The 143293-nt window shown below is 48.2% G+C and overlaps 3 protein-coding genes and 1 non-coding gene across 14 annotated transcripts in view; all 4 read right to left on the bottom strand.

Moving 5' to 3' along the window:
- LUC7L2 (LUC7 like 2, pre-mRNA splicing factor) overlaps window positions 1–18655 on the bottom strand; it is a 59042-nt gene extending 40387 nt beyond the window's left edge. For 2 of the 10 annotated variants that reach the window (XM_055124168.1, XM_055124166.1), the window contains exons 1-2: window positions 15222–15305; window positions 597–691 (exon numbers count right to left, since the gene is read on the bottom strand). Coding sequence is in view for 6 of the 10 variants with exons in the window: in XM_055124163.1 (XP_054980138.1) it covers window positions 597–691; window positions 1178–1248; window positions 2651–2721; window positions 6074–6150; window positions 15030–15115; window positions 15222–15259 (438 nt within the window). In the remaining 4 variants the exon portion in view is untranslated. Of the gene's footprint in view, window positions 1–596; window positions 692–1173; window positions 2574–2650; window positions 2722–6073; window positions 6151–15029; window positions 15116–15221; window positions 15306–18158 lie in introns of those variants that run through there. The other 8 variants (XM_055124163.1, XM_055124164.1, XM_055124165.1 and 5 more) reach the window with 8 other exon arrangements.
- Window positions 18656–26401: 7746 nt separating this feature from the next.
- FMC1 (formation of mitochondrial complex V assembly factor 1 homolog) lies at window positions 26402–30920 on the bottom strand. The gene is made up of 2 exons (XM_012932684.2): window positions 30739–30920; window positions 26402–26781 (listed from the first exon to the last, which is right to left on the bottom strand). Exons 1-2 carry the CDS (start codon window positions 30874–30876, stop codon window positions 26578–26580), a joined length of 342 nt encoding a protein of 113 aa, XP_012788138.1. The 5' UTR covers window positions 30877–30920; the 3' UTR covers window positions 26402–26577.
- Window positions 30921–31480: 560 nt separating this feature from the next.
- Window positions 31481–31553, bottom strand: TRNAR-CCU (transfer RNA arginine (anticodon CCU)). Its single transcript has one exon. It is a non-coding gene; the product is annotated as a tRNA-Arg (tRNA).
- Window positions 31554–42189: 10636 nt separating this feature from the next.
- On the bottom strand, window positions 42190–123789 carry UBN2 (ubinuclein 2). 2 transcript variants are annotated; one of them, XM_055124517.1, is made up of 17 exons: window positions 123078–123789; window positions 116625–116717; window positions 97984–98085; window positions 92688–92825; window positions 91327–91430; window positions 87627–88116; window positions 82281–82351; window positions 77396–77525; window positions 69510–69628; window positions 68649–68762; window positions 65557–65700; window positions 64002–64052; window positions 62654–62696; window positions 60388–61917; window positions 52581–52812; window positions 52296–52385; window positions 42190–48549 (listed from the first exon to the last, which is right to left on the bottom strand). In XM_055124517.1, exons 1-17 carry the CDS (start codon window positions 123561–123563, stop codon window positions 48500–48502), a joined length of 3987 nt encoding a protein of 1328 aa, XP_054980492.1. In that variant the 5' UTR covers window positions 123564–123789; the 3' UTR covers window positions 42190–48499. The 2 variants fall into 2 exon arrangements, with proteins under 2 accessions (XP_054980492.1, XP_054980494.1); XM_055124519.1 differs by having other exon boundaries at window positions 52581–52677.
- Between the last annotated feature and the right edge of the window lie 19504 nt (window positions 123790–143293).

Here is a 143293-nt window from a genome sequence, read left to right as displayed (position 1 = left end):
AGTAAGCCCCCCCCCCCAACAGGGTCAGGAGTGGCATCTCACACAAAAATAATTGTGAGAACTTATCATTAACTAATTTTCCCCACTACAGTATCCGTAATACATATATGTAAAAATATTATGTACTGCTTTGGAAAAAGGTCTTCACACTCTGCTGGACCATGGAAATACATCAAAGGCTGAAGTGAATGCTTGGAATGCAGCAACCCGAAGACAAACCACGGCACCAGAGAATGACCCCAGAGCCCCCAGCAGGAAGCAGCTCAACAGATCCTGGTGTGGTCCAAACCCTACCCCTCAAGAAGTCTCCTCGGCCCAACGGTAAGGAATGTACTGTGAAACTCGTCTCTGGGCCAGAGAGAGAGCACAGTGGGGAGGGCACTTCCTTTACGCAGCCGACCTGGTTTCCATCTCTAGCACCACCCTGAGTGGGCACCATCAGCACCAAGAAAGAGCTAGGTGGTCCAGGTGTGGCCCAAAACCAAAAAGAAAAAATAATGGAGCGCAAAACAATTTGAAAAGCCATTAATACTTCATCAAATAGTTCTTTTTTGAAACACAGCAATAAAGAAACAGCCGATCGAATATATACGTACAGTTCCCGAGAGAACATCATGGGGGCAACAGTTGAGAAGGTGACTCTTGCATACTCTGTCATCACTGAATTTGATTCGCTGACGTGTGGTGTCTCCTGTAATATAGGAAAGTTAATAACATTCAAGGTTAGACAACTAGAAAACACTTATTACTTAGAGCCCTACTACTACTAGATTTTATGTGTGGTTATACACACATATTTATAAATCAGCTCAGGAGGGATTAGTTTCTATAATGTCCTACAGAAAAAACTATTATAGACAACATGCAGCTGCAGTATTGTACTGCACATGTGACTCAGATAGTTCACGTGGGAAAGCAATCATTCTGTTAACATAGAGTACTTCAGGAAAGCATGGGATTTCAGAGCAGGAATGGACCTTACAGATTAGAGAGTCCAACTCCTTACTGCAGATGAGGAAACTGAGGCCCCAAGAGGTTAAGCAACTTGCAGCAGACCCACTAGGAAAGTTTTACTGGTTTTCAATGTTCTCTACTGGACACTAAGCATGGACTTTATGACTTACATTAAGGGAAAACATAAAAAATAAAAATAATCTTGCAAACATTGCATACACACTGCGAATCCCCACTGAACCCCAGAAGCCATTTCTTCCACTATTTTGTTCCAGTTGAAGTGTGTCCCCTTTGCTGTTGGGAGGAGTTAAGAGAGGGTAGAATAACGTGTTTAAGAGCGTACAAACCTGGAAGAAGTACTTACACACCAGTCAAACAAAGGCACATTGCCTAAATGAAAAGGTAACTTTAATGCCTCAAAGGTCCTGTACCTCCAAGTTTTATGGAGTCAGTCTGTGCTACATCATTGCCAAACAGGGTACATTTAAATTCACGCTTGATATAACACAACCCACCTCCTGAGCAACACAAGCTTCCCACTTGCTCACCAAATGTGCCTATCTACTCAAAACTTTAAAGGAGCTAAGGAAAAGAAACGTAACTAGCTCAAATAACAAAACAAAGATGTTAGTTACTATTTTTTTTTTTTGCTTTGGGAGAAAACAAAACAAAAACGGTTTTAAAGATATTTCCTATATAGAATGCTAAGAAATTTAAGTGTTTTATTTTAGCTTTAAATTGGCATTATCACTAAGAATGAAAACCTACTGGTGAATTACTGAGCAAGAACTGCTGGTACCAAAATAGACTGTAAATATTTCTGTACTTCACATGATGCCTGCATCATGCCAAAAACTCATTTAGGAAATGATTACACTGTTTTTCACGAGACCAACAAAAGGGTTACCCCCTCAAGGTTATCGTGGAAGACTTTTTCAATACTGTGGTTTGGGGGTGGTGGGGATGGTGGTGGTGTAAGAGATTTTGTTCAAAATTTTGTTTGGTCCTGGGAGGTGCCTCCAGTGGTGCTCAGAAGGCCCGATGGTTCAATGCAGGGGCCCCAGGAGGCGGTGCAGGGGACTAACCAGTGGCCAGCTGCACCCCCCCCATGCATTGGCCTCTGAAACCTCAAATTATTGTTAACTTTGTTAGAAAACTTAAGGCACATCCTAATTTGTGACTGGGATGTAAAAAAAAAATTGTTTGATTTAGGGGCAACCAACAATACTTGGGGGGCCAGGAATCAAACCTGGGGCTCCCACGTGCAAAGTATGCACTCCAGGCCTTGCTCTGCCCCAGAGCACATGGGGAAAAAAAAAGGGGGGGGGGACTGGTTGAGGGAAGAGAAGTTTCCATAATCTGGCAGTGTCCAGAAGCTACTGGCAGTGCAAAGGGGAAAGAACAGTGCTGCAAAGCCTACATAAAGCCTACATACATCCCAGTCCTTTGTTCTCCTCTCTGGGCCCATAATGCGTTAAGTAACAGAGTTAAAATGGTAGCATCAGAGCAGTTCAACAATAGGTTTTCAGGAAGATTGTCTAATTAGATTATTTTTATACTCTAATTTGGAATGATCATTTAGTATTCTCGCCTGCTACTATAGTAAATTATCTTGATGTCCTTGTCTTTTCTTTTTAAACACAACTGCTTTTGTTCCACATTCATTAACACATCTGAAAAGTTAGTGATAACTCACGGCTCGGCGAATGCGGGGCCTTTCTGACACTCCCTTGCAGACTGAAGTAGGCAGGCATAGATACATTGAACCTTTACAAATAAAACAAGGGGCCAGATTGTTCAGTTTGTATAGGATAGACTCTGCCAGCAATTTCAATACAGCATCTAGAAGTACATGTTGATTGTAAAGCTTCTTGTATATGAAAACAAAACAAAACAAAAAGTGAACAAAACTGGGGTATTTTGCTTTTCTATAATACTGACTTAACCAGTGTAACCCCAGGGAAGAACGATTACAGACAGTCCAGGCTACAGTGCCAGAAAGTGGCACTAGAAGCCAACTACAACCTAGAAACCAACCTCTTTTTACAAAGGTTTTATTTTAAAAGTAAATTTCATCAGGCTGTGAGGGGAAACATGGGCTCACCCTAGAATGATATACTATGATGAAGCTCATACCAGATTTGCGATGCCATATACATTAGAAGCTTTTTGCTCACTAATGGGCTAGGAGGAAAATTTTATTTGAATTGAGTCCAGTATATGCTAAGAAAACAAACACATACCATTTTAAAGAAGGAAAAAACAAAATCCCTCTCCAGATTTTGGAATCTCCCTGCTACAAGGACCTATACTTTTGGGTATGAAACAGCAATATCATATACAAGTTCTTTCAGACTAAGGGCTCAAGAATATTATAAGTTAGGTCTTAGAATCGAGACTTATGGTAAGTTTTACTAATAAAACACTATGACAAGACACTATTTTTTTTTTTGCTTTTTAGAAATCTAATATTAAATCTAGCATTAAGATTTATGTGCCTTAAAGACACAGCAATCAGATAAAATATGAATAATTCCTAACACAGTCACCAAACAGTGTCCACAAGCAGCTTTAAAAGAATCAGAATTCAAAAATCTGGGACCTGGGACTAGAGTCATAGCACAGCGGGTGGGGTGTTTGCCTTGCACACAGTCAACCCGGGTTCGATTCCCAGCATCCCATATGGTGCCCTAGCACTGCGAGGAGTAATTCCTGAGTGCAGAGCCAGGGGTAACCCCTGTGCATCACCAGGTGTGACCCAAAAAGAAAAAGAAAAAAAAAATTCCCCAAAATTTAACCCATGCCAACAAAAGGATCAGTCTTTATAAACTCTAAAAAGTTTTCTAATTCCTCACTGCAGAAAAATAAGAGTATGTACACATTCAATGAGCAGTAGATAACCATAGCACAATAATACAGCAATCAGTCTGCATATTAACCCCCAAATTTCAGACATACAAATAAGCTGAGAGAATCCAACAGCTAAGTACTGACTTACTAATATTTCAAAAGTGTTAATTAACTCTCATGGCCAACTTCATAACAATCTGGCATCACCATGTACTATTTAAATGGCATGGAAGTACAGTTTTGCTAAACCAATACTATAAAAATACTAATAATTCTGATTTCTGTCAGACATCTGGCCCAAACCTGTTCCGTCAAAGTAAGCTAAGCAGACCGATGACCATTTGAATTTAAGAAAATGGTGGTGGGGACAGGGACCTGTATAAACCAAATCTTCTTACAAAACAAGGAATTAATTTATATATTTAATAATGTCTTTGGGTTTTCTGGGCATATATTCATTAAAAACCCTAATTATGAAACAAAAAATTTGCTGTATTAGAATAACATTGGATACAAGACATAGAATCAGACCTAATGGAGATTAAAACAGGATATACATCAAGAGGCATACAAGGCAAGCTCTCAATGAAGCATTTTTCTAAATGATGCTTTCAATGAAAAAACATTTACAACAATAATACAAAGGAGCATGATGCCACTGCCAAATGGATGCTTCCAACAGCACGTTAGGAATTTCAGACCACAGTGTTAGCCAGCAAGGGCTGAGGGGTTAGAAAAGCACTCGTGCGTGGAGAAGCCATGACCTGAAGAAACAGAATCAAGAGGAAAGAAAGGGAGAAAGGGGGATATTCCAAACTGACAGTATCTTGGAGAAAGATTATCAAGGTAGAAAGTTTGGGAAACACAATGAGAATAACATTTGGCTTTTGGCAAATGGTTTCATGGTGGAAACAGCAAAGTTGGGACCAAAATATTATTTTTAAGTAGAATCTTGATTTCTTAAATAACTTTTTCTCATATTTTATTCTACCCAGATTTTTAGTGTGAAAAGGAGAAAAAAAAACCCTTTAAAAATAATATGACTAGGGCCAGAGCAGGTACAGCGGGTAGGGCTCTTGCCTGTCCCAACACCCTATATGGTTTCTAGGCACTGTCAGGAGTGATTTCTGAGCGCAGAACAGGAAGTAACCCCTTAAGAATTCCTGGGTGTGGCCCCCCCAAAACAAAAACAAGTCTCAAAAAAGAAATTAGTATTTGTATTAAAAAAAAAAAGTTTAGGGGCTGGAGCAATAGGACAGCAAGTAGGTCGTTTGCCTTGCACAGAGCCAACCTGGGTTCGATCCACCAACAAAACAAAAATGATTTGGTGTCGGGGTGACAGTGCAGCAGGCAGGGTGCTTGACTTGCACACCATAAACAGAGGTTTGACTCCCAGCATCCCATATGGACCCCAGAGTCCACCTGGAGTGACCCCTGAGGGCGGAGCCAGGAGAAAGCCCTGAGCATTGCTGGGTATGGTCCAAAAACAGAAACAAAAAAAGACTAACAAAAATAGATGTTCTACAGTCAAACCATTTTTATCCCTCCATCCCATAACTTCCACAATAACAGGGTTTTGTATACAACTAAAATGACAAGATTTTAGAAATTAGAAATGCTCTCGATTTGCTTGAGTGGGCACCAGTAACATTTCCATTGTAAGGCTTGTTGTTACTGTTTTTGGCATATGGAATATGCCATGAGGAGCTTGCTAGGTGCTGCCGTGCAGGCGAGATACTCTTGGTAGCTTGCCGGGCTCTCCAAGGGGCGGAGGAATCGAACCCATGTCGGCCGAGTGCAAGTCAAACACCCTACCTGCTGTGGTACAGGTATATAAAATAAAAACTGGAATATACATTAGTCAATGTGCAGAACCTCAGTTTACCCAAATCATCAGTTTTACTTGGGAAGAATACATGAGGCTACTCTATAAAAGGCGGCTTCTGGTCAAACTGTACTCTAAGTACTACTAGTCTCAAAGTTCCCTTCAATCAATTGGGAGGATACAGGAAACCCCTCTAATTCCCAACACTGCTGTTTCATGGGCCTCTTCTGAAACTGAGTCAGACTTAAATTGTAGGAACAATACTTTAAAATCTTAGCCAAGATGCTATCTGCTATCATTTAACATGGTTCATGCTCTTTTCCCAACATCCACCCCCCCACCCCTCCAGTACCACCCACCTCCTCCTTCCCATACAAACAATATATCAAATCAATTTTTCATAGATTTAGGTGCTATTTTAAAAACATCAAAATTTTACTTTACCCATTCTCTCCGATGCTCCCTGTATTTTTTTAAGCTGTGAGTGGATGACCATGCTATGTGATCAACAACTGCGAAGGCTAAGCAAAAGTGAACTGAGTTTAGTATTTCAAAAGAACCTTGAAATTTGTAATATTTGACATATATAAAATGATGTGCAGAATCCTTATCTCTACTGCATATTACCAGGCATTAATAGCAAGCAATTTATAAAAACTAATTAGTTATTTCCTTTGTACAGAAATAGAGCTTGACTTAGGAAAGACAGGAGAAAATTAAACCACATACAAAGCGAATGGAAGCATCCTCTAGTCTACACATGGGGCCATAGAAGGGTTTGGCTCCCACCTTTCAATTAAACCACCAAATTCCTCCTCCCCGATACACCTGCTAGGACACCAGGCACTGCTGGGCCAGGGCAGGCACAACCTCCCTGAAGGAAAATCGCAACGCTGAATGAAAAGAGCCAGAACTAGAAAGACAGACATAAGTGTGAAGTTTAAGATTCCCACTGCCCCATCTCCCTGAACACTCAAACTCAAGGGGATTCCATCCTCATGACCATTCCTGACAACAGATACTGTCCACGTAATCCTTTGGTGGATTAACCAGGGACCCCTGGACAGTGGCTAGGCTAGGACAGGGGAGGAAAGACCCTTCAGAAAGACCAAATAAACCTTTATGTCTTCCTGCGGAAAGCAAGGCAAAGAGGACACTGCTGCAGTGACTATTATACTGAAGAACCAGCCATTATTTTTACCATTTCCTCAAAATTTCTCATCAACTCTACTACCTTGCTTTTAAAATTCAGCCTCGGGGTCAGAGAGATAGTACAGCTGGTAAGGTGCTCCCTTGGCAAGCGACAGACCTGGGTCTGATCCCTGAGCACAGAGCCAGGAGTAAGCCCTGAGCATCTGAGTGACCCCAAAACTAAAAACTAAATAAAAATACACAAAATTCAGTCTAACGCTTACTTAAGCAATTCCTGTAATTAACATTAAAAAAAAAAAGACCCTTGTTTATTTTTGGATACACCCAAAAATTCCTCCTGGTGTTCAGGGAACCTATGGGATGCCAGGGATTGAACCTGCGTTGACTGTGAGCAAGGCAAGTACCCTACCCACTGTATTATCTCTTCTGACCCCAAAAACACCCAACTCTCATTACTCCACTCCCCCTTGTGGTAAATACATTGCTTAATGTACTTATTAGGTATACAGTTCCTAGAAATTCCTTTTGAAAAAACTGGCCATGTTTGTTTTATGGGTGGGGGGGCAGGCAACACCCATCAGTGCTCATTCTGGCTCTGCAGTGAGCCCTGGAGGTGCTTAGGGAACCACAAAAGGTGCTAGAGACAGAACCAGGGTCAGCTGTATACAACAACTTAACCCCTATATTATGTCCCTGGCCACCACCATGTTTTAACAGAAGGACTATAGATGGTTGTAAACTTGTTTTGGCCAAAGTTGGCAGTGCTTGGGGGCTACTACCAACTTGGTGACTGACAGGGTGCAGGGGTCAATCTGTGCAGAATGGGGAGGGGTGTGTGTGTGAGGGGGGCAGAATTTCAACTCAGGCCTCTTGGATGCACTGCACCCACAGCAGTCCAGCAATTACTCTGGACCATGCTTTGGAAATAGTTAACAAGTCAAACTTTTAGGAAACACATTATTAGTATGGAAAATGAAGAGTAGCTAAAGACTGCAATGCAGACAACCAATTACAATTCTAACGCTTCCAGATGTCTTATGTCTTTTTTAAAACCTATAAAATAATTACAAGAGTAGCAGCTTTCCTTTCCCCAGAAAATGCTAATAAGTTCAATCTATAATATATAGAAAGGCTTATTCCTCTTAGCCTTTCATATAGTCATAGAGATGCATAGTAACAACTAGTTACTAATACCTTCACCACCATAATCTCCGCACAAGTCCAACATTTTAAAAATCAAATGTTAACTATGGAAATTTCCAGAACAAGGTCATTCTTGCTGGATAGGACCAAAGAGTTATGATTCTAAAAAAATATTTATTTTTTGGGTCACACCCGGCGATGCTCAGGGGTTACTCCTGGCTCTGCACTCAGGAATTACTCCTGGCGGTGCTCAGGGGACCATATGGGATGCTGGTAATTGAAGCGGGGTCAGCCACATGCAAGGCAAATGCCCTACCTGCTGTGCTATCGCTCCAGCCCCATGATTCTAAAATATTTTTCTAAATTTCATTAGCCTACTTTTCTATAAGAATCAATGTTGGGGCCAGTGCAGCATATAAGGCACTTGCTTTGTATGCAGTCAACACCGGTTCAATCCTGGGCATCCAGGAGTGATTCCTGAGTGCAGAGCCAGAAGTAGCCCCTGGGCACCTCAGGGTGGTAACCAAAAACCAAAATAAAATTTCATGGGATGAGATTTTTGAAACCTGGTAAGAGGAGAAAAACCTTCAAGCTTCAGAGCTAGCAGAATTGTGATAGAACTGGAAAAAAAAAAAAACAACAACAAACAAACCCACAACTAAATAGCTAGTCTCAAATTTCTATTCTACCCCTGGCCTCAATCCCATTTTCTCTCATTATACATATACCAGGAAATGTGTCAACATATTTTAGCTGGGTTCGATCCTCATCATCTCAAATGGTACCCTAAGCACTGCCAGGAGTAAGTACTGAGCATCTCTGGATGTGGTGCCCAAAATCAAACAAAAATCAGTTATTAAAAAGTACTGCCCGTTGGGGCCAGAGAGATAGTACAGCTGTGGCTGACCAGGGTTCAATGATCGCTGATGTCCCACATGGTCCCTGGAGCACCACAAGTAGTGACTCCTGAGAGCAGAGCCAGGAGCAATCCCTGAGCATTGTCAGGTATAGCCCCAAAGTGAAACAAACAAAAAAAACAAAACCTGCAGCCCACTAAATTTTCTATTTTGATACTTACTTGCAGAACTATAATTCTGACACAGTAATTCTGGTACTCTGGATTATCTGGTGCCTTTTATCATCTAGAAAACTACACACAAAATTAGAAGTAACAAAATCTATTCTGCTATGAAAGGAACCACAGAAAAAGTGATTGGTTTATCTATTAAAAAGACAAGTCCTCACTTGTTAGTGAAAGGTATAAGACCCAAGCAGCATCTCCCAAACCTAAAACCTACGAAAGAAATAACAAGGAAGAGAAATGAGAATTATCACAGGAAAGAGGATACAGACAACTCAACGATCAAGGAAGTTCAAAGAGAAATTACCGTGAAGGAGACCAAGGCTTGCTCTGAAGACCACAGCGGACCACTGTGGGGCACCGAACACACCAGTCCCAAGGAAGCACTGAGACTGGTGATGAACGGAAGAATTTCATCTGGAATGTTCATTTTTTTTTAAGGGAAAGAAATTTGTTTATCCTTATATATTTTGATTGTCCTTTGTATTTAAATGTTTCTCAAAATTAAAAAACTACAATCAAAAGCAAATTGAAAAAAAAAAGTCAAATTTATGACTTGGAAATACACTCATGTGGCTGGAGACCGGGGGAAACAGCACAGCGGAGAAGGCGCTTACCTTGCACAAGGCCAACCCCATAACGCCTATGGTCCCCATGGTCCCGAGCACAGCCAGGAGAGGCCCCACAGCCGAAACAGAGATAAAATGTGGGAGAGAATAATGGGAACTCCTAGTAAACCTGGAGCACCCCACTCCCTGAGAAATAAAGGTGAAAATCTTTGCCCAGACAGTCCCCTCAAGGAATTCTGCTCCTGTACTTGCTACTTTGTTGCAGGTGAAAAACAACAGAAACAATCTTAAAGAGGGAAAAGAAAGGGAAAGTGAAAAAAGGAATGGGAGGGGGGAGGGGAGGGGAGGGGAGGAGAGGGGAGGGGAGAGGAGAGGAACCCAGTAGCCTGGGGGCTAGTCAGCAGGGTTCTGCCCTCTACCCTGGGGCAGGAGTGATAGTGAATTGCTGTCCCCTCTGCAGAATGAGGCCATTCATGCAAATAGCCCTTGGCTGACAAAACTGGTCCCCAGCCCTGCCTGAGCTAGGTGGAAGCAAGCCTGGCCTTGCATGTATGAAGCCCCAGGTGGGAAGCAGACCACTCTAAGGCACAGCAGCCAGAAATACACAGAACTCAGTATCTAGGGCCGTACTCCCTCTAAAGCATTACCCCGAAATTTCTCTGAACGTGTGGTCCAGAACCGAGGGAAACAAACAGCTTTCCTAGCAAGCCTGCTGCGGGCCTTGCAGAGTCACAGGCACTGCCCTCCAGTTTCCAGGGCAGGTTCTGGCACCCCACACGGGGCACCCTTTGGAGAAAGCTCCTCCAGGGCTTCAGGGAGACGCCCCGAGGTCTCCATCTCACAGGTTTGCATTTCTGGCCGGCTTCGCTTTAGAGCGTTGGTATGGAAGTCCCATGAGCTTCCCTTGCATGTGGGTGGCTAGAACAACACTTTGGCTGGTTTTATTTGGAGGGGCTCTTAAACAGGACCCCGTGATGCTAGGATAGAAATTCAGGCCTTCATAGCTCAGGCATGAGCTCTAGAACTTGAACTTGTCTTCCTGGCTGCAAGCGATAACAGTTTTGCCCAAACTATGGAATTTGTAGAGAATATTTCTACAAAATACATTACATGATTTTACCAACACTTTTTTTTGGGGGGGAGGAGGTGGGGCTGGTTTTTGGCGATACTCAAGGGTTACTCCTGGCAATGCTCTGGGGACCATATGGGGTGCCAGGGGTTGTACCCAGATCTGCTCTGTGCAAAACAAGCACCCTACTCGCTTTACTGTTGTTCTGGCCCTACAAACATTTCTTAAGTACCACCCAATTATTTAGTGATGATTATTTATCACAACTATTTATCACAAGGTAAAAGATTTTATTTGGTATTAAGAATGTATTTAATACATTTAACAAGTTCTAATTTTCAGGGTCTTATTTTGGGGGAATATATATATTCTAAATATATATACTAGTGGAAGGGCAGTACCCTATCTGCTATACCATCCCTCCCTCCATCCCAACAAGTTATTTTTTCTAATATAAAATTTTATTTTTAAATTAAGGAGTTGGAGTGATAGTATAGCGGGTATGGGCTTGCTTTGCATGTGGCCAAGCCAGCTTCGATCACCCACAGTCCACATGGTCCCGCAAGCCTGTCAGAAGTGACCCTTGAGAACTGCTGGTATGACCTCTTTCAACCCGTCCCCCCAAAAAATTAAAAAATAAAATTAAATATGACTGTAGAGATAATCATGTGTCTTGTATGAGGCCGATCTAGGTTCAATCCTTGGCAACACAGCTGGCTCTGATCCCTGCCAGGAGTGATCCCTGAGCAAAGCTGAGTATGATGTATGACCTCCAAAAAATTAAGTTGCATATATGTGGGGAGGGGCCAGGATTGGGGCGGGAGCAACAGTACAGAGGGTAGGGTATTTATTTGCCTTACGCCGTGGTGAGCCCAGGTTCAATCCCTGGAACCCCATAGTGCTTGGTCACCCAAGCCCACTAGGAGAGATCCCTGAGCAAAGAGCCAGGAATAAGTACTGAGCAACACTGGGTGTGACCCCAAAACAAAAACAAAGAAAGGAAGAGAAAGAAAAGCAAAGCAATTTACCATACTTTCAGGAGACATGACAAAAGACTTACAAGGGCAGCTGGTTAAATTCTTTTCAGTTGCATCAGAATCACAGGTAAACATCATTGTACAGGGTTCACAACTAAATTAGAACATATGGGTCAATTACCTAGTGAATTTTTTACAAAAAACAAAAAAAGCTTGTAAGATTCCTTTCTCTAGTACATGTTAAATGGCAAAATAAGATGCTTATTCAATTGACTGTTACTTACGGTTTTTTCATAAAAACATTCAGCTCAAAAGAAACACTATAAGCAACTGCATTTTTTACAAACTACTTGTTTCCATCTTCAGTAATCTTACAAATTGATGAACTGATTATGGTCTACCTTCCAATTTCTACCCTAAAGACCATTAGTGCTTGACACCATAAATAAAATAGAAACACATTTCTGAAGGTCCTAAATCCTTAAGATTCCTATCAGGAACTTGCCCTTCTCTCTACACTCCAATAAAATGTTCTCAGGTTCTTCCTTGTAACATACAGGCTCTTACTAAACAGACTGAGTAGAACAGGTTACCTTAGGATTCAGGTTAAGTACCTTTCCAGAATTCCATTCAAAGGTATCTCTGCTCCTGCATCTGGTTTTCCCCACGTAACTGACCCCAGTTTTAAGCCACCTGTCTACCTTTGCAACACTGTGGGCCTGCATGCACCCATAACGATTGATTTCAAGGGGCCGGAGAGATAGTACAGTGGTTAGGGTGCCTACCTTGCATGTGGCTGACTCAGCAGACTTTGGTTCCGTCCCTGGCATCCCCTACGCCCGAGAAGCATCGCCAGGAATAACCCCTGAGCACTGCTAGGCGTGGCCCCTACACAAAACAACGCTACCAAAACAATTACTTTAAGTTTTGATGAATGCTAATATTGAACTTTCACTTTCCATAACTAACCCTCAGACATGACACCTACTTGCCCATTTTAAGCATCTATCTTGCTACCCATATTAAGCATCTATCTTGCTTCCATTCATCTTTATGACATCTAACTCAAATCAAATCAGGTATGTGCCGCTTGTAAAGCTTATGAATACGGACAAAATACTTTTTTCTTTGGTTTCAGTATATTCCAGAAGCACATTTCTTTGAAGCGAGTGAATCACTGTAGAGAATATAAGGACAAGAAAGGACATAGAGTCTTATGACTGTGTTCTGGGATAGTATGTAGAGAGAAATAACTGATTCAGGGCCAGAGAGATAATACAGCAGGTAGGACCCTTGCCTTGTATGCTGGGTTCTATCCTTAGCATCCCACAGGGTTCCCTGAGCCCACCAGGAGTGATCCTTGAGTGCAGAAACAGAACCCTGAGCACCACTGGGTGTGTCTCTCCCCCCACAAAAAAAAGTAACTGGTTCAGAGTTCAAAATGCAAATTACCAGGGCTGGAGCAGTAAGACAGCACAGCGGGTAGGGCATTTGCCTTGCACATGGCAGACCCAGGATCGATTCCCAGCACCCCATATGGTCCCCTGAGCACCGCCAGGAGTAATTCCTGAGTGAAAAGCCAGGAGTAACCCCTGAGCATCTCAGGGTATAACCCAAAAAGCCAAAAAAAAAAAAAAAAAAAAAAAAGCAAAATACCATAAATTTCTAGCATTCACTATGTGGCTATTAAAATATATTTTTACTGGGGGCTGGAGCGATAGCATAGCGGGTAGGGCGTTTGCCTTGCACGCGGCCGACCAGGGTTCGATTCCCAGCATCCCATATGATCCCCCAAGCACTGCCAGGAGTAATTTTTGAGTGCATGAGCCAGGAGTAACCCCTGTGCATTGTTGGGTGTGACCCAGAAAGAAAAAAAAAAATATATATATATATATTTATTTACTAAAAGTGGTTTATAGGCGTAGACCTCTGATATTTACTAAAATTACTTAATATTATGATTGCTAAAATTTCTTAAGAATGTAGACGCTGGGGCTGGAGCAACAGCACGGCAGGTAGGGCATTTGCCTTGCACGTGGCTGACCTGGGTTCAATTCCCGGCATCCCCTATGGTCCCCTGAGCACTGCCAGGAGTAATTCCTGAGTGCAAAGCCAGGAATAACCCCTGTGCATCGCCAGGTGAGACCCAAAAAGGGGAAGAAGAAAAAAAAAAGGAGATGATCTGGAGTAAGATACACCTATTACTTCAAAAATGTGTACTTGGGGCCAGTGATAGGACAATAGGTAGGGTGTCTGCCTTGTACGAAGCCGACCAGGGTTCAATCCCGGCATCCCATATGGTCCCCTGAGGACCACCAGGAGTAATTCCTGAGTGCAAGACCAGAAATATTGACCTGAGCCATCATCAGGTCTAACCCAAAAAGCAAAAAGAAACAACAAAACCCCCACAAGACAGTATGCTTGCACTTAAAGGCTATGCCTCCTTCACTTAAAAATGAACAATCCAACTGAAATAGAATGGTTTACAACTGATCAATGAATAACTTATTCATGAGAAAAGTAAAAGAAAATGCTCTCAATGTATAAGAGGGAACAAATTAAAGATGATTTTATGAAGAGGAGAGTCTACTGAAGAAAACACTACCCACATCTCTGATTCACTCATTTATTTTCCAAAAAGGCAGGAATGCCAGACAGTCTCTAGAGATTCAATAATTATGTTATCATCAAACATCATTACAAACCAGTAAGTGATTTTCTGGACTGTATTTTCCTGCAAAACTCCTGTGAAACTCTAGGATGAGTAGCCTTTCAACCTTATAGCTCATATTTTAACAACAATATAATTAGAAGAAAAAAGATTTGATTATTATGAATGCGCACTTCTGAGTATGTCATTAGAGCTAGAATTATCTAAAAATCTTAACTTGACCAAAATAGTTTCTAACAATAACCATCACCTAATGATGGTCTAAAATTCATTTCTATATTCTATTAGTCTCCTACTTGTTTTTGAAAACTGGCCATTCTGGGCCTGGTTAAACCTTCTGGAGATAGTTTTTGCTCCTAATAAAAGGGAAAACTTCCATAATTTATAAACTTAGGATGTAAATCTAAATTCACAGCTTTCATTTTCATTCCCACCCCAGATTACTCCAACCGTCAGGTAGGTAACTCTCAAAATTGCTACTTCAACTTTCCCGTGTTCCTCCTTTCTTCCAAATGGAATGGTTCAGAGAAACTGAATTATCCCTCTTCCCTCTACTAATGTTGTAATCTACCTTAACCTCACAGGTCCTTCCTTAAAAAAGAAAAAAAAAAAAAGAAAGAAAAGAAAAACTTAAAAAATATTCTTATTTTTAAACATTATTTAGCACAACAGATTATTTGGGTTCCCATTAAACAAAGTACAGATTTAACTTGAGGCAAAAAAGGTTAGGTGACTTACCCAAGGTCACAATTAGAGGTGCAGCTGGGGCTAGAACCCAGGTCTCCTGAGTCTCAGCCCAGTGCTCTTTCCTTAGCCCATGATGCCTTATCAGAAAGATCCAAATACAGTCAGACCCCCAGTTACATGGGTATGAGTTACACTGATTCACATATACAAACTTTATATAGTGTGACCAATGTTTCAACTCACGCGGTACCCTGCTTCCATTTATGCAGTATGCCAGGCATCGGCACGATTTTCAGTGGCACACAGGCGGTTGCCACCACCAGGGCCCTAGGCAAAATTGCAAAGAAGGCAAAGTTTGTCTTTGGCCCTCCCACCTCCCGGCGACATTCCTCTCCCACCTCCTGCTCAGCCCCTGCCCCACCCCCCAGCACCGGCATGCTGCCCTCTGGTTTTGGAAGACCCCAATCCCACCACTCACCCAGGACTGGCCTATCCTTCTCAAGTGCCCAGCGACTCCAAATAACCTTTCCATTTCCCTGTCACTACAACTCCAATTCCTAAGGATTTTGGTTAAGTTTAAGTAATCTATGTGATTTTTTTTTTAAAAGAGAGAAAGAAAGAGAGGTGAGTCTCCAAGGAGTTTAGAGGGGAACTTATTTAAATGTCTGAGTTTAGGAAAGGGGGTGTTGAAAGTAAGTTTTATCTGGGGGTGGAGAGAAGCAAGGCTTTTCCAGTGCCCTGGTCTCCTGACACTTCAGACTCCCCAACAAAGAGGACACTAAGAGTTGAGTGCCACAGTCCAGGAAGACACTGCTTTTCAGTTAAAAAGTCTCCGTAATTAAAAAATTAAATGGGCCAGAGTGGCCCTTAATACCCTCCTACCTACCTTTTCCACCTCTCTCCCACCTCCTGGATCCCCATTTCCAGTTCTTAGTGCCAAGACACCCAAGAGCACTCCCTGTAAGCTGTTCCTGGGTCCGATACAGAGTCCCATTATACAGTTTCAAATTACTTGATGTTTGCTATTCGGGAACATAGCCATGCTCCCCTATCCCTGGATAAGTTGACTGTACAGTAAACGAGAACAATCCTGAATCATAAAATGAAATATGTAAACTCATTAACTAACTGTTAAGGAAAAGAATGTTCTAAGTCTTGTATTAGAACAAGAAAAACCCTATTTGGGTATTTCAGGTAAAAAAAAAAGCCCAAAAAATAACAACAACAACAACAAAAAAACCCATTTCTTTTCCTTGAATGTAGTATGTTCCTTCAGGCCCAACACAGCAGAGAAAATCCATTCATTTCAACTAATTATCATGGACTTACAAACATGAGTTCATCAGAATTCTCTTAGAGGCAAAAAATCCAGTAACAGACACATAAAAATATAAACTTACTTATATTCAAAGCAGAGTGGATTTTAAGAAATCCAATTTCTGCTGACTACTACACACATGGCAATACATCTATGCACACACACATATTTGTCTGCATTTAAATTTAGTTTTGTTTGAAAATTTATTAAGTGAATGAACAGTAGTTACCTTTGAGCAAACTACCCTCCCAGTAAAACGAAAAACTTTAATCCATGAAGAAGATATCAAAAAAATGGTATTCACCTAGAACCAAGGATCTAGATGACTCATGTAAAAATCTTCAATGATTACAAAAATTATTCTGTCTACTAAAATCCTGGATTAAGCCTTTCCCAAAGCCATCTTCATATTGGAAAAGGTGCAATGTTAATACATTCTGAAGTTATGAAACAAACATTCTAATCTAAAGATGGGAAATGGTACAGGTAAAAGTATCTCCGGTGGTATTTTTCAGTTTCAAGGGTTTATTACATAAATTCATTTCTTTCTCAATCTTCCCCTTTCTATACAACCAAATACGTGTACCATCTATACCTATTTGTCTAGATAGCCTACGAGGGAAAACTCCCATTGTGGGTTTTTATTAAAACTGAACTGTGAACACTGAAAAAGACATTCTACTCAATGTGTTGCCAAAAATAGTTTAATCCAATCATTTTTTAAAAACCACACACACATTTTGCTGCGAAGGACTCAAAGGGTAACTCAAAAAAGGTGATTGGTCAAGGAAAAAAAAAGCATTTCTCTAACAACTAGGAAACTATCTGCCTAAACTAGGAACAAATGAAAAAGAGGGAGGGATTTTGCCGAGTGTTTCAATGTCCTCAACTAGGCCTTTCCTCCGTATCAGCACGGGTTCAAGCCGAATCCATAAACAATAACTAGTTGGTTACCATCACAAAAAAATTTTTAAAAAACCCAAATGTTTCACTTTCTTTAGAAATTCTCCACGACAAAAACCTTATCCGGCAGCAAGGCCTTTTTTTCTATACCCATTCTAACCTAAATGCCCCTAAGGATCGTTATGTTCCCCTCCACCCTACTCCACTGGGCACCAGAATTTCCAAAATGGTTCTCTCCGGGGCACATGCAAGAGTTGTCAATATTTACTGAACAAAAGCCTCTATTATTAAATTGTCTCACAAAATGGAGGTCTGTCGGAGGAGGGGGGGGAAGGAAAAAAAAAAAGAGAAGAAAGAGACAGGCCATAACATTTCTCTTTTCACAAAATGGGGCCAAACACACCCACTTGCAGAAGCCGCGGTCGGGGTCAGACTCTGCAGGGCGGCCGCGGTGCCGTGGGGTGGGGGCGCCGCTCGGGGTCTGGGCCCCGGGGCAGGGCTCCCCCGCGACCCGACACCGGGGGCACGGTGGCCGGCGCGTCGCTGGCCGCCCGCGAGGGCGGTGGGGAGGGAGCGTTCCCGAGGCCGGGGGGGCGAGGGGGTGCTGGGGACGGAGTCGGGGGCGCCAGGGCACCCAGCAGGCGACCACTCGGGCCGGCCCGGCCGCGCAGGCTGCCCGGGTCCCGGCCAAGTCAACAGAGGCGGCTCAAACTCTCCCCTCCGCCTCCGGGCCCCGCCTGACCCCATTGGCAGCCGTTCCCGCCAATCCGCGCCGTCACCGCCCCCCGCGGCCGGCCTGCCCGCGCCTGATTGGCCGGGCCGGGCGCCGGGACCTCGTGTTACCAATCTGGGAGCCCCTTCCTCAGCCACACGCGCGAGCCCAGGTGCGCCCGCGGAGCCCCGGCCCCGCGCCGTCGCCCGTCCCCTCCCCCACCCCCAGGGCACCGGCGGAGACTTACCGTCCCGGGAGGTGCCCATCAGCTGGTCCAGCATGGCGCGCATCTGGGCCTGCGCCGACATGGCGGCGGCGTAGCGGGCGGGCGGGGGCTGGGCGCGGAGCAGGCCCTTTTGGGCGGGGGGCAAGCAGGGGGTGGGGTGGGGGAGGTGAGACGCTGCCTCGGTGGCGGTGGTGACGGCGGCGGTGGTGGTGGTGGTGGTAGTGGCGGTGGTGGCCGCTGGCGCCCCGCCGCCTCGAGGCGTGAGGAAAGGGAGCCCGAGGGACTGAGGGGTTGCAGGCGTGTCCGCGCGGCGCTTCTCCCGACGACGCGGACGTGGAAGACGGCCGCCCTCGGCCCCGCGCTCTCCGTCCGGGTTCCTGGGACACGAGCCGCACGGGCGCAGCCAGCGCTCGCCGCCAACACCGCCACCCGCCACAAGCCGTCAGCCCCCCCCCGGCCCGCTCTGACGCCGCTCGCCGCCGCCGCCGTCGCCGCCGCCACGCGAGCGCGCACGCTCCTGGCGCCGCCGCGTTTCCCGCGGGGGCTCCACCAACCGGCGGCCAACTGTAGGGCCTGGGCCCGCCCCGCCCGCCCGCGCGGGGCCCGCCCTAACGGCTCTCGGGCGCGTGCACGCGCGCGGCGCCCGCCCCTGCGCCGCAGGTCTCGCGAGATCCCGCCGCCGCCCGCCCCGCCCCCACCGCGACCCTCGGGCCGGAGCTGCCCGCGGCGCCCGGCCGGGGAAGCCCGAGGCCGGAAGTGGGGCCCCAGCTCGGGCTCCGGGGAGGTGAGCGGGCTCCGCACGGAGACGCGCTGACCGTTAAACCCCTTCTCCGGGACCCACCCAGACCAGTAGCCCGTGCGGACAGCTGACCCTTGGGGGCCGTGTGCCCACCGTCACCCCCACCCCAGAGTGCGGGCGGTCATGTTGGGGAGATGCGACCACCCCCACCCTGCCCACCTCCACCTCCGACACACAGCACACGCGCGGGGCACCTCGACGGCCCCGGGGCGAGGGGGGGTGGAGGAGAATAGGCGGGAGCTGCGGCCTCCGTGGGCAGCTGAGGCTCGGACGCGGGGACCTGCGAGGGGAAACGGGCTGGGCTCGGAGATAATTGCTCGCCTGCCTTGAAAGCGCAATTGGAAGAATAAGATAGCCTTTGCGGTGCTTGGCATCCCCGAGGGGAAAGACGGCCCGGGGGTCTGCAGCTTGCTGGGGTCCGCAGTGGGGAGGGGTCGGGGGGATGGATGGAAATGGAGGTGACAGGGGCGTGGGCTTTTTGGTGTTCGTGGGAGTCTGTGCTGTATCGTCATTCATAAATTTGGATACAGTTAGAACCGAGTTACTTTTATAAACCTAAGGTTTTTTTTTTTCTTTTTTAATCACGTAGAGAGCAGAGGACTTCAAAGAATGTGCAGAACAGAGGGGCTGGAGAGATAGTACAGGGGTCAGGCCTTGCGCCTTGTACACCTGACCTGGATACAGTCCCCAGCACTACCCCTACCCAGCACCGCCAGAAGTGATGCCAGAGCTCAGCTAGAAGTAAGCCCTGACCACTGCCAGGTGTGCCCCCCGCCCCCAAACAAACCTAAAAACAAAAATGCAGAGCCAGAATGACTTACGTGCTGAGGAAAACGTGTTCACAGAGGGAAAGGAAGAGGAGAAAGAATGGGTAAGAGGGTTCGTTTTTATGGCGGAGGATGGCACAAAAACAGTGGTGGCGGGGCCACAGCGTGGTAGTACATTTTTGGAGGGATAAAGTTGTATTCTCGCAATGTATCATAAATCAAGGATAAATCAATAAAATTTTGTTTAAAAAATTTAAACCCGTTCAGGACAGAAGAGATAATACAGCAGGTGAGGCACTTGCCATGCACACAGCTGACCTCGGTTCAGTCCCCAGCACCACATATGGAGCCCCAAGCATTGTCAGAGTCAGCCCTAAGCATGCCCATGTGTGGCCCAAAAAGAAACAACAACAAAAAAACACTTAAGTCCTCAAGATGAAATACAGGTATTTCTAGATACTGTGAAAAGCAGTAGCACTATAGTCCCGTTGTTCATCGATTTGCTCGAGCGGGCACCAGTAACATCTCCATTGTGAGACTTGTTACTGTTTTTGGCATATTGAATATGCCACGGGTAGCTTGCCAGGCTTTGCCATCCAGGCGAGATACAGAAACTGAACTACTGTAAGTCTAGGGTGATAGTGTAGCTGGTAGGACGCTTGCCTTTCTCGCAGTCAAAACGGGTTTGATCTCTGGCATCCCATATGGTCCCCAGAGGGCCACCAGGAGTGATTCCTAAGTGAAGGAAGAGCCGGGAGTAACCCCTAACCATTGCCAGGTGTGGCCCCCAAACCAAAGAATAAATAAACCAAACAGCAGTGGATAGAGGAAGAAGGGGCAGTGGAAATACATACAATAATATGAATTAACCTTAAATCAGTAAGCTGAGCAAAAGACATCAGCTCAAAACGGTACCTTCTTTTTTTTTTTTTCCGCTTTTTGTGTCACACCTGGTGATGCTCAAGGGTTCCTCCTGAGTTATTTTATGCATTCAGGAATCACTCCTGGTGGTGCTCAGGAGACCATATGGGATGCTGGGAATCGAACCTGGGTTGGCCGCATGCAAGGCAAACGCCCTACCTGCTGTGCTATCGCTCCAGTCCCAAAATGGTACCTTCTATCCCACTACATTTAGACAAGATAGATGGACAAGTCCAACTCAGCTATGGTGATGACAAGCCAGTGAGTGAGTTGATGCATGGGCCCAGGGGTGAGGAAGGGGAAATGACTACCAAAGTGCATGAGAGGGGCCGGAGCGATAGCACAGCGGGTAGTGCGTTTGCCTTGCACGCGGCCGACCCAGGTTCGATCCCCGGCATCCCATATGGTCCCCCAAGCACTACCAGGAGTAATTCCTGAGTGCAAAGCCAGGAGTAACCCCAGAAGTGTCCTGTAAGGGGAAATGATTACCAAAGTGCATGAGAAAACTGGGGACGGCGACAGAAGTGTCCTGTAGCTTGTCTGTGTTGGGACCAGACCCAGGACAACTAGGGCGCTACTGGTAGCGCTCAGGAAACCTTGTCCTGGGGGCTGAGCCTGATTCTTCCCACATGCAAAGCAAGCACTCAGCCTTTTGAGCTGTCTCTCTGTTATGTTGTCACTTTATTGACATCTTTATTCTTCAGGTAAATCATTCGCCATTATTAATTGGCCTGTACAGTTAAAGCAGATATAGTTATTTTATGTAAATTACATCACAGTGCTTATTATTCAATACTCTAATTTTTTTTTTTTTAGTCACACCCGTCTCTGCACTCAGGAATTAATCCTGGCGGTGCTCAGGGGACCATATGGGATACTGGGATTCGAACCCGGGTTGGCTGCGTGAAAGGCAAGTGCCCTACCGGCTATGCTATCGCTCCAGCCCCAAATACTCTGTCACTGTCATCCCATTGCTCATTGATTTGCTCGAGCGGGCACCAGTAATGTCTCTAATGTGAGACTTGTTAATGCTTTTGGCATATCGAACACGCCACGGGTAGCTTGCCAGGCTCTGCTGTGTGGGCGGGATACTCTCCGTAGCTTGCTGGGCTCTCTGAGAGGGGCGAAGGAATTGAACCCGGGTCGGCCTCGTGCACGGCAAATGCCCTACCCATTGTGCTATCGCTCCAACCCCCGCCCCCCCTAATACTCTAAAATTTAAAAAACATTTTAAATGAATATAATAACTTTCATGGATAAATCCATTCAGTTCAACTGTGAAAAAGTACAAGAGATGGATGGTGGTAATTTCATGAGGAGAGATTTAAGTCTAGTGGGCTAGAGAGATAAGGGGTCCTCGACTGGAGGTAAGGGATCCCCTGGCACCACATATGGTCCCCTGAGCACCACCAGGGATCACTCCTGAGTACAGAGGCACAAGTATCCCCAAGTACTGCAGAATGTTGTTCCAACACCCACCCCCAATTAATTTAAAACTAAAGCAACTACTTGCTAATGTAAACATGACTCCCATTTGCTATACCATCTTGTTGGCATTCAAACTCAGGTCAGCTGAGCTGCCACAGTCACGTAACAGCACCCGAGAGAGTACGAGGATTAAAGCACTTGCTCTGTTCGGGCAGCACAGCAGGGCGGGAAGGGCACTTGCCTGACATGTGGCCGGCCTGGGTTCCACCCGCGACATGCCATATGGGCTCCCTAGCACCGCCAGGTCTAATTCCTGAGTGCAGAGCCAGGAGTCACCCCTGAACATTGCCAGGTGTGGCCCGAGCACCAAATAAAAAGACAAAACCCAACCAACCCCACTTGTCTTGCGTGTGGCCAGCCTCCGAGTATTCCTCTGAGAACGAGGGGAGTGACTGCTGGTCACTGGTGTGTGGTTCCCCCGCCTCACCCCACTCACCCCGATAAAGAGCAAAGTTTAGCTCACATTTAGCTCACCCAGCTCACATTTCTACTTTTTAAAAAACTCTGGTCAATGGAACGTTTGTTTGACCTTGTTGCTTGACCTTTTAAACATTAATCTCTTACGGGTAAAAATGGTGTTTGCAAGGGCTTTATGAATAGATCTTTTTAGATTATGTTCCTGTTGTGAATAAAGCTAAGTGAACTGTGGATTCAAAACACTGAACTAGATCCCTATGGCAGTGCTCTGGAGAGGATGAGAATGAAACATGCTCCGTGCTGGGGACCGGATCCAAGACCTCACACAGCAAGGCAAGTGTGTTTGTTTTTTTTTTTTTTTTTGGCTTTTTAGGTCACACCCGGTGATGCACAGGGGTTACTCCTGGCTCTGCACTCAGGAATTACTACTGGCGGTGCTCAGGGGACCATATGAGATGCTGGGATTCGAACCCGGGTCGGCTGCATGCAAGGCAAATGCCCTACCTGCTGTGCTATCGCTCCAGCCCCCAGAGAGTAACTTTTGAGGAGTATAAGATATTAGGAGACATTTATTTATTGATCGATTGAACTTTATTGAATCGCCGTGAGATACAGCTAGAAAGCTTTTTTTTTTTTGCTTTTGGGTCACACCCAGCGATGCACAGGGGTTACTCTTGGCTCTGCACTCAGGAATTACCCCTGGCGGTGCTCAGGGGACCATATGGGATGCTGGGACTCAAACCCGGGTCGGCCGCGTGCAAGGCAAACGCCCTACCCGCTGAGCTATCACTCCATCCCCAACAGCTAGAAAGCTTTTACGTTTGAGATTCAGCCATACAATGATCGAACATCCATCCTCCACCAGTGCACATTTTCTACCACCAATGTATCCCCCTGACCAGTCCTCACCCGGCCTCTATGGCAGGCAATTTCCCCAATACTCTACTTTTGGGCATTATGTTTTGCCCGAATTTTCCCACTATCATTGAAGCCTGCCTGTCAGGGGCAGATGCTAGATAATTTATTTTCCATTGCTCATTTTGAATGTCATTAGAGTTTGCATGGCCACAAAGTGGCCACGAGCTTCTGGGATCCTCCATTGTAGATGGTTGGGTTCCAGAGACATCTTTGTAGGGCTTTTTGGATCCATTTTGGGATTCATTTTGGGGTTCAGTTGGGAGTCTCTGGACCAGGGCTGTTGGTGCGACAAGATGGCGCCCGGAGGCAGATGGTGGGAGTGACAGCCAGGCGTCGGAGCAGGTGGAGAGCCAGGGAGGGGCTGTCTGGTGCCTCTGCCATGCGGCGTGGAGGTTTAGTCGTGGTACCCACATACCTGGGCACCAGGAAACCATTTAAAGAACAGTTTAGGGCTAGAGACATACTCAGGGGTTAAGGTACTTGCTTTGCATGCAGCTGACCCTGGTTCAAATCCCTGGGCCCAAATATGGTTCTCCGCACACTGTCAGGAGTATTTTCTGAGTACACAGCCAGACAAGTGCTGAGACCAGCAAGATGTGATCTTCAGACAAAACCCAAAACCAAATTTCCCCTAGCCCTGCAAAAGAGACGGGGCTGGCCAGAGTACAGTGGGTGGGAAATTTGCCTTGTATGCAGCAATTGGAGCTCTATCCCCACCCCATGTGGTCCTGCCAGGAGTAAGCTCTGAATACTGCCCAGTGTGAACCAAAAAGAAAATTTATGTACACCTATATCCACTGTAGAACTTAGTACAATATAGAAATAACCCAAATGCCCAGCAAAAAAAGAGTGGGTGGAATTCCTGTGGCAGATATACACAATGAAGTATTAATACAGCTGAAAGCAAAGATGAAATCCTTGCAGTTCACTGCAACATAGATGGAACTGGAGGGTAATCAACTTAATGAAGTGAGAGAGAAGACAAATACCAGATGATGTCACTCACGTAACATCCAGACAAAAAACAAGGGAATTTACATTATAAAACAGGGACAAACCCTTAGATTACAAAACAAATTAATAAATGGGAAAGGTCAGGAGTAAATGAGGATCTGCTTCAAGATCACATTAGGAGTTTTTTTTTTTTTTTGCCTTTTGGGTCACACCTGGCACTGCACAAGGGTTACTCCTTGCTCTGCACTCAGGAGTTACTCCTTGCTCTGCACTCAGGAGTTACTCCTGCTGGTGCTCAGGAGTTACTCCTTGCTCTGCACTCAGGAGTTACTCCTGCCGGTGCTCAGGAGTTACTCCTTGCTCTGCACTCAGGAGTTACTCCTGCCGGTGCTCAGGGGATCATATGGGATCCTGGGAATCAAACCCGTGTCGGCTGCATACAAGGCAAGCACCCTACCCACTGTGCAATCGCTCCAGCCCCACATTAGGAGTGTTGGAAGGGGACTTTGGTCGTATGGAGGCATTAACTGTACAGTAATACCATAAACCATTATAACCACACTACCAAGTACATACACGAATAAAAGATTGTTGGTACTTTTCTAAGGACAGACAAGGCTGATTGGGAAAAGGATATTACCGCCATTGCACGGGCCCAGAAACACAGCACAGCAGGTGAGGGATTGCTTTGCAAATGGCTAACCCGGGTTTGACTCCCGGCACCAAATATAGTCCCCAAGTCCTGTCAGGAGCAATCCCTTAGCACCTCTGGGTATGAACCCCAAACCAGACTACAACCACCACAGAGGCAGGCCGTTGATTGGCTGGATGCGGAAGAGGAAGAGGAAGGCTGCTGCAGAGCGGCGGTCTCGGGCTTGCCTTCAGCGCGCTGAGCCGGAAGCTCCAGCAGCACCTTTGGTGCCCCGCTCAACTATCTTTCTCTAATTCCGTCAGCATTAGATACAGATTCAGTCATTTATGTTCCGACACCATCCTTCCACCAGTGTTTAAACTGTCTCTCGAGCCGCAAGCACCCACTTTGTGTCTTGTCAGCTAGGTGTGAACGTTAGAGCGGCATCTTGAACTATCCTGAAACTTCAATGAGTTTGGTCACCGTGTGGATACTGTTGAACTCAGTGTTCCCATATGTGATCCAGCCCTTGAGCCATCTTTGCAGCGCTTGTGTTACTGTCACTGTAGCACTGTCGTCCCGTTGTTCATCGATTTGCTCGAGCAGGCACCAGTAACGTCTCCATTATGAGACTTGTTACTGTTTTTGGCATTATCGAATATACCACGGGTAGCTTGCCAGGCTCTGCCATGCGGGAAGGGTACTCTCGGTAGCTTGCTGGGCTCTCTGAGAGGGACGGAGGAATTGAACCCGGGTTGGCCATGTGCAAGGCAAATGCCTTACCCGCTGTGCTGTCAACATCTAAAAAAGCTTTAAGCGGAGGCTGGAGCGATAGCACAGCGGGTAGGGCGTTTGCCTTGCACGCGGCCGACCCGGGTTCAAATCCCAGCATCCCATATGGTCCCCTGAGCAACGCCAGGAGTAATTCCTGAGTGTAGAACCAGGAGGAACCCCTGTGCATCGCCGGGTGTGACCCAAAAAGAAAAAAAAAAAAAAAAAAGCTTTAAGGGACCAGAACAGGTAGGGTACTTGCCTTGCATGCAGCCAACCTAGGTTTGATTCCCAGCATCCCATATGGTTGGTCAAGAGGAATTCCTGAACGCAGAGGCAGGAACAACCCCTGAGCACTGCCGGGTGTGGCCGAAAATCAAATAAATAGAAAGGGTTTAAAAGTAGATCAAGATTAGTCTGGAGAAACAGTACACGGGCAAGGGTAAGGTGCTTGCCTTACACCCTCGGCATCCCATATGGTCCCCTCCTCACCACCAGGACTGATTGTCTGTACAGTGCCAGGAGTAAGTCCAGAGCATTGCTGGGTATACCCCACCTCCCCACAGCAAAAAATAAATAAAAAGACCAAGACAATCAATCTGGTGAAAGAAATTTAATAAATTCCTTGAATAAGGTTGAAACCGCCCCAAGAAATAACCAACACAACTAGAGAAAAATCCTCAACTTTTCCGAATAATTTAATGATAAATACATATATATAGAAATGACCTTCTGGAATGAAGGCAGCGGCACACACGGAGTCTCTCTCCGTCTTCACTGCTCCCAGCCCTTCCCTCCGGGCTGGCGCGGCAGCTTGAGCCCCACCAGGCCAGCCGACTCTTCCACGGAGCGCTCCCCCTTGCCATGAAACTCCTCATGGAGGGCCACGTGCTGGCGGACGCTGCGGAGGAGGCAGAGGTAAGTGGCCGCCTGGAAATGAAGCTGGTGCTGAGCGCGGCACAACTTCTCACTGGTGACCTGGGGGGAGCAGCAAGGCCAGAATTTTATTTTCAATTTTTAAAAATTTTAATTAAAAAATAAAATTAAGAACTTTAATCTCGTCAAAAATCAAGTTTGCCTAGCACCATTATTCCAAACAGTGTGAAATGGTATTGGAATTCACCTATCACAAACTTTCTTTAAATAGATCAATTCTGCTAAACATGTATTGCTATCTGGGAAAGAAAGTTGAATTACTAGTTTGTCTTTTTTCCTGGAAATTTGGATTAAGAAACATGGACATACCTTGAGTTAAAGATTGAGATTTAAGGGGCTGGAGCGATAGCAAAGTGGGTAGGGTGTTTGCCTTGCACTCAGCCAACCCGGGTTCGATTCCCAGCATCCCATATGGTCCCCCAGCACCGCCAGGAGTAATTCCCGAGTGCATGAGCCAGGAATAACCCCTGTGCATTACTGCATGACTATTTGACCCAAAATACAAGACATAAATAAATAAATGAGGTTTAGTTTTATAAATTTATCCAAAAATTATTTAATAAATCCTTGTTAACCACTTTGGGGTTAGGAGAGATAGTACAGGCGGTAAGATACTTGCCTTGCATGAAGCCAACCCTAGTTAAGTCCTGGGCACCACATATGGCCCCCCAGACGCCGAAGAGTGCTCCCTGAGAGGTAATAGCACCGGGAGTGGGCGAGGACAGATGCTAAGCCCAGAAAGGGACAGGCCAGCTCTCAGGCCGTGCTGCCCAAGGTGCTCTGCCAGGGACCCTTCCTCCAGGTTCCTTCCGTACTTATCAGACTTTCACCTGAAGCCCCCTGGAATCTGTTTGCTGTTTTGTGCTCAGATCCCTGTGGCAAGGCTCAGAGAACCGTATGCTGAGGACTTAATCTGGGTCTGCTGCATGCAAAGCAGGTGCCCCATCAGCTGTACCAGTGACTTGTCTCCATGTTGGAATATCTTGGGGGTCCCAAGGGGTGGGGCATATGGTTGAGAAATGAAGCTCAGGTGAAAAGAAACTGATCAGAAGTGAAATGTGTATCCTGCCTACATATGATTCTAAAACTGAATGACTGAATGAGTGCTGACTTCCAGTTAAGCTACGGGGAATTTTACATGAAGATTAAATTCAATTTCCCCCCACCCCAGCTCATGGGCCACACCCAGTGATGCTCAGGGGTTACTCTTGGCTTCACACTCAAGATTCACTCCTGGCGGAACATGGGATGCTGAGAATCAAATCCAGGTCAATTGCATACAAGACAAGTGCTCTGCCAGTGTACTAACCAAAAAAAAAAAATTTTTTTTTAATTCACACCAGGCAATGCTCGGGGGACCATATGGGATGCTGGGGATCAAACTCAGATCAGCAACATGCAAGGCAAATGCCCTACCCGCTGTACTATTTGCTCTAGTCCCCTGAAACTTTAATACCAAAAAAGAATTTTTTTCAACTTCTCCTTTTACACAGGAGTTATCTTAGTATGGTATATCCAGAAAGGCATAAACTGGTTTAAAAAAAAAAATTGGTGCTAACTGCCCTAACAAGACCCTCGAACTAGGGAATCTGGAGGTTTAGCAGTGTTGCTTCCTGCTCCTCATGGGGTCACTGGAAGCCAATCTTGGCCAGTGGACCAGATGGAACGACGACAGGGCTTGTCTTTGCATTGCTGCTTGGACCCTGCAGTGCCAGGGACAGCAGGGAGCTCCCAATGGACACAAAGCATGTGCCCTTGTCCCTGGCGCTATCTCAATGGCCCTCAGTGTAACCTCCTGAGTTAGTCAAAGCTTAGAGCCAGAGGTATTACAGCAAGAAAGATGATTGTGGGGCTGGAGCGATAGCACAGTGGGTAGGGCATTTGCCTTGCACGCGGCCGACCCGGGTTCGATTCCCAGCATCCCATAGGGTCCCCTGAGCACCGCCAGCGGTGATTCCTGAGTGCAGAGCCAGGAGTAACCTCTGTGCATTGCCGGGTGTGACCCAAAAAGCAAAAAAAAAAAAAAAAGAAAGATGATTGTGTCTGATGCTGCCAACCCCAGCCCGATACACAGCACCACATATAGTACCCTGAGAAACCCCAGGATTAGTCCCTAAACATGGCCGGTGTGGGCAGTGCCCGCAACCCTCTCCCCCGCCACACACAACAAAACAAATAACCACTTATGAGAATGGAAGTGTCAAACTTCAACATATCAAAGGGTAGCTCAAGGATAACTTCTGGTTCTGTACTCAGGAATCACTCCTGTAAGTGCTGGAGGGACCACAGGAGATGCTGGAGATCAAACCCAGGTCCACCGTCTGCAAGGCAAGCGCCCTGTCCCCTATACTATCTCTCCACCTCAAATTACTCTCGTTTTTGCTGGGTTTTGGCCACACCTGGCTATGCATTCAGGGATTACCCCTGGAGGTGCTGGGGGGGGGGGGGGCAGAAGGGGCTGCTGGGGAGAGCAAACCTGGCTTAGCTGCCTGCAAGTCAAGTGCCTTACCCACTGTTTTATCACTCTAGCTCGGATCTGAAACAAATTCTATGTAAGTTTAAGACATTTAAAGGACTGATCTTGATTCACCTAAGCTGAGTGAGAAGATTCAGCAACATGCATAGTAAATGAGTCGCAAAAGAACAGATGATGTAGAAATTCTATTCTTGGTCCAGATAGATAGTACACTCACGAATAAGGTGCTTGCACTGTATGCAATTGACCTGGGTTTGACAGCACCACATACTGTCCCTCAAGCACTGCCAGGAGTGATCCCTGAATACAGTGCCAGGGGTAAACCCTAAGCACTACTGTATGTGGCTTGCTTCTCCCTATAATCCCTCCCACCCAAAAAGCCCCAAACCCAAAACACTATCTTCCTTAACAATCCCAAGAGATAACAGGCATAGATGGTTTGAGTTAGATCTGGGTTAGAAGGAAAATCAAAAGAGCTCCCCAAATCCTCCTATGCACCCGAGGGGTGTTACTTGAAATCACAGACGTTTCAAATGCATTCCCAAGCCTCTGTGCTAAGGACTTTGCTTTCATAAGGTGCAACTACAATCATGTTCATCTTCCATTACATTTCCAATGAAATAAAGATACTGCCCACTCTCTCCTCACTTTCTACATCAGTCACTACAGCCGGGTGCTCACTACACTCTGGCCTTTCACTCTCCTGGGTCTTTCAGATCTCCCCCAACTGCTTGCTAACCCTAATCCAGCTGACCTAACTACAAATTCCTGCTGAATTAGTTTCCTGCTGTGCGGGGGAGGGGAGTATCTCCCCGGTGGTCAGCTCTGGCCTTAGCACTTCTTTTAAAGGGAGTCCTTGTACGGCTCCTGGGGGCTCCTGGGGGCTCCTGGGGTTAACGTCCCTGGCTCGGATATGCCACGCTTCCTTTCCCATCATCTCTCCAAACAGGTTCCCATCCACTTTCCTGTTTCTAAAATAGCTCGCAACTTTGGGCCACGCGCAGAAATGCTTAGGGGCGTTCTTCGGGAAGGTGCTCGGGAACCCTGAGGTGCTGGGGATGGGACTTAGGGCTCTCCTCAGATGCAACGTAAGTCTTCCTGGTCTTGAAGAGGTCTTTGGTTTAAGCACCATAGTGGGCTTTGCTGTGGGGGCCATACAACGCGGGGGGAATCCAACCCGCGCCGCTCGCATGCAGAAGCAAGCACTCGGCACCGACAATGCCATTTTTACCCAAAGGTCTCGGGCTAGGAACCAGCCAAACCGAGATGCAAGGGAAGAGACGAATGTCTACTCTCCAGGGACAGGGCGGGAGGGGATGCGGCCCGCGTTCCCGGTCCCGACTCCGGGCTCCGCAGGGGCCAAGCGAGCGGCCAATGAGAGCCTCGGGAGCGGCGCCCCTCGGTGCGAGCCCAGGGCCCGCTAACGGTGCGACCCGGGGCTGGGGGGAGGCGGAAGGTGGGCCCGCGGAGGCAGGCGTGGGGTCGCTCGCGCCCCGCCCCAGCCGGAGCCCGGGCTGCCGTACCCGATGTGCGCGGAACGCGTTCACGAGGTAGCGGTAGGCCGCGGTGTCGCGGTACGGCCGGCCAGTAGCCGCGTCCAGGTAGCGCAGCTCGCGCAGGAGGCCCCGCAGAGTGCGCGCCGGGGAGCCCAGGGCGGCCATGTCCGTGTCCTCGGCCGCTTCCGGGCGGCCCGCGCCTGCGCAGTGAGGTCAGCGGCGAGCGGGCGCCCGACGGCCGCGCCTGCGCAGTGAGGAGGTGAGGACCGAGCGGGCGCCCGACGGCCGCGCCTGCGCAGCGAGGAGGCGAGGGCCGAGCGGCGCCCGCCGGCCCCAGAGGAAAGCGAGGGAGTGCCAAGCGCGGACGGGGCAGTCCGTACTGCTGGACCCTCGCCGCCTGACCCTTTTGCCCCTCCCCGTCCTGCCGACGCGGAGCCCCTGGCCACGAGAGCGCCAGGCGGGACCGGGCTTCACGTGCCACAGGGAACCCGCCCAAAGAGGGGTCTTGTTTTCGCGCGTTTCACGCTTTCTGGAGGAGATGCCAATATGCAGCAGTCTCCCGGGACGGGACGACGGCCGGGAGGGAGGCCCTGGAGGACGCCGATTCTCGCGGGCCGGAGCCCACAGCCAGTAAAACCGCATAGACCCAGTTCCGTTTCAGAGTTAAATAATCATAGCTCTCAATTTTTTTTTCTCCCTTTTTGGGTCCCTTTAGAAAAAAGAGCGATTTAAAGGAAAGAAAGAAAAGAAAAAGGCAGGAAAAAGAAATCACCCCAGATGGGACTCGAACCCACAATCCCTGGCTTAGGAGGCCAATGCCTTATCCATTAGGCCACTGGGGCTTCTGTGAACGACGCGTTCAAACGACGTATTCAATGGATTTCCTGCTTGGGACGTCACGGGCCCAGCGCGCCTCCGTGGCCTATCCTGGGCTACCACACTGGGACCGGCGTGGGGCGAGGCATGCTGGGAGTTGTAGTTCGAGGGGGACAAGAGGCCGCGGGACAGCGCCGAAGGCTTTACCCTGGGAAGAGCAGCGCCGCGCCGGACGGAGGCGAGCGCGCACACGGGGATGCGTCCGCGCCGGCTCGCTCGCTCACCCCTGCGACTGCGCCTGCGCGCCCGCGGCCACGCGGCGTCACGGAGCCGAGCGCGCGGACCGCGCGGCCGCCGGTCGGACACCCGGGCCCCGAGCCTCGGCCCGTGAGGCGCGTTCCCGGAAGCAGCCGACCCCTTCCGGGGTCACGGCTTTCCGGACCGAGCGCGGCGCCGGCCGGCCGTTAGGGGGCGTGCGCTGCGGCCGCCGTTTGCTTCCGGTGGACGCGCCGAGGCCACTTCCGCCGAGCCCGCCTGGGGCCAGCCGGACCTGGCTTGTGGCCTCGGCCCAGTACCACGTGTTGAATCAAGGAGGTCGCAGCGGGAGCCATCGCCTCCGCTCCCGGGTCCGAGACCCGCCTGTCCCGGGAGTGTAGCCAGGGGCGCCCCCCTCGCCCCTACTGTAAAGTCCGCGTGACTCCCAGGCCCTTGCCCGGCCCACGCCAGGACTGACCTTTCCTTCTGCCCTCTGCTCGGGCTTCCGCGGCCCAGTCGCTCTCTCTGCACCCCGGGGTTCTCCCCGTGGCTGTCGAGCAGCTCTGCGAGTTCCCCCGCGCTCCCAGCGCGAGCACCGCGTGGCTCCGGCCGTTCTGGGCCAGGAACGTTGGCGAAGGCCCCAGGAACGTTGGCCAAGCCCCTGCCCGCTGACTCCGGGGAGCACCAACGCCGGGAATACCCCCCGGCACTCACCATGCTCGCAGCCACGGTGCCGTTTGGACAAGCCCTCTTTCTTCTTCCTTGTGTGTTTCGCCTTCCAAGCAGCAGCCCCGGGACGGCCCTGTCATTCGCCTCCAAATTTGCCAGTGGTTGAAGACTTCTGGGGGCCTGGGGGGGTCCCAACATCCCGCAGCGTGGGGACCTCCAGGCCGAGGGCGGAAGTGCGGGGACCATGTGATGCTGGACGTCCAATGGGTCCACGGCCCACCAGCCTCGTTTAGGGTTTTGAGGGCCACACAAGGAGATGAGAACTAAGCCATTTCCTTCGCTCCCCGGCTCGAGACCAGCCTTTCCTGAAAGTCTAGCCCAGGGGATAATCACTAATCACCGTCAATCATACTTTAATGGATCTGGGGGATCTTAAGGGACGCCGGAGATTGAGCCTGAGTCCGTCGTGTGCAAGGATAGTGACCTACACGAGGCACCAAAGCTCCAGCCCCCCATAGATGTTCCTGTGTGTTGGTGGGGGGAGGGGATGGGGAACGGGGCTGAAGATATTCAGTGGGCTAAAATGCTTGTCTTGCATCAAGATAAACCCGTGTTTGACCCCCGGCCCCTCATAGGGTCCCCTGAACCCCTACGTTTCCTGAGCACAGAGACGGGAGTAAAAACAGCCTGCCAGATGTGGCTCCAAAAAAAAAAAAAAATCCAAAAGAAACAAAAAATGGTACACCGAAGTAAGTGCTGGAGACAATTCTGGTTCAATCCTCAGCTCCCCAAGCACCACCAGAAATGATCCCTAAGCACTGCCAGTGTGACCCTAAACCCTACCTCTCCCCCACTCCCCCACCCCCCACCCAAAAACAACAACAAAGTAAACGGAGCAGGAGGTTGAGTTCCATCTGCTGTTGAGGGAAGAAAGTCAAGTATGTGGGCTGCAGCGATGGTACAGTGGGAAGGCATTGGCCTTGCAGGTGGCCAACCTGGGTTCCATTCCAGGGTTCCACGTACGGTCCCGGAACCAGGCCAGGAGTGATCCCTGAGCACAGATCCCTCCGCCTCTGGTCTGCGCTTTAGAGGAAAGCCCCTGGGAATCAGCAGTAACCCCTGGATTGGCTTACATCAGAGAGCCTCTTCTCTATGAGTTTCCAGTTGTCAGTAATTTTTTGAGGCGCAGGGGGCACACGCAGCAAAGCTTAGGAGTTACTACTAGCTCTGCACTCAACAGTTTTTCCTGGCGGTTCTCTGGGGACCTCATCTAGGTCATCTGTGTGCAAGGCAAATACCCTGCCCGCTGTACTATTGCTCTGGCTCCAGTAGCTAGGACTTCTATTTTATTATATTTTAGGTTTTGGTAAAATCCACTCTGTATACCCATGGAACTGAGATGAAAGACCTGCTCAAAAACGGACAAACGGGGTCAGGGAGGTAGTACAGCGGGTAAGACACTCTGCACATAGCCAACCCAGGTCTGATCCTCAGCATCCCATATGGTCCCCTGAGCACTGCCAGGAATGACTCCTGAGTGCAGAGCCAGGAGTAAACTCTGAGCACTGCCGTGTGTGCCCCATCCCTCCTTAAAAAAATGAACACACAAATGTTCATGGCAGCATTCTCAACAGCCAGAAGATGGAATATTCCAAGTGCCTCTTGCATGATGAAGGGCCACACCCAGCAGTGTGACTGCACGCAAGGTAAGTGCCTTAACTCCTGTACTATCTCTCCGGACCTGGGCAGCAAACTGAATATTAGGGGGAACGCACATCGTCCAGAATAACTAGGGGTGGTACATACTGGTAAGAACAACAGATCAAAACGATGGAATCATCGTGAACGCTGATGCCCCAGTAAAATTCATGGGTCTTTGAAAAGGTACTAAGGACACTGTAGCACTGTCGTCCCATTGTTCATCGATTTGCTCAAGCAGGCGCCAGTAACGTCTCCATTGTGAGACTTGTTACTGGTTTTAGGATATCAACTATGTCATGGGTAGCTTGCCAGGCTCTGCCGTGCGGGCGGGATACTCTTGGTAGCTTGTCTTGCTCCCTGAGAGGGATGGAGGAATTGCTCCCGGGTCGGCCGCGTGCAAGGCAGACGACCTACCCACTGTGCTATGGCTCCAGTCCATTAAGGAAACAGTCTAGTAAAATTGAGTGAGAGAGACGGGGGGCTGCAGATGGGGGTTAGTGATGGGGGACGGTGTGGGGGCGGTGCTGGGTGTAGAGTGGCCCTAAGCATAAGCAGTAGTGGCTGCTCCCAATTACAAAAGATGTTATGAAAAGTTATGAGGAGCTGAATAAGGAAATTTGTCACGAAGTGTAAAAAATATAAAGGCGTGTGCAGAAGGGGTGATGTGTGATGGTGCGTGCTCGAGAGCTCTGGGGTGCTCGCTCTCTCACTACTTGCGATGGGTGCTCTAAAGCTGCTGTGTAGGGACCGATCCGGGTGGCCCCTGCTTCTGTATGTGCTGCTGTGCTCTCTCTTTTTTTTTTTTTTTTTTTTTGGCTATTTGGGTCACACCTGGCTATGCTCAGAGGTTACTCCTCGCGGTGCTCGGGGGGGGGGGGGGGACCATATGGGATGCTGGGAATCGAACCCGGGCTGGCCGCGTGCAAGTCAAATATCCTACCCACTGTACTATTACTCCAGCCCCTCTCTTCTGTCTTTTTATCTCTGACTCTGTCGTCTCTCCTCTGGTCTCTTTCGATCTCTCTTCTTCCAATCTCTCTCTCTGGAGACCTTCTCGCTCTTACTTCTGACTCTGACCCTTACTTCTGACTCTGTCCTTTATTTCTGACTCTGACCCCCTCCGCTCTTACAGTCTTAGTTTATATATAGCAGTCACATAGGGTGGTGACACAAAGGTGGGTTGAACATTAACAAATCAACAGAGGGGTAAGACCACTCCTCCAGATTAACTCTAGTATAAAATCTCATCTAAGGAGATTACTCCAGATTACTAGGAGATCTGCTTAAGGGCAGGACCCCATCCAGGGTGTGCTGCTTTCTTCTTTCCTCAGCTAGTAATCCACTTAATTAGTTGCAATAAATCTACTTCTAATATTTCTAGCAATGTCATTTTGTATGAGCACAGTAAGAAATATATCAAACTTAAAGTTTGGTTCTTCCTGAAGACATTCACTTTATATTCCAGACCGCAGTCCTCAGGCCAGGTTTCCTAACCCCAGCAGGGTCCTAGTCTCATTGTTACTTTTGGATCATGACAGCACTTGTCTATGACCATGCTCTCAACTTCTAGTTGAGTATTGTGATGCTTTGGCCTGACCCATTTTGATGCCAGGGTTGCTCACAGCTTGCCTTTGGTCCATTCAATCCCTTGTCGGGACCCTGATTTTGGGGTGTTAGGAACTAAAGGCAACTGAGTTGAGAAAGCAGATGCCCAGAAGTAAATATTATTGGAGTCAATCAACTCCCAAGTTACAAGAGCATAATATAAACTGTCTTCCTGTGTCCATACAGAAAGGTAAACTAAGTTCCTTGCGGCAAGACTGAAAGGACAAACCCAATGTTATCTTACAACAAAGAAGTTAGTTTCCATTCTTCTAATCTACCCTAGAATGAACTTCAATCTTAGGAAATATATATATATATATATATATATATATATATATATATATATATATATATATATATATATATATACTTTTTGCTTTTTGGGTCACACCCAGTGATGCACAAGGGTTACTCCTGGTCTGCACTCAGGAATTATTCCTGGCAGTGCTCAGGGAACCATATGGGATGCTGGGAATCGAACCCATGTCTGCTGCGTGCAAGGTGAATATTCGCCCTACCTGCTGTGCTAATGCTCCAGCCCCAGGAAATGTTTAATATATGAAATGTTTCTTAGTTTTGGGGCCACACTCAGCAATGCTTAGGGATTACTCCTGGCTCTGCATTCAGGAATCGCTCCTGGCAGTGCTTGGGAGATCATATGGAGTTCCAGGGATTGAATCTGGGTTGACCACATGCAGAGCAAGTGTCCAGTCCACTGTAGTACCCAACTCCATCAGCTGTACTTTTTATTTTTTTGCTTTTTGTGGGTCACACCTGGCGATGCACAGGGGTTACTCCTGGCTCTACACTCAGGAATCACCCTGGTGGTGCTCAGGGGACCATATGGGATGCTGGGAATTGAACCTGAGTCGGCTGCTTGCAAGGAAAATGCCCTACCCGCTGTACTGTTGTTCTTCCCTCAGCTGTACTTCTTATAGTCCCCCTAGCACCACCAGGACTGATTCTTGAGTGCAGAGCTAGGAGTAACCTGAGCATTGCTGAGGATGGCCCAGAAAACAAAAAAAAAAAACATATTATTCACTTATGAATAATAAAAGATAAAGAATCCTGTATACTTAATTGCTCATTTTGTAGGACAACTTGTCATTACATTTGGTTTTGGAAATAATCACTGTAGCACTGTCATCCTGGTGTTCATTGATTTGCTCAAGCGAGCACCAGTAACATCTCCATTGTGAGGCTTATTACTGTTTTTGGCATATCAAATATGCCTTGGGTAGCTTGCCAGGCTCTGCTGTGGGGGCGAGATACTCTCGGTAGCTTGCCGGGCTCTCCAAGAGGGGCAGAAGAACCAAACTCGGTTCGGCCTTGTGCAAAGCAAATGCCCTACCCGCTGTGCTAGCTAGTAGAAATCCTGGCTATTGGAGCCAGTGATTGTATAGTGGGTAGGGTGTTTACCTTGCACGCAGATGACTGAGGTTCGATACCAGGCATCCCATATGGTCCCCAGAGTACCACAAGAAGTAACTCCTTAATGCAGAGCCAGTAGTAACCCCTGAGCATTGCCGGGTGTGCATATCCCACCCCTCACAAAAGCACCACATCCAGGAGTACTCAAGGGTTATTCTTGACTCTGATTGCAGGGATCACATCTGGAGGGGTTCGGGAGACCATATGGGATGCCGCAGATCACTTGGGCCAGCTGTGTGCAAGGCAAGCACCCTGCCTATGTACTATCTCTCTTGCCCCATCATTTTTTCATAAACATTTTTTGGTTTTGTTTTGGAGCCACATTTAGTGGTCCTCAGGGCCTGCTCTAGGCTGTGTTGGGGACTGAATGCAGTCCTCTCTGCAAAGCATGTGCACTAGGGTTTCGAATTTTCTCTCTGGTCCTTGAAACCCATTTTAATACTATTGTTGTTTTGGAGCTATCCTCAGAATGCTCGGGGTCTGGGGACGATGGAGCCTCTTGCATACAAAGCATGTGCTCAGTCTATTGACACTCTCCAGTTTATTATTTTTAATCTACCAAGTGGGTCCCCTTGAGCATGATATTGTTTCAAGCTTCTATTATTAAGAGCAGCTTTTTTGTTTGTTTTGTTTTTTGCTTTTTGGGTCACACCCGGCCATGCACAGGGGTTACTCCTGGCTCATGCACTCAGGGATTAACTCCTGGCAGGGCTCAGGGGACCATATGGGATGCTGGGAATTGAACCCGGGTCAGCCACGTGCAAGGCAAACACCCTCCCCGCTGTGCTATTGCTCCAGCCCCTGAAGAGCAGCTTTCGAGATGGACCGTATGTACGGAAAGCTTGATGCATGTCCACTTTGTCCTTAGAATAAATCTGTGCCCAAGGCGACTTTGCTTGGGCACCTGGCATCGCTTCAGTCCTGCCTTTCTTCTGTTCTAGAAAAGCGTGTATAGCCTAGTCTCCCACAGGAAGGAGGAACTTACCTTTAGTCCACCTCATAGCAGCCTGGCTATTTTTTGCCTCAGTTCAGGACCTTTCCTTTTCCTTCTAACCAATCCCCCTTGGCGATTTCCCCTCCCCTGGGGAGCTGGTGCAGTGTCATTTACTCGGCTGAGTCTTCCCAGATGGCTACAGTCTGAAAGGCTGGGCAGCAGGTGAATGACGGACCACATCTTGGCACCCTCCTCTTGCAATGCATCCTCAGGGTTTACTCCTGGCTCTACACTCAGTGCTTGGAAAACCATATGGGATGCCAGGAATTGAACCTCGTTTAGTCACATGCACTGGCCCTGGAGACTTCGTCTTTGAACTTGTCACATGACTGTGGTTTACAAATGGGGAACAGGGGCTGTAACCTTTCACCTCTACTGACAGAATATGGACATGTAACTGCATCAGAAATAAGATATTCAAATTTAAGTTACTCCAAAAAGACCAGACACAAGAGTAATATGTACATTCCTCTTTATTTAATACAACAAACACAGAACACATACAAAAAGAAAAAAGAGCCATTCAGTTAAAAGGTCCTGTCACAAAGGATAGACAGGTGACATCTTCACGGAATCAGATAAGGCTCCTGTGTTATAACAGGGTTTGCGAGCGACGCCTGGAATATGAGCAAGGCTGTTGCAAAAAAGAGAAAGCAAAAAGCAAAAAAAAAAAAAAAAAATCCCTGCACTGAAGGAGTATGTCCATGGGGTTGATTTCTAGATTCACAGATCTCTATTTTGGAATGTTTAAGCAAATTCATCTGAGTTTTATGAAATATGATTTGTTGGCTTGTTGTTATTTTGTTTTGTTTTTGGTTAAGAAGTTCACCTGCCCTTCTTTCTGCTGAGTGACAAGATTTCTCTAATAACTTAGAGATGCACAAAAACACCCGAAGTTTGGAAAATGTGAGCATGAGCGTTCAGAGGGCGCGTGGAAGCGAGCAGCTGCTCTTGGGGCGAAGTCGCTTTTCAGGGGCTCCTGGGGCTAGTGTTCAGTCCACGACTGGGAAACGCAATGGAGATGCCGAGGCGCAGTGCAGGGGCGGTAGCAGCAGTTTGTCCATATTCCTGCTCTGAGCAGAGCTGGGAATTACACAAGCACCAGTTCATCTCAAAAGAGCCTTATACTAGCACGTGTGTGCGTGTGCACACGCGCACACACATACAGACACACACACACAAGCACACACACCCATTCACGACATTACCACCCCCTTTTATTTAAATTTATTATTATTGTTTTTTTCTTTTTACTAAAATAATACAAAAAAAGGGAGACAAGTATATTTACAAAAATCCATGGCTGGTACAGTACATAATTTTTAAGACACACTAAATGCTACAATCTTTCAGGTCCTGAGATTATTACAAATATCAACTCAAAAGCTGTGTTCAGGTCCAGTTTTTAAAGGAGGAAAAACAAAATCCCCAAATATTAAGTCACACTCTTATTTAAAATACAGCATATTCCTTCAAGTCAGCAAAAACACACCTCCCTATAAACCAATGCAGTACAGTAATCACTGCCTCTCCCCCAGAGGAGAGTCCCAGAATGGTCCAGGCTCCTTCCTTCCAAACGGCAAAAAAAAAAAAAAAAACCCGCGTTGGCGTCCCTCTCCCCTGTGGAGAAGGCTATGATAAGAGGCGGATGCGTAAGTGCAGGGAGGGTCCTCTCCAGAGAGAATGTTCATGGCAGAAACCGAATCAAAGGCTTTGCCTCATCGAAATTCCTAAGGGCATGGATGGGACGCTTACCCAGACTACAAAATCTGAATCCATATTCCCGGTCAGGTCCAGCAGATGGGTCTGTGGGCCCATACTCATTTTGATGGCTACAAATACGAGTTCCTGCTTGGGATGGAAAACACCCATCGCTGAGTTGCCCTGGTGGGCTGCGATGAATTTACTCTATGGAACACTTGCAGTGTTTTACCAGCCAAACCAAAGGGCACGCCCCAAACCTGCAAACTCTCAGATGGGATATTCTGAATGCTTTCTAGAATTTTCCTCAGTGGAAAATTCTTTGGTTGACTACAACCAAAGGCCAGGGCAAAGTTCTATCTGTTTCTCTGGAGGCTGGCAATGGATCAGAGGAACCTATCTCTGTGAAGGGCCCCTTTGCTTATTGCAAGCCTCAAAAAGGTCTATGGAGTCACTGATGTGAGCAGAGCCAGGACTGAAAAAGCTGACCACGGTTGGTCAACTAACTCCAAGACAGCAACGCCTCTGTCAGCAGAGAATAATTTGTCTTCTAGTGTTGCCAGCCCAAATTATGGGTAATCCTTGTTAAGCTTGCAAGCCTGAAGGAAAACTCAACTTGCTGGCCAAGGGGACAATGGGAGCCCCCAATGAGGAAAGCTTACGGTTGCAAGGACAGAAAATACAGGTCTGCTAAGATCTATCTGATGAAGGGCCGACTGCCCGGCCAGGCCTGGTGACTCAGCTGAATTCTGAATGCGCTCACGGGCAGTTCAGCTCCCATCAGACGCATGTTCAAGTTACCCTGCCTAGGAGCTGTCTTGTTTGAACTTCCACTAGGTTCCTATATAGTGCTCTGTCATAAAAGTTTGAAACTAGATTTTATGTGAAACAGAACTGTACTGTTAGTAGTGGAATGGGAGCATATACTCCATAGAATTTTCTAAGGAATATAAAAGTGGCACTACGGATTCAGAAAAACATTGCAAAGCAGTAAGCAGTAGGTTTTATGCTGAAATAAGGCAGTTTGACATGAAATAAAAGCCTCTAATAAAAGGCCAGCATCTCTTGAATGGTCTCTAGGAAGTATCAAGAGGAAGCCATGAAATGTTGTTACTGCCATATAACACAGTAGAAAAAGTTGATTTTTAATACAGATAAGTTTAAAAAAATGTTTCTGTCCTGGACATACAGACCTTCATTTAACCCCTGCAATTTCTGAGAGTATTCATGACCTGTTTGGGTAACAGCTTGGAAAGGTGTCTGAAATTTAAGTACTAACCGGCTGTAAAAGGGAAACATGTAAAAAGGCTTGAGCAAGTGTTATGGTATCAGGAAATAAAGATCAGCAAATGGGACTTTGGAAATATCTGAGAAAAATCTAGTCAAGATGACATTATCAAAGGTAATCTGATTAAAATCCCAAGAGTCGGTGTCTGGGGTGCGCTGAGGAGGGGAGTTGCTTCTCGGAACCTGCGCGCAGCCTCAGTGGGCAAGGAGAGGAGACCACCTCCGCCTCCCTCCCGGACTCTGGCCACGGAACTCAGATCCTGGGTAGCCACCCCCTCCTGCAACGGGAAAGCTCAGAGCTCTGACTAGGGAAGAAAGAATGAAGGCTACAGGAAGGGACGAGAAGAACGACTTAACATTGATATTCAAAGCTTTTGTTAATTAGAGTCTGACCATCAGTTCAGCTCCACAAACCTGAACTCGACACCACAGAATCTACAACTTTCTCAGAACTGAGCCCAGGGATGACATGACCGTCACGACCCAAAGGCGTTTCCTAAATCTGACTGCAGGTTTTCACCGGTGAAAGCATCCGCACTTTGTTTTGAAGATAAAGTTCACATTTCAGGATAGATGAACACAAAATTTCTTTATTTTCAGAGGAACAAACATTCAACAAAACCCTTGAGCCTTATTTCTTTGGATTAGACGTCTTAACATCTGCTATTTGAAGAATGGAGAAAGAGGGAGAAGTATGGAAAAGAAGGAGTATGTTTATCTGCATAGTTGATATTTAGAGGCTACTACTAACTAAGGCTTTATCTAGAGAAACAAACCCAGTGATTTTTAAGGAAAACAAACAAAAAACAAAGAAACAAAGAAACATCCTATCATGAGATTCAACAGGCCCTGCTGAGTCCTGGTCCTGAACCCGGAGGCAGGCCAGGGCTGGTGCTGTCTTAAGAGTCACAGGAGCTGGACAACGGTTCTTCATTCCCTTCATTCTCCTTCCCGGCTCGAGTATGTGCTACAGTTTAAATCTACCCACCCACCCCCAGCCCCCTACCTAACAACTGTTGTTCAGCATTTAGCCCTAACTAAAAATGCAAGCTCCATTTCCCCACGGTTGCTTCACATGACGAACTCTAGGTATTAACACCCACAGTGGAAAGGAGGTCAGCACCGTCTTCACCTTCTCCTAAGAGCTGGGCCCAGTAGGTGCCCTGCCGGCACTGCTCCAGCTAGGAAGTGACGCCTGCCTCGATTTCCCATTTCAACTCCTCCTTGGAGCTGCAGTGGCAGAAATGCCCCAGGGAGGGCAGGGAGAGTGTGGTGTTTCAGCCGCCCGAGGACGTGCCCCCAACCCAGCAAGGGTGCAGCCGGCTCCCCTCAGCCCGCACGCCATCGGGAAATCAGGCTGAGGACCCAGGAAGTGAGGCAGCTAAAACTCCCTCAGTCGCGCATCCATTCCAAGAGCCCAGCACCCAAGCTTCATCTAGCTTTAGGTTCTCTACAACCTTGGCGAAAAATCAGACAAATACCATAAAAGGTTACAAAACAAACACCCCCCCCCAAAAAAAAAAAAAAAACATAACCCCCAAATCCACTTATAATGAAGGAACTTAGTGTTACTTCTCCTTCCCCACTTATTCACCTGAAACCAAACATTTTACCCCACCACACATATAATGCTTAAATAATGAACAGGCATCTAAATTAGAATTCCAGTGATTTTGTTTTTTCTAATCCTAGAAACTGTATGGTGCTTTTTTACCCTTTATAGGGAAACTTTTTTTTTTTTTAGCCTCTGCTGGATGATAATACTATTTTTTAATTATATAGGACATTTTAGAAAAACTCAAAATATTTTTGAAATAGTAAAGTCTCTGATATCCCTGGGAGGTAGGTGAAAATCACTATACCCAATTTTTGACTGGGTAATCTGAGGCACAAAGGTTCAATGATATTCCCCCTAAACACAGTCATTTAAGCATGGAGTAGAACGAAGGGCCTCGAGTGGCGGTTCTGCTCTCTGGCCACCCGCCAGCAGCCTGTTTTGTCCTTTAGAGTCACTGTTTTCTCTTCCGATTTAAATGCAGTCACAGGTGCTTTTTTAGATATATCTGTGCCGGGTTTTGGGGACTGATTCAACTTTAAGTCTCCCTTAACACGTCACGTTATTAGCAATAAACATATCGGAGACATCGAAAATTCTGTTACTTTACAAAAATTCTGTTTCTTTTACTTTACAGGGAAAAATTAAAAACAACCACAGAATCAGATCAAGCTAAGTGCAGTGATCTGGCATATAAAAAGAAACATGAGGTTCTCTCACGAACACCGTCAGTTCTCTGGGTGTTTCCTGCGGTACTGTAAGAGTGTTTACTTCTAAGTGACCCAACGGCTGACCGGCTGCTCACCAGTTCCAGGTAAAAATCATCTCCCGGCACACTTTTAATGGTGACAAAGTTGTTAACTCCCTTCAGAGCTCACTCAAGTCTAACACTTCAGTTCTACCCCGAGCTCCCCTGTGACCTTCCTCCTGCCCGCCACAGTGTCCCTTACCCACCTGACCCACTAGTCTGTTACGTTTTCTCCACTATTACTTATGCCAAGTCTGTAGGGCACAGAGCAGAGGGTTACATCCAGGATTAGTCAATGAGTCTACTAAGTTTATTTTACTTATAATAACTGACTTCTTATATATAATATATATATTTATAATATTTTGTTAACCTCTACAAACAGATATTCAAAGGGAAAAGACAGCATCTTATGAAAAAGACAACTTCCCGCTCTACCCATTTGAATTGTCTAAAAGCAATGGAATAAACAAGGCAGAAGCTTTGCAAACATCGGGAGGGAAGTCTTCGAGAGGACGCAATGGTACAGCAGCTACTAGTCTGACATATATATTACATACGGACACATGTCCGTGTATATATGTATGCATGTATTTTACACATATATCCATATCCATATAAATAAAGGAAGAGATTACAGCATGACATGACGTTGGCAAATTTGAGATTCTTCCTCTTGAATGCCCTGACTTATCAGCCAGTGCTTTAGGGTATCTGAGAACAGTTTCAAAAGAAGGGAAAAAAAGAAAGAAAAAAAAAAGGCACTTAACAAAGACAAAGGCCTGAATTGAGTATGTTTAGAGGAGTAATATAAGCTTTCACCAGATCTAAGAAATGATTTACAGAGTTAAAACTTTTCCCCTTAAATTTTATAAAATAAAATTGCATAACATGTTTATAATCAAGTCATTTACCAACTACTGCATTTTTCCTCTGCTTCATTATTACAAAAACAAAAGCCCCACCTCCGTCCCCCCAGCAGAAACAAAGCCCCCAAACCACTCACACATGCACGCTAGAAAGGAAACGCCCCTCTGCAGAGTAGCTCCAGTGGGCAGAAAGCGCGGGCGGAAGCCCAGGGAAAGTTCTCTAGTTTGGCCTGGTCCAAACCCTCCCGGTCTTCTACTTCTACTCTGAACAGAAACAACACCAGCAAACAAACAAAAGGAAAACACAAATTCAAACCCAAACGATAATCCAGGGACCAGTGTGCTTTTACGGTTCACTCCTAAAACCAAGTCTGCTAACTCTACACATGGGTCAAAGAATGACAAAGCCTCCTAGAAATAAAGAAATGAAAATCAGATTAAAGTCGACCAGTACAGGCAAAGTTCATTTTACAAATGTAGCAGCAAATATGACAGGTAACTGGAGTGCTAAGAAACGGTCCCGAGGGACAGAGTTCTCATTATCCATGGCAGTTTGAACAACAGTAGAATTTCCGTTTCAGAAAGTATCTTGAACCAAGCAGAGGTGGAAAGGGCTGAGGGCAAGCAGAGAAAGACTAGAGGTGTCGGCCCTTTCCAACTCTGGTGAGTAAACAATTTAGGTCTACTTTGGGGAAAAAAATGTCCTGAATTGAAAATCTTTTCCAATCAGTTGTTTTCAAACAGGTGTCAAACCCACAGTATTTGAACATGTATGTGCCCCTTCCTCCTCGTGCCCTGGTGACTCAATGAGCCCTCCTCAATGTCTCCACCGGGAAAAAAAATGTAATTTGGGCAACAGCATCCATCAAAGGGGTGGTGGGTGTGAAGGTATATACTAGTGGGGCTCTCTGTGCTCCCCTCCTCCCAGGATCCGGTGCCTGCAGGCTAACCTCACCTCCTTCCCCCAAAATCTTCTTCAGCCTGTTCAAAATCATGATTTCTTTTACCCTTTGATCTCCGAAGCCTCTGAGAAAGAATGATCGATTTTAATGGAAATTATTGCTTGCATTTCTTCTGGAGGCTCTGAATGAGCTTGACACTTGGCTCCCCAACAGTCTCCAACTGGGGCTCAGCGAGGCTTAAGATGCCTCCGCTGACCGTTATTGCTTGTGAATACTGAGGAGTAACTTGTATGTACAGTAACGGCTTATACATCAGTGAAGGCAACTGAAAATACAAGACAGTTGAGAACACTCAGCTTCGTTTTCCTGAATCAAGAATCCCGCTGGGGACGGAATGAAGTGTGCTGATTAACTCTGCATTGGGATGTTGCTGCTAACGCTCTTCAGAGATACACATTGCTCTATAGGCTTTCCAATTACTTACCATCTGAAAAAATAATGTAATTTGACTTTTAAGTGCAAAAATACAGTATGATTCACAAGTCTCTGTGCTAAAAAATAACCAATTTATATGTTTGTTCTTTTTCAGTAAGAAAACTATAAAGATAGGTGACCGTCCAGTCTGGACACCATATTCAATGTTATGATCTAGAAAAAAAAGTCTTGTATTTACATGTAGGAACTCTCTGATCATATTCATCTAGTAAGAAATATACAGATGTTCGTTTCGTCTGTACAACATAAAAGGGTGGTTTTGACTGAAATGCGTGTAAGTTTGTGAAAATGTGGGGAGTGAGGGGGAGATCTGGCAACCATCCTCGAGACCCGAAACTGAAGACCATCTCTGTGTGTGAAGGCTGCAGACCCGGAGGGCTCTGGAAAGTACTTCCCGTTAAGTTACAAACTAATCCTGGGGGAAGAATTGATCATTCAGTTCTTTTCTGACAACAAAGAGTGATAGGGGATCTTTATATGGCATGATTCAGAACTGATGGATTTAAAAAACTAGAAGAGGTTTTCCTTGATTTAAACAAGTAATGGATTTATATATTAATAAATTTACGTGCACAGATATACACGTCCAGATGAATACACGCACAGTCGTCAGCAGGAAGAGACAGTGCTGGTCTGGCTCTTCTGGTATAGGGAATTAACAAAGGCCAGCTTCCTGCAGGCAAAGTCCTTTCTAGTATCAGCAAATACTACCTCGTGCCCCCAGTAGATTAAAAAGAAGTATGAGACATTGGCATAGCTCAAGAAATGGGTAAGCCTTCCGAATTTAAGAGCCAAACAGACGATAATCAAATATACTAATAGGTCAAACTTTTCTGCCATATCCCAATATACTTCTAAAATATCCGCCAAGATTGATAGAAAATTCTCAGTGATATACTGTAAACTAAACTTTGAAATGATCCTTTCCCCTTACTGTAATAAGTTCTTGGAACTAAAGAGTTTTCAGTTAATGACTTTTTTGCTAGAAGCAAGACGATGTGACTTTGAAGTCAAAATACAGATCGAAACAGATCTGTGGTTTATATTCACAGTCTGACAGGCTATATTTGGGACTTTTGTTTGTAAACAAAAGGATAGCAATTTCCTTATCTGAATAAACTACAAAATACATGGCGACTTTTAATGTAAATATGCAAGAAATCTTGCTACTGAAAATCTGATGCGGTTTTGGATGAGTCGATCACCATAATGGACCAAGCTTTCACTGTTCGTGGGTTTAGTCTGCAAACACTCAGAAGCCCAAGGGAGAGGGAGTGAAGGGAAAGACAGAGAGACGTTGAAAAGGGGTAAGGAGAGGGCGGAGAAAAAAGGAGTGACAGAAAAAGAGAATCTGACTGACCAAAAGTAGAGGGGAAAAAAAGAGGCAAAATATTTAAATGTATTCAAACAGAACAATAAATTTCTTTCTTAAAGTTCTTTGTTGAATATGCTATTTGCATAAGGAAGCTGAAATGACTAAGGAGTCTCATATCTTATTGATATGTGAGTAAATCTTACATATCAATACTCTGAGTAAATATTAGTAAAGCTTTAAGATCCCAAATGCTCCAAATCAATTTCACTACACTGAATACAGGGAGTATAAATACACTGTGATTGTTATAAAAAATAATTCCTTGTACACATAATGATCCTAATGCAATTACTCCCTTTAAAATACTATCTTAAAAATTCCAAAAATATATATATATGCCATTTGAATGACCAATGAAGAAGCATATGTCGTACACACACCTTTTCATATCAATAGTTAATATCACCTGAAGTACCACTAGCTAAGAGAACAGAAAGAGAAGTGAGCGGAGCTGAAGGTGGGGGTATGTACAGTTTGCGGTGGGCCTGCGTGGGCTACGGAGCACCAAGGCCACAGCCCTACTTCAAGGACCCCCCCCAGGTCTCAGGAGAAACAAACGTGACCAGAGTCACATTTCAACATCAAGAACGGTAATGGACAGTCACTACCAGCTGCACAGGTGACCGGGGAGAGTGAGGCTCCAGCTCCTGACCGCAAGGCGAAACGGACCCTTTCACAAAAAGGGGCCACGGGCTTGCGCCTGCCGAGAGGACAGGCTCCGTTTCCTGACTTAGCAATCGTGTGACGGGGTAACCTAACTGTGCTAAGGAAACTCGCCTGGAGCACCTGCGGCCCCCGGCCCCCGGGGCGCGGCTACACACTGGAGAAGATTCAAGTCTGCTCAGGATTCCTAGGGTACAGTATTTCCTCAGCTCCTGCCTCCAGGGGACAGAGAGTCCCATCGCTTTTGTGGCCAATCTGCTGCATAGTCCATTGGTCTTGACTCCTGACACACTGCCTCCTCCCCTGCTCTGGTGTCTGCCAGTGCTCAGAGCCAACCCCCGGGATGGATGGAGTTTACCCAAATCCTCAATTCCTTCTTCCTTCTCCCCACCACCTCCCCCACCCCCCTCCCCCCGGGGAAGGGAAAAAAAATGATACTTCTGTGGGTTTGACAACTGAGTCTCTTTCAAGTCAGTGAATATGGTTAACTGTGTCTTTCTTTAGGAGAGACCAAAGGTCGCCAACCGTGCTAGAGCGCACGGCTTCCTCCTGCAGCTGGCTTTACTCAAGTAACGGTTTTCTTTTTCCTCCTCACCACAGTGCTCGGGACGAGAGAATGTAAACATCGACAGAACAGCAGCCCTATGACCACGTGAGTACGTTCCCATCAGGTAGATCCCATCAGCCAGCTAAGCGTCTCATCTCCTTGGCTTGCTGGGAAGTCACTGAGATTTCCGTGGTAACTTAGTGTCCCCTTTACTTTGGCCTCCATCTGGGAAGAAGAGAGACAGTAATGGTTTGAGTAGGTGCGCTATGAAAGATAGAAAGGGAAAAAAACCCCACTAATTTTTAATTTTCAAATTGGTGCAAGTACTGAAACCTAAAAGGACTGTCTTTTAATACCTTAACTTCTAGAGTATTCTAGAGGGTAAGGACACATGAAGGTATGGTGCAGAGCCATAGGTCAGTTTAGCTCACACGCACGTGACCCGACTCTCATCCACAGCACCCGTTATGGTCCCCTGAGCAATGACCAGGAGAAAAACCATGAGCACTTTTGGGTGTGACCCCCAAACCAAAAAACAACCCCCATCAACAAACCATGAGGGAGAAACTAAGCCCATGACTGATTCATATCGCACGGCTAGAGTTCGACAGTCTGCAGGGCCCTAGAAATGTTCAGTGTCTGATGCTGTGAGGATCCTAAAGGAACAGAAAGCGTCTGAGAGATCCTCAGTGGGCTGCGCTTGTGCTTTGGCTGACGGCGGACCCTCCAGCATGGAGAGGAGCAGTGAGCAGCAGGCCAGGGGCTGTCCTGGGTGTGGCCCCAACCGACATAAGCAAAAGAGACACAAGCCCCGCCTCCAGAAGAATCTGCCTACCTACCTACCTATTTTCTCGGCCACATCCATGCTCTGGGATCACTACTGGTGGGGCCTGGGGGGCCTCTGGGTAGCCAGGGAACCAGGGCCCCTGCATGCAAGGCAAGACCAAGTAGTACCTGCAATACTAGCTTTCTGGCCCATATCACATCTTTTTTGTTTTTTGTTCTCTTTTGTGGCCACGTCTGGTGATGCTCAGGGGTTTGCTCCTGGTCGTGCCCGGGGACCATATGGGCATGCTGAGGACTGAACCTGGGTTGGCTGTGAGCAAGGCAAATGCCCTCCCAGCTGTACTATCGCCCCAGTCCTGTACTACCTATTTTTTTTTTTTTGTTTTTTTGGGTCACACCTGTCGATACACAGGGGTTGCTCTTGGCTCTGCACTCAGGAATCACTCCTGGCGGTGCTCAGGGGACCATATGGGATGCTGGGAATTGAACCTGGGTCGGCCGTGTGCAAGGCAAACACCCTACCCGCTGTGCTATCGCACCAGCCCTCTGTACCACCTCTTTTAATTCCTTTAGAAGACATGGTCAATTTCACATGTTGGCAAGTGAAAGGAATTCCCTGACACAGCAGCCTGTAATTAGCTCTCCATTATTTCCGTAAATAAACAGGGCACACTTCTCAGCGGCGTCTTCGCTTCAACCCTAAATGGCAAACGGTCTGACTGAACCCAACTGCTGTCGAGTAACAGCAAACAGCCATCAAATGGCTGAATCCCAGCTGCTGCACACAACAGTTTTCGTGTCCACACTGGCTATGTAAACTTCAGCCACCAGGAGAGGGGGACAAAGCCCAGCAGGCACGAGCAGGGCCCCGGGGCCGTGGGTGCCCAAAGCAGCATACTTGTGTGGTAAGCGGCAACGGATGCCAAAAGCTGCTGTGACTAGCTGGCTCCACTCCCAGCCCCCAAATCCTGTGGAACGCGGGATCAGGGAGGCCCCAGCCAACTTCCAAAGTAAGAGGGCAGCGACACAGTTACTTCTGCTCCAAGGAACCTCCGGCTGCCTTCAGAATAGTACTGGTCTCCACTGAGGCCAACAGCTGGTGAGACCAGGAAAACAGAGGTCAGGCTAGGAAGGTGAAGGGGCTGGACCACACGCTGACTTCAGTCCCAGGCACCACACGGTCCCCTCAGCACTGCCAGACTAGCACGAAGACAGGAGTAACCTCTGAGCACCACTGGGTATCCCCCACCAAAAAAAGCTGGGGGCCGGCGGCCAGAGCAATGGTACAGCAGGTTAAGGTGCTTGCCTTGCACGCAGTCGATCCAGATTTGATCCCCAGTACCCCATGTGGTCTCTTTTTTTTTTTTTTTTTTTTTTGCTTTTTGGGTCACACCTGGCGATGCTCAGGGGTTACTCCTGGCTCTGCACTCAGGAATTACTCCTGGCGGTGCTCAGGGGACCATATGGGGTGCTGGGAATCGAACCCGGGTCAGCTGCGTGCAAGGCAAATGCCCTACTCGCTGTGCTATCACTCCAGCCCCCAATTTATTTATTTATTTATTTTTTGCTTTTTGGGTCACATCCAGCGATGCACAGGGCTTACTTCTGGCTCTACACTCAGGAATTACTCCTGGCGGTGCTGGGGGACCATATGGGATGCTGGGAATCGAACCCCAGTTCTCCGCTTGCAAGGCAAACGCCCTGCGGCTGTGCTATCGCTCCAGCCCCCATGTGGTCTCTTGAGCACCGCCAGGAGGGATTCCTGAGTGCAGAGCCAGGAGTAAGTCCCAAGTGTCATAAAGTGGGACCCCAAAACCAAAAAAAAAAAAAAAAAAAAAACACAAACAGACAAAAAAAAAAAAAAAAACACAAGAGGCGGCTGGAGCAAAGCACAGTGGGTAGGGCGTTTGCCTTGCACATGGCCGACCCAGGTTCGATTCCCAGCATCCCATATAGTCCCCTGAGCACTGCCAGGGATAGTTCCTAAGTGCAGAGCCAGGAGTAATCCCTGTGCATTGCCGGGTGTGACCCAAAAAGCAAAACAAAACAAAACAAAAACAACAACAACAACAAAAAAACAAAAAAAAAACCCAACACACAAAACAAAAACACAAGAGGATGGAGGTCAATATGTTACATCCAATTCCACTACTTAAATCTCTGTTTCAGAGGGCCTGAGTCGGTGGCCAGCAAATCACATACGTTTTTGTTTTTGTTTTGGGCCCACACACACCTGGCATGTTCAGGGCTTCTGGCTGTGTGCTCAGGGACCATACTAGTGGAGCTCCCAGGAAACATGCAGGGTAACAGGGACTGAACCTCGGATGGCTGCGTGCAAGGCAAGCACCCTGCCTGCTGTAATACATCTCCTGCCCACAATGCAGAGCCTTTGCGTAATCATTGTAAGAGGCAGGGGAGTCTGGTGGTCACTAATCCAGCCGACAGGGGCAGACTTGCCGCCCTGTAGTCCACCAGGAGGCAAGCTGCTTACGTTTGCTGATTAAGGGGCTGGAGCAATAGCACAGCGGGTTCGACTCCCAGCATCCCATATGGTGCCCTGACCACCGCCATGGGTAATTCCTGAGTTCAGAGCCAGGAGTAACCCCTGTGCATCTCCAGGTGAGACCCAAAAAGCAAAAAAAAAAAAAAAAAAAAAAAAAAAAAAAAAAAGTTTGCCAATGAAGCACGATGACTAGGTTTCCTGGGGGACCAGGAACTTGTGCTGAGGTCTGTTGTAAGGACGAAATCAGTGAACACATGCCAGGGGTCATCAGTGGCTGGACGACTACATGGCACGTATGCAGCTCTGCGACACGTGAGCGGCTCTACATACAGGGAGCACTCTGTCAACATTCCCAGCACAAACTCTTCGAGGGCAACCTGCTGAGGCCAGAGCAACAGCAGGGAGCCGGGAGCTTGCCTTGCACGTGGCGGACCCAGGTTCAATCCTCGCATCCTGGATGAGCCTCTAGCGCCGTCAGGGGTAATTCCTGAGTGCGAAGCCTGGAATAACCCCCTGGGTCACCGCTGAGTGTGGCCCTGAAGCCAAAACAAACCCCCAAATGGCCACCTGCTGCTAACAGGCCTCTGCCCAGGCTACTTCCTCTCAACACAGGTCTGCTTCCGAAGCTGTCACTGGGTTCACAGCCCCGTCCCCGTGCCACCCCCAGCCCCGGGCCTCTTACCGTTAAACGTCTGCTGTAAGTGCGCAGGCAGAGGTGAGTGGGAGAGCGGCGCTGCGTGCTGGGCTCCTGGCTGTAAACCCTTTAGTAAATCTGAGGGGAGAACGGAGGGTTAGTGGCCTGCGACACGGGCGCAGGCACCAGCGCTGCCTTCCAAGACCTACCAAAACAACAACGAAAACGCCCGTGTGCCAAGCCCGACTCCTCCCACTGCTGAGCCACCGCGGGCCACCGAGCGCTGTCCCCGCGCCCCTGCTCCGCGGCTCCCGGGGCCGCCCCGCCACTTACTCTGAGTTAGGCTGTGGTGGAAAGCGGCTGAGGTAGATCCCGAGGCGGCTGTCACTCCCGCGGTGTCCGTCCCAAAGCCAAGGAGCTCCAGGGGAAACTGGAAGGGCATGGTCACTGGAACAAGGCCACCCAGCATCCCAAAAGGAGTCACATTTTGATTTGTTACAGACAAAGGTGATGTCATGAGAGTCAGAGGTGAGGCATTAGCCAATAAGGACGCTCCTGCTGTGGGCTGCAGAAACCAGGGGTCAAAACACGTCAGAACCAAGCCTTTCACCTGACCCCGTCACTGCACCTAACCTCCGCCTCTGCTCTAACAGCGACGTGGCGAGACAGAAATGGAGACTCAGCTGAAAAGCGTATTTCAGAGCAAGCGTATTTCAGGCCTTGCTGGTCCCCTCTGCTTTGGGCACCCAGTTCCACCTTTCGAGCGCTTAAAGGTCTACGTTAACCTCCAAGTGAGAGTCATTTAATCCACTAACGTTCCATCTTTCCTTCTTTCCTTTTTTTTTCTTGCTTTTTGGGTCACACCCAGCGATGTTCAGGGGTTACTCCTGGCTTTGCACTCAGGAATTACTCCTGGCAGTGCTTGGGGGACCATATGGGATGCCGGGGATCGAACCCGGGTCGGCCGCGTGCAAGGCAAACGCCCTACCCGCTGTGCTATCGCTCCAGCCCCTCCTTCTTTCCTTTTGTTTGGTTTTGGGGCCACCCCTGAAGGTGCTGGGGTGGGGGTGGCTCGAGCCAGCGCCTTAACCCTGCACTGCCTCTGCGCCAGCCATTGGTTTCCACCTTTGTGCGTCCGCCCTGGATTCCAACAGGAAGAGATTCACGCCCCACAGCTTAGGAAGCCTCTGGGAACGCAGAGCAACTCGCCTGAAGATCTCTGCTGCAGGGCCCGAGCGATGGTACAGTGGGTAGGGTGTCTTCCTTGCACATGCCCACCTGGATTCGATCCCCGGCACCCCCACTCCCAGCCGTGCCTAAACTGATCCCTGAGCACTGCCAGGTATGGCCCCCAAGCCAAAGCTAACCAAAAGGAGACAAACCCCCACAAAACCCAACCCTGCTGGCCCGAGCCGGGCCCCTGGTGTTCTGGACACTTCCTCTCCCAGAGTGACGTCGATGACTCATTCTGAGGAGGGCGGGGAGGGGGGAGGGGGGGTTGCCCTCTGCAGTCTGCACCCGCCCCACAGGGCCGAGGGCTCCCTTAGATCCCGGGTGCGAGGGGATGTGTCTCTGTGCACTTGAGGGCCCACGTAACTGCTGATCCTACACAGCGGTCTCGGGAGTCTCTGGCCCTCTCACAGCCTCCCGCCGGCTCCTCCATTCTCTCAGACTCTGCACTCCGCGTGAAATGTTTCCTCCCAATTCCAAACTGGTGCTAAGCCCCCTTCTCAACCTCCGTTCACTGTGGCGAGCTGCCTGGCACACCACACTGGGATACGTCTCTCGCTGCCTGTGCCCACTGCCCTCCGGGCCCTGCTCAATGCGCCCAGTCACAGACCCTCTCCGGGCGGTCATCCTGGCTCCAAACTCTAGTTTCAAGACTCTGAGACAGGGCCAGAGAGATACTCCAGCAGGCAAGGCGGTTGCCTTGCATGCCGCTGACCTAGGTTCAGTCCCAGGCAACCCCTATGGTCCACTGAGCCCCCACCAGGAATGACTCCTGAATTCAGAGCCAGGAGTAACAGCTGGGTGTGACCCCAAACAAAAAAAAATCCTAAGACAATGTAGAAGATGAGCTCATTGTCAACATACATCTATTTTTTTGCTAATTACAATTTCTGCTAACGCTTGGTCACATGTTTTTTCACGCCCCACGTTCGGACTTGACTTTTCTTATTTAGTTTTTGGGCCATACCTGAAGGTGCTGGGAATCACGTGGAGCTGGGTATGGCACCTGGGGCTCCCACATGCCACCTCCCAGTCCTCACCCCTTTTCCTACTTGCAAGCCTTTTTCTCTCTCATGCCAACAATGATAAACAAAAATGCATGTATTTGGAAAACAGCTGCTAGGTCACAAATAATGCTTAAGCAACTTAGAAAAGCTATCTACTAAAACTATATTGACCTAAAAACAAACATTTCTTTCTTCCTTTTAATCATAATTCCTTGAGTCTCAGAATATTATGGGGCTCACATTCCAAAGTCACCCCCAAGGAAATGCCCTAGTGAGGAACATTAAATACCTTTTTTCATTTTTTTTTTCTTTTTTGGGTCACACCCAGCGATGCTCAGGGGTTACTCTTGGCTTCGAACTTAGGAATTACTCCTGGCGGTGCTTGGGGAACCATATGGGATGCCAGGGATCAAATCTGGGTCGGCTGCATGCAAGGCAAACGACCTACCCGCTGTACTATCACTCCGGCCCGGGGCATTAAATACCTTTAATAAGGAGCAGCCTTTAAGCTTTTCTGGAGAAGGAAAACACTTAAAAAGAAGGAAAAGGAAAATCAGGGCAAGTTCCACACAATTAAGTGACTGAATAGGGACAATAAAAAGTGGTACCAGGCTACATCTTGCTAACATCAAGTTCTTTCAAAGAACTGTCCACACAACTGAGGCCAAGCGCCAGCTGACTGATACAGAAGCACCGACAAGCTGATCCCCTGAAGATGCCCTTTTCAGAGGGGACGTTATCTGGATGCACAGATGTGGCGGGCATAAAGCAGGCGCATTAGCTGGGCAATGCCCCATGTGCAGACTTTCCAGGGTTCCAGAGGAAAGGGGGACAGGAAACTTGGTTCTTCCTGTGGTAGGCGTTCCAGTTCTCTAGACCACATTTCACTCTGGTGGGTGCATCTGTTCCTCATTCTCCACAAGACCAGAGACCGTCAGGGCTGGAGTGATAGCACAGCGGGTAGGGCATTTGCCTTGCACGCAGCTAACCTGGGTTCGATTCCCAGCATCCCATATGGTCCCCCGAGTACCGCCAGGAGTAACCCCTGAACTCAGAGCCAGGAGTCAGCCCTGATCAGTCACATCGCTAGATGTGACCCAAAAAGTCCCCCCCCAAAAGACCAGAAACTGTTACTCTCCTCTGCAGAAGGGCCTCATCCCTGCACAGTCTCCACTCCCAGCTGCTGTTCTATCGCTGCCTCATGGCCTTGCCCCCCTCCCCGGAGAGCTGAGTCCCCTTCATGTCAGGCTCTCTCTCACTCTTCCTCCCTGGTGCCCGGCCAGTCCCCCTCAAGTCTGGTGCCAAGTACAATGAGATCTTCCTCACTCCTTAGTTTCACGTCACCGCGTCAATCTATTCTTCATCTTATTGGGGAAGGGGCAGTGCTCAGGTGGTCCAGGGGCCCCAAATAACAATTCCTGGTGACTGGACAAGTGGTTCAGTGCAGGGTTCGAGGATGTGATGCTGCAGAGGCCAGTGGCGCTGGGGTGACTACATGGTTCCGGGAAGCGAGACTGGGTCAGGTATTAACCAGGCATGTCTCACACTGAACCATCTCCTGGCTCTGCTATCTGATTTGTTCCTTCATTTACTGGACCTTTAGTTTAGCTTTGTTTGGGGGCCACACCCCGAGGAGCAGGGGTTACTCCTGGCTCTGCACTCAGAATCACTCCTGGCAGACAGGACACCATAGGGGACGCCAGGGACTGAACCCAGGTGGGACAAGTGCAAGAGAAGCACCTACCCACTGTACTACGGCTCCGGCCCACACTCAGCATGGCTCTAAAAACTCCTGTGTTCTGCTTATTTTCCATCTAAAGTATATGCTCCCACAAGGAGGGGTCTCAAATACAATCTTCACCCCACTCCCCTAGCATCAAGAAGAGCGCCTGGCACAAACACAACACTCGGTAAGCACTTGTTTACCGAATAAATGATATGGGGGAATTATAAAGGGGCAAAGACAGAAAATCAGTACCGTGAAAGGCAAGAACAGGAAGTTGAATATCATACTATTAAAGGAGAAAGCAGTAAATACCTCGCCCCTTTTTTAACTGCCTGTTTGGGTCACACCTAGCGATGCTCAGGGATTACTCCTAGTTCTGCACTCAAGAATTACTCCCGGATTGCATTTTTCATGTCCCTTTCCTCTGTCTCATTGTTTGCATATAGGAAGGCCATGGACTTTTGGGTATTGATTTTATAGCCTGCGACTTTACTGTATAGGTCAATTGTTTCTAAGAGTTTCTTACTAGAGCTTTTAGGTTTCTCTAGGTATAGCATCATATCGTCTGCGAATAGTGAGAGCTTGATTTCTTCCTTTCCGATCTGAATCCCCTTAATATCTTTTTCTTGCCTGATGGCTATTGCTAATACTTCCAATACTATATTAAAGAGAAGTGGTAGGGTGGGGTGGGGGGAGACGGGTCTGGGGAGGGGGGGAGGGATGTTGGGTTTACTAGTGGTGGAGAATGGGCACTGATGAAGGGATGGGTTATTGAACTTTGTATGGGGGAAGCATGAGCACAAAGATGTATGGATCTGTAACTGTACCCTCACGATGACTCTCTAATTAAAAATAAACTAATAAAAAAAATAATAAAAAATGAAAAAAAAAAATAAACTAATAAAAAAAAAAAAAGAATTACTCCCGGAGGTGCTTGGGGGATCATATGGGATGCTGGGGACGGAACCAGGTTGGCCACGTGCAAAGCAAATGCCCTCCCTGCTGTACTACTGCTCTGGCCCCAAGCCCCCAAGTTATTTTTGTTATTGTTTTGTTTTGGGCCACACGTGGTGGAGCTAAGGGATTACTCCTGGCTGTGCTCAGGAATCATTCCTAGCAGTGCTTGGGGAACCATATGGGGTGCTGGCACTGAATCTGGATCAACCCTGTGCAAAGCAGGCACCCTACACACGTACTATGGTACTAGCCCCACAGAAAAGAAAATTTTCTAGGTGTCTTTGGTGACGGAGCAGAGCATGAAGGGGGGGATTTTCAGATGGAGCTGGATGCTCCAGAGGCCACACATAGCCGACTCCACTTCAGGAAGACGCTCCAGGAAAAGAAAACACAATCGAAAGCCTGGATATACTAAATGGAGAAACAACATACTCAATTACTGATTATGTTCCCTGTCAAATCAGGAAGACAGAACAGCCAGGCTCGGGTTCCGACAGAGGACACTGAGGTCTCCAAATCACAGAGCTTTTCACAGAGAATTAGCCCAGGAGGGAGCCATTCCCTGTTAGAAACACAAAATGTGCTCTGTAGGGCCCCTGCGCCAGCTTGGCTGACCAGTATGCCGAGCATCAGTGGTCTTTCGGGACAAATGATCAGGCATAGGAACATTTCCAGGAGAGGAGGGGAAAAAAAAAAACACTGATACATTCTGGTGATAAAGACATAAGGAAAGATTTAACTTTAAATTCAAGGAAAAACAGGGGCTGGAGTGATAGCACAGCAGGTAGGACGTTTGTTTGCCTTGCATGCGGCCGACCGGGTTTCGATTCCCAGCATCCCGTATTGTCCCCTGAGCACCGCCAAGGGTAATTCCTGAGTTCAGAGCCAGGAGTAACCCCTGTGCATCGCCAGGTGTAACTCAAAAAGCAAAAAAACAAAACAAACAAAAAAACCCACAAAATTCAAGAAAAAAAACAAAGCAAGTAGAAAAATGCCCAAAATTTAGAGTAAAACAGCAAATCAAGCCATACTTTATAGTAACAATAGGGAAGAGAGATAGTAAGTACAGCAGGCAGGGTGTTTGCCTTGCACACAACCGACCCAGGTTCAATACCCAGTGCTCCATATGGTCCCTATGGCAGCACCAGAAGTGATTCCTGAGTGCAGAGCCAGGAGTAACCCCTGAGCATCGCCAGGTGCAATTCCTCCCCCAAAAATATAGCTCAACAAAAATATAGACTTAATAAGGAGTTGCGATATTACTCCTTCAGGAGAATGGGACAGGTGAGAGAGCTAAAATTTTATTTATCTTAATGATATGTCAAAGATAACTCAGAGTTTTATAAATGGAGAGTCTCCTTCACAGTGCCCACTCCCTTCAATCTCCGGTATTCCACATGGTCCCCAAAACCCCCGTCAGGAGTAAATCCTCAACATTGCCAGGTGTGGCCCCCAAACAAAAGTAAAACAAACAAACCCCCCAAACAACAACAAAAGAGTTTCCCTTCACTAACACTTTATTTTTTATTTAAAAAAAAAATTTGGGGGGCTGGAGGAATAGCACAGCGGGTAGGGCGTTTGCCTTGCACGCGGCTGACCCAGGTTCGAATCCCAGCATCCCATATGGTCCCCTGAGCACTGCCAGGGGTGATTCCTGAGTGTAGAGCCAGGAGTAAACCCTGTGCATCGCCAGGTGCGACCCCCCCCAAAAAAAAAGCCTGGCAGAGCTGACCATATATGATGCTGAGTTGGCTGTGTGCAAGGCAAGCACCCTCGTCACTTTACTATTGCTCTGGCCCCTAATTTCAGATGTTCATTTGGTGCCAGTTAATTAAATTTTTTCTTTATAGGAAATTTGGAAAAAAATCACCATCCTAGGCCTACAAAAACAGCAGAGCAATGATCTGGGCTTTAAATGTAACTATTGAAAAACAACACTTTTTTTCAATACTCATGTTCTAAGTACAAAATAATGAAAATTAGATAAAGCTAGCCACAGTTTGGGAAAATTTGTATTTCAAAGAAAGAGTGAAAAATGATTAGGGACTTGTCACTTTTACAGAAACAAAACAGCAGAAAGGCCTCGGACTTATCTATTAATACAAACGAAGGGGCTGGGAGACGACACCGGCCTAGCATGAACCGGATGTGAGCTCAATTCCCTGAGCATCTCTGACTTGGGCCCTGGGGATCAAAGGCTGGTATCCCCAGCACTGCAAGGCCCGAGCGGCACTGCATCTGCAGGCCTTTGCACCGAAGCGCGGGGCCAGCCCTGAGAATCACTGGTGGGATGCCCGGGCAAGCTGAGCGCTGCTTGGGAGGCGTCCCCCACCTAAAGACCCCAAATTACACAAGTCAGTGGGGCAGTCTGTCCGGCACTGGAGATGACAATTCCAGAGAGGACCAAGTGTGCAAGAGCTAAGGGAAGTAATACAAGAAACAAGCAGAAAAGATCCCTTGAGTTCCTCACAAACTCCTACTAGCTGAGATAAATATGAATAAAAAGCTCTTGAATGAGGAAACTGTGGTGTCAAAAAGATCACTCTGATTCCTAGTACCGCCAGGAAAACACACTGCGACTCAACACAGAGGATTACACATGAATAGCTGCAGAGCTCTGCCTGAAACTCTCTGCACCCACCCCTCCCCGCCTCCAGAGAGAGGACTGGGATCGCTGGCATCCCACACGGACGCCAGCACCACCAGGAGTAATCCTGAGCCAGGAGTAACCAGAGCATTGCCTGGTGTGGCCCCAAAAACAAAACAAAAGAAGCCACAAAAAGTAATCAAATAAAAAAAAAATACCCTCAATCAGCATAAAACATTTTTATTTGAAAAGACAAAGAAAAATATGTGCTTCAATTATATCAGAAAATTAGAGAAGTAGAATGAGGAAAAGACGGGTGAAATTAAATTTGTAAGTGAACACATCTGGTTTTAGACCTCATTAAGGCAGTCCTAAACAACGCATTGAGATAAGAATTTAAGTTTTAGAAAATCACTCTGGTACTTAAATAACTGGGGTAAAAAAAAAAGAGAACTCTACACCCCCATCAAGACCACTGTCGTAAGTCTCCCCATCGCTGGCGGAGGGGTGAGGAAGCCCATCTGCCCCAGGAGCATTCCTGGGCCAGCACAAGCCTGTTTCTACACCTTCCTACAAGCAACACTCCCCGCGTGCCCTCCCACGCTCCGGCGGGAGCACACGCAGCACACGTACCTGCACGCCGGCCGTTCCCACCGAGGACCCTGAGGCAGAGGATGGTCTGTGTGGAGCAGACAACGGTTTAGTAGCACCCTGTGTTCCACTTCCTGCTCCCCCTGCGAGACTAGTCCTACTGGCTCCGCTCGCGTTCAGGCTGCTGCCTCTGCTGGCGGGCGCGTTCGCCGCGATCCCGCTCAGGCTATTCTTCCCGAGGGTTCCGGCGGATGAAGAGTTTGTGAGCTTCGAAGGGGCCTGGAGACTTTTCGCAGACGAGAGGCCTGAAGTGCGATTCGAGGGCAGCAAGTTCAAGGTGGGAGAGTGTCTGCTGACGCCCATCCCAGCGGGCTGTTTGTGGGCGGGGTTGCCCCCGCCGGAGTGGCTACTCTGGGCTACTAGTGCATTTGGACTGGGAGAGCCGGGGGAGACGGCGGGCTTGGGCACCGGGCTGGACTTGGACAGCAGTTTGCTGGAGACGGAAGGCTTGGGCGAGGGGGCAGGCTTGGGGGCGGGCAAGGGCTTAGGAGATGTGGCAGGTTTGGGAGATGCGGCAAGTTTTGGAGATGCAGCCATTGAAAAGGGGGACTTGAAACCCTGCGCGGAGATTTGTGACACCATCGCCTTGGCTAAATAGTTACTGGAGGTAGTGGTGCTAGGTGCAGTCCTAGAAACCAGGGGGTGGGACCCTTGAGAACCATTCCCAGGCGAGGCGGTGGATAAGGGAAGGCGGTACATAAGTGGCTTATCTGAAGTCTTCAGGAGCGGGGACGAACAGGAAAGCTGGGGGTTATTACTCAGTTTCACCACGGGGTTGGTCTGGGATTTACTGATGGTCGCTTGCAGTGGAGACACGTAGTTCTGCGGGACAGCGGAATGCTGGTGCACCTTTGTGACTTGCGCGAGTGGAGAAGCATCTTGGGCCTCGGGGGTTCCCAGAGCGTGAGAGGGGGCAGCAACTTGGGCTTGGGAGGAGGAGGCGCCGTGGGCTTGGGCAGAGGCAGCGTGGAGGTGGCTCGCCCTCTGCAGTCCCTGCTGAAGCAGCCTGGCCGGCAACGGTTCCAAGGAGACTTTCGGGTTCTGGATCGAAGAGCCAGCAATAAGGCCTGAAGAGATGCCAGTATGAGCTAAATCCTGGGGTTTCTTTGGTACTGGCCCGGTATGGCCAGCGATGAGACTCGACGAATGTGCAGTCTGAGTAGAATCGAGTTTTTTCGGTGCGGCCAGGGGTAGCTTACTCATGATACTTGCGAGTTTCTCTTCTCTCAGTCCCGGGCGGGGCTTGGCCGTGGACACGGCGAGCCGGGCGCCAGCTGGAGGGCCCTTGCTGCTGCTGTTGAGAGCGGCGAGGGCTTCAGAGACCAGCTCGAGCGCGGGCGGAGGAAAAGCCAGGTCTTCATCGAGGGAGTCATCGAGGCAGATGGGCTCCTGGGCTGGGCCTGAGCCAGAACTGGTGGAGGCCACGGCGGAAGCGCTCGAGCCCACCGAGGGGCCAGCCACGGCAGCCGCTGCGGGCGCGGGCGTCTTCTGGTCCCTTTTAGGGCTGCACTCCTAGTGTGAACAACATCGTGGTGGGGAAAAAAAAAAAGAACAAAGGAGAATCACAAAGCATTAGTTTCTCAAGGCCTGGGAAATCCTCCAGAGGATTAATTCAAATGCTACCGGAAGCTCCGCTTTAGGCTATAAAATTTTATGGTGACAGAGCTCTGCTTCAACCCTCAAGTGCCCAGTGTTGGCTTGTCCGTGGTCAGTCACTCCGAGAAAAGGACTTCAGAGCAAGTCAAACCCCCCAATGAAACCAAAGTGGGTCCGGACCAGAGATCTCACTCACCGGGCTGGGTGCTGAGCATTCGAGAGGGCCACAGGTACCCAGCACTATGGGGACTTAAACCTGGAGCAAGAAGGCAGGAGTAACCCTGAGCACTGCTGGGTTCAGCTGCCAAACTAAAAAACCCCAAAACTATTTCATCGAAGAAAAAAGAGGGGAGAGGGAGAGTAAAGGAGGTAAGGCATTGCCTTGCGTGTATCTGACCCTGGCAACATCACACTGAAATCTGACGGGGAAGGGCCGGAGTGACATACAGTGGACAGGGAGTTTGCCTTGCACGGCATCCCAAATGGTTCCCCAAGCAATGCCAGGATAATTCCTGAGTGCAGAGCCAGGACTAGTCCCTGAGCATCGCTGGGTGTGACCCAAAAGAGTCACAGAAATAAATAAAACCTGATGGGGGGAAATATGCTTTATTGTTGACCACATTGCCACTTTAAGACCAAGTTCAATTCTTACCTTCACTTTGGGTTTAGGTGCAGGGATCACCTTTTTCTTTGCCCTAAGACAAAAGATCGGAAAGGAGGTCATTGCAGGATTAGTTATTAGGAAAGCATACACTTTTCTAATTGCACGAGTGAAGAATTTCTTTTGCTATTTAAAAAGTTTTTTTACGGGAAAGAAATGTGTGTAAGTGACCAGTGTGATGTGAATAATCACGGTATGTTTTTCCTATTTCATTTAAAAGGCCAAAGTGCTAGTGAAATATGAACGCAGAAAATAAGTTTTTGGAAAGCTGTGGTTCGAGGGACAGTACAGGGGAAAGGCACTTGTCTTGTATGCAGCCTACTCGGGTTGATCCCCAGTACCACATACAGCCCGAGCACCGCCACTACTTAGCCAAATAATGTATCACAAAACAAAGTTGCTTTTTTGCAACTGCTTAAGAGGTAAGAACTCTCTCTGTAATTACATCACCAAGGAAGGCCCAGTTTATAACAGATATTAAGATATGGAGAAGAGACGAATTCTGTGGAATGAAACACTGTGGAAAGTAGGTGAGGTCGGCACGTGTGTGGAACCAGGTGGTAAAGCCCAAGCTTGCTGGGTACCGACAGACAATCAAAAGGGGAGGAGACACAGGACACAGGCCCAGCACCCAGGACCAAGGACCACGGACCCTCAGGGCTGTCCCTGGCTCTGAGCAGCCCCAGGCCTATGGACTCCGGTTCCTGGAGACTACCACAATAACTGTGCAAAAGAAACCTTCTACAATCTAAACCCGCGCTTCCCAGCCGGGGGTCATATGCCTTGCCCTGCAGTGTCCCCAGGATACCCCAAGGGGCCCACAGGTGAACAGGCTATAAATGGGGGGCAAGGGCATACGAATGGGGGGTATAGTGTGAGGAGGAGGCCATGACTGAGAATATTCAGTGTTCCAAAGATAATCAACAGGGTGATCTGGGAGGCCTCCTAATGGTACTCAGGAGGCCCTGGGCCCTCCCAGTGATCGGCAGCTGGGCCAAAAGGTCAACAGAGGGTGCAAGGGTGTGGTGTGGTTGGAGCACTTCGTGTGGAGCTTGGGGGCACAACAGGGCTGCCCCGAGCCATCTTCCAGGGCCGTGAGGTTCCGGGAGCCACATCGCTGTCAGCGGCGTGCAGGGCCTGCGCCTTAATCCCTGGGCTCTCTCTCCAGCCCTCAAAAATAATGTTTCTTTGTTTTTTTTTTTTTAAAAAAAACAAAGTGGTAGTGCAACAGAAATGGTTAAGTGTACATTTATGAGCTATTTCATCTGGGACTTTATTTACTAGTGCCTATAATGCAAGTAACAATAAGTGATAAAACCTGAAATCTGCATTTACTTACGGAGCAGAAGTAAGATGGTTATGCACACTTCGGCTTTCCTTAAAAAGCATTCTGGAAAGATCGAAAGGACACAATTACTTTCTTTATAGCAGATAACATGATAATCACATTATATCTTTTCTTTTTTTAAAGTAAAGCAAAATAAGCGTCTTCTTTCCCCCCTGTTTCGGTTGGGGTGACACCTGACAATGCGCAGGGGTTACTCCTGGCTCTGCACTGAGGAATCATTTCTGGCAGGCTCAGGGGTCCATGTGGGATTGACCCCAGGTCCAACACATGCAAGGCAAGTGCCTTACCTGATGTACTATCAGTCTGGTCCCAGAAAAGGAAGTTTTGACTAAAAGAAATTTACTTAGAGAGGTGTGAAAGAGAGAGATACATGTTCAAAAAAAGTCTCACTGGATCACTTTAATAATTTGATTTTCAATAAACTCTTGATTATTTAAAAAGACACAATAATGTATGGTAATCTCAATAATCTATGCAGGCCTCACAGCATTTTTCCTGTGGAGATGTTTAGTAGTCAGCATATTTTTTCCTGTTCATTCAGCCCTACACAAAAGCAGCTATGTGCTAATTTTAACATCCTTTTTAATTTTTACGAATAAGGTACTGTTATTTTTGCACTACCACTCCACACTGTGTCCAAGAGTCTAAGGCGTGTCTCCTTTTAGGGGCTCCCCAGGAGTGCCAGGCCCAGGGCCACACTCAGCAATGCTGGGCTCAGGCTCGGGCCGTGTTCCTGTCAGGCTTCTACTCCACCCCTCAGCGCTCTCACCGCAGGCCCGGCTCTGATGGTGCTCCACGTCCTGTGAGTGATCCATGGACACTCCAATGTTAATTGTGTGTGCGCGCACACTCTTTATTTTTACTTATTTATTTTAAACAGAAACTTTACTTGGAAGTTTTGTGGAAGGGGTGAGAGGGAGAGAGAATGCGCTCCGGAGAGAACACGGGCGTCTTCAGAGTGGAGAGGGAGCGCCGGTACACATCCCAGCATTAGGGTATGAAAGTACACATATTTTTTTTTTGGGGTCACGCCCGGTGATGCTCAGGAGTTACTCCTGGCTCTGGACTCAGGAATCACTCCTGGCGGTGCTCAGGGGACCATATGGGATGCTGAGAATCGAACCCGGGTCGGCCATGTGCAAGGCAAACGCCCTAGCCGCTGTGCTATCGCTCCAGCCCCATGTGTGCACTCTTTAAAATAGCAGTAATAAGGAAGCAAAATAAAGCCTAGGCTGTGTCCTTTCTTCCTTCCTTCCATGATTCCTTCCTTCCTCCTTCCCTCCCTCCCTTCCTATAGTTTAGGAACTTAAAAGATGAAAAAAAAAAGACACTTGTGAGAGGCCAAAGAGAAAGTACAGTGGTTAGGCTCTTGCCTTGCACAGGGCTTACCTGGGTTTGATCTTTGGCACCACATATTATCTCCCAAGAGTGCCAGGAATGATTCCTCAGCACAGAGCAAGGAGTAAGCCCTGAGCACTTGCCCACACCAAAACCAAACCCAAACCCTGTAAAATGCAAACGCCACGACAGCTTAGGCTGGTCTTACCTTGCCTGCATCCAGCCCTTAGGCCACAATGGTTTCACCTCTGTCTCCATAAATGATTTAAGATAATCCTCTGCCGACTGACTTTTATTTGGCTCCAACTCATAGCATCCCAATTTGATCTCAACAAGGTTACATAATAACGTTCTAAACAGATTAAGAACATAGTTATTTATACGCAAACTGAATTAGAAAATTAGCTTAAAACCAATTTTTAAAGCACATAAATGTGAAGGCAACAATAAAGATTAATACAGGAAGAAAAAAAATTAATACCAGAAGAACTTAGCAGATGACATAAAATTAATTTTTCGGTTTTTTTTTGGGGGGGCGGGCGGGGCTACACTCGGTGGTGTTCAGGACTTGCTCCTGGCTTAGAGATCACTCCTGATGGTGTCCGAGAGACTATATGGGATGCTGAGGACTGAACCTGGGCAGACACGTGCAAGGCAAAGAAGCTACATGCCGGACTGTCACTCAACACCTTTCTCTTCTTTCTCTCAGGAGGGCTGAGAGGGGGCTTGGGTCAACTCAGAGGCTATTCCTAACTGTGTTAGGAGTTAGGAGCGACCCCTGGCCCTGCTTGGGAGACTGTATGCAGCGTAGAGATCACACAGAGACCAGACCCGGTGGGGCAAACATCTTCACCTCTGTACTATCTCTCTGGCCCAGAAGGAAAAAAATTTTGAGGATCTATCACTCATGGCACAGAATCAAACCACAAATACGAGACAACTTCTGATTTCTTTAATCTAGCCACCAGAAGCTGAAAAGGACAATCCTACAACTAAAGCTTTATTTATACAAACAAGACAAAATAAATATTTTGGTTTTGCTTTGGGGCAGGGGTTGGGGTTCAGGATGGAAACATCCGAAATACGATGGTGGGAAGGTGTAATGGTGGTAGGATTGGTGTTTGAATATTAAATGTAATCAAATATGTGAAAAATAAAATTAAAAACTTTATTTACAGTACAGAAATACTACTCAAAATAGATGATCACACAAATATACCGAGAACCTCAACTTCTAAAACCAGTATGGCCATGGGACCAGAGACCCCACGGTGCGCTGAAACAGTGGGAACCAGGCATCCCCCAATTCTTTTAACCTGTCTCTCTCTCTCAACTCCTCCCTCCTGAGCACAGCGCAGGATCCGCGGCTTTCCTGAGCGCAAAATGGAGCCGGCGATCCAGCTGAAACAGGACGCTTTCGCGCGCTTGCGGGAGACCCCAGGGGGCGGGGGCGGCGACCCCCGCCCACCGCAGATAGATATTTAAACCCACCTCCCCCACGTGTGCTTCCCTTTGGATCCGGCTGCGGAGCGAGCATGATGGAAGAGCCCAAGGGAGCGCCCTTGGACTCCAGGCAGCCCACTGAACTAATTCCGGCATGGGACCAGAGACCCCACGGTGCGCTGAAACAGTGGGAACCAGGCATCCCCCAATTCTTTTAACCTGTCTCTCTCTCTCAACTCCTCCCTCCTGAACACAGAGCAGGACTTCTCCATCTTATGAGCACCATAAAAGGGTAAAAGTTTGTAGTGATGTTATTTCTGGTTGTACTTTCCCTGGACTTTATACAGAAACCCAAAACCGCGCGGCCGGTTTTTCTTTTTTTTTTTTTTCTTTTCTTTTTTTTTTTTTTTTGCGGCCGGTTTTTCTTTATACAGAAACCCAAAACCTAATGTCATCTTAGCATCAGCAATATGCAATGGTTCACTTTTAATGGGTCGGACTTTTGTGGGAGATCCTAACAAGAATAGTAAGTCTGTTGCTGAAATATTGAAGGCAATCAAAACGGTAGCCATCTCTCTAGATTAAACTAAGCTATATCCCCACGCCAGCTGAGAAGAAATTTTCTTCTTTCTCGGGAAGAAATTTTCTTTCTTTCTCGGGAAGAAACGCGGCGTGTCGTCAACTACAGTGTGATGTCCATTAAGCAAACAGACCTGGTGGCGTGGGAATGGGATATAAGGGGAAAAATTATGTACATGGAACAGTGGGACGCTGGTGGAATCTCGAGCCGGAGCCAATACCAGCGCAAGACCTTCGGTTCCAGAAACTGCTTGCAGACACTCTACTAGTCTATCAACTAAGCCAGAGCCCCACGTCTGCTGATGACGGGAAATAACCATCCTTTTCGTTTTTTGTTTTCGTTTTTTTTTTCCCTTGTCAGGCAGCGTGGCGATTACTAAACAGGCGTGAACTCGGTGGCGCGGGGCAAGGGGGAAAAAGAAAAGTTATGTAACAAACAGCGGGACTTAATATCTCTATATTCTTAGTAGTGGAGAACTATCAAATGCCTCCTTGGCAATAGGACTGCTTTTCTTTTTGGGGGGAAACCCCAACAACGGTAGTGAGTTGTGTGTTGAAACATGGAATGTAATCGAGATAAGGCATAAACGAAGTGAAACTTATCAAGTACAAGGGTGGGGACTGGGGAGGTGGGAGGGGGCGGCAGGTATACTGGGGGGGGTTGGTGATGGAAGATGGGCACTGGTGAAGGGAAGGGTGTTTGAGAATTGTATAACCGACATAATCCTGAGAACTATGTAACCCTCCACATGGTGATTCAATAAAATTTAAAAAAAAGGAAAAAAAAAATAAAACCAGTATGGCTTATTCAATATTTAGAAGACTAGCCTGAAAAGTAGCTAAATGCAAATAAAAGCAATCATTCTCTAAGGAGTTACTCTTCTCTTGAATCAACCTTTCCTACGTAGTAGTTTTGGGTTGGTATTCTTCCTTCCTGCCCTCTGAGCAGTGGTCAGTAAGTAAGGCTGGATGATCTGTCTGTCTGGTCATCACAAGGGGGGGAGGGGGGGGCCCAGCAGTGCTCAGGGAAGCCTGCGGCCACTCCCAGTGACACCTGGTCCCGCTGAGTGTGTGGTGGAGGCCAGCAAGGCCATCGCACCTGTGCCTGACCACGCGGTGCTAGGGATCCAACTCGGGTCCTCGGACACGGCACACATGAGCTCTGGCCTTGAACTACCCCTCAGCCTGTCCTACTCTTCCAGCCCCTGCAGGCTCTCCTGGTAAGAAATCTGATTTCTGAAAGAGCTATTTAACGTGCAGACTCTGGTTAAACGGTACCTAATGGTGTCATCCCAGTGGAATTTCTTTCGTGGTCCTATGACACGTTTCCCTGGTTTCTCATCATCATCTTCCTCAGATCCATTTTTCTCTCGTTCTTCGTCTGTTTGTAACCTAAATACAAAAAACACTCCATGAACAAAGCTGGAACCAACGTCGCCCAAGGAGAAGTTCCGCATGCATTTGGAAACGTGCCCAACCGAACAATAACTGAGGACAGGGCAGTGGAAACTATCTCCCCACAGAATACTCTGAAGCCTGTGCGAAGGGCACGGCAAGGAAGACCTTAAACTGTAACATGAGGGCACGAACACGGTCCAGGAAATATTCTGTTTCAACCGGGGCCAGTCAAGCTGGTCCAGATGTGAAATACCGATTTTGCCCTGATCACAGCCCTAACCCTAATCAGCAGAGGTTGCTTCTGATGTCAGCGGAACCGGGAAGTGGTCTGCTATCTAAAGGACACTCAGTGGTGCCATGGTGCTGCTGTGTGCGGGTTTCTACACAGTAATGCAGCTCCCTTATGACCAATCCCCGACACAAAACCTGGCTGGCCAGCCTACATGGCCGCACGTTCACATCTTCGGGGCTGCCCCCGATGACCTGCACGACCCTGGCAGATGTGCTACCTGAGTCTGGCAGCCCTGCTGTTCACCGCGTGCAAGCACTGCGGCCAGAGGGGTGACCCCTGAGCAACATGTGCATGAGCAGTGCTCTGAGCCCTGGGAGCCCAGGTCAGGGGTGTGCAGGAGGGAACCTGAGTGCCCAAGACCCCCAGGCACGGCAGCAGCCACAGTGAAAGGGAGGGACGGGGCGCGGGGGAATGGGTACAAAGGCAGTGCAAACAGAAGAGGCACACACTTGGCACACTTAGCCTGACTCCGGGCCTGGCAGTCCTCTTGGTACTTAAATAGCTGCTCGGGCATGACGTTGCTAACGGCCAGTTTCAGTTTCTGCAGAGGTTCTCGTAAACGATCATCCTGAGGGGGAAAAGAAGACACAAAAGGCTCTTCCCGCAAACTGCAACTCACTTCTAAGCACACGCTCAAGAATGAAATTCTTCTCTTGGGTACTGATCCCACATTTGGAATAATAGTGCTTAAATCCAGGTGCTTCTGCTACAGCGGCCTCACACTTAGCACACCTAATAAACTTGGGCTGAAGTGCTCTCGCTTTCACGCGGAAGTCTGGGTTCGACTGCTGGTCTGCATGCTTCCCAGAGCACCCAGCCAGGCAGGTCCCCAAGCCCCCAAACAAGAATAAGCAGAGTCCACGGTCCGTCGGGGAGAGCCCCGCCTTTTGCCTGCTGTCCTAGCCCAGGCTGCGAGCTTTCTCGCCAGCCCTCAGGAGAACGGATAACAGAGGTCCTTTGTACACCCCATGTCTTGTGTATCACACTCTGGCAGTGCCCCGGGACAAATGCCTGAAGCCCTGGGCAATCTCTCCAGTCCAAAAATGTCCCCCTCCCCCCCTTTTTTTTGCTTTTTTGGGTCACACCCGGCGATGCACAGGGGTTCCTCCTGGCTCTGCACTCAGGAATTACTCCTGGCGGTGCTCGGGGGACCATATGGGATGCTGAGAATCAAACCTGGGTCAGCCGAGTGCAAGGCAAACGCCCTCCCCGCTGTGCTATCGCTCCAGCTCCCACTAACAAAACCCTTTTTGTTAGGATTAGTTTTTGTTTTTGTTTTCGGCCACATCCAGCTGTGCTCAACAACCACTTCTGCAGGAGCACAGGCAGCGCCAGGGACGGAAGCCCGGTGAGCCGCATGCGAGACGGTGAGCGCCGTCCTCTCAGGCCACACGTGTTCTGAGTCTGCCCAACGTGACTCGGACACTGCACCCACAGGACAATGGAAGGAGTCAGGTGTCCGTCCTGCACTGCAGCACCAAGCGTGGGCGTGGGCGGCCACCAACAGGATGCTGGCACACAGCTCTCCCTTCCATGGTTACTATGACTGAAGCGGCAAACATCAACGCCAGGTCAAGGCCAAAAGGAAAATTCTCCCCTGCGGGACACTTTTATCTGAACAGATTTGAGCAAGAAAGCAAGCAAGCAGGCTTGTATTTGACAGCTTTATTCAACCAATTGAGTATTTTTATCTTGCAAATGACAAATATTTATGTGTGACTAATTACAACACACTTTTATGACTATCAAACATAAGGCATAATTAGAAATTTTGCTTGTCTTTGTAGACACAAGTCCTTTTAAAATCTGATTTAAAAAAAGTATGCAAAAAAATGAACTCAGAACTCTTCCTTTCTTTTTTCTTTTTTTTTTGCTTTCTGGATCACACCCAGCCATGCACAGGGGTTACTCCTGGCTCTGCACTCAAGAATCACTCCTTGCAGTGCTGAGGGGACCATATGGGATGCTGGGATTTGAACCCGGGTTGGCCTCGTGCAAGGCAAACGCACTACCTGCTGTGCTATTGCTCCAGCCCAAACTCAGACCTCTTTCTAATTCCAGGCACAAAAACCAAATCAAAATGGACTGTCACTGTCACTGTCATCCCGTTGCTCATTGATTTGCTCAAGCAGGCACCAGTAACGTCTCCATCGTGAGACTTATTCTTACTGTTTTTGGCATATCGAATACGCCATGGGTAGCTTGCCAGGCTCTGCTGTGCAGGCGAGATACTCTCATTAGCTTACTGGGCTCTCTGAGAGGGGTGAAGAAATCGAACCCGGGTCGGCCGAGTGCAAGGCAAACACCCTACCCGCTGCGCTATTGCTCCAGCTCCAAAATGGACTAGAAACTGGATATCAGATCTGACTCCATAAGGGACATGGAGGAAAACATAGGCAAATACCCGCCAAGACACTGAAACTAGAGGCATCTTCAGGAATGAAACACCACTGACCAAACAAGTGGAAACAAAGATAAACACATGGGACAACAGTAAGAAACTTCTGCACCTCAAAGAAAACGATGCCCAGAATACAAAGACAGCCCCTGGAACAGGAAAAATTATTTTACCCAACACTCATCTGACAAGGGGTTAATATTCAAAATATATAACGTACTGGCAGAACTTTACAAGAAAAAGACATACAACCCCATCAAAAGCTGGGGAGAAGAGATGAACACAAACTTCCTCAAAGAAATATAAATAGCCAAAAGGCACATGAAAAAGTGCTCTAATTATCAGGGAGATGCAAATCAAAACAACAATGAGATATCATCTCATGCCACAGAGTGGCACACATCAAACAGAACAACCAGTGCTGTCATGAACGTGGAGAGAGGGGGACTCTCATTTACTGCTGGTGGGATGCAAACTGGAGAAACAATATAAACATTTCTCAAAAAACTAGAAATTGGACTTCCATACAATCTAGCGATACAGCTCCTGGAAATATACCCTAGGGGCCCACAAACACAAAGCAGAAAAGCCATCTGCGGCTCTATGTTCACGGTGGCACTTCATAATAGCCAGAGTCTGGAAACAACCCAGGCGCCCAAAAACAGGTGAGTGGAAAGACAAACTACGGTACATCTAAACAAGAAATACTATGGAACTGCTAGGAAAAATGACAACATGAAATTTTCTATTACATGGATGGACATGAAGAGTATCGTGCTGAGTGAAATGAGTCAGAGGGAGAGGAGCAGACATAGAATGATTGCATTCATATGTGGGAGAAATACATATATATGTATGCGTGTGTACATACACACACACACACACACAGAGTATGTGAATAATACCCATAGACAGCAGAAATAAGGGAAAAAGGCAGGAGGATTTGTCCACGGTAGGAAGCTTGCCACAAAGGGGGAGGGAGAGGGTGATTAGCATAGAGAAAGAACACTGTGACAATGACAGCTGAAAATGATCACTCTGGACAAGAACTGAGTACTGAAAAGTGGTGAAATGCATGATACCCTTCACTAAAGGAGGGGGAGAGAGGGGAGGGGGTAGGGGGGAAGAGAAAGGGAGAGAGAGAGGGAGAGAGGGAGGGGGGTCTGCCATAGAGGCAGGCTGCAGGGGAGAGGCGGGAGGGAGGGAAAACTGGGGACACTGGTGGTGGAAAATGTACACTGGTGAAAAGATGAGGGTGATGGAACATTGTATGATCCAAACCCAATCATGAACAACTTTGCAACCATGTATCTCATCGTGATTCAACTTTTAAAAAAAGATTAGGAAAAAAAAAAAAGATTAGGAAATTTTAATGTTCTTCTTGGTTTGGGGCACAATCAGTAAACACAATCAGTTTCGTATTGACTCCTGGCTCTGTGCTCATCGTCACTCCTACACTCGGGGATCATATGTGATTGACTCTGGGTTGGCCTCATACAAGGCATGTGCCTCACTTCCTGTACTACAGCTCCCGCCCCGTCACTGTCACTGTCATCCCGTTGCTCGATTTGCTCAAGTGGGCACCAGTAACGTTTAAATTGTGAGACTTGTTACTGTTTTTGGCATACTGAATATGCCACGGGTAGCTTTCCAGGCTCTGCCCATGCGGGTGAGATACTCTCAGTAGCTTGTCGGGCTCTCTGAGAGGGGCGGAGGAATCGAACCCAGGTCAGCTGCATGCAAGGCAAACGCCCTACTCACTGTGCTATGGCTCCAGCCCCTCAGGCCGCTAAAATATGATTTTTATTAAGGAAATAAATTATCAGGGATGCAATATGCTATAGGTACAGTTTACACTTAATAACATTGTATTAATAACATTTACTGTATCAAGAAAAGCAAAATTTGGGGCTGGAGTGATAGCACAGCGGGTAGGGCGTTTGCCTTGCATGTGGCTGACCCGGGTTCGATTCCCAGCATCTCATATGGTCCCCTGAGCACCACCAGGTGTAATTCCTGAGTGCATGAACCAGAAGTAACCCCTGTGCATCGCTGGGTGTGACCCAGAAAGCAAAAAAAAAAAAAAAAAAAGCAAAACTACCAATAATCACTTCACCCCATGCCTGTCAATAAATATAATTTGCACATGACAAAGCCTGTTAAAAATTTTTCCATTAAATAAAATGTGTGTGAGGAGCCACAGAGAGTGCGGGGTTAAGGCTGCTCTCTCGGCCTTCACACAGAGAGGCCAGACCCTGTGCCACCCCACCCCAGCAAATATCTAGCATCATGTGTGAGCACATTTCACTATGTAGCTAAGACATATCCATCAACAGTAACCCTACATGCAGTTGTGAAAATGCGTCTGACCCAAAGACAGAAAACCCAAGTGGCATAATGCAAGCTGTAGAAGAAAAAGATAGTATGACTCCATTGACATCAAAGCAAAAGCCATGGGGCAGAACCATAGTACAATGGGTAGGGCAGTACAGTGGATAGGGCATTTGCCTTGCAGGCGGCTGAGCCGGGTTCAATCCTTGACATCCCACTGTGGTCTCAAGAGCCCACTAGGAGACTCTTACCGGAGAGCTGAGCCAGGAGCAAGCCCTGAGCACAGCCAGGTCTGGTCCAAAAACAAAACCCCCACCAAAATAACCCTAAAAAACCCCAGGGCAGGTGAGATAGTGCAGGAATTAAGGTGCTTCCTTGCACCCCAGTGACCCAGGTTAGAGTCTTCACTCCACTAAGACAGAGCCAGAAATATGCCCTGAGCAACCCTGGATGTGACCCAAAACCAGAACAATCCATCAACAAAAATCAATGACGAGCAACAGTTAGGGGTATCAAGACCAAGTCATGTAAGAAACGCAAGGGAAAGATAAATGCCTTTTGTTCCATAGGTATAAAGGATCTAAAATAACTCTCAACATTGGACCTGAAATGTTTCTGAGGAATAACTTATAATTCACAAGGAGATAGGTTCCTATTTCTCATTCCCAGAGATCGGCAGCCAGCTTTCTCAGCTGGAATTATGCCCGGTCGGCTCAACTGTCCCTGTCTGAAGACGCAGCCAAGGTACCAGGGCTGAGACCGCAAGCAAATTTCCTTTGTTCTTTAACCTACTTTGAATGGAAAAAAACTCCAGTTTCTCAGTCCACAAACTATTTTATTAATGGGCACGAAGTGCACAGAAATCACAGTTTCTTCGCTGCAGGGACCCAGGGCTGGCCTGGCTCTGCGGGACTGCCACCCACTGGCCAGAAAATACTAGGGTGACGCGGGAGTATAATCACATTTTCTCATGCAGGAGTCCGGACTGGGGAGAGAAAGGCTAGTTGAGAGTATAGGACACTCTGTGACAGAAAACTAGAGGGGGGGATGGAGAGAGCACAGCAGGTGGGGCGCCTGTCCTGCAAACAAAACCCTAGAGAGAAAGTAATCTTATTTGCAGATGAATATGAAAAAATAAAAATGAGGAGTGAGAAGAGAAGCATGGAACAAATGACCAGGTCCAATTCTTTCCCCAGTTACATTTTTGCCCTTATTTTCAAAAAAATTCGTGTGTGTGTGTGGGGGGGGAATTCTTTTACTCTTGGTTATAAATTTAAGTAATATTCAAATTACTTTCTATTACTCGCAAGCTACACATATTTTTGTTGTTATTTCTCTGAGGGCTACAGGTGGCCGGATCAAACTCAGAGGCGTGTAGTCTGCCAAGCGCCCCTTCCGATACACAAGCAAGCGCAGAGGAACCAACACAATGAACAACTGAACACGGGGGCCTGAGTGACAGCACAATGAGTAAGGCGCTTGGTTCGCACTTGGCCAACTGGGGTTCGGTCCCAGCACCCTCTGTAGTCTCCAGAGCACCGCTGGGAGTGATCCCTGAGCACTGCTGGGTGTGGTTTCCCAAAAGAAGCAAGAACAAAAAAATAAAGACATGAAATAAAGGGGACATAAAAATAAGGAAGCCATCAAGTGGCCGAGAGATGCTCTATGCGAGGGAAAGCCGAGGCAGAAGGACAAGAGCCAGCATGGGGAGCGCCGGGCTCGGTTCAACACACGGAAGAACACTGTGCCCGCGGTAAGGAAGGGGAGTTTCTGTTTGAGAAGAGCACTCAGACTCACGCAATCACTCAGTGGGCAGGCAAATGAGTGACCACACCGAGAATCTTTTGTTCTTATTTTGTGGCCTCACCCAGCAGTGCTCAACCATACTCCAGGCTCTGCTTTCAGAATCTTGCTTGGTGGGCCTTGGGGGACCATATGGGATCCTGGGAATTGAATCCAGGCCGACCACGTGTAAGGCAAGTGCCCTGCCCACCGTACTATCCCTCTGATCTTGTTTTTGAGGGGTTGGGTGTGGTTCCCCAAAGTACGAATCTGTCTCATCACAGAGCATTAGCGTTAAGTATCTGAAATGTCCTGGGTTTCGTCCTCAGCACACAGTCTTTTCTTAGAAAACACCATTTACTTTTTCTCTCTTTTTCCTTTCTTGGGCGTCCCTGGCAATGTTGAGGGATTACTTCTGGCTCTGTAGTCCTGTTGGTGCTCAGGGGACATATGAGATATGCCGGGGATCGAACCTGGTGGGCCACGTGCAAGGCAAACGCTGCTGTACTATCACTCTGGCCCTGAAAACACCACTTACACTTACTGAAAATGTAGGATAACATAGCCTCAGTAGTTCAGGTTTATTGGGTTACTCCCGTTACAGTGTTCCTATTCCTCTTTGTTTATTTGTAGTTTCTTTCTTAGTGTTCTGTTGACTTGTAAATAATGTTTTTCTCTTCTCCTTGAGTCCTTTGCATAGTTTATTCAGAGCAAGTCCTTTTTGTATGGACACAGGAAGACTTAACAAATGTTATGCTTTTGTAACCTAGGAGTCATTTGACTCTACATGATATTTTCCTCCAGGGCATCTGTTCTCTCAACCTAAGCCTCAGCTGCCCTTACTTCCTAGCACCCCCAAAAGCAGGGTCCCCACGAGAGACGAGATGGACCCAGGGCAAGCGGTGAGTTGTGTGCTACCCTGGCATCGAGATGGGCCTGGCCAAAGTGCCTAATGCTTAACTATAAGTTAAGAGCTTGATCATGGACAAATGTTTTCATGATCCAAACAGTGATACTAGATTCGGACCCTGCTAGGGTGAGGAATGATTAATCTGGCCTGAGTGCTGTGGTCTGAGCCTGTGGCAAGATGTTGCCAGAACTGCCTTGCAAGCCTCAATGTATCCTTTGCTATGTCCATACAAAAATAACAAGTATTAAGATGTTGATAAGTTCCTGGACTAAGGAAAAGAAAAAAAACCTTAAGAGTGAAGAAGGGCTTTGGAATGCCCTGCCCTCAGGAAGGGCTTTCTTATGTTGATTTTGCTACCTGGCTGGGTGTAGCCTAGAGGGTAAGGTGGGAGAGACAAGTAGGAAGAGAGATGAGAGAAGCTAGAAAGAAGAGGCAGTTGATCCAGAGAGAGGCCGGAGCTGGGAGTGCGGGAGATGAGAAAGATGGAAGATTGAATGAACAGTAACTAATCAGCAACCAGCTTGGTCCTCGTTCTTCCTTCGCCTGTCCTTGACCACCGGCCGTCCCGATCCAGTCCATACACAGTGGTTCCAGGGCACCGAACGTGGGCGGTGAGACAGAGCCGCCCGGAGAGCCCGAGAGTGCTCGCGCCCCTCCACGAGGGCCACGTGCAAGGCAAACGCTGCTGTACTATCACTCTGGCCCTGGAAACACCACTTACACTTACTGAAAATGTAATTATTTCTCAAAGGCTTCCATGTACGTTTAGGAACTTGCTATGATGATTCAATAGTCCAATATGAATGTAAATATAAATACCTGTAAAGCAATTGTTCCACAAAAGCCCCGCCAACAGACTAGCTTTCCTATAGGCTGTGCAGTCCTGGCTACTGACCGGGCGTCCCCCAACTTACCTGGACATTGAGATGCAGCTTCTTCAGCCGCTTGACCAGTGTTTCCTTATTGCACGGCACAAAAGCTTCGAGGTGCGAGTAGACGCCACTCCGGGCGACAGGGCCCAGTGCCTGGAGCTGTAACTCAATGCTGCCAAACGATAAAGTACAGAGAATTTAGGCAGCCTACACGAGCAAGGAGGCAATGGTGATGAGTCTTACAGTTTCCCAGGATTTCCGAGAAGTTACTTGCAAGGGAGAAACACCACCGGTAAAGTGAAGCCATAGAAAATTCCTAGAGAGTAGGAGGGCGAAGGGGGGACCAGTCTGAAACGATCTGCTAGGGTGACCGAGCTTGAGGGTCACCAGAGTCATCCCCGAAGGTGCTCAGGAAGCCACATTGGGCCCGGGATCCAACTCACGACATGTGCTAGAACTCACCTTGGTACAATATGCATTTTGTATACGTGATGAATTTTTAAAATCAAAAATACATTTTAATAGAATCACCAAATTAGAATTATGAAAGTTGTTCATGATGGGATGATGGGGTTTCAGTCACACAATGTTCCAACACCCACATATTCCCAGTGTGTATTTCCCACCACCAATGACCCCAGTTTCCTTCTGGCCCCCTTCATCCTCTGTAGCCTGCCTCTATGGCAGACACTTTCTCTCTCTTTCTTCCCTCTCTCTCCCCCTACCCTCTCTATCCCTGTCCTTTCTCTCCCTCTCTCTCCCCCTACCCTCTCTCCTCTCCCTCTTCCCTCTCCCTTTCCTCGCTCTCTTCCTCTCACTCTTCCCTCTCTTTCCCTCTTCCCTCTCTCTCCCTCTTTCCTCTCTCTCTCTACTGATTATATACATATATATATATTCTATGTTGTATATACTTTTATAAGCTAAAGAACACGCTAAAAAATCAAAAGGAAAAGTAAATGCACCTACAGTCATTTTTGTTGTTGTCTTGTCTAGCTCACAGCCAACACAGGTTAGATGCCTAGCATCCCATATGGTCCCCCAAACCTCTCCAGAAAACACCATTTGACCCGTAGCACAGAGCTAGGAATAAGCCATGAGCAATGCCAGATGTTGCCTAAAAACAGATAAACAGAAACCAACCAAATACGGAATGAAACCAAAATGTAGGAGTTATTCACGAGCTCCTCTGAAGAGCTCTGAAGTGGGCAGAGGGTCTGCAGAGTGTCCTGTAAGAGGGAGCACCTGTCCGGAGTCCTCCTTAAGAATTGTTGGCAGCTGGAGAGATAGTACAGAGAGAAAGGCACTTGCCTTGCATGCTGCCGATCTTCGTTCAATCCCCAGCATGACATATGGTCCCCCAAGCCCAACAGTGATGCCTGAGCACGCAGGGCACAGACCAAGCCCACCCTCTCCTCCAAAAAGGAAAGACCTTTCAGGATGAACTGGAATCTTAGGACAAGAATGTCAAGACTGAAGGGCTGGAGCGACAACACAGCAGGTAGGGTGTTTGCCTTGCACACAGCCGACCCAGGTTCGATTCCCAGCATCCCATATGGTCCCCCAAGCACTGCCAGGAGTAATTCCTGAGTGCATTGTCAGGAGTAACCCCTGAGTAACGCCGGGTATGACTCCCTCCCCCCAAAAAAGTCAAGACTGCTGGCTCTTCCAGAGACTCATAAATCAATCTCAAAAGAGATTCTCGGACCCAGGCATGGCTGAATAATGTGGGTTATATTGGAGGGGAGCAGGTTAGCCCAGTGGCTGCCCAAACGGAGTCCTGACAGCCACTTGGTCCCACAACCCAAAATTGCCTCCAGGTCCTAGCCATATCCCACCATCTTGATACGGACCTGACCGAGAAATCAACTTACTGAGAATTTAGGTATGCGGGTTTTGTGACTGAAATCTCCAGGTTTTCTCAGAGTCGAGTCGAGCTACCTCCCCCAACCTCCCCGTACTTCTGGAAGCCCTGGCAGTCACATGCACACCCCAAAGCCACAACCCAGTTAAAAAAAGCTACTCCAACTATACCTTCCTGATAAAAATACCGAACGCCCTGAACAAGCATGATGATCTCTTATTACCTGTACTGCAAACCGTAATGCACAAAAGGAAAGAGAAAGAAGGAAGAAAAGTGCTGATGTAGAGGCAGGCTGAGGTGGGGGGAGAGGGAAACTGGAAATGTACACTGGTGGAGGATTGTATGGTGGAGGGTGTTGAAACATTGTATGACTGAAACCCAATCACAAACAGCTCTGTGAAGGTCTATCTCATGGTGATTCAATCAAAAAATTAAGTTAAAAAAAAAAAAGAATTCCGAGGCTGTGTCAGCAGAGCCTTGTTCGGAAACCCGAGGGAATGTGGAGTGCGCTGGGTATCCCCTGCCAGACCAGACTCAATCAGGCCAACAGTCCTGTTCTCCACGACTCTAAACCTCCTTTCCACCCCAGAATGGGGAAGCAACAGGGAGGCAGAGTCGCTGTGCCTGGTGGGCCTTCAGAAGGTCAACCCAGTCTCCGGGGAAGGGGAGTAGGCGTATTCAGGAAAGCGGAGAAAGGAGTGCAAAAGGAAGTGTTAGTCACTATGGCCTGTTTAGCTGGAGGCAAACTCTTTGTTTTGATGTCACCCCCAGCAGTGCACAGGGGTTACTCCTGGTTCGGCATTCACCAACTGTTCCTGGCGGAGCTTAGGGGATCATATGGGGTGCCAGGGATTGAACACGGTCAGCTCCACTATCACTCCACCTCCCGAAAGCACATTCTTTATGAAATAAAAAGTAGGTAGGCGGGGCTGGAGTAATAGCACAGCGGGTAGGGTGCTTGCCTTGCATGTGGCTGATCCGGGTTCAATTCCCAGCATCCCATATGGTCCTCTGAACACTGTCAGGGGTGATTCCTGAGTGCAAAGCCAGGAGTAACCCCTGTGCATTGCTAGGTGTGACCCCCCCAAAAAAAGAAGAAAAAAAAAAGTAAGTAGGGGCTGGGAGACAGCAGAGCAGGTAGGGCGCACTAGGGATGCACCTGACCTGTGACCCTTGCACCACGTGGTCCCAGCAACGCTGGGGTCAGCCCTGGAGGCCCCCGTAGTACATGCAGCCTGGGTATTTCTGGCACCACAGGGCCAGGCAGCATCATATCCACAGGCCCTTGGATTAAAGCACTGGCCCAGTTGGCCAAGAACGGCTGCCCAAGTCCCCAGACCTCCTGAGCACTGCCTGGGAGCCCCTGAGTAACCCCAGGTCTGCCCATCCCCCAATAAAACAAAAAAGAAAAGAAAACCGGATGGGCTCTAAAACTGTAGCATCTGCAAACAGACCCGGGAGAAATGGACAGGGCAGCCTGTTACCAGGTGGCCGCTCTTCTGCTTATCTAAGGCTGCCCCCAGAGGAAAACAGGTGGTCCCGACCACAAAGGGTAAAACTGAAAAGGACCGTGGGTCAGTGTCTGTCAGATCAGGGGTCTGAAAAAAAAAAAAAAGAGTCACAGAAGGTGGCAGAGACAGGAAGCACTCACGCCTTTTTTTAGAGCAGACTGAATCACGCTAATCACGCTAATCACTAAATTAATCATAAAACCAAGAATAGGAACAAGATCCCTGTCACCACACCAAGCAGCATACTAAGTTATCTGCTTCACAAGCCTGGGTGGAGGGGGGGCGGGGGAACTCACAGTTTCAGTGTATTACAGAATGAGATTAATTGACAGAGTTCCGAGAACCAATAAACCAACGCAGCCTTAGACTGCGTGCAAAACTCTCTCTGCCCCACGGTTAAAGACAAAGCCCCAGGGCCCAGGGAGACAGCTCACACACCACACGGCTCCTGCGAGCTGTGCTATGTAGCTTGGCAGGGGACTTCTGGTACGCCACACAGCACTGCATACAAAGCCCCAGATGTGTGAGCACGACCATACTGTGCACCGCCACCTAGAGGGAACCCCCGGGGAGCCACAAAAGCATCACAGCTAAGCAGCGCAGACCTCAGAGAGCACTGGGGTGGTGAGCTGGCCCCGGGGTAGTGTCGCCCATTTCCAATGTCAGCAAGAGTGAAGGAAAAGGGGGGCTCTGGAAGATGGCGGAAGCCTAAGAATCTGCCCGTTTGTTCTGTTTCCTTGGACTACATTCACAGGGGGGCAGAGGGCAAGGGGTGCCCGCAATGCTCAGGGCTGGGCCCAGGGCTCCGGGACGCAGAAACCCGTGTCCCGGCCCTGCCACTGCTGTGTATCTGATGCTACTGAACTGCCAGGGCACAGCACACATCAATTCTCATCGGGGAGCAACAGAATTTGCCACATTCCCACGCCCCGTCTTTGCTGCCGAGGTCTGTCAGAGCCAACGCTACACTCCATCTCTGTGCCAAGGGGCCAACACAGGCCAGGTTCAGAAGCAGCGCTGATCTGACCACAGTCCGAGACCCTGTCGCCTCACTCGTGCCCAACGGAATGAGGAAAACTGACAACTCAACTGCGACCCTGACCGTCCTTCCTCCTCGCTCCCCAATCTAACACCTGCCTTCTCCACATTGGCCCTCAACTGGCTTCACGTTGCCACCTGTCTGAGCGACATGTATGTAAGAAGTATGATTAATCTCATTAGCGGTCAATGGAACGATTTTCCCCAAACAGATGGAATAAAGATGAATGATATGAAACATAATGTATACACTCAGAGCTAGGGATCCCAGAGAAGTATTTTCATATAAGGTGCCCCCCAAAATCCAACCGAAGGTAGCACATAGCCCATAAAGGAAGGGCCCCTTGCTTTGACAGCTACAATAGCAGAGCCTCAGAAACAAACATTCATCAGATGAGGTGAGAAGGAAAAAACCTATTGCATGAGTCTAATCAGCCCCGCTGAGATGCCGAAGGGAATCCTGAAGGTTCAAAGACTTGTTAGGGTTTTTGAATCAAAGAAGAAAAAAATTACTTACTCAAGAAGAATATTATTCATATCCTGTGTAAAGAATTTTTTCCTTCCTTCTTCATCAAAATGTTTGGCAGCCTAGACAAAGAGAAGACGTCAGTGTAACACTTCTTAAACACCGGATCTGTCTGTCCATCTATTTCCCACAGAACGCCGGAACAAAATAGAGCATACACATACACGCTCTTCCTCCTTTTATATCTGCATTTAAGCTCTCAATCTTCTGAAATTTAGAAAACTGCACACAAAAAACTTGTTGGGGCTTTGGGTGTGTTGTGCATTTCATGTGTTATTTACTAATCCTTGCTACGAGCTCCAAGAGAAGGCAGATGGCTCATTTTCTACGGACACGCATGATATTCTGTATTGGGTCCCTCATAACTGTATTTCCATCTTCCTAACAGCCAACATTGTTGATACTGTGGCCACTTCACAAATAAGGAGCCTGGAGCTGGAGTGACAGCACAGCAGGTAGGGCATTTGCCTTGCGCACAGCCGACCTGATTTTAATTCCCAGCATCCCATATGGTCCCCTGAGCACCATCAGGAGTAATTCCTGAGTGCATGAACCAGGGGTAACATCTGTGCAACACGGATGCGACCAAAAAAGAAAAAGAAAAACAAATAAGGAGCGGACCTCAATCTTACAATGTGTTCCCAAATCAGACGAATGGGCAGGTGGGGCCGGGATTCTGAGTGCACTCTCTCACCTCCTCTGGTCAGCACCGCCACATCCAAGCTTCATTATGTCTGTCACCTTAATCAGCCAACACAAACATGCATACAAACCCCAGACACTGTGCCATAAACAAAACGGAGTGGGAAAAAGACAAAAAGTAAACTTTGGGGGGGTGGGGTAGGACGCACATCAGGCAGTGCTCGGGGAACCAGGTACTGGGACCATATGAGATGCCAGGGATCGAACCCACTTTTACTGCACACAAAGCAAGCCCCCTACCCACTGTACTATCGCTCCGGTCCCACAAAAAAGTAATATTATTTTGAGGAGCCGGGACAATAGTATAGTGGGTAGGGCATAGTCCCTGCATCCCACATGTTCTCCCGAGCCCTGCCAGGGAGCAACTTCCAAGTGCAGAGCCAGAGTAACCCCTGAGCACTGCAGGTGTGGCACTCAAAAAACAAACAAAAAAATAAGTTAGAAAACTTGCAGTTATCAAGTGATTAATGAAGTGTGTGTGTGTGTGTGTGTGTGCGCGTGTGTGTGTTTCACCAGGGATCAGAACCAGAATGTCACACAACGCGAGGCCCGTGGCTTACCATGGAGCCCCAGGTATGAAACAAATCCTACGGGTAATTTGCTACCCAGGTGTCAGAGTGGGAAGCAGCCCTAGGAACCTTTGCATGGCTATGGCAGGCACAGAGAGGGGTGGCAGCCTGACAGGACCCCTAAGGGACTCTGTGGCACGGGAGAGTGGGGAGCTCAGCACCCCACAGCCACATGACTCTAGAGCTTAGCAGTCCTGTTTGCTCGAGAAGCACGTGGAAGCACGTGGTCGTGTTCGCTTATCCTTTGAGCCTGCATCCACGACAGCGGAGGGTCAGGTGACACAGCACAGGGGTGCACTACACACGGCTCAGGGCCAGAGCACATGCTGAGCACGCAGGAGCCCCAGCCCCAGACGGCACCCGGCCCAAAGGCCTCACCCCCCTCCCATCTTGCTAACGGTGCCTTGCCAAGTTGTGAGACAGCAGGTCAGCGCTCGATACACAGTAAAGGTGCTAAATAAAAAGTACCTTATTAATCAGACCATGGAAACCAGGATTACCAGCACGGGGGGAGGATACGACTTGGGATTTTCTAATTTTGGTTTGGTGTTTGGGTTTTTCGTTTTGGGGCCACACCTGGCAATGCTCAAACTTTACTCCTGGCTCTGTGCTCAGGGATCACTCCTGGCGAGGCTCAGAGGACCATATGGGGTACCGGGGATCAAATCCAGGTCAGCCGTGTGCAAAGCAAGTGCTTCACCCACTATACTGTCCCTCCAGCCCTGCTCATTAGCACTTGTGAAAATCTGGAAGAAAGGGGCCAGAGCCAGCACTGTGGGCAGGGCGCGCGCCTTACATGTGGCCCTCCCTGGTCTAACCCCCAGTGCCGAATGCGGCTCCCCAGCTCGCCAGCAGGGATCCCCGAGCACAGAGCCAGGAATAAGTCCTGAGCATGGCTGGGTGGGGCCCCAAACCAGACCTCAACCAGAAATAAACAGAAAACGAAACAAAACTTAGGAAGAAACAGATTTTAGATGAACAAAGGATAGTAAAAAGCACCTACTTTGGGATGAGGTGAATTTCTGAGTTTTAGTTTTGGTTCTCTGCCCTCCTGATTGTGTGGCCCAGACCAAGCTATTACTCCACCTACTTCCACTGAAGCCCATTAACCATATGAAGGGGTTCAAGCAGCAGCTGTCAAGAGTTTCCAAGGAAGGGGACCCAGGGTGCTGCTTGGCAGAAACCCCATCCTTCCAACACACACACACACACACAAGGAAGGGTCCCCTGAGTGCTGCTTGGCAGAAACCCCATCCTTCCAACACACACACACACACACACACACACACACACACACACACACACACACACACACACACACACACACACACACGGAAGGGTCCCCTGAGTGCTGCTTGGCAGAAACCCATCCTTCCAACACAAACACATACACATACACACACACACACAAACACACACTCACAAAGAAAACAAAAATAACACCTCTAATGAGTTAAAAAAACAGTATAAAAATAAAAGTCTAAAGTATGCTAAGCACCAGCTATAAGCTAAGAAACACTGACATCAGATGCTTTTGCGGGTGCGTGGGGGGGCCTGCGGTGGACCACAGCTGGCCATGCTCAGGGGTTACTCCTGGCTGTGCAGTCAGGATCTAACTATTCCTGGCAGTGCTTACATAGGCAAGTGCTCTACCCGCTGTACAATCTCTCCAGCCCCTGACATGAAGTGCTTTATCACACTTCTCTAAGTCCTGGACTAATGGTGACTAGGAAAGTAAGTGAAAACCAACATCATGACCTTAAATGTCAGGAAACAAAAATTGAGGGGAGAACAAAAAGCAAAGAACTGATTAAAAAAAAAAAACAACAGAAAGTCCATGAGTCTTTTCAAAAAGACTTGTTACAAAAGTCAAGAAAGCTCTTGCTCCCCTGATCAGACACTTCAAAGTCAGGACCTTCGAGACAGAGATGACTGTAAGTCTGGAAATGTGATCCCATCACTCTGATCCCAGGAGAAAGTAGGAAGTTGTAGAACAGTATGCTCATTCCTGACGATTCTATTTACAATTATTTTTATAAATAATAAAGTATTCAGAAACAGTTAAAACTAAAATCCCTACGGGGCTGGAGAGATAGCACAGCGGGTAGGGCGTTTGCCTTGCACGCGGCCGACCCGGGTTCAAATTCCAGCATCCCATATGGTCCCCTGAGCACGGCCAGGGTAAATTCCTGAGTGCAGAGCCAGGAGTAACCCCTGAGCATCGCCAGTTGTGACCCAAAAAGCCAAAAAAAAAAAAAAAAACCCGAAAAACCAAAAAAACTAAAATCCCTAAGAGGGCAGAGGCGATAGCACAGTGGGTAGGGCATGTGCCTTGCACATGACCGACCTGGCTCTGATGCCCAGCATCCCAGAGGAACCCCAGGGGGTCCCCTGGGCACTAGCAGGAGTGATTCCTGAGTGCAGAACCAGGAATAACCCCTGAGCATCGCCAGATGTGGACTAAAAACAAAAACAAAAAAATCAAAACAATTAACAGCCGAATACTGACTCCCTCTGTGAAAGAGAGCTTTCCCTAAGTGTGAAATACCTTTTGCGCTGTGTTTACTACTCAGGAGCGGGGAAAAAGTTATAGAAATAAGGCATACGTTCCCACACGCTAAAATAATGGGAAAGAGCATTCGAGGCTAGGTTTGGCACCCGTGAATAAACAGTCCTCCCCTGAGACCCGGGGGAGCAGCGCAGAGATGCAGCTGGGTCTGCGGCGAGCAGGGCAAAGGCAGGCTACGAAGCAGGCCGCACAGCGACGACCCGCTCAGAGGCCAGCTCCAGCCACACCTTCCTCAAGAGCACCCCGCATGCCTGGCGAGGCTGCTGCGCCGCAGCACAGGAATCCGTCGTCAAATAACCCGATGCCAACATCAGGCGCGCTGCGGCAATGGGACTGCTTGTTCTGGCCACCCCTCTATTTTCTTTACATAAACAGACAATAAAAATTACAGTCACGAAAATGCAGAAAGGAAAACTTTTACATGGTGAGATAAAATAATGGTATCCATGCAGTAACTATGTGACATACATTTAAAAGACAAAAGGCTACTTATAAAGCCAATGGCTGAAAAAAAAATCATCATCATCATCATCATCATCATCATCATCATCATCCCGTTGATCATCGATTTTCTCGAGCGGTCTCAATAACATCTCCATTCGTCCTAGTCCTGAGGTTTTAGCAGCCTCTCTCTACTCGTCCTTCCCAACAATGCCGCGTTGGAGGCTCTTTCAGGATCGGGGGAATGAGACCCATCATTGTTACTGGTTTTGGCATATGAATACGCCACAGGGAGTTTGCCAGGCTCTCCCACTCGGGCAGGAAACCCTTCAGTAGCTTGCCAGGTTCTCCGAGAGGGAGAACTAGACAATAAGAGGTCTTCCGGGAGCTTGGTTTTATAGTCTCTGGATGTTGGCCATGGATGGGCCTACACGGCGCCGGGGTCAGTTTCTGGGTGTGACTGTCTAGCTATTGGAAAATGGGGATCTGGGCGGAAGAGGCCCAGTCCTGATCCAATAGGCTTGGAGATCTCAGCCCTGGGTTCCCCCCAAAAATGTAAGAAAATCAATGTTTATAAACGTACTGGACAGTAAGGGAGATTATTAATTCTATCTCAGAAAAATACCTTTATGTAGCCAAGAAAAGAAAAGGGGGGATGGGGCAGTACAGGAAAGAGGGCATTTGCCTTGCATGCAGCCAACCCAGGTTCGGTCCCCAGCATCCCATATGGTCCCTGAGTGCAGAGCCAGGAGTCACTCCTGAGCATTGCTGGCTGTGACCCAAAAGGCCAAACAAAAATTAAAAAAAAAAAAAGAGTAAAGAAAAGGAAGGGAGGGCACAAAAATAAAAAGGAAAATAGGAAAGGGAAAGGAAAGGCAAAAGAAGAGGGCTGGAGAAATGGTACAGTGGGAGGCACCTGCCTTGCTCACAACTTACCCAGGTTCAATCCCCGGCATCCCATATGGTCCCTGAGCACCTGCAGTGCAGAGCCAGGAGGAAACCCTGGGCATTGCTAGTGTGGCCCAGAAACAGAAAGAAAAGAGAGATCACACTTACTACACGGAGGTCTTCGATCCGCTTCTCCAGAAGGACAGGCAGGCCCTCCGGGAGAGTAGGAATCACCTTGGGCAGACCCTGAGAGGCGAAGTTCGGCTGGGTGGCGTTTCCGTTCTCACCCCCTGACTCCGAGAGGGGGCTCGCGTCGGAAGCAGCATCCAGCAGTCGGTCAAAGTCAAAGTCATCCAGCATCTCCAGGGCATTCTCGGCATCCTGAAAGAGCTCGTGCTCATTTGTGCTGACGAAGATGGGGAGGTCCGGGTCGGCACTGCTCAGGTTCAGGTCCGAGACGTCATTGCCCAGCGCTGCAGCAGTGGACGGGGGCTTGTTCAGAGAGGACGTGGGCAAGCTGGCTGACACTTTGGGGCTTGGCTCCTTCCTTAGAGCGTCCTTCTCTTTCTGGAACTTTCGTATCATGGCAGCGAGAGAAAGAGAATCTTTATAGCGTTTCTTCTTTTTTTCAGACTTGTGTGAATTTAGGGCCACGACTCTGTGAAGAAAAAAAGTAGTCAGTGGGGGCTGGAGCGGGTAGGGCATTTGCCTTCCACGAGGCCAACCCGGGTTCGATTCCCAGCATCCCATATGGTCCCCTGAGCACTGCCAGGGGTAATTCCTGAGTGCAGAGCCAGGAGTAACCCCTGTGCATCGCCGCCGGGTGTGACCCCAAAAAGGGAAAGTAAAAAGAAGTCAGTGAAGTAAAGTATGACGGTAAAGGCTCAGGTTCCATGGACGCACAGGCCGCGAGTAAAGCACCTGACTGGTAGGAGGGCGAATGTCTTTGCACCAGCAGCGGTGCCACCGGGCTGCCAGGGAGGGAAGGGCCAACTGGTAGACTTTACTGGGAATAAGGTCACAGAAAGAAAGAAAGCTGAATGTAGCTAATGCAGTGGGGAGCAGGAAGGGCTGGGGATTAAACTTGGGGCTGTGTGCGTGGACGGCACGCGCTCCTGAGCCCTGAGCTATAGCCCAGCTATACCCTGTGTCTCTGAATAATTTCTTTCCCTCCCTCTGTTTCTCCCTCTTTTTTGGGGGGTAGAGGTGTGGGGGCCATATCCAGCGGTGCTCAGGGCTTACTCCTGGTGGTGCTGAGGGGACCATATGGAATGCATGGGGGATAAGAGGGGAACTGAACCTGGCCCACTTACCCCCTGTACTGTATTTCCAGCCCCATCTCTTAACAATTTTATATATAATAAAAACAGCCTGACTCTGTGCCAGGCTATTTCCACTCGGGGCACCCTAGAAGGGGGCGGGTAATTCCTGAGTGCAGAGCCAGGAGTAACCCCTGTGCATCACCGGGTGTGACCCAAAAAGGGAAAAAAAAAATCTCAGGACTAGGAGGAATAGAGACGTTACTGTTGCCTGCTCAAGTAAATCAACGAACAACGGGGTGACAATGATACAGTGATGTATACATTTGGTTTTTGGGCCATCCCCAGTAGTGCTCAGGGGTTACTCCTGACTCTTAAGAATTACTCCTGCCGGTGCTTGGTGGACCATAGGGGATGCCAGGGATGGAACCTGGGTCGGCTGTGTGCAAGGCAAATGCCCTATCCCTGTACTATCATTCTGGCCCTTCTTTTTAAGTTCTTTTAGAGTGGAGCCAAGACTAAGCCCTGAGCACTGCTGGTTGCAGCCCTCCCCCAAAAAACAAACAAAAAAATCTTAGTGACTCAAGAGTTACTATAATCTCAGGCTTAGAAGGGCGATAAATAAATCAGTCTTCTAAACAGTGAGAGACTAAAAATCAGATGCACCTCCCTTGCTAAGGAAAGGAGGATAACCCTGCTTCTCATATACACAGAGAAGTGATTTAGGAACAATTGAAAATCACGTAACTGCACAGTAGCATTCTTGTTCTTAGAAGTTGAGGCTTTGGGAAGTTCTGACTTCTGTTTGGCGGGCGGTGGGCAGGGTTGGTGGGCAGGAGGTTTGGACCACACCTGGCAGCATGGGCTAGTCCCTGCTCTGTGCTCAGGGAACCCTGTGTGGTGGCAATAATCAAACCAGGCCAAGTCACATGCAAGGGAAGTGTTTTCAATCCCGACTGTCTCCAGTTCCATTGGGCTTTTAGGGCAGCATCATCACCTAAAACCACAAGCACTGGGTCAACCCCACATGGTGCTGGGGAGATGGACCAGGGTTCAGGGTCCCACTTCGCCTACCTATACCAGGTGGTCCCCTATTCCAGCACCTCTGGGCGTGGACAGAGCAGGGCCACCTCTCAAGGCCAGGACAGAGAGCGGGCAGGCCCAGTGAGCTCAATCACTAGGAGCGGCTTCCCCCAAGTACTGCTATGGAGGGTCTCCCCCCGCTCCCCATTCCCACCCCCCAAGTAACCCAGTTAAACATCAGTGGCTTAGAGGCCAGAAAAGCTCGGTGTTCAAGGGTATAACTCGAGTTCTGTCCATGGCACCCACGGCCGCCAAGCACATGGGCATCACTGGGAGTGGCCCCGGGCTCCCTGGGCGCTGCTTGGGAGGCCAAAAAAAATAAAACAAAAAAAAACCAGAAATAAAAACGATGTTCTTTTGTGGGGGGTGGAGGAGGGCTCTAGCGGAGTTCGGGGGTCACTCCTGGAAGGTCTCGGGGCACCACAGACGATGTTTTGTAAACACCGATGTTCAAAGAAAGTGCCAAGAAAAATGTATCCGTCAAGGAGTCAGGAAGGATAGGAGGACACCCAGGGCCACTAGCGGGTCGAGAGGTGGCAACTCTGCATACTGTGCCCCTACTGTCAACAACTTTGTAAATCAGGGTCTGAATTTAATATACATATATTTTTAGAGCTGCAACAGAAAGAAGATCAGGGACGAGAGAGACGTTTCAATGCTTGCCTCACTACACCCAGCCCCAGTTGGATCCCCAGGGCCACACGTGGTGCCCCAAGAGCTGCCAGGAGTTTGTCGCCCCAGGTAATTCGGGTGTGGGCCATCCCACCCCTGCACCACATCGACAAGTTAACATAGGGCCAGGGAGGGAGCTCCAGGAGCAGAGCGACGCTTCTCATGTGGGGGGCCGGGGTGGAGCCCAGCACTGCACGGTTCTTCAAGGACCACCAGGACCGACCCCTGAGCAGAGGCAGAGCAGCCCACGAGTGCCGCCAGGCCTGGCCCACCCCCGTGCCCCCAACAACAACAAAAAAACTGGTAAGAATTTGTCTGATGTTTATGCTATTACTTCAAAATGGCTCTTGTGCACACGATGTTGTGATGTGTGAATAGATAATAAGCCCATTTGAAAATCTGATCTAAACTGCTGAAAGTCTCTATCATGAGTCTTCTGCTTATTAAGCCTAGGTATATATATGCTCAATAAATATGCCATCATTGATAAATGCTATAATACTGATATATACATTATCAACAGATACATTATTCAAGTAAGTTAATCGGTATTAATACAGTACTGCACCAGAAGAGCTGAAGTAGTGCCAATCACACCTTTTTTTTTTGTTTGTTTGCCTTTTGGGTCACACCCGGCGATGCACAGGGGTTACTCCTGGCTCTGCACTCAGGAATTACTCCTGGCAGTGCTCAGGGGACGATATGGGATGTTGGGAATCGAACTCGGGTCGGCTGCGTACAAGGCAAACGCCCTACCCGCTGTGCTATCGCTCCAGCCCGCAATCACACCTTCCTAAAGAAAAGCCAGTCCCGCTGCCGTACCAGTGTTTCTTACTAAGTCTCATTTCACATACCCCAACTGCTTGGAAACCTTTTTCCTTGGCTTCTTCTCTTTTTCCCCCTCCTCTTTCCGCTTCCGCTTCTTCATCTCAATATCATCTTCTTTTATTTTGGGAATCTGTAAATGACAGAAGACTGCGTCATTTCTTATGCCAGTGGACAAGGAGACAGAGCAAAGGGCTGCAGCATGTGATTTTACAAATGGGGCCCTGGGTTCGATGAAGGAAAGCACGAAGGCCGCCAAGTACTACTGGTAGAAGTCTCACAAAAAAACAAAGCTCAAACCAAAAGTGAATGCACCATTTATCTACATGTTAACGTAGCAAACTTTGGATTTTGGTCTGGGTGCCAAAGCTGGAGGTGGTCAGGAGTAACCACTCCTGGTTCAGTGCCCCGGAGACGACGCAGTACCAGGGGCCTGAGCCCAGAGGCACGTGCCGCTCCCCACCCCCATCTTTTGCGTCATGCCCCACGGCCAGTATTAACAATGTGACATCATCAACTCAGTATCCAGGACAATGGCTTTGTTCACACCCGAGTGTGCACTAGCACTGGTTATTAAAATTCAGATTCGTGGGGGCTGGAGCAATAGCACAGCGGGTAGGGTGTTTGCCTTGCATGCGGCCGACCAAGGTTCGATTTCCAGCATCCCATATGGTCCCCCCAAGCACCTCCAGGAGTAATTCCTGAGTGCAAAGACAAAGAGAGGAGTAACCTCTATGCATCGTCAGATGTGACCCAATAAGCCAAAAAAAAAAAAAAAAAATCAGATTCCTGGGCTACAGATACAGTAGTGGAACTGGTTTTGCATGTGTGAGGACTTGGGCTTGATCCCTGGCACAATAATAAAACAACAAAAAGATATTTTTAAATTTCAGAATTTAAAAAAAAAACCACTTTTTAGAGATGTGTCTTCATTTCCGTTTTTGACATGTAAAATTTAATTAAAATGGAACAAATGGAACCCTGAATGCCTCTGGGGACAGCCTTCTAGGACCACAGAGCATGGCCCCAAACCCCAATCCTTGATGCCCTATGCCCAAAAGAATCATCCATCCATTTGCCTTACAAGGCAGGCTATTTTCCTTTCAACTTTCTCTTCTATTGTTTTGCTGGAGTGCTGGGGAGGTAAACCAGGTTCTCAGAAATGCAAGGTATGTGCTCTACCACTGGCCATAGCCCCAGCCCTTCTCCCCATGGCTCTGGAGGGCAGAGCAGTATTCATATAGCTTTACTTAAAGCGTCTAACCAACTAGACACTCATTCAGCTGTGGCCAGCACTTGGATTTTCCCGGCAGTCACAGCAGTGGCACAAGTTAAATAAACAGAAGTCCCGCTGATGAGACAGTCTCACTGCGCTGCTGGGGAGACTCACTTTGGGTGGTTTGTGCTTTTGGTTGTCTGTAATATCATCTTCTTCGGTGTCAGAAGCTTGGCGGAACTGCAGAGTACCAGTGTTGACATAAAAGCCTCCATATTTTGTTGTTAGAGAAGCAGGAACTAATTCGTCATACTAGATTTAAGAAAAAGGTTTCAGATATTTCCTACTGTCTTCAATTAGATAAATATGTCAAAAGAAATTCAATTATCATGGTAGCATCTTCCTTAAATACTAACAGCAAGATTGATTGCAAGGAGGATGTCTGCGAAATAAATTTTAAAAAAGCTATTATCTGGAATAAAAATGAGATCTAGCCATTTAGTATTAAGAAAGAAACTTTGGAAATAATGAAACATTCTAAATACATATCTGCTGAGAAAAATTTAATATTGATGTTAATATTAAAATTCCTTTTGACAAATGATTCTGACTAGGACTAAAAGAAGTTAAAAGCAGATGATTAAATGTCCAAACATTAAGTTCCTATCATGTCAGAGTATAATTTTATTCTTAAAATGATTATAAAGAATAACAGTTATTTCTTCTGCCTTAGCGCTACACTCTTGAGTGGGAAAAATCACTGAAACATTTAAAAAAAATAACAAGTGCTTTCAAGGGAAGCAGAAAATTAGTTGTGCAATTCACTAGACATATAAGGCCTAAAACAAGCTAGATATTTCAGTTGGAGAAAGGGGCCCAAACCGTCTACATCAGACAAAAGTGTCATATAAAAGTTGATGTCATCCAAAACCTGGATTTTAAGGTGTTATCATGATCTCACCTGATGAGGATGAAGGAAAGTCAAATTAAACAAAGGTCAATCTTACCCAGAGGAAGGCAGTCATAGTGAGAGAGGACAGAGGAACTACTTGTCCAAGGCAAGCAATCGATCTGGGTATCTTGTGGCCCCCAGAACTCTATTTACAGGCTCTTCATACTATACAATAGTCTTTGAGAAAGTCAGATTTTTAAGAAAAAGCCTTCGCTATGTGCAAGGAATATATGAATTCCTATACCAGTTCCTATATAACATTCTAGTGTTAAGGTGAAATAATTAAAATCGTACAAAAGATATGACTTTAACCTATATTCTTTTAACATTCATAGAGAATGAAAAAGGAATTGACTGTTTAAAATATACTGAGAGATGGGGGCTGGAGCGATAGCACAGCGGGTAGGGTGTTCGCCTTGCATGCGGCCGACCCGGGTTCAATTCCCAGCATCCCATATGGTCCCCTGAGCACCGCCAGGGGTAATTCCTGAGTGCAGAGCCAGGAGTGACCCCTGTGCATCGCCAGGTGTGACCCAAAAAGCAAAAATATATATATGTATATATATAAAAAATAAAATATACTGAGAGGCTGGAGTGATAGCACAGGGGGGAGGGCGTTTGCTTTGCATGCAGCCAACCTGGGTTCAATCCCCGGCAGCCAGATGGTGCCCCCAAGCACTGCCAAGAGTGACTCATGAGTGCAGAGCCAGGAGTCACCCCCAGCATCGCTGGGTGTGATCCAAAATGCAAATAAATTTAAAAAAATTAAAATAGGGGGCCGATGCAATAGCACAGCGGGTAGGGTGTTTGCCTTGCACGCGCGGCCGACCCGGGTTCTATCCCCGGCATCCCATATGGCCCCCCAAGCACCGCCAGGAGTAATTCCTGAGTGCAAAGCCAGGAGTAACCCCTGAGTATCGCTGGGTGTGACCCAAAAAGAAAAAAAAAATAAAATAAAATATACTGAATTAAAAAACAATTAAATGAGAAAGAAAAAATGAACCAGGAAAAGTCCTATCTGGCTCCACCTGGTGTGCTCCTGTGCAGCCCCCCGGGGCAAACACTGTGAGTGGTTTAGGACTCTGCAAGCCAAGGGGTAACGTGAGGAGCCAAGGGCAAATGTCAAAGTGCCTCGTTCCAATTCCTTGGAAAGGTACAATTTTTTGCTTACTTGTACTTGTAGTTTGAGTTTTCAATGCTTCTCCATTATCATACTTCACTGGGTGCTCCTGACACTTTTGTGAGCCACACAAAGTAATTTTGATTTAATTTAAAAGTTTAAAAAAATAGGATTCAGAATTCAGAGGACAACTGCCTCGCCAGTGCCTTTGCCGCATGATTTTCTGAGTTTATGGCAGAGTCCTCGGCTGACCCCCAGCCCTGCCCCTGCGCCCAAGCAGGGACACGGGGGATGCCTGCAGTACCACCTGCGGGGGAGGAAACCGGTGTGCACACTCAACGGGGCCTTGAAGCAGGATGTGTGAAGGGCGCGCTGAACCTGAGGGTCAGAAGTCCCTTGCCAATGACTAGGTATTGTGACCCAGAATAAATCACTTACTCTCAGTATGTCTGGGGGTAGGGAGACAGAGCACTGCTTTACTCAAGTGACGTCTCAGACAGACACCCTAAAACAAATGGTAGTCATACCTGCCTGGTATTTTTATTTATTAGTAATAAGGAAAAGCATTTTCTTTCAGTCTTTTTAAAATCTGGCAGCATAAATGTGAGACTAAATATAATCTTCAAAAGCATTTATTTTCAGATATTTATAGTAAATAGTACACAACTCTGAAAGTTAATCAGAACCAGATTTTCACTCTGCCAAAAAAATATACAAATAGCAAAAATTTGGTTGCATTACAGTCAGTGAAAAGAACAGAGAATCATTTGGTTAGATCATAACTGTCTAAATCATCTCATTAAAAAACCAAATGATGTATTAAGGACAACAGACACAGAAGTCAATAACCTATATTTCAGTTCAATTTCTTCTAATAAAACAAAAGCCTACACTGTCCTATAAATACCAGTAATTAATTGTATAAATTTCAGAAAACAAAATTCATCCTTATTAAAGCAGTGACTTTCAAATTCTGTTCACCTACAGTCTAAGTAAATACATAAATCAAAATTCATTGGTCACACATAAACAACATGCAATAAAAGAAATCACCAATTTCATAATTTACCAGTGATTATGAGAGCTCCTAATCCAGTCTCTTTCCTTTAAAAGTGCCAGCCATACTCTCTACATGTATAAATATGCCAAATATGGTTCACAAATATCAGTTTAAGAAATGCCTCATTGAAATATTCTGTATGCTATAAAAGAAGGTATTTTAAATGCTGCTGATGAAAGACTCCATACTGCATGCCTCCAATTATATGACATCTGGGAAAAGGAAACTAAGGAGCAGTGAAAAGCTACCGTGCGTTAGGGAGAAACAGGCAGAGCCAGTGCAGCGGGCCCGTGTGAGCCTGCAACAGGGCGCAGACGCCACCCTCCGTCCTTCTAAACCCACACTCCCTAGACCAAGCGTGACCTCCAGTGCAAGGCAGGCACGGGTGACACCGAGGCAGGCGGGTTCCCGCACTGCAGGTGAGGAGGCGTGTGGTGAGGATGCGGGAGTGGGGGGCCGTGCCTCTAGTGGGGGCAGAGGGCATTGCGGGACTATCCTTACCTCCCGCTAAAACTCATTATTACAAATCTAAAACTGCGCTTGGGCTGGGAAGATAAGACAGCAGGGAGGGCACCTGTGCCTTGCACGTGGCTGACCCGGATTTGGTCCCTGGCACCACATACTCCTGGCCCTGCCTGGAGTGATTCTGAGCCAGGGGTAAGCCCTGAGCACTGCTGGGATGTGGCCCCAAAACAAATAAACAAGTTAAACTTCTCTTAAAAAAAAATCTTATTAAAAAAACTAACAACAACAAAATAAGCTTACTATTTTTTTTTTATTTGCTTTTTGGGTCACACCCGACGATGCACAGGGGTTACTCCTGGCTCATGCACTCAGGAATCACTCCTGGCGGTGCTCAAGGGACCATATGGGATGCTGGGAATCGAACCCGGGTCGACCTCGTGTAAGGCAAACGCTCTACCCGCTGTGCTATCGCTCCAGCCCCCAAGCTTACTAATTTTAAAATGTGGTTTAAATATGAACATATGTGTGTATACATATATGTATAAATATCTGTTTAATATTAGCTGAGTTCCTTCTTGGGTTATGTAGAATTAAAAATCTACTGTATCACCTGTCCTAATGCCTTATGCTTGCCTTATGCTTTTCAGGTTATTATCATCCTTGAGTAGTTCCATGAGCCACCAAACCTAAGCAGAGAAAATAGGGTGGTACCGAAAGACTGCTCCGGAAGCAGGACTAGTCTCTACCACGTCTGACTTTAAATTGTCACCAAAATCATGGGACGATTCAAGAAAATGTCCGATCCTAAAACTCACTACTTGATGAACTCTTTGATTTGAGGAAGACCTATCCACTCCCAAGGGCACTGTCCACGTTCACCTCTAACGACCAGGTTGTCTGGGATATTAATCAGTTCATGTCAGGAGGCCGAAATAAGTGAGAGGTGTGACAGACACTGGGGTGTCTGGGGCCGGAACCCCTCCCTCTTGCTCTCCTACACAATGTGCCTTGAGGTGATCTAGTCAACCAAGCACCGGAGTCACCGGAACAAGATGGAGTCAATTGTGAGAGCAGGACAGTCACCTGTGGGTCGCTCTCCAGGTGCTAAGTAATCTCTGCGCGCAGCAGAGACATCATCATCCTTCAGCTCACTCTAGGAGGCTGAGAATAATGTGACCCGGACTATACCCACCCCAAAACACAACACACCCGCCATTCATTTGCTGTGTGATGGATGGTTTGCAACAGTTCTTAAATGGTTGTCCTTAATCCCATCTCTCTCTGTAAGAGAAAGAAGATTTCAGGGGGAAGGCTGGAGGGCCTGATAAAACTGACTGGCAGTAAGGCTGGCATTCGATTACCGTCACTGTAATAAGGCCAGGCGGCAATGAAAGACAATGAGTCGATTTTAAAGAAGTCTGGCCAGATCCAATTCACTCACTCCAGATTCAACCCAGTAGCTCTGACCTTCAAGATCAAGAGGTTGTTTCAGAACTCATTTCAAAATACATCCACCCAAGTATGGTGAGACCAATTCAAATTCAAGGTATCAGAACACCACCTTGTGACCAACAGACCCCACTGTCGGAAATGAGTCCTACACAGACTCTTGAGCTCTCTAAGTTTCTTAAATATATCATTTACCCAAGTACACAAAGATAATTGTACACAGATGCTCATATTTTTGTAAGATGCTCAAATATTCATAAGAGCATAAAATGGAAACAATTTAGATGTACATCAATACAGGAAGACATTCACTGAACTATTTAGTTAGTAAAATACATTCACAGAATTATTTTACTTTACCCTTAACATCTAGTAGCCAAAAAAACCCAAAGAATTGCTGCTATATCAAAGATACATTACTCACAGCCTCTGAGTTATCAATAAATGGATCTGTCTCATCATAGCCAAAGCCTATATCAATTAAATCTTGTAGCCGATCCTTCCGGTGCTTATGGGGCTTCCCACCCTGCAAAGAACAGATACATCAGACTGAGTACTCATGCTGTTTCCACGAAGTTAAAATAATACCCATTAGAATGCTCCCAAAGAATCGTCAGACATAAGCCCCCTTCCAGAAGACTGGATTTCAGTCCCCCCCGGACCCTGAAAGGAAGCGGCACTTTGGGACTGACTCAGAGTACCGTGTGGAAAGGAGGGAACAAATTTTACAGAGACAAGCTTGGCCAATGGTACCTGAGCCAGGTGACAAGGTGCAAAGTCAATGTGGATGGCGTGACTCTCACCAGCGTCACCATAACATACCAGACAAGCCTAATCAACGGGGGAAGGAGCAGAAACCCTCAAAGGTGCCAAGATTATCAGAGAGAGGGAATGTCTGACAAACTACCCACAACTGGGCTGGCCTGAGCACAGGGACCAAGTAAAAGCGGCATCCTAGAGAGGACCCAGGAACTGGATAAGGAAATCAGCAGGAAACATGTAAATCTGAATAAAACGGGAGCCTGTTTGGATTCTCAGCCCATCATGGCCCCAGAATGCTGCTGGGAGCAGCCCCAGCAATCAGCGCCACTAGGTGTGTGCCCCCCGCCCCGCCCACCAAGAGTAACTGCCAAGAGGACAGCTCAAAGGGCCAGTGAGCCGGCTATGGCCCAAATCCTCACCCAGGTGTCCCTGCCCCACCCTCCCAAATGAGCTGCTCCTCTGGGTTCCTTAGCCATAACACACACACAGGGGAAGTGGGGACCATAATGAACGCTTTGTATCTTTACAAATCCAAACTATTCTTAAAATTAATTTTTACAAAAGTCACAGAGGCCAGAGAGAGCGTACAGCAGGCAGGGTGCTGGCCTTGCAAGCTGTTGGCCTGGGGTCAATCCCCAGCACCCGAGATGGTCCCCTGAGCCCTTCCAGGAATGATTCCTGAGTGCAGAGTAACCCCTGACCATTGCCAGGTGTGGCTCTCGGCAACCCACCAAAAGAAAGTCGCAGAATGAAAAACACAGACAAGACACATGCAGGAGAAAGAAAAATATCTGCCAAGCTAAGGCTGCGTGAACTGATTCCCACTGAGAAACTGTTCATGGGTCCCAAGAGCCTCTCTGTCCTATAGCTGCCATTTCTTTAAGTCTAAGCTTCTTTTAGTTCTTGGAATTTTTATTTTGTTCTTAAAAAAAAAAATCAAACAAATCAAAACTTAGAAACAAGACCCAGTGAGTGTAGATTCCCTTATTCCTCACCCTGGTTGGTAACAAGGCCATAAACTCTACCTGTCAGAACTGACATGCTGCGTGCGCTCTCAAGATTATTCATGGGGGCCAGAGAAATACCCAATGGGATGAGCACACACTTTGCATGCAGGAGGCCCAGGGTTGCTTATAGCAACCCCTGAGCACAGGGCTGGGAGGAGCCCAGGAATCTTTTGGTGTGGCCCTAAAACATACCAACGACAAAAAACCTTTTATACAGGCTTGTTAGATGTAGTCTGAGTAGGAAGCAAACTATTATTGTGGTATTGGGAAAAGGAGTATTTAGCTTGACATCCAAGACTAATTTTAGCTACAAGTTCAATTGCATTCTTTGCTCCAGCCTGGGATTTGGGGGCCATACCCAAAGGTGCTCAGTGGGACCATTCCAGAAGCCTGGGATGAACCCGGCTGCCTGGATACAAAGCGGGCACTGGTGTTCCTCAGCTCTACTTCTTTCTAAGCGTCTTTTTTTTTTTACTTCACCCTGGCAGTGCTCAGGTTTTACCCCTGCCTTCCTGCCTCTGTACTCAGGGATCACTCCTGGTGGGGCTTGGGGGACTCGTCAGTATGTGGGGATCAAACCCGGGTCAGCCTGGAGCAAGGCTGTCGAAGCCGGCCTGTTGTACTTTCTCTCTGGCCCCCCAAGCATCGTTTTAGCACCTTTCCCAACCACTGCTGTCTTTTGGAGGGGTGAGGAAGAGGGAAAGGGAGAGCAGTCTTCGGGGATTCTGCCCACAGCTGGCCACGCATGAAGGGCGAGGGCGAGTCTGCAGGAAGGAGGCACCAAGTGAGGCCGCCTTTGGCTCAAGGGCGCTCAGTGGCTCCTCAGGCCAAGAACAATTCTCCTGACCAAGGGTGACACGCGTTGTGCAGCGTGGCCCCTAAATCAAAGCAAACCGCTTTATCTTCTTTCCAGCAAAGGAACAGTGATCAACCTCCTCGCTCTGGGGGAATGGTGGGCCTACGGGCTGGAAGTCTGACCCCGGGCGGCCCCTTTCTAAGCAGTCGGCAAAGGTACTGTTGCTGAATGTTCTCCCTGAATGACAGCTGATAGTCAAAGCCCTAAGCAGAGGAGCTCGGGGGCCCCATCCACCTCATCAGTGGAGGAAAGAGCTCCATCCTGCTGTCCCTCTGAGGAGTCGCTGTGGTGGCCAGAGAGACAGCACAGGGTGAAGGTGCTTGCCCTGCATGCAGCTGACCAGCCCCAGAAACATCAGGAGTGACCCCTGAGTATAGCACTAGTAGGCTGAGATCTGCGGGCTATGACCCCAAGCCCAAAAGCCAACAAAACAGTCATTACGGCATAAGACAATGTAGTGATTCCCTACTTTTCGATTTTACAATTAAGTAAATATTAGTAACAATTCTGGAGATCACACCCAGAGGGACATACTTTTATTTTGCTACTTTTATTTTGCTACATAAGACCAACTGAAGACATAATGTCTGAACAAGGACAATCCTTTTCAAGAAAGACCAGTGACAGCCTTAAACACATACAAATACATATGTAGCATTACATATACATTAACATTTGTCTACGTAAGTGCAAAACACATTTAAAAAATGCACTTACTTTCCCATATGCCTGGTCTGCAAACTGGCACCTCCCACTAGGTCACAGAATTGCAGTGGAGACCCTAAGTCAGGAGGCAAAGAGGCTGCAGGGCGGAGGGCACACTGGCCATGAGGGAGGCCCAGGGTCCACCCCTGGCACCGCATGGTTTCCCCGAGCACCACCACAGGTGGCCCTGAGCAGTTAGGAGTAGCCCCTAAACATCCCCTCCACACACACACACACACACACACACACACGAATTAATGTAAGGGGCCAGAGATGTGGCTCCGTGACAATGCACCAATGCACAAGTCCTCTGCACATGAGGCCTGGGCACGACTCTTGATACTGCAGAATAATCCCCAAACACAAACCAGGGCAAGCGGGAGGTATTTCTATTTTATTTTGTCTCATTAGGTTTGGACAAGGGTGTCCAGCGGCCTTGGGAAGCAGCGCCGGGCCGGGAGGCAGCTCAAAGGACCTAACGCGCTGTGGGGGAGCCCCGGGCCCCAAGTACCAGGCGGATCTCCCTGGCAACAAGCCGGGAGTAGCCCCGGACCCCACTTAAGTGGCTTGAGTGGCCTCAAACCTCAAGCCTGGTGAGTGTGTGCGGCTCGACAGAGTGACATGGGGACGTGTGTCCAGTGTGACTGTGGCTGCTGCTCTGTTTTCCAGAGGGACCAAATGAAAATCGCGCAGCAGCTCTTCCAGCTGGTGGGCGGCTCGGCCAGCAAATGCGGTACGTCTGGGCAAGGCAGGCAGGAGCGCGCCCCCCGGGACACGGCACACACAGCCACCAGCTGGACTTCTCCCACCCCGCCCCCGCTCTCGGGCAAGCACCCCAACCCCACGCAGGCAACAGTGGCCTTGCAACCTGCAGCGCAGTAGCAAAAAACAAAAGGAAGGTGTGTGGGGGTGGGGAGAGAAGACTTTAAAATAGAATCCAAACCCTTAAGTGTCGGTGAAAAGGGAGTGACCCCACGCCCCCAGCCGCCCCCTTGGCCACGGGGGCTCAGCGCGACAGCTCCACCATCAGCCACGCCACGCTAGGAAAATCCCGGCCACACCAGTCTTGGGGGGAAGGCAGAGACGCCCCCAGTTCCACAGATCCGACAGCCCAGTAGAAGTGCAGCAAACTGGACGGGACAGTAACACAGAAGTCTGCCCAGCCGGGTAATGGAAACAGTAACCGCCAAGCTCAGGAAATCCTCAGCCAATGGCTTCAGTGACACCAGGGCTGAGAGGGAACAATGTTCCCAAATTTACTGGACTGTTTCTGATGATTCCACTTACCACTGTGTTGTAAAAAGCAGTATGAAATAAATTCCTTTCTGCCTGCCAGGGGCACAGGCTGGGGGGGGGGGGGCTGGAGGCAATAGTGAGCTGCGGAAGGGCACACTGCGGCTGGGACTGCTGCTGGAATACTGAATGTCTGCAACAACTATATCACAAACAGCTCTGTAAACCAGCGCTCAAAGAAAAAGTAAAAAGTTAATTAAGCTATTTTTTTAATAAAACAGTAATGTTTGGGCCAAGAGATAGCACAGAAGCTGAGGCATTTGCCTTGCACGGGGCTGAACCTGGTCTGAATCCTCGGCACTGCCGAGAGGCCTAGCACTGAGCAAGGAGAAAGGCCGGAGCACTGCTACCAAAATAACAAGTAATGCTACAAAAAGGCAAAGTCTGGGGCAGGAGGACAGTTCAAAGGGCTGCAGTGTGAGAGCCCAGTTCAATCACCAGCACCCACCACGGTCACCCGGACTGCACCAGGAATGCCCAACTGACTTTTCCCTTCCCTCAAAAGAAAAAGGAAATAAAAAAAGAAAGAAGGGAGGGCTAGGGAGGGAGGGAAGTATTTCTTAAATACTTAAGAAAAGTATTTAAATATGAAAAATCCTGGTCTTCAAAAAACTTAAAACGACCCACTCAACAAACATACTCAGCTCCTGCTCTGTGTGTCAGCACTCACGGATTTTACAACAGGGGACGAAGCAACAGTACCCAAGGGATGGCACTTGCCTCGCACATGGCTGGCCCTGGGTTCAATTTCAGGCATCCCATATGGTCCCCCAAGCACCACCAGGAGTGATCCCTGAGCACAGAGCCAGGAGTAAGAAGCCCTGAGCATGACCAGGTGTAGCTCCAAAGGAAACAATAGAAGTATGTCTTTTACAGTATCTGTAGATCAAATGATTACAGGAATGATCAGTGGTGGCCAGGAAATACAGGTGGTTCTGAGACAACGTTTAAGCAGACACCCTCACCAAGGATGTCCAGACATATTTAGGCCCAGACAAGGCAGAGAGGAAGTAATCACTTATGGAAGCACTGAATGACTGCGGCAGAGAGGAGTCAGCAAAGATTAGTGGTTAATCAAATCACTCTGGCTATTGTGTGAGGAATGAACGCAGCTGGAGAGAACAGTCAGGAAGGGGCAGGGGGGAGGGAGATTTCCAAGAAAGGACAAGGTACTAGGGACATAAAAATAATACTGACGTCCCAATCATGAAGACAATGGTGACGACAGCTGTCATTCCCACCCCCACAGCAGCCGAGACTGTGTACCAGCTTATTAGACAAGTAAATCCATCTTAGTTCACGCTTGACACAAGGGAAAAGCCAAAGCTCACAAGAGACAGTCACTTATCTAAGGTCGCAGAAACAGTAAGAGCCAGTCTTCAACCCCATGACCGTGTGGCTCCACGGTGATGCCCTCTGAAAGCTCGTAGAAAGGCCGTGTACACTGGGGGAAGGGGTGTGTGTGTGGCGGGGGTTGGGGGGTGGCGGCTGATTCTGCTACTGAGAGATAACTGACACTCAAATCCACAACAGAAAGCACTGACCTAATGTGCTCTTCCATCCAAAGCTCCATCTTCATCAATTTCTATTTTTCTGCCTTAAAATTTCAGAAGATGGGGCTGGAGTGATAGCAGAGTGGGTAGGGAGTTTGCCTTGCACACGGACAACCCGGGTTCGATTCCCAGTACCCCGTATGGTCCCCTGAGCACTGCCAGGAATAATTCCTGAGTGCAGAGCCAGGAGTAACGGCTATGCATTGCCAGGTGTGACCAAAAAACAAAAACAAAAAAATTTCAAAAGATCGTCATACAAAATGTGACAAGGACGTGAACCACTCACAACTCTGCTAAATGGCTGGTCCCGAATGACAGTCACTCCGAAAATCTTTCAGGGCTTCTTGCAGCATTAGACGTACAATTACCAGATGACCAACAATCCCGCTCTCATTATTACTCAAGAGAAATGAAAACACACGTTCCCAGGAAGACTCAATCCTCACGTTCAGAGCAGCTTCATGCATCAGAGCTCTAGCCAGAAAGGCCCAATCGCCCATCATTTGGACAACCAACTGCGGATAAATAAATGGACAGAGTGGATAACTGGACAGAGTAAACAACTGCACAACAGATGGTCATGTGGTCCTAATAAAAAGGATGGAACTACTGATAAAATACATGGATAAAATTTAAAAAAAAATTATGTTTAAGTGAAAGAATCCAGACACAAATGATTTCATTTATAGAAAACTCTAGAACACAAGAACAATCCCCTATCCCAGGCCCAGGCCCAGTGTTGAGGGAGAGAAAATTACTTATAGAGAGGCAGAAGGACAAAACTGTGATGATGAAACTGTTCCATTATCATAATTGAGGTGGTGATCATAAGACTTGGTGCACTTATCAAAGCTCATCAAACTGCGTATTTAGAACAGATGTCCTGGGCCGGGGAGGTGTGCTCAAAGAACAGGAGTGCTGACTTGCATATTTGGGGCACTGAGTTTGATCCCTGGTACCACAAGACCTTGGCCCCACCCAGTAACACCCAGTGTGTACTCCCACCTCCGTCCTGAGCAACTAACTCTGATGTGTATAGATGCAGTACAGCTAGGAGTGGCCCCAGGAGACCCAGAGTACTGCTTGGGAGACCAAAACAAAATAGAATGATATGAAATGAAAAAAGGGACAGAGCCATAGTACAGTAGGTAGGCCGCCTGTCTTGTACATGGCCAACCTGGTTTGATCCTAGCACCCCATATGGTCCTCCAAGCCCACCAGGAGTGATCCTTGAGAGCAATGTCAGGGTGCATCAGTGGGTGTGGCCCGAAACCAAAAATAAAATGAATTGTATTTTTGTAAATTATACTTCAATGGAGCTGAAGCGACAACACAAAAGGTAGGGCGTTTGCCTTGCATGTGGACGAACCGGGTTCAATTCTTCTGCCCCTCTCGGAGAGCCCGGCAAGCTACCCAGAATCTCGCCCGCATGGCAGAGCCTGGCAAGCTACCCATGGTGTATTTGATATGCCAAAAACAGTAACAAGTCTCACAATGAAGACGTTACTGGTGCCCACTCGAACAAGTCGATGATGAGCAACGGGATGACAGTGACACTGATACTTCAATGATACTGAGCCTTAAAACCCTTACTTATTCTACTCCAATCACCACCGAAACCTTTGTTCACACAATCATCCTGATCTACAGTCTCTTCTCCATTACCCGGCCCCTCGTCACCCTCCCCACCCTCACGCCTGTCCTCAATTCATCCTGCCTACGATGGCTCAAGTCACAGCTCTACATGCACTTCACATCTATCTACTCACAATGCTTCAAGACGAATCCCAAGCCAAACAGTCATCTTCATGGGGGTGCAAACTACTCTGGCAACTCTTTATAATTTCCAACAGGAACATTTTGTGATTTGTTTGAATCTGGGGAGCGTAGTGTTTTGGGCCATATCCAACAGTGTTCAGGGATCACGCCTAGTAGGAGACATAATCTTTTATGTCATCTTCCCAGTCCCCATATTGAGCATTTTAATCCATTTTCCATCTGTATCATCTCCCTGGCCACATACCTCGATGCCTTTTACTAAAAAAAAAAAAAAAAAAAAAAAAAAACACCACCTTTTTCTTTCTCCTGAGTTTTTTTTTCTTTTTGGGTCACACCCGGCAATCCACAGGGGTCACTCCTGGCTCTGCACTCAGGAATTACCCCCGGTGGTGCTAAGGGGACCATATGGGATGCTGGGAATCAAACCCAGGTCAGTTGTGTCAAGGCAAACGCCCTACCCGGTATGTTATCACTATAGCCCCACATCTTTTTTTTTTAAATCTTGAAAGATTTGGAAACGTGAAGTCAAGGTGGATAGGGGGGCTACCAGAGGAATCTATAGTTGTTATTGATAGTTAAGTCCATAATCTAACTTATAATGTAAAATGGTTAAATATGTAAACTTCTGAATCCAGCTAGGGTCCCCCCGCCCCTGCCATTTTTTGGGTTTTGGGCCACACCCAGCAATGCTCCAAGGACCATGCTGTGACATGGATGGAACCCAGGTATTTTGCCTGCAAACTCTTGGGCCTTTTCTCTCACTCTAACCTGCTCTCTTAGCAAGAATGCTTGATACTCTGGGCTGGAGCAATAGCACAGCGGGTAGGGCGTTTGCCTTGCACTCGGCCAACCAGGGTTTGAATCCCAGCATCCCATAAGGTCCACCGAGCACTGCCAGGAGTGAGTCCTGAGTGCAGAGCCAGGAGTAACCCCTGTGTATCGCAAGTGTGACCTCCCCCACCAAAAAAAAAAAAAAAAAGAATGCTCAATACTCCTGACAACAGGTTCAAAGTCTTCCCTGATAAATCCTCAGGACCTTCACAGCGGTTGACGTTACAGTTAACTCAACAGAGAGCGCTTATAAAGTACACAATTATTTTGCAAAGTAAAATAAGCTGTGCAACATCAGAAAAGACACTCTTTAAACCTATTCCAAATGCCGTGGGTTCATGATGATTCAGAAGAAATTGACTTTCTGAGTCATTAGTACCTGCCTAACCTGATTATCTGTGTGCCAAGCCAACGTAGTCTGATTACACTGCAATGCCACACTGGAAACAAACAGGACGCTCCTGGTGCGGGACCCTTGGTGCCACTGGGCACCAGGATAACCAACTGTCAGCAGTCAGCTGGGGAGCGGGAGCAAGCAGGACAGCAAGTGCTGAGACTCCTGGTGCCAAAGTTCCCAGGGGAAGGCCCCAGCCCTCTTCCTCTCCTCTGCCCGCGGTCTCGGCAGATGTGCGAGGAAGGGCGGGGGCTGCAGGCGGTGGCCAGGCGGCCAGGAGCTGACATCACAGTCCAGGAACCGTGTTCACAGATTTCCATAATCACCACTGACGGATTTGGGCCTTTCCTCCTAAATACCCTGAAACTGCTGGTTTCGATGTTCCCCTGGGATTGAAAGATGCCAAAGAGAATGTCTTCAACTCAAGAGTGTCCAAGGAATTAAAAGGGCATGTCACAGCAAGCAAGGACACTGGTAACCAAACTAAGGAAGTTAGAAGTCTGAGTTCCCTCCTTCCCTGCCCGCCATTTGAGAAGGTTATCATTTTAGGTTTCATTGTGCATGCTGTAAAACATACACAGTATTGTTGCTCTAGAGAAGCTAAATACACTGCTATCTGCGCTTTGTAAACAGAATTTCTACGTTAAGTTTAAGAGGTTTGCCCAAACTGCTTTATCCAAAGCCCTGCCACATTGCTCCCTAGGAACCAGAAAGAGACCAAAGTAAAGAGGGGAAGCAAAGGTGTCGCCTCAGCAAGCTCAGTGATCGTTCATCACCGCACTCTCAGAAGTTCCAGAAAGAACAGAAGTACTTCCTAACACCTGCTTATACCAGTCTCATACTTGAAGAGACTATTTAGACAATGCACAATTATTTTAAGTATAAAAAGAAAGGCCAGGGGCTGGAGCGATAGCACAGCGGGTAGGGAGTTTGCCTAGCACGTGGGTTACTTGAATCCCGGGTTCAATTCCCAGCATCCCTTATGGTCCCCTGAGCACCGCCAGAGCCAGGAGTAACCCCTGAGCATCGCCGGGTGTGACCCAAAAAGGAAAAAAAAAAAAAGAGGCCAGAGGGACAGTAAGGAAGTAAAGCACTTGCCTAACATGTAGCTGCTTTGGCTATGACCCAGTTCAACCCTGGCACTGCTACATATGCATGTTCTATTTAAACATATAAACAACATATATCTTTTCCACCCATTGAGTACTATTTCCTGTAAAAATATAATTTTTTTAAAAAAGGGTAAAAAAGCCACTTGCTAGAAATCAATAGTTTAAAAAAAAATATACTGCCATTCCGGGGCCAGAGCAACAGGACAGCAGCCTGACCTGGGTTTGCTCCCCAGCATCACACATGGTGCCCCGAGCCCAGCCAGGGGTGACCCCAGAGCACAGACTCAGGAACAAGCCCCGAGCAAAGCCTGCTCAGGGTTCACTTTTGGCGCTACACTCAGGGATCGCTCCTGGCACCACTCTGGGGACCCTAAGGGGTACGAGGGATTAAACCTAGTTGGTTGCATGCAAAGCAGGCGCCCTGCCCACCAGGTCATGCTCCAGCTGCCTGGAGTGCATGCTTGCATACATGGGAGCACTTCCAAGAGTGGCCTCTGAGCACTGTGCCAGGAACAGCCCCACATGACTTGGTGTGACAAATCCTGCCTCCCAAATAATTAAAATAAAATTTCTAAGACCTGGAGTAGTGTAGGATTACATAGCCTCAGGTAGTTTAGGTTTACTGGGTTACTCCCATTACAGTGCTCCCACTCCTCTTTGTTTATTTGTAGTTTCTTTCTTAGTGTTCTGTTGACTTGCAAATACTGTTTTTCTCTTCTCCTTGAGTCCTTTGCATAGTTTATTCAGAGCAATGTCCTTTTTGTATAGACACAGGAAGACTTAGCAAATGCTATGCTTTTATAACCTGGGAGTCATTTGACTCTACATGATATTTTCCTCCTGGGCATCTGTTCTCTCAACCTAAGCCTCAGCTGCCCTTACTTCCTAGCACCCCCAAAAGCAGGGTCCCGACGAGGGACGAGATGGACCCAGGGCAAGTGGTGAGTTGTGTGCTACCCTGGCATCGAGATGGGCCTGGCCAAAGTGCCTAATGCTTAACTATAAGTTAAGAGCTTGATCATGGACAAATGTTGTCATGATCCAAACAGTGATAACTAGATTTGGGCCCTGCTAAGGTAAGGAATGATTAATCTGGCCTGAGTGCTGTGGTCTGAGTCTGTGGCAAGATGTTGCCAGGAGAGCTGCCTTGCAAGCCTCAATGTATCTCTTGCTATGTCCATACAAAAATAACTAGTATTAAGATGTTAATAAGTGTTTGGACTAAGGAAAAGAAAAAAGAACCTTAAGAGTCAGGAAGGGCTTTCTTATGTTGATTTTGCTACCTGGCTGGGTGTAGCCTAGAGGGTAAGGTGGGAGAGAGAAGTAGGAGGAGAGACTAGAGAGGAGAGAGGCTGCAGTTGATCCAGAGAGAGGACGGAGCTGGGAGTGCGGGAGATGAGAAAGATGGAAGATTGAATAAAAGGTAACTAATCAGCAACCAGCTTGGTCCTCATTCCTTCCATCGCCTGCCCTTGACCAACAGCCATACGCAGCGGTTCCAGAGCACCAAACGCGGGTGGTGAGACAGAGCTGCCCAGAGAGCCCGCTAGTGCACGAGCCCCTCGGCGTGCCTTACTTTTTTACAGAGTAGGGAGATGGCGAAGGGCCGAGTCCCATGCTCTGTACTCCAGGAGCACTGGGTTCAATCTCTGGCACCGAAGGGTAAGACCAAAAATAAAAATAAAGGGGCTGGAGAAACAGGACAGTGAAGAGGGAAGTTCGCCTTGCATGCAGCCAACCCAGGTCTAGCACCACATATGGTTCCCCGAGCCCCCCCAGGAGTGATGCCTGGGGAGTAAGTTCTGAGCACTGAATTAGACAGAGAAGAGAAAAAGGAGAGAACAGAGAGAGGAGATAGAGGAGAGAGAAAGGAGGGGGATCTAAATCACACAGAATTGGCTGGAGAGTAAGTAAAGGGTTAGAGCTGTGCCTTACACACGGCCAATCTGCATTCAACTCCTGGCACCTCATATGGTGAACCCCGCCAGGACTGATCCATGAGTGCAGAGCCAGGAGGAAGCCCTGAGCAGCACTAGTTGTGGGACCAAGCACCAAACACACCCCCCGAAAAATCACAGATTTAGTCATTAAGGTGATTTCACAGTTGCTCATGAATGCCTGGTAGGAATGTAGTATGTATTACATTTTGGGGGGGGTGGGGGGCATGAGTGCACACCTGGTGGGCTCGGGGATCTAACAAGGTGCACTATGCACGCACCCTCCCGGTAGCATCTCTCCAGCCCCAGATGCCACAGGCTGTGGAGTCCCTGGCGGGCAGCAGACCAGGAGGCACCTGTGCCCATCACCATTCCAAGGCAGGGCGAGCCTTCAAGACCGCTGGCGAGTAACGTGAGGAAACAACCTCCCAATCACCTGTGTCCCCGAGATTCTGAAGAAGGAAGAGAAAGTGTGTGCCAAGAAACTGGCCCTGACTCCCTGCCACAGACATCCATGAGCTCAGGAACGGCGCGTCTAGTGAGAAACGTCGGCAGGCTAGGCTGGAAAGCAGAGCACGGAGGCTGACCGTGTGGGGCCTGAGGGCCGAGTCCCTCCAGGAACAAGCACACAAGGCTGGTCTCCACAGAGGACCCGAAAGGCCACACTGGGACTTCGCTGCCCGAGGATTCACACACGAGAACTGATTTAGCATTCCTGAGGTAAGGATAGTCTTGAGCAGTCATCCTGCCCTTTCCCAAAGAGCACTTGGCAACTGATGCTGATTACACGCGTGAAGAAGAAGACAACAGGAGACAGGAAAGGGGCAGAGGAGGGGGAGAGAAACACATCAGTTCAGACGGGGCGCTTCTATAATCCTCCCCCCGCCCCCCCCCCACCAATTCCTGCCACTGCCACTCTCACAGCCGTCTCAATCCTTCCCCCCCAGCCAGTGCTGCCAGGGCAGACACATCCTCAGACGAGTCCGAGCTTCTCTCTCCTCCTCTGGGGGACCCCTCCCTGCACGAGAACAGCTGCCCACAATGAAGACCACAAGGAGCCCATCAACTGGTCCCTCAGGCCTGCCGACAAACCGCCAAATTCATCACCATCTCCCGCAGGCCCAGCCACGTCTCACTGTGTCTCATTTCCCCCTCTGGAGATCCCCGGGGAAGCCGAACTCGCTTGGTCCTCCAAACGCCTGCTCCACAACGGAAATGCGTCATCGTCCCCGCCCCCCACCACCACACATATGGACAAACACACACAGGCACACACAGGCACACACAGGCACCAGTGACTACTGTGCTCAAGAAAAAGAAAGGGAAGAAGGAACAAAGCTCTGGCTTCTTCTGAGAAATGGAAAGATGTGGGACCCTAACTCCACATTCCAGAAAGAAAACAGCTGGAGCTGAGCCGGTTCGACAGGGCAGGTGCAGGCCCGCCTGGGGCAACCCCACCTTCACCAGCCCTCTGGCCTGTGCAGTGACGCACCAGCAAGGTTCTCAGCGTCATCGCAGTCCGCTACGCTTGAACTATGAACTCTCAGCCGACAAAGACCTATGTGCCGGGCCGGAACCCGGGTCAGCAGCATGCAAGGCAAGCACCGGCCCGCTGTAGTGTCAACGCGACCCCATGCTAGGGGCTTTCTTAAAACCTCCAAATGATTTACTGTGGCTTCTAAGAAGACAGATTCATAAAGAATCCGTAAGAGGGGGACAGACACAGAGTACAGGGTTCAGGAGCCTACCTTTCACGGGGTCGACCTCAGTCGAATCCCTGCTCTCCTGCGTACCGCCCCCACTCCTGGAATCGTTAGGAACTGACTGCAGGACTGAAGAGCCAGGCTCCCTGGCAGAGCGGAAAGCACGCCCAGCGAGGCAGCCCATTAATAAGAGGTGAACATCCCACAGATATTCATTTCTCAAAGACTGGATGGAGTGTTCCACACACAATAGCAGTTCTGTACAAGAGTGATATGCTTACGAGTCTAGTATTTCACAGTTATATAGCTGTGAAATAACTTCCAACACGAATACTTTTATTTTTTTAATTTAAGTTTTGGCTTTGGGTGGCTCAGGGCTTGATCCCGGCTCTGTGCTCAGGGATCACTCCTGGTGGGGCTTGGGGGGACCATACGTGGTGCTGAGGATCAAACTCGGGTCAGCTGTGTGCCAGGCAAGTGCCCTACCTGCTGTACTATTGCTCCGGCCCGCTAATATTCTTTTAGTCCACGTACTATTCGTTCACAGGCAAAGCCACTGGTGCTAGACAGCTGACTGGGCAAATCTTATTCTTCCTTCACAGATATCCAAGCATACAAAATGGGCCAAGAGCCTTGCATGTGAGGCCCATAGTTAAATCCCCAGCACCACACCATACACACACAGAGGCCACAATCATTCACCAAGATCATCTAGTTCGTTAATATGACCAGGACATAACTCGTAATACAATGCTCCTTCCCCTATAAAACACTGCTGCTACTGCCTGCCACCCACTCACCCCCATCCCAGAAAGGGCAGCGAGCAATCCTGGGGATTACCGAGAGACGAGACTCCCCAGGAGACAGCAACCTCCTCTCCAAAGCCTAGACACCAGGCCCCTTCCAATCTGCAGCCTGGAACTAGCCCTTTGACTCACTTTCAAATCCCTAACGGAGCCTTAGCCTGGGCATGTGGCTCTGTGCCACAGACAGGCCTCGCCTTCTAACTGCCAGCAACGGCCACGTCCCTTTGAACGAACGCAGTCAAATACTTCCGTTATTTTTACATAAAACAACAAATAATGACACCTGTCATTTCAGGAAGCAAAGGTAGAAAATTGCAGGAATGACAGGAACATCTAATTCTAACATTAAGGAACCAAAAGAAAAAGACAGCTGAAAAAGGTGAATTAGGGACACAAACATTATAAAACTCATCCTTTTTCTCATCTAAAAAAAAAAAAATCAAAAACCAGAAAAAGGGGCTCTTGGGTGCAGCAACATTTCAGTAAGCTTTAGCGCAGGGAGCCTTGATGCGAGCATCTCCCAGGGGACCGTGAGCAGTGCAGCGTGGGGCACGGCGGAGACCAGGACCTAGCCTTTGAGCACCCCCGTCAGGGCGACAGTGCCACCACCAGAGCAAATGGAATGGGAGTGGGGGGGCTGAGAAGGGAAACAATCTCCATGACAGGTGGATTTAAAGACGCAAAGGGCAGCTCGTCTGCCACCCCCACTACGCGGAAAGGAAAGATCGAGGGTAAGAAGGCGGTCCGGGCCTGCCCAGATGAGGAAGAGGCCCGAGCTCTTCGGCCCTGCACAGGGCCGCCAGCCCAAAGGGTCCGCATCTGCCTGGCCATACGGCCCTGCTCTGGGGCGCAGAGGGCGACGCTCTCCAGGAGTGGATACCCAGCAGCTCCATGGGCGCTGGGTCCCCGATGGCTGCTCCACTGCTACAGCGAGCCCCCAACTAGAGAGCAAAGCAAGAGAAGACGCCGTGGGCTTGTCCCCAGCCAGCAGCCACCTGTCCAGCGAGCCGGGCTCTGCACGTTCACCAGCAGAGAAGACAAAAGCTCAGCTCGCAGGGACCACACCACGGGAACCCCGGGGAGCTGGGAGCCCTCCTGATCCCCCAAGGACTCGCACTACTGGCGCTCTCACACGGCCAACCCCAGAAGACAAAGGAGCCCTGGCAAAGCTGGCAGGAGCTCTCAGAACCGAGGACAATGACAGAAAAGACAAGATCCACTGCCACTGGGCAGGCGGCATCCTGGGTCAGGTGTTGGTGACTTGACTTGCCAGGCTGGGAAAGGCAAAGGCTGGAGGACATGCTGCCAAACCGGGCTCAGCGGGCATGGGTGCGACTTCTCTAGTGAAGGTCAGGAAAACGCTCCTGCAGGGAAACACAGGCGCCAAGGGCAGAAGCGTGCGGCAGATTCTGTACAGTACGTGTGTCACGCAGCCTGGTGGGGACAGGGCACGCAGACGAGGACTCTCCCTGGGAGAAGCCCCCTCCTGCACATTACCAGCCGCTAGGAAAAGTGACGGAGCGGTGGGCAGCAGAGTGAACGGACACTCTTCATTCCACACCGTCTTAAAACTCTGAGCCGAGTAGGCTCTTTCACCAAACCTTACATTTAACCAGTGTGTCATTTGTGTAAGAGGATGTGAAGTTTGACTGACGTGCTTATCTGTATGAGAAGAAGGTGCGGGGGCTGGGGCCGTCGGACAGGGCGTGGCGACCTTGATTCCAAACCTGGCACCGCGGGGTGTAGCCCTGGAGGCCCTTGGCTGCCAAGATGTCCCTGGGGTGCCTGGTCCCACAGCGCCCGAGCAGCACTGCGGCCTCGGACCCGACAACTCAAGTGCCGGCCTCATAGGTGGAGAGTGGCCCAGGGGCTATACCAGGGCACCATCTGGGAGGTCTCAAAGGGGAAAAAAACGAAGATAAAGAAAACACAAGTAGTATTTCAGGACCCATCATCTGACATTACACTATACTTAACTACCACAAACGTGACTGAATGTAGCTTTTATGTTTCATCGAAACACCAATGGTTCACCTATCAATTTATTACTCCCTGGTCACAGGACAGAGTCAGAGGAGACTTCAAAACATTTCAATTTCTGGGGACTGAGTGTAATAGTTTGGCAAGTAAGCATTTGCCTTGCTAGTGGCTGCACCTCATAGGGTTCCCCAAGCCTGCCAGGAGCACAGAGCCAGGTATGCCCCCATGCCCCCGCAATAAATAAATAAATAAATAAATAAAAAATAAATAAAAAGTTTAATTTCTCCTCGATTTATACATAAGAAAACAGGGACCCCAAAAGGTTAAATAATCCAAGCAAAGGACACTTTTGCCTAGAAACGGACCCGCCGTGCAGTCTCTCCTCATACACAGCCCCGTCTCCAGCTTCTTCATTATCACAAGAACCAACAAGCACCACGAAATACCCTAACTACATTTTTCCTGTTTGCTGTTGGGATTTTTGGGAGCCACACCCAGCGTACTCAGGACTTACTCTTGGCTCTGTATGCAGGGGTCACTCCCTTTGGTGCTCAGGACCATACGGGGTAACGGAAATCAAACGTGGGCTGGCCATGTGCAAAGAAGCACCCAACCCACCATACTCTCTTCTCTCCACCCCATCTGCACTGCGAAGAGAACACGAAGGGCAGGCTAGTGTGAGCCCACCTCCAACCTCGGTGGGCTCTGCAATGCTCACAGGGGAATCGAGAGGGGAAAGAGCCTGCTTCTCACCGAATCGAGAGGGGAAAGAGCCTGCTTCTCACCAGGTATATTTTAGCCAAGCGGCCAAGGAAGAGGTAAAGGGACCGGCTACAGGCCAGAGAGAGAGAACAGGGGTAAGGTACTTGCAGTCAATCCTGCTTTTATCCCCAGCAACACTGTCACCGCCACGGAGTAACCCCACGCACAGAGCCAGGCGTAGCCCCTGAGCACCAATGGGCACAGCCTCAAGTCTCAAAAGAGGCCCCAGGAAAAACAAAGGGGTGGGGACTTCATCTCCTATATAATAGTGAATCTACCTTGAAAATTTGAGAGAAATGTTAAAGAATTTAATAGTCAGGTAATCAAATTTTATTTTTACATGAAAACAAACACCAAGTTGCTGCGGCACATGAACTAAACAAGAATTTTTAAGGCAAAAAGGACACTTCAAAAGAAATGTAATGCTGCATCTAATTTACACTGGTTCTGGGGGTTAAAATGTACACACATTCATCCTTGAGCCCGAGTCAGGAAGGTTTCAAAACTCCTACCCCAAGGAAATGAGGACAGTTTTCTCACTGACAGTGGAAAGGGTCATGAGCAAGAACTACAAGGGCCAGGGTACAGTGTGGAGGGCATTTACGTTGGCAGGCAATGACCGGGTTCAGGGTTCAATTCCTGGCACCACTTACAGTCCCAAGCCCCACCAGGAGTGAGTCCTGGGCACGGAACCCCCCTCAGGAGTAAGCCTGAGCACCACCAGGTGTACTCCCCCACCTCCCCCTAAGAGAGAACTAGAGACACTTGGACAGGTAGTCTCATTCATGTCCTGTGTAACCTTAATCCAGTTACTTAACCTTGAGCTCAGGGGCTATTTCTTCATCTGTGAAATGTAGCATTAGTTACTCATTTATGGAATATAAAGTAACATAACAGGCGGCTCACACCTAAGAACAGTAGAGATAAGGGCCAGGAGGATCGTTCCGTAGCTTGGAAGTCAGTCTCACGTGCTGGGGGAAGGGCAGCTGGGACAGAGAAGGGACCACTAAGTGAATGATGCTTGCAGGGCTCGCTTGGGAGATGCGTGTTGAAAGCAGACTCTGGACCAAACACGATGGCCGCTTAGTACCTGTACTGCAAACCGTAACACCCAAAGGGAGAGCGAGAGTAAGAGGGAATGTGCCTGCCACAGAGTCAGGGGGTGGGAAGGGGTGGGGGTGGCGGGAGGGATACTGGGAACATCGGTGGTGGAGAATGGGCACTGGTGGAGGGATGGGTACTAGATCACTATATGACTAAAACATAATCAGGAAAGTTTGTAAGTCTGTATCTCATGGTAATTCACTAAAAAAAAAAGTAGCAATAGTTACTTTGTAAGTTTGTTATAAGGACTGGAAACAGTACTGAGCCACTACTGGACTCTAGAGGAAGCATAATAAAGGAGGGCTACTATCACAGCCATCACAAACATAACAGAATCTATCGGACAGTTGAACCATTCCTTTGGATTCAATCTGTAAGAACTGGGCAAGGAAGTAGGACACAGAAACAACCACCCACCCAGGCACAGAGAAAAACAGGAAGACTGATAGAACTACTGAAGTGAAGAGTTGATCATACTTACATATTTCATTTCAAACTTCTTAGCCAACATTTCTACTTCTTGCCTCTCCTTATGCTCATCATTAAATGGGTCTTCTGTGTGAACGGACTTCTTCTGATTCAAAGCAAAATGGGAGAAGAAATAGAAATATTACTATAACTTCAACCAAAGCTGAATGTATCCTTAAGTTCAATGAGAGTCAATCTCTCCAATTACTAGCAAATCAATCGGAAGCATTAAAAAGCTAGCAGAGGGCCAGTGACAGGGCACAGGCCTTGCAAGTGTGAGGCCTGGTTTGTTCCCTGGCACACATGCCCACACCAGCTCCTCCAGGCTCGGCCCTGGTGGCTGCAGCATTGGAAACAAGACAACGGCAACAGACAGAACGTGAGACCTACGCCTGGAGTCCTGGCTCCGTCTCCAGATCCCCCCGAAAGGAACGGGAGCCCAGAGTCAGGAGTGTGGCCTGAACACAGCCAGGTGTGGCCCAGAAACCAAAACCAAAAGTTAAACAAAAAAGGAGTAGGAGTAGACAGTACCGCAGGCAGGGCACTGCCTAACCAGGTTCCATCCTGGCACCCCATATGGTCCCCTGCGCCCTACAGGAGTAATCGGTGAGCACAGAGCCAGGTGTGGCCCCAAAGCAAAGCAAAACAAAACACAAAAAACCCTCCAACTATATATATACACTACATATATATGGTATACAGTGTGCACACATACATTTGTTTTATACATATACATTGCAGTTAACATTCTCTTGAGTATTCAAAAATATTTTTTAATATTTAAGAACTCAAAACTTCAAACTCTCTCTACCTGCAAAATTATCATATGGTCACATCCTTAAAAACAGCAAGGCAAGGGGCTAGAGCAGTGGGTAAACCTTCAGTCTCGGGCATCCCATATGGTTCCCCGAGCACGAGCAGGCCTAAATCCTGAGTGCAGAGCCAGGAGTAAGCCCTGAGCACTGCCAGGTGTGGACCCCGAACAAAAAACAAAATAAACAAACAAAACAGCAAGGAGAAAGGAAAGAAATTTTTCAAAATAGGTAAAAATGTGCTATCACTCCAGTCCAGGGTTCGATTCCTCCGTCCCTCTCAAGGAGTCCGGCAAACTACCAAGAGTATCCCACCCGCACGGCAGAGCCTGGCAAGCTCCCCGTGATGTATTCGATACGTCAAAAACAGTAACAAGTCACAATGGAGACGTTACTGGTGCCCACTCGAGCAAATCGATGAACAGCAGTGCTACAGTGATCCCCAGTTCACTGGAGCGAGCATGCCCCAGGTCAGCACCAGACCACCTGAGGCCCCTCAGGCTTTCTACAGGGGCCCAATATTCGCCACCTCTCTACTCCCCCAGCCCCACCCCCACTCTGCTCAGGGAAGAATCCAGGACTGCCTTCAAACAAAGCTGGAAAAGTAAAATTGCTGCAATCATTACCATGGCTACCTTCTAACAGAGAAGAATGACTGTTTCTAACAAAGACTTGAAATCACAAAGAACTAAGAGTCCACATCTATTTATCAAAACAAAAAAATATAAATCAAATTTACTATTTCATCAGACACATTTTAAATATACAGGTTTCCAGCAAAAAAAAAAAAGAAAAAGAAAAGGGGGGGGGGTGGGCGAACCTAATTATATTTCCAAACAATCACAGAAAAGTACAAACACTTCACTAGACCCAGGAAGCAAGTCAACAGTAGCAGCATATTCGTGAGGGCTGTCCTAGTCTCCGTCCTCACCCGCAACATGACAGAAGAAAGGAATGCAATGCGTTGGCTTCTTCAATCCACTAGGAATTACCAATTTGAGACTACAGGGAAAGAGTGAGGGCCAGAGAGAGTACAGTGGGCAGGGCGCTGCCGTCCTACTGATCAGAACCATCTTACACGGACAACTCCAAGTGCATGGCTATGCCATTTCATTTACTTAGAGCAGGCTCCCAGGCAGTGCTCACGGGACTAGTGCTCGATCCCAGCACCATATACTGTTCCTGGAGCATGGCCAGGAGTGATCCCTAAGCACAGAGCCAGGAGTAAGTCCTGAGCACTACCAGGTATGGCCCAAACCCCGTCCAAAAAATTTACACTTGACAATTAATAATAAAGAAAACAAACTCATTTTCCTTTCATGATTCAAAAACTTAATCTACCCCTAACCAAGGCTCTAATTAAGCTCCGTGGTTCCCCTCCCCAGCACTCCACCCTTTATGCTATCTCCCCACCCTTAACTAAGCCTTTTCTGAATGGTTTTTTTTTGGGGGGGGAGGGCGAGGGGCAGACCTGAAAATTAGTATCAATGTTTTACTACTTACAGACAAAACTGACACAATTTTGTCCTTCAAAGTTAACTTAATGCCACCATTAGGATCTTTCCACTAGTAGGGGCAAGAAAGACAGAGCCCACCGCACCTCGACTGACGCGCGTACCGTGCAGGCTGTCAACCCCAGTTCAACCCACATCTCCACACAGGGTCCCCCAACACACAGCCCCCCACACTCCAGCCCGCAAACACTGCCAGGGTGTGACCCGTAAAAGGAGCTAAAAGATCTTTCCTATAGATCCTAAAACTTATCCAACAGGTCCAACTATAGCGAGCAATGGAATTCCACAGAATTCTCACAACATAATTATACTAACAATATATAATCACTTTTCTTCTTATAATAAAGGTTCAACTGATCATGTTCACAAGTGGAAGATTTTACTGGTTTACAAAGAGAGTTTTTTTTAATTAAAGATCTTTTGTTGCTTTTGTTTTGGGCGATGCCCTGCCCTACTCCCGGCCCTAAACTCAGGGAGCACTCCTGGAGGCGCTGAGGGACCATAGGGGATGCTGGGGATCGAATCTGGGTTCACAGCGTGCAAGGTAAGTGCCCTACCTATTGTACTACCATTCCAGCCCTAGTACTAAGTCCAAAAATTATTTTTGAAGTATCAATTACTGCCAAAACTTATTTCAAACTTGAATGACTTCCTTTAGCCAGGGATGGTGAATAAAATAATCCACTGCAGAGTTGACTGCAATGTCTCAGCCATTACAGACCAGCACTCAAATACAGATTAGAGTCCCCAAACTTATCTAGCCTGGCGTCGCCCCCTTTCCAGGGAAAAAGAATCGTCACCAGGACTCCCCTGGAAAGGTACCTTCTTGAATGTCACAAACCAGAAGCCAGAGAGAAGCAAGGGTGAGGCGCCCGCATGTCCTGCACGCTGCCGATACACGTTCAGTCCCTGGCACTGCATCGGGTCCCCACGGGCACCAGCAGTGCCACTCCTGACCACAGAGACAGGAGCAGCCTGAGCACCACCAGGTGTGGTCCCCAGGCCGTATAAGTAAGGAATGAACATAAAGAGTCCCCCAGCTGCTCCCAAGGCAACAGTCCCCCCAGTCATGGGTAGTGGAGCACGGCCTACTGTGGAAAACTCTAGTGGTAGCAGGACTGAGGGCTCGGCTAGCCTGAAAACAGACGGGATAGTTTGTTTTCTCCTATTTTGCTCATTTAACTGGACTTTTTCGCATGAAGAGATGATAACAGGGTCAGAGAGTAAAGTACCTGCCTCGCATGAGGCTGACCCAGAGTTCAATCCCTGACACCCCATATAGCCCCCCAAGCCCCGCCAGAAGTGATCTGAGTGCAGAACCAGGAGTAAGCCCTGAACGCTGCCAGGTGTAGATCTCAACAAAACAAAAATTTGTCAACCAGCTATAGAGGACATTTCAAAATACCAGAACCCTTTTCTCTAAATAGTACAAGTTTCTTTTCCTCCCTTTTAAACTCGTACTCTTTGCTATGTGGTATGTTGTTCGATTACAGTAATTCAAAGCTAAAACTATCTTAAAAAGATTATGACATCCCTAAAAATAACTGAACTCCCCTTAACAGGAAGAAGAACCAAATCTGGGCACCACCATTTAGCAACCAGTTCTAATGGTCACATTTCTGCGCTGTGATGGTCTCTCTTAGGATTTCCTTTCATGGTCGCAGGTTTTATGTCTCTGCTTCTGCGGTGCCCGGGATTGAGCCCAGGGCCTCTCACGTGTGAGACAGGAGAGCTCTATCCCTGCCCTGGATTTCCTTTCAGGGAACCATTCCAACTTCACTTGCCTCACTTAGGAATAACAGAAAAATCCAAGAAAACTTTGCTGTAAAGGTGCATGGTACAAACATTTAAAATTTTTTGTTCAGTGGACTATGATAATTGATGCATGGAAGACTCGACAGTGAGCAAACTGGACTAATAAACTCCCAGGCTGACCCAATGTTTCGTAAAGTGGACCATACCCCCACCTACACACAGGCGCTGGGCAAGTCCAGGCCACATCAGTGGTCTCGGGTGCAACCGAGGCCACTTTCTGTTTGTTCACTGAAAGAAGGTTCATTTCCAGGGTTCACTGAGCGCTTTTTTTTTTTTTTTAGTGGTGGGCCACAGGGGTCTAGGAGGCTTTGGTGTCAATGCAAAAATTAAACTTAAAAATTCATCAACCTGCCCATTATATAAAATGAGCAATTCTGATGTGAAATTAACATGATAGAATGCCAAAATTAACTTTCTTTAATAATTATGATACATATCTCATGGGGCTGGAGCGATAGCACAGCGGTTGGGCGTTTGCCTTTCACGCAGCCGACCTGAGTTGATTCCTCCGCCCCTCTCAGAGAGCCCGGCAAGCTACCGAGAGTATCAAGCCCACTCGGCAGAGCCTGGCAAGCTACCCATGGCATACTGGATATGCCAAACACAGTAACAATAAGTCTCCCAATGAGAGACGTTACTGGTGCCTGCTCAAACAAATCGATGAGCAACGGGATGACAGTGACAGTGACATATCTCATATAAATTTAACGTGGCACGACTAGTACAGCATAAAGGGAATCGTAATAAAGGTGTTTGTAATTTTTTACCTACTGTAGCTCATCTGGGAAGAATCCTTCTTTTGTACAACTGTACAAATTCTGTTTTACTAAGAACTGGTCTGGTAGGGAAGGAAATAATAAAAGGACATACCAGCCATTCCGCACACTAGCTTCCATTTGTAAAGCCAGAAGCCATGGAGTTTTACTGGACTAAATTAGGTAAGCCGTGGGTGCACTATTTCTAGAATAGCGTGGAACACAGTGGAACACACTTGTCTACTATCCTATATATTTTTACTCAAATATGCTGCTTTTCACCTGTGATTCATGGCTGAGCGTAAGGAGTAAAAACTACAGTCCTACACTGATTAGCAAATACAATGCATCTGAAAAATGCTGCAATCCACAATTTTTAAAATTCATCTGAGGGGGGAAAAAGTGGCATAAATAGACAGGGCATTATGAGTCTAAGGCCAAAACATGTGGACGTGATCAAAACGATCTCGATCCTTAACAATTTACTCAGGCTGCAAACATTCAGCAATGATTTGGTCGCATAACAATATCTGTAAACAATGATCAAAAGATAACTGGCCACAAAATAAACAAAATCCAGCGACACTGTTTAACCTATCTTTAAATGGAGCCATTCATTTCTACTACAAAGATAGTGCAGCACGAAAACAAACGAGTGCCTGCTGGAGTCCATTTAGACCTAAGCTGAAGCAAAATCAAATAAAGCGCATAATCTGGCTAAACAGGGGAAATTGTTCTCTCTTTACTGTTACTCTATCATTTCCCTTTTCAGTTAACTTCTGAAGCTCGCCAGCCCACAACAATAAAAATGACAATTATCAGCAAGCCTTTCTCCTATGCCCATTGTTCACCGCAGTTCCATCAAAGGTGTGCCTCGAGATTCCAATAAAGTTGAAAAAAAAAAATTCGAAGCTAAGATTTCTTTTCCCCACCGTTCTTCAAAAATCACAACGACCAAAGGCCATAATCCTTCCACTCGGACCCATAAACTAATGATATCCACTCAAACAGGAATATGATGGGAGGCGCCAATAGAACAGGAGGCACCTTCCCATTCAATTACAGCGGGCACGGACTGCACAGAAAACAAAGCTCAAAAGGTTGACCAACACATACACAATAATAAACAGACAACGAGCCGACCCCTATTCCTCCGGTGCAATCTCTAGCTTGCAAATTGCAGCTACTCCGAAATTCCCTTAATATGCAAAAAAAGAGAAGGGAAAAAAAAAAAAAGCAAACCCACCCGCGATCCCGAGCGGGCACCTATCTCCGCGGCCGCGGCCGCCAAGCCCTAACAAACAGTGAGGAAGATGAGGCGGATCGGCGGGCGGGGGGCGGCGGGCGGTTGCCACTATCTCCCGGCTACCGACTGGGGGGCGTGTCCCCCAACGTTTTCTCTTCCCTTCCACCGAGCCCGGGGCCGGGGCGGGCTGCGCGCCCGCCGCTCGGCCAGGGCAGCAGCCCGGGCGTCCGCGCTGGGGCAGCGGCCGGGAGCGGCGCCCGGGGAGCCCGGAGCGCCCGGGAGCCGCGACGCGAGAGCAGGGGCGCGGGCAGGGGCGGCGCGTACCCGCTGCTCCCCGCACAGCAGCAGCTCCGGGTAGCTGAACTCCACGCAGCTCTCGTCCGTGGGGTCCTTGAGCACCAGCTCCAGGCGCACGGTCTCCCGCGGCGGCCTGCGCGGCGGCTCGGCGCGGGCGGCCGGCTCCCGCGGCGGGGGCGGCGGCAAGTGCAGCTGCGGGAGCGGCGGCGGCGGCGGCTCGGGCCGCGGGGGCTCGCGCTGCTGCAGCGCCATGGGCGGCTCGGCGCGGCTGACCTCGCGCGGCGGCGGCGGCGGCGGCGGCGCGGGCGGCGGCGCGGGGGGCTGCGCGGGGGGCTGCGCGTCCGGCCGCGGGGGCGCCTCCCGCGGGGCCGGCGGCTCCGGCGCGCGGGGCGCCTCGCGGAACGGCGGCGGCTCGCGGGCGGGCTCGGGCTCGCGCTCGGGCCCCGGGAAGTCGGCCTCGCGCCGCCTCACCGGTGACAGGCTGATGAAGGCGACTCGGCGCGGCTCCGCCATCCCCGCGCCTGTGGCCCGCCGCCCGGGCTCGCGCCGGCGCCCGGCTCCGAGCCGCGGGGTCCGCCCGCGCGCCCGCTCGCTCGCTCTCCGCCGCCTCGCTGCCCTCCGCCGCCCTCCGCCGTCGCCGCCGACGCCGCCGCGGGTGCGGACCGTGCCCCCGGCCCCGCCACTATGTTCTGCGGGGCTCCACCGCCATCACCAGGGTCGCCGCAGCCGCCATGTTGGATCCCCCACATAAATAGAAGCAGGCCGCCGAGCGGGCGCATGCGCAGACCGGAGACGCTCGCGTCCACCGTCGTGGCTGCGGCTCGCTTTTCCTCTTTTCCTCCCAACAGCCTGGAGTCCGGACAGGTCGGCGGAAGTGACGTCGGCGGGGCCGTCTCCCTGGAAACGGAGACGCCGTGGGCGCACTTCCGGGTTGGGCGGAGCTGGGCGGGGGGGCTTTGCTCCCGAGGTGCCGGCGAGTCGCACCCGGAAACCCGAGGCGCGCGTGGGGGCTGGCGGAGGGCGAGCCTCGGGGTGTACCTGGCCACGGCGCCCGGCCCTTGCCCCTGGCCACCCCCTCCTGCCCCCCGCGCCCGAGACCCGGGCTCGGCTGCTGGGCTTCCAGGGCTGCTGACGGGGAGGGAGGAGCCGGGCTCGCGGCCCCGCCTGCTCGCTCCGCGTCCCCGCAGACGGGAATCCCAGGGAAAGGAAGGCAGTGGCCACTTCCAGCCCGGCCCGGGCTTCCCTTCCTGGACCTTATTCGGGTCTTTCTCGCCCGGTCAGGATGGCAGTTGTGTGAGTGTGTCTGTCTCTCTGCCTGTGTGTGAGTCTGTGTGTGCCCGTGCCCGTGTGCACAGCCTGTGAACATGCCCCGATAACATTCTCCAGTTGCTTCCGAACGAGCCAGCGAATCACTGGCCTGGTCAAGATGGCAGTCGTGTGTGTATGTGTGTCGCCTGGTCAAGATGGCAGGTGTGCGCCTGTGTGTGTGTGTGTGTGTGTGTGTGTGTGTGTGTGTGTGTGGGCGCGCGCGCGCGTGTGCATGTGCGTGCACGCGCCCGGCCTGCAAACATGCTCTGTAACATTCTGCAATTGGTTTTGGACGAGCCAGAGAACCACTGGCCGAACCTAAACGGTTGAAACCGAAAACGTCTCCCCCGGACTCGGCGCGAGCGGCCGACTCGGAGCAGCCGGGGCGCCCACCCTTCTCCCGAAGGGGGCGGCGCCGTCGGGGGCACGCCCAGCAGGCACACCTGGGATCGTCTCGCTGGCGTTCGCTCTCAGAAGCGGGAGAAGCACTTCCGTTCCCATCCCGGCGGGCTCGGCAGAAAGTGACTGTGACTCCCCACTCCCTTTCCGGGGTGGGTGCGGCCACGCGCTCTGCATCCCTTAGCCGCGGTCACAGGACGAGTCACCCACCTCCGACTCTGAGAGGGTACCGTCAGCGAGGTCCTTTCCTTCTTTGTATGAAAATGGGGAGAGGGCTGAGGGTTCCGTAGGTCCCGTCCCACTCGGAAAAGCTGGGTCTCCCCTACGCTGTCTGCTTCGCAGCCTTTATCTCCCACTGCTCCTCTTGTGATTCCGCAGGAGCGCTTCGTTTGTGGATTGTTGGATGCCTCCAGGGCTGCCGTTCTCCCTGCAGGTCTGGCAGTGACGCTATATTGATGCTTCTAAAAACGCCTTTCTGCTGGCATTCTCCTAGCTGCAGCTTCTCGACACAGTAAATTCTAAGCTGCTCAGTTTCAGTACCCACGATTAAGCTGCTCAGTTTCAGTACCCACGATTTAGCGCAGAGATAGCAAAACGGGGATCTGTGGGACGGACCCTCCAGCAGCTGTGGTACTTCCTTACTGCACGTTATCTTCTGCTAACTCCGAACGCCAGTTCTCTGAAATACAACCCACAGTTAGGAAATTGGACATTGCAGGGCGATAGTACAGCGGGTAGGGCGTTTGCCTCCTCCCCACCCCACCCCACCCCCGCACCCCATATGGTCTGTGATCTCTGAGCACAGAGCCTGGAGTGAACCATGAGCATAGCAGAGTATAGCTTCAGAGAAGAAAGAAGAAAAGAAAAGAGAAAGAAAGAAAGAAAGAAAGAAAGAAAGAAAGAAAGAAAGAAAGAAAGAAAGAAAGAAAGAAAGAAAGAAAGAAAGAAAGAAAGAGAAGGAAGGAAGGAAGGAAGGAAGGAAGGAAGGAAGGAAGGAAAGAAAAGAATTGTAAAGAAAGAAAGAAAAGAAAAGAATTATAGGTTGTAACCTAATACACAAATACACCCGCCTTTCACAATACTTCATTTACTGTCTAAAGACGGGAGTTAACATAACAAGTTGGGGGTGCGGGGCACACCTAGTGTTGCTCTTGGTTCTGCTCTCAGGAATTACCTCTCATGAGCTTGGGGGTCCATGGATGCCTGAAAACAAACCCCTGTCAACCGCCTGCAGGGCAAGTGTTCTACCCATTGTACTATGGCTCAGGCCCCCATATTAAAAACAAACCAATATAACAAATTTAGAAACAAATGAGGAAATACTTTGAGTAAAGAGTGGGGCCAGAGAGGGGGTGCCGGGATTAAGGAGCTGGTGTGGTGTGTGGAGGACTGACCCACAAGCGCTGGATCTTACTGCTGGAATGGCCCCCTGAGCATTGCTGGGTGCAGCCCCTTAAAAAACAAAAACAAATAAAGTTATGTAGAGTCTGGAGGGACAATACAACAGGTAAGACATTTGCCTTGCACACAACCTATCCCGGGTTTGATCTCCCACATCCCAGCACCCCAAGCACTGCCAGGAGTGATTCCTGAGTGCAGAGCCTGGAGTAAGTCCTGAGTACCACCAGGGTGGCTCCAAAAAGAAATAAAAACTTAGAAATAAAGTCCTGGCGTCCTTCCTTGTTCACAGGTTCATTCCAAAATGCACAAGGAGGCTACATACACTATTGAGCCTGATTGGGGGGTGGAAGTGGGGTGGGGGGTGAACACTCAGCATTGCTCAGAGCTTAATCCGGACTCCTGCTGATTCCTGGGGGACTATTTGTGGTGCCAAGGATAAAACAGGGTAAGAATATGCAAGGCTAAGTGAAATGAGTCAGAAAGAGAGGGACAGACATAGAGGGACTGCACTCATTTGTGGAGTATAAAATAACATCACATGAGGCTGACACCCAAGGACAGTAGATACAAGGGCCAGGGGAATTGCCCCATAGCTGGAAGTCTGCTTCATGAGCGGAGGGGAGAGGGCAGATGGAATAGAGAAGGGATCACTAAGAAAATGATGGCTGGAGGAACCAGTTGGGATGGGAGATGGTGCCGAAAGTAGATAATAGACCAAACATGCTGACCTCTCAGTGTCTGTGTTGCAAGCCATATGCCCAAAAGTAGAGAGAGTATGGGGAATATTGTCTGCCATAAAAGCAGGGGGAGGGTGGGAAAGGGGGGTATACCCGGGATATTGGTGGTGGGGAATGTGCACTGGTGGAGGGATGGGTGTTTGATCATTGTGAGATTATAACCCAAACATGAAAGCTTGTGACTATCTCACGGTGATTCAATAAAATTTTAAAAAAAGAAAAAAAAAAGAATACTCAAGGTAAGCAACTCTACCAGCTTTACTACCTTGCTCCAAGCCTGATCTTTGCTGTTTCATTTTTTTGGGGGGTGTGCAGGGGAGAGACCACATTCTTGCTATTTCTGGCTTGTGTGTGGTTACTTGGGATGGTTCTCAGATGGGAATCCAACCCCGAGCCCTGTGCACTAGTCTTTGCAGCTATATCTTTGGTCCCTTTCTCTCGTTTTAAAACAGCTCAGAGCCAGATCCATACTGTTGTGAACAGGGCACTTGCCTTGCACACAGCCAGCCGGGATTCCATCCTGGCACTGCATATGATTCCCCAAGGCCTCCAGAATTGATGTGCAAGTACAAAGCCAGGAATAAGCCCTGAGCACTGGCAGGTCTGGCCTCCCCCCAAAATTGGAAACCCTAGTTAAGGTGATAAGCATGTGATTATCACATGCTTAGGTGACTGTGAACAGTGATAATATGAATCCTCCTTAGCGATACTTCTTTCATCTTATATGGTGATCATTTTTCCGTGTAAATGAAGTACGAAAACCACGGTTTATTCTCTTCATAGATCACCATTGCTGATCCAGTAGTTTTAAGTTTTGAAAAATAAGTTAATCATATGTACACTAGATATTTATTGCTTCGTGCTATTGTTTCTAGTAGATTTGAGATTTTCTTTTCCTTTTGGGCTATACCCGGCAGTGCTCAGGGCTTACTCCTGACACAGCTTAGAGACCGTATGGGATGGTGAAAATCAAACCCTGTCAGCCATGTGCAAAGCAAGCACCCTGCATGCACTGTCCTAGCTCTCCAGCCCAAGTTGAGCATTTTATGTGTATCTCTACTGTTTCCTGATTATTTTTGTTATTCCTTTACTGGTAATTCTATTATGAATTACATGGTTTAAATTTTATTGACACACATACTGTTAGATTTGAAACCAGAATATTTTTTCTCCATATGGACTATTAAAACTGTATTATTACACATATCTTTCAAAAATGGTTATGCAACGTGCAGTTTTAGTAATCAAGTTGGGCTGTAACTACATAATAACTATTGATTCTTCTAACTATTCTGTGCAATAGAGTTAATGTGGTGTTATTGTCCCAGAAGTAGTTTTTAATCTGTCAGCTGATTTCTTACCAAAAGCCTATACAGCAAATCCATAAATGCTAAATGAATTTTTTCACAACTTTCTTTGATCCTTTTTTCTTTTCTTCTTTCTAGGTAGGTCTTATTGAAACTGATTTGGGAAAATGTGAGAAGACAAAGGGAGAAGTACATGTTCAACACAAAGCACAGGTTTCTCGAGTGGAAATAAGCAAATAAACAAGATAAGCAAGATGCATGTTCAAGGGAGGACATGGGCTTGAAGAGCAACCGATCCTTTTTATTTTGGACACATTAACAAACCACTAAGGGGCCAGAGAGATTGCTCCATGGGTAGAACACATTCTTTGCATGCTGGAGGCCTACAGTCCAACCTGGTATGGTCCCCTGAGCACCTTATGGAGATGACCCCCAGCAAGGAACCAAAATTAGTAACCCCTGAGGACCACCAGCATGACCTCCAAGCTAACAGTAACAGCTACTCAGCGACAAAACAAACAAAAAGAATTCCAAAGAAATACCAGAGCATGCATCTCCATCCACTAATCTAGCCCTGGATAAGGTGTGTAGCACACTTCATTATTTTCTATAAAGTTAAATTTGTTGCAATCTCTTTGGATAATTTTTTGGTTTAGGTCTTAATTTTGTGGAAACCATGCCTGGCGGTGCTCAGGGCTTACTCCTGGTTCTGTGCTCAGAGATCACTCCTGACAGCTCAGGGGACCACACAGGGTACCAGGGACTGAACCCAGGTTGGCCATGTGCAAGGCAAGTGCCCTTCCCACCATATTATCACCCCAAACTCTCTTTTGGTTCTTGAACGCTGCTGTGGATAGACACATTAGCCTTTATGGACTAACAGGCCAAATGGTGCTTTCTGCCCCTACCCTACCACTACCAAATCCAGCTTAATTTTTTCCAGTTCTTATTTTCATTTGTCTTTTTCTGATAACTAATTTGAACATCTCCTCATCTACCCGCTAGTCTTATACATTTCCTTTTCTATAAATTGCCTACTTACAATCACTGTCCTTATTTTTTGTTTATTGTTTTCCTGTTAGTGACTATAAAATGATCACCAACGCTGGACAAGAACTGAGTGCTGAAAGTAGGTAAAGGGTAAAGGGGCAAACATGATAACCTGTGTTACAAACCATAACGGAGAGAGAGAGAGAGAGAGAGAGAGAGAGAGAGAGAGAGAGAGAGAGAGAGAGAGAAGTGCCTGCCCTAGAGGCAAGCAGAGGGCAGGGGGCAGGAGGGAAACTGGGGTTACCGGTGGTGGGAAATGTACAGTGATGAAGGGAGGGATGATGGAACATTGTATAATTGAAACTCAATCATGAACAATTTTGTAACTAAGTACCTCATGGTGATTCAGTTAAAATTTTTTAATTAAGGGCTGGAGCGATAGCACAGTGGGTAGGGCATTTGCCTTGCATGCGGCCAACCTGGGTTCGATTCCCAGCATCCCATAGGGTCCCCTGAGCACCACCAGGAGTAATTCCTGAGTGCAGAACCAAGAGTAACCCCTGTGCATTGCCAGGTAGGACCCAAAAAGAAAAAAAATTAATTAAAAAATGATCAGAAGTTATTAGGAAAATAATAGACTATACAAAAATAGTTAAGATAACTTCATAACCATCTAGATAAGAATCACATTTTATCTCACATTTTTTAAAAAATAACTTTTTGTTCCTTTTTTTGTTTGTAAGGATAGCTTTCTAGTGAATCAAAGTTTTAAGTGCTGCAAAAATAAAATTAGGGCCAGGAAGATGACTGGAAGGTCTGGAGCCTATGCTGTGTGGTGGGGGGACCCCGGGCCTGGTACCTGATGCCACATGGTGGCCCCCCAGCACTGAGCCTGGAGGAGCCCTTGAGCAATGCTGGGTGTGGTCCCAAAACAACCCCCTCCCCTAAGTCATAAAAACTTTTTTGAAGTAAGATAGTTTTCATTGAAATTTATTTAGGAAGATCTGAGGCAAGAGAAAGAGAAAGAGGGGAGAGGAGGAGAGGGGAGGAATGTGTTCAAGAGAGAACAGGGAAGCGAGGAAACAGACAAGCAAGCAAGGTTCATGTTCAAGGGAGAACAAAGGCTCGAAGAGCAGCCCCAAATCAAAATCTTTATAGAGGAAATCAGATGAGGTGTGTGTGTGTGTGTGTGTGTGTGTGTGTGTGTGTTGTTTTTGTTTTTGAGCCACACCTAGCCGTGCTCACCAACTGACTCCTGACTCTGCACTCAGGAATCACTCCTGGCAGGCTCCAGGGACCATATGGGATGCCAGGGATCCAACCCTGGTTGCCTGTGTGTAAGACAATCTCCCTACCCACTGTACTATCATTCCAGCCCATCAGGTGATGTTGTTTTTTTACTAAATATTATTGATAATTTATTAAAATAATTTAAATTTAATTATTAAGTATATCTCATATATTTGCTACAATTAACTGAATAGATTGAAATCTACTAAAATTAATTTCAGCATGACAGAAATCAGCATTAGCCAAAAGACTAAGGACAAAGTGATGAAAAATTTGTAACACATGTCACAAAAGATTAATTTCCCTAATCCATACAGACCTACTGGAGATCAAGGAGAAACAACAATAACCTAATAGAAAATTGGGGAACTTATGGACAGATTATTGATAGGAAAGCAAGTACTAACAGCAATGAAATGAACTCAGCCTGACTCAATGACTGAACCAAAGTATGTGTAAGTTTCTAATCTTAACACATTTTCCTCCTTAGAAAATAACAATTTATGTCCCATCAGCTGTATAGTTGAGAGCCTCTATTTTCCAATACCCTGGGCAACATTATCAAACTTTTTAGCATTGCCATGATGAACTATTTCTTAAAGGGAATCGGTATCTATATATCTTATGACAAGTGAATCTATATAATAGAGTGCTATGCAATCTTTCAAAGTCATCACTAAGATGGATTCTTAAGTGGAGAAAGCCGTGTTTGGAATAGTTCACCAGAATTGGTGCAAAAAGAAAAAGAGGAAGAGGGGGCGCTGGAGTGACAATACAGTGGGCAGAACACTTGCCAGCATGTAGCTGACCTGGGTTTGATCCTTGCATCCTATAAGGTCCTCGGAGCCCTTCAGGAGTGATCCCTGAGCACAGAGCCAGGAACAGGCCCTGAAAACTACTCCTCAGCAAAAATAGGAGAGGAAGAACTTTGTATTTAAGGAAAGAAACTGTATTATTTAAGTAGACACAAAGTATCAATGCATACTGGCAACAGTAAATGATGTGGAGGGTTCAACCTAGTGGCTAGTGTTAGAAATTAAAGAAAAGATGCTAAGATCAATTTCCAGATACAAACTGACAGGTTCTCCTTATTCTCAACTCTGGTAGCTGGACATTTGCATTTTTTTAAACTTTTTAAGAAATTCTTAACATACAGCATTTGATACAAATTTTTCTTTCTGTGTACACCTTTTTGACCTCTCTCCCCTTTATGATTCCCAAGTTATCCTTTCCACCCAATAAATACCCTTGAAGAAGTACCCCTAATCTGACTTTTGTCATCTCGGCCTGCTTTTTTTTTTAAACTTTTTGGGTCACACCCGGCTATGCACAGGGGTCACTCCTGGCTCTACACTCAAGAATCACCCCTAACAGTGCTCAGGGTACCATATGGGACGCTGGGAATCGAACCCGGGTCAGCTGCGTGCGAGGCAAACGCCCTACCTGCTGTGCTATGGCTCCAGCCCTCGGGCTGCTTTTGTCTCTTCCAGAATGTTATCAATCTTCTCAAACTTAGGCTGATTGTGTCTGGCTTCTCTCAATCAGCTTATGCTTACAAACACTTTTCTGTGTTCTTGCATAGTACCAGGACTTTATTCTTTTGGGGGGTGGGGGCTACACCTCGTGGTGCTCAGATGTTACTCCTGTCTCTGCAGTAGGGATCGCTCCTGGTAATGCTTGGGGGACCATATGGTGATGCTGGGGATTGAACCCGGTCCACCAGGTTGCTAGGGCAAGGCAAGTGCCCTAGCCACTGCACTATATTGCTCCAGCCCCAACACAATTTATTTAAAGTGAACTTATTCCTGGACATATTGTTGTTTTGTTTTTTACTTATGTCACAGTGGGTTGAAGGAAGATAAGTGGCAATGTTTTGTTTTATTTTACTGATTTTGGGGGCCACAGCCAGCAGTGCTTAGGGACCACTCCTGCTGGGCTCAGGCAACCATATGAAGCACCCAGGTTGGCTGTATGCAGAGCAAGTGCTTTACCTGCTGTACTATCTGTTGGCCCTAACTGTTAATGATGCAGGGGCACAGTGTTAGCTCCCTAAGTCCACTATCAACGTGCCCAGGACCCCCTGCAGTCTTATGACCCTTTCCCCCCCCACTCCTCTGATAACCCTCAGCTCTGTCACGACAGTGTGGGAAAGTGTTCCAATACACCTGTGTCTCTCCTGGCTTTGCTTCTTTCTCCACCATCCACGAGCGAGTCATCCTGGATTTGCCCTTTTCCTCCTGACCTGCTCCTCTCAGCACGGTCCCCTGCAATTCCATCCACATTGTCACAAAGGGCAAGCTAGGTACTATTTGATAAAATGATTCTATATTTTCATGCTTAGAAATAGGATACATTTATTTGTATCTTCTGTTTTGAAGGGAAATATTACAAAATTCATGTTGGGCAGTTTCTGGTTCTGTTGCGACTTGTGCGCCATAAGACTCCACTAATAATATATTTAGTCCTGAACTGGTTCTCGAGATTGTAACCATGGCACCAGGCTATTGGATTTCGCACTGCAGAAGCAGGAGAGCCAAAATCTTCTGTGCGAGAGTAACTCAGATGCTGCTGGGGGAAAAAGCTTTGTCAGAGTTAGCATCACTGGCTGAACAGCTTCTAGCTCTCCCAGCAAGATACAAATGCTACGTGGACATCAATTGAAGAGAGAAATCAAACAGGTTTGGAAGCATCGGGGGAAATATGCTGGAGGTAACGGGACCTTGAGGGTGAGGAGAGGGTAGGCCTGACCACAGAGATGGGCTGTGAGGGCCAGGCAGGGCACTATGGATGGCCAGAGACCCGCAGGGTTGAAAGAAAGGTCATGGGAATGAGAAATGAATGACAATTTGTCCTTTCAAGTATCCTCAAAGAAGTCAGTAGAAGTTTGCTTGAGCACACAGCAAAGTTTAGAAGGCAGGTGCAGGGGTATCTCAGAGAAGCCAGGGAAAGAATGAAATCATACCAGAAGAAAGTAGAAACAGAGGGGCTGGAGCGATGGCACCACGGGTAGGGCGTTTGCCTTGCACGAGGCTGACCCGGGTTCAATTCCCAGCATCCCATATAGTCCCCGAGCACTGCCAGGGGTAATTCCTGAGTGAAGAGCCAGGACTAACCCCTGTGCATTGCCGGGTGTGACCCAAAAGGCAAAAAAAAAAAAAAAAGGGGGGGGGGTGGGGAACAAAACGATGTACTAGAAAAGCCACAGAGTCCAGGTGATATTCCTGTCTATCCCAATGTTTTCCCTCTCGGATCTGCTTAATTCTGCCCCCCCACTTTTTTTTTTGGGGGGGCCATACCTAGCAATATTCATGGGTTACTCCTGGCTCTGAATTCAGGATTTACTCTTGGCCATGCTCAGAGGACCATATGGGATGCTGTGGATTGAACCTGGTTGGTCACATGCAAGGCAAGTGCCCTCCCCACTGTACTAGCTCTCTGGCCCCAATTCTGTACCCTTTTATCTGTGGATTAGCTCAATTTCTCTGCTTCCCAAGTTACATGGTTAGAAATATCCTCAGAGGGTCTGATAGAGAGGATAGAAGGTAAGGTGTTTGCCTTGCATGCAGCAGACCCAGGTTTGATCCCCAGCACCACATACCCTGATTACTACCAGTAGTGATCCTGTTAGGGCCAGGAGAAAGCCCAAAGTACAGTTGGGTGTAGCCCCCAAAGCAAAAAAGAACTACAACAAAAAGCAAAAACAAGCAAACACCCCCCCCAAAAAAATATCCTCTCTATACTCCTAAACTTTTTTTTCACAAAAAGAACAACAACAAAAAGTAAAAACAAGCAAACAACCCCCCACCACACACCCCCAAAAATGCTCTTTATACTCCTAAACTTTTTTTTCCACAAAAAGAGCAACAACAAAAACCAGAAACAAGCAAACACCTCCCTTCCCCCGACACACACACCAAAAATATCCTATTTATACTTCTAAACTTTTTTTTTTCACATTCTCCTTGTTGGGAAGACCAAACTAGATAAGGCATTTGAGTTGCACACAGCCAACCCAGGTTCGATCCCCGTCATCCCATATGGTCTCCCAAGCACTGCCAGGAATAATTCCTGAGTGAACAGCCAAGAGTGACCCCTGAGCATGCTCAGGTGTGGCCCAAACGCAAACCCAAAAAAAATAGGAAAATTTTAATTGATGTAACATTAGTATATAAAATTATCTAGACTTCTGGTGGACAGAGTTATAATTCAACATCTGTCTATACTACCTTGACTCACAAGTAGTCTGTCTTTGTAGGGTCAGTCCCTCTCCCCAGATCTGCTACCCCCTTCTCCCTTCCCTTCCTCTCGTTCAGTCTGACAATCTCTGGGTGGCTTGTCCAGGCTTCACGGGATTCCTGAGAGGGGCCACAGGCGGCTTCTGGCATCATCCCAACTGGAGTATTTTATAACCCAAACCGAGAGTGGGCTCTCTGATTGTCCTAGCTTGGGCCTGGGACCCAAGGGTGAGGGCTGGGTGGTTGCCAAGAGCTTTGATGAGGTGTGCAGGGTGGGGTGAAAGGTGTTGCAGGGGGGTGGGGAGTTGAGCAGAGTTTTGTTGTCAAAAAGGCTCAGGAGCCTCTTGGACAATCTGCTTGGTGTCCACTTCATGAGACGGCTGGGCAAGACTGCGGAGTGTTTGAAGGAGAAATGTGAGCCCCAGTGAAGACTTCCCCATAAGGAAAGCTTATGGGCAGAGAAAATGGGATCTAGGACCACGAATAAGGCCTTTGCCTTGATACAGCCAACCCCAGCCTGCACCACGGGGTTTCCCTGAAACTCTAGCTGCCGCCCTGGGGACCCTGCATGGCATCACGGCAGACCAGGGAATCTGCAGACACATCCTTTGGCCCTTGTATTAAACCTGAGTCAACCTGGCTGAGACTCTCTGGGTGCCCCTACATCACTGACACCCCCCTCCCATATATACGATCATAACGAAACTGAACCAGTACCAGACCATTCAGACCCAGTATTAGAGAAGAAGTCAAGAACACTACTTTTTAAAAATCCAGGGCTGGAGCAAGTGTAGAGTCAGTAAAATGCTTGCCTTGCTGACCCAGGTTTGATCCCCAGCACCCCACATATGGTCCCCCAAGACTGCCAGGAGTGATACCTGAATGGAGAGCCAGGAGTAAGCCTTGAACATCAGTGGGTTTAGCCCTCCTCCACCAAATGCTAATTCACCACACATTCCCAACCAGAAGATTGGATCGGAGAGTTTCTTTTCTTTTCTTTTCTTTTCTTTTCTTTTCTTTTCTTTTCTTTTCTTTTGCTTTTTGGGTCACACCTGGTGATGCACAGGGGTTACTCCTGGCTCTGCACTCAGGAATTACTCCTAGTGGTGCTCAGGGGACCATATGGGATGCTGGGAATCGAACCCGGGTGGGCCGCATGCAAGGCAAACGCCCTACCCGCTGTGCTATTGCTCCAGCCTAGGATCAGAGAATTTCATGGGGAAATGCTACCCAACATTTCTAGAATCATCGTTTTTCTATGTATATATTTTTTCTTACATGCTACCACTTGGATAATAGAAGACTCACTTTCAACTGCCTTCATCACCCATGCAAACGATGAATTTCACTTTTTGCCAAGATGGCACATAGCAAACTATTCAAAACCCAGGTGGAGATACTATTTTTCATCTGGCAGAGTGGCAAAGATTTTTTTAATGATAAATCAGTGCTGCTGAAGGTCTGGGGAGATGCTCATTCACGCACTGCAGGGGGGACAAAAACAGAAATAGCCTTCTTCAGTGGCAATTCAGGACTCTCTCCACAACAGGAAAGAACACGCTGTCCCCCGCACTGACATGTCTGCAGTGGTCCTGAACTGCAGTATTTTGTATATTTGTATTCTCCCTCTCCCCTCACCCTCTACTTAGTCCCCAGACAAACTAATCTGGCTTCATTTTCTGCAGAGCACCAGTTCTGGCAGTCAGGACAGAGAAGGGACCCCTGTGATAGTGGTAGTTGGAAATGATCACTTAGGACAAGAACTGAGTGCTGAGAGGAGGTAAAGGGATGTACACGATAACCTTCCCAGACCTGTATTGTAAGCCGTGATGCCCAAAACAAGAGAGAGAAGTGCTGGCCATAGAGGCAGGTTGGTGGGGGGCCGGTGGGGGCAGGGAGCCCGAGCCAAGATCCTCATTTAATTTTTTATCTTTATTAATGTAATTAATAAAGACATTATCTGATTTTCTGGGCTTTGGCTATAATCTGCTTTGGTTCTTTCTCTTTTTTCCTTTTTTTTTTTTTTGCACATGCACACACACACACATACACGCACACACACACCTGGATCTTTTATCCAACAGTAAGAAGAAAATGTTGGTTTAGGCTTTTGTTTTTCATGTGTTTATTCTTTGATGAGTTGGTTAATTGCTTTTATTTTTATTTTTCACTTATTTTATTTGGGGGCACACCCAGTTCTGCTCAGGGCTTACTCCTGACTGTGCTCGGAGATCACTCCTGGCTGGGCTTTGGGGCCCGTATGCAACACTGTGTGTGAACTAGGATTAGTCACCATTCGAGGACTTTCCCCGTGGACTATCTCTCCAGCACTGCTTTTCCTTCCTTCCTTCCTTCCTTCCTTCCTTCCTTCCTTCCTTCCTTCCTTCCTTCCTTCCTTCCTTCCTTCTCTCCTCATTTTCTTTCTTTCTTTCTTTCTTTCTTTCTTTCTTTCTTTCTTTCTTTCTTTCTTTCTTTCTTTCTTTCTTTCTTTCTTTCTTTCTCTCTGTCTTTCTTTCTCTCTCTTTCTTTCTTTCTTTCTTTCTTTCTCTCTCTCTCTCTTTCTTTTTCTTTCTTTCTTTCTTTCTTTCTTTCTTTCTTTCTTTCTTTCTTTCTTTCTTTCTTTCTTTCTTTCTTTCTTTCTTTCTTTCTTTCTTTCTTCCCTCCCTCCCTCCCTCCCTCCTTCCTTCCTTCCTTCCTTCCTTCCTTCCTTCCTTCCTTCCTTCCTTCCTTCCTTCCTTCCTTCCTTCTCTCCTCATTCTCTTTCTTTCTTTCTTCCTTCCTTTCTTCCTTTCTTCCTTTTTAGGGTCACAGCCTGCAATGCTCAGGGCTTACTCCTGGCTCTGCACTCAGGAATTACTCCTGGTGGTCCTTGGGGGGGCCATATGGAATGCCGGGGATGGAACCTGGGTCAGCCATGTGTAAGCCAAACACCCTCCCCTCTCTACTATCGCTCTGGTTTCCTTTTTAAACATTTAGGTGGCAGGAATCTTAGTTTCCTGGGTTTAGTATTAGCTATCACTTTTAAAACATTATGATTAGACGGATATCTGCTTTCCTCTGTTTTGGAGACGGCTGATAGCAGGCTGTGTGACTTTGGGGAAAGCCTCTAGAGCATTCTGTGCCTTAGTGTGCAAAGTGGGGGTGAAAGTGGACGTCCTTTGAAAAGATGTTGCAATTTGCAAGTTAACCCTCGGGGACCCCAGGGGCCAGTGCGGGTACAGCATAAGCGTGTGATGTCGCTGGCCTTGGTATAGATGGTGGCGCTATTGAAAGCCCTCGATGTCCTTGGACAGCGAGTCTGTTCCTAAAGGGTTTTATTTGGTTTGTTTGGGGCCATGTGAAGCAGTGCTCAGGGCTTACTCCTGTCCCTGTGCTCAGTGATCCCGCCCAGCAGGGCTCAGGTGACACGGGCAGTGCCAGGGACTGGGCCTGGGTTGGCTAAGTGCAGGGCTAGTTAGTGCCTACCTGGCTGTGGTATCTCTCTGACCCACTGAGCTATTTTAATGCCAAATTCCTTATTATTCGTCATAGGTCTCTTGTATGCTTCATTGATTTATTTTTAATGTCAACTGTCTTGAGCTGTATAATCTTTGCCACTGTCATCGCTTTTTCAAAAGCTCAATTTTTTTTTTTATTTTTTCCTCCTCATTATTGATGCTCTCTCCTGGGCAGCACGTTCCTATCAGAGTTGGCTCGTGAAATGGACCCTTTATCATTCAGAGCGTGTTTCTTGGACTTGCCTAATGATTTTGACCTGGATTCAACCTTCTTTGATGGTGACATCTGCTCTCTTTTTATTTGCATTTGCCTAATTGTCTTCTGGCCCATCTTTTTATTGGCGACATTTATGCACGGCTTTGTTCGACGCTGATGTCAACAGCGCGGTCGAGGTTTTGCTCCGTGGTCCAATCTGCCTGTCTTTCCCTTTGAATGGGGGAGTTAAGCCCATTTCCAGGCTGGACATGAGGCGTGTGTTGGTGCATGGATCGATCCCATTACAGGATGTCACACCTTCTCCTTTTACAAAAGATCGTCTCCACCTGCGCTGCTGGCTTCGTGCCTTTCCCTCTGACCGCAATATGGCAGTGGTGTTATTACTCCTGAGCGTTGGAAAGGTTTGCAGATTTGTTCCAACTGGATCATTTTATACTGCCCTTCATTTCTATGGCGTTAAGCATTGCTGTAATTCCACACTATGATTAATGGTGAAACGTAGGTTTTCTCTATGTCTGTGTTTTTTGTTTACCTTGACTAAATATAGAAAGCTTTTAGTTATTTATTTTGATTTGGGGGCCACATTTGCTCAGGGATCACTTTGGAGAAGCTCTGAGGATCATATGGGATGCCAGAAATCAAACCCAGGTCAGCCACATGCAAGGCAATGCCCTACCCACAGGACCATTGCACTATCCCCAAAATATTTTCATATACACTACTTTACTGATCATCTTTATATGGTACTTGAGGGGGCCGGAGAGGCAGAAGGCAGTCAGGCACTTTTCTTGCACGTGGCACATCTGGGTTTGATTCCTCACACCTCATTTCATCCCCTGAGCCCACCAGGCGTGATCTCTGAGCACAAAGCCAGGAGTAAGCCCTGAGCACAGCGGGGTGTGGGCCCCCAAATAAATAGATAGCACTTTAGAAGGGAGGTGTCTGCTGGAGCTATAGTACAGTGGGTAGGGCGTTTGCCTTGCACACAGCCGACCTGGGTTCAATCCCCAGCATCTCACATCAATATGGTACTCTAGCACCTATTTGAGTAATTCCTGAGTACAGAGCCAGGAGTAACCCCCGAGTATCGCTGGGTGTGACCCAAAAGAAATAAAAAAAGAAAAAAAAAAGAAGGGAAGTATCCATGACCTAGCACTAAGTCCTTTTCTCAGTGCGGGCGTGATCTCCCAAGTGATGCTCGGGAGACCGGGCAGGAGTGAGGGCAGGGCTGCCGGGCCCGCGCTGCCCGGGCCTGTGCCACCCCAGTGATGCCCAGACAGCATCGAGGGCTACAGCCAGTAATTCCAAGGGAGCACCTGGGGCCCCGCTGGGCCTGACGCGTGAAGGCGAGCGCCTCAATCCTGTCCTGACTCACCAGCTCTGTCTTCTGCTGTCACAGTGAGATGTCTGACTCCAGCTTTCACACGCAGGCAACTCTGGGGGGTTGTTTGGGAGCCACACCCGGCAGTGCTCAGTGCTTATTCCTGGATCTATGCTCAGGGTCACTCCTGGTGGGTCTCAGGGGACCGTTTAAGGGCCAGGGATCAAACCTGGGTCAGCCGTGTGCCAGGTAGGCACCCTACCTGCTGTACCATCTCTCCAACCCATATGCCCACATTTTGGGGGGGTGGGGTAATATTCTTTGGCCCTATTTGAGTTTCTTTTTCACTTCCTTCCTCCTTTCTTCCTTCCTTTCTTTCCTCCCTTTCTTCCTGATTTCTTTGTCCTCTTTCTTCTCACCTCTCCCTCCGTTTTCCTGGACTTCATTTTTTCTAGTTGCAGACTATGTTCCTGTTTGGGTTTTTCATCTTCGGGAAGATGAGTTTTCTAAGTCAATGTGTGTGTGTGTGTCCACATAGAAGATATTTCCTTGTTACTCAGAGATTCGCATTTATTTTATTTGGTTTGGTGTGGAGGGCTCCCAAGCAGTGCTCAGAGAGAACAATCCCTCAGCACCTTGATATTCATAGATGCGTCAGGACTCAGAGCAGCTTCCTCACGAGCTGTCTTCCTCCGCCGCCCCTTCTGAGCCGCGCCCCTGCCTTCTGCCCGTCTCCTTTCAGTCCCAGCAATGACCACTGTTCTCTCTCCACCTTACAGACTCAGGACTGTCGGATAAGGCATAGTAATTATACTATGCATTTGTTGTTTGTGGGTTTTCTTGGGGGAGGGGGATGTCACACATGGAGGTGCTCCTGGCTCAGTGCTCAAGGGTCACTGCTGGTGGGGCTCCCATTGGAATCTGGGCTAGTCTTCACCTCTGTGCTAGCTCTCCAGCCCCCGTTGTCAATGTTGGATTTCACCAGGGGTTCGTTCAAACGGTTGCGCATACCCATTGTTCTGCTTTGTAGCTAAGTGGGATTCTGCAGCATGGATTTTCTATAGCTCGTGCGCTGTTCCTCCATTGAGAGGTGTCTGATGCTCCCAGCATTTCACTCCCAAGAACAGTGCAGCGTTACTGGGACCAGAGAGATAATACAGTGGGTAGAGCATTTGCTTTGCATGCGGCCAACCTGGGTTTGATCCCCGGTACCCATGTGGTCCCCTGAGCCCTTAGGATCCCTGAGCACGGAGGCTGGAATAAGCCCTGAGCACCACCGGGTGTGGCCCCCAAACAAAAACAAACAAAAAATGAATAAAGTAGCAATAAATACAAGGCTGGATCCCGGCTTTCTGCCTTTCACACCTGGCAGCTGTGCTGTCCATGACCCCAGCCCTGCAGGTGTGTGTGAGCCTGGAAAAGGGTGGGACCCGTTTAGCCTGCCGCTAAAAGGATTCGTGAGCACCAGAGTCAAGAATCACGAACCCTAACAGAGGGCATCGCACTGAGGGTCAGGCCTCACAATGCATGTACAAGCCCCAGTGAGGAAATGGGGCGGGGGGAGGGGGCTTGGGTACTGCTTAAGGGACTCAGCAAACTTGGCAGTGCTCAGGGGTTATGCCATTAAAAGCTTCTGCCCAAGTATCAACTGGGAAATAGTAACAATGTAATATTGCTCAAGAAGGCATGCATCAAAAGGACCTAAGAGTTCCGGTCTTCGGAAGCTCCCACCTGAGTGAAAGACTAGATAAATCTCAGTACGGATATGACAGCATCAACAGACAGGCCCTTTGAACTGACTTTTGTTCTGTTTGATTTTCGGGCCACACCTGGTGGTGCTCTGTGCTTCTCCCCGGCTCTGTACTCCGGAGCACTCCTGGCAGGCTCGGGAACCGTCTAGGGTGCCAGGGCTCAAATCCGGGCCTGCCACACGTCAGGCAAGCACCTGGCCCACTGTACTCTCATTCTGGAGCCTGCAATTGATTTTGAGTATAGGGAAAGATACTTCAATTAATGGAAATTTATTTTCCCCCTCCCACTGAGAAAGAATTCTGTTCTTCTCATTAGACCTGAATTAAAACTTTTGTAAACTGGATTGGAGAGGTAACACAGCAGGTAGGGCACTTGCCTTGCATGCGGCCAACCTGGGCTCAATCCCTGGCATCTTATGTGGTCCCTCAAGCACCACCAGGAGTGATATCTGAATTCAGAGCCAGGAGTAAGACCTGAACATCATCGGTGAGGCCCAAAATCTAAAATAAATAAAGCAAGTTAAAGAGTTGTGAACAGGGCTGGAGCGATAGCACAGCGGGTAGGGTGTTTGCCTTGCATGTGGCCAACTTGGGTTTGGGTTCGATTCCCAGCATCTCATATGGTCCCCTGAGCACCACCAGAAGTAATTTCTGAGTGCAGAGCCAGGAGTAACCCCTGTGTATCGCCGGGTGTGACTCAAAAAGCCAAAAAAAAAAAAGTTGTAAACAGGTATTATTTTTGTTCTGTTATTTTATTTTGGGCCACAAAGCAGCAGTGCTCAGGGCTAGCCCTGGATCTGTGCTCAGAAGTGACCCCTCGTAATGCTTGGGGACCTTGTGCCAAAAATCTAGCCAGGAATGGTTCCATGCCAGGCAAGAGCCTTAACTTTCGTATTATCTCTCTGCCCCCCCAACTTTTTTAGTCTGAAAAATCTAAAATATTATCTTCCTGCTTATAGAAAAAGTGTTGACTTCAGCTCCTGAATTGTTAATTTTTAATTTTGTTTTCCACATCTTCAACACACTTTCATTTTTATTTTTAAAGTTGTTCATGATATGTTACATTCAATATTCCAACACGGTTGAATTGGAATACTTCACTGTATCACTGTATCACTGTCATCCCGTTGCTCATGGATTGCTCGAGTGGGCGCCAGTAGCATCTCCATTCATCCCTGTCACATGCTAGTGTAGCCCAATGGCGTCTGCTCGCTCCAGGAGCATGAAAAGCATGCTATTGTTACTGTTTTTGGCAAATCAAATACGTCCTGGGTAGCTTGCCAGGCTCTGCCGTGCGGGCGGGCTATCCTTGGTAGCTTGCCAGGCTCTCCGAGAGGTATAGAAAATGAGTAGGGCGTGTCTTATGATGTGTCTTGTGAGTGTCTTATGAATTGGAATACTTAAAAGAAAAAATTGTTGGGATTTCATGGAGCTTTCAAGAGGTTAAATAAACTGGGTTTTTTTTTTGGGGGGGTTGTTTGTTGGTTTGGTTTTGGTTTGGGGCCATACTCGGCAATGCTCAGGAGTTACTACAGGCTCTGCACTCAGGAATCATTCCTGGCAGTGCTTGGGGGATCATATGCTAGGGGTCTACCCTGGGTGGGCCACATGCAAGGCAGCACCCTCTCCACTATACTATCTCTCTGGTCCTAAGTGAACTATTTCTACAAATGCCCAGTATAATATAGTATGTGAGAGGTGCTTTCATTGTAACCCAGAGCGATAGTACAGCAAGCTCAGATGCTTGCCTGAAGGCAGCTAAGCCACGTTTAATATCTGGCACCACATAT

The sequence above is a fragment of the Sorex araneus genome, chromosome 1, assembly GCF_027595985.1.
Source record: "Sorex araneus isolate mSorAra2 chromosome 1, mSorAra2.pri, whole genome shotgun sequence".
Lineage (NCBI taxonomy): Eukaryota > Metazoa > Chordata > Mammalia > Eulipotyphla > Soricidae > Sorex > Sorex araneus.
The sequence above is the reverse complement of the archived record's forward strand: the minus strand, read 5'-3'. Positions and strand labels throughout refer to the sequence as shown.

What these genes read in the sequence shown, in the direction of transcription:
- FMC1 (XM_012932684.2), bottom strand. Translation starts at nt 30,876, where the DNA reads ATGGCCGCCCTGGGCTCCCCGGCGCGCACTCTGCGGGGCCTCCTGCGC. An exon ending in ACGCGTTCCGCGCACATCGG is followed by an intron (nt 26,782 to 30,738) that starts GTACGGCAGCCC and finishes TGCTCCCCCCAG; the next exon opens with GTCACCAGTGAGAAGTTGTG.
- UBN2 (XM_055124517.1), bottom strand. Translation starts at nt 123,563, where the DNA reads ATGGCGGAGCCGCGCCGAGTCGCCTTCATCAGCCTGTCACCGGTGAGG. An exon ending in TGCTGTGCGGGGAGCAGCGG is followed by an intron (nt 116,718 to 123,077) that starts GTACGCGCCGCC and finishes GCTTTGAATCAG; the next exon opens with AAGAAGTCCGTTCACACAGA. An exon ending in AAAAGCACAAACCACCCAAA is followed by an intron (nt 91,431 to 92,687) that starts GTGAGTCTCCCC and finishes TGTCATTTACAG; the next exon opens with ATTCCCAAAATAAAAGAAGA.